Below are 144,179 nucleotides of genomic sequence, written 5' to 3'. Positions count from 1 at the left end.
TGTAAATCTGTTGATGTGCCCTTGAGCAAAGTAAGTCACCCTGGATAAGAGTGTCTGCTAAATGACTTAAATGTCATGCTTATACTGCCAGAAATATTAAAATCGCACCTTTCTAGTAAAAACAGTTAAATTGCTCACTTTTGAGGACACAAGCTTAAACACACAGTATAAAAAATGATGAAAACATATCAATTTTTCCCCTTTCAACAAAAGTGGGCTTGAAATGAATGAAGTTGTTTCAAAATATAGTAACAATCAAATTATAAACAACTTATTTCATCTTTCTTATAACACTAAAATAAATATGATCATACTTAGTGACTGTACAAAATTGTCCCCTTTTCATTTAATTGATGACATAAAATGTTCTGTCCAGCATCCCCAGACGCCATTTTTTTAAATCAAAATTTAACTAGCTAGGCAAATCAGTTAAGAACAAATTCTTATTTACAATGATGGCCTACCGGGAAACAGTCGGTTAACTGCCTTGTTCAGGGGAAGAACGACAGGTTTTGTTTACCTTGTTATCTCGGGAATTATGATCCAGCAACCTTTCGGTTACTAGCTCAACGCTCTAACCACTAAGCTACCTGCCGCTCCAGCATTCAAATGCCTGCCAACTCATTATAACTTCAGCTTTAAGCACTATGTGATTTCATCCCTCTGTGACGAAGAGAAAGTGGAATTGTTTCAATTCTACAACATTATGTTGTATTTTTTCATATTTAGAGCTCTCTAAATGCAACTGAGTACATCCAAGCTAGATGATGCTGCTTTTTCTGCAATTGCTAGGCTCTCCATTTCAAATGCCTCATTTGCCTTATTGTAAACGGAGCTGCAAGGGTCACCGCCAGAGGAAGTCGATCCTTTGTCTGGATAGGCCAGAAAATATGCCATGTCGCTCTCTATGCAAATATTTACCATGGTGTGACATTTCACATACTGTATCTCAGACGAGAGCAGATCGCGTCATGCGAAGCGGGACAACCAGAGCTTTCACGGAGTGTACGGCAATTGATGTTGCATCACTCACAGAGTGCTCTGTACACAAAAATGTCAGTCGGAACCGGTCCAGAACCGCTCAAAATATCCTAAATAGATAACTTAATGTTTAAGATTAATACACAACTGTGAACACTGCACATGATGGTTACTGAGTTGAGTTCTCTAAATCTAGCTGTTGAGGAGAATATTATGTTAGCCAAACAGCACACATATCAGTGTTGATATGGAGCTTTAACGTTTTTTTAAAACTTATTTATCCTCTTCAATAAATTATTAATCGCCTGAGTTTCCAAAGAGACATTTAAATACAAAATATTGGTCTACATCTCACATTTGGATAACCTATAATGTATTTCAGTCAATAAGTAAATAGTTGGAGTTTTGCCAGCCTTGTAAAGCAAGACACAGCATCGTCTTGGCTCTGTCTGGACCACAACGTTCAGGTTGGATTTTGTCCAACGACGCTGTCACACTGCCCATGCACATCAATGAAGCTCTCATACGGAAAAACAGTCAAAATGATGAGATGAAATCGACCTTTAATGCAGAAATATTTTTAGAGGAATATCAGTTTTTCACTTTTTCCCTGTGTATTATTAATTAGGCCTATAACCGCTAATCAAACAATGAAACTCAAGAGTCCACTCGTTTAATAATAACAGTGCTATGTTATAACATCAATGAACAAAAAGATTTTATACATTTGTTAAAATTCAGAAATGTCTAAATTACTTTCATAACGTTATTTGATTGGTGTTTTTTCCCCATTCTTGCTGATTTTGATGGGGGTTTTTTTATTTGTCATTGCACTCACTGTTATGAGTGCTTTGATTCATAACTCTGGACTAGTATAATGAAATATTTACCTGCCTTGAGACTCATAAACACATTTCAGAGGAACGGCATGATTTCACGCTATCACAAACATTTTAAAGCATGAAGTGCACTGCCTGTCATTGCCTGTCACTTTTGGTATGTTCATAATATATTTTAGTTTCTCCAGTAGACATACTTTGCCACTCTTACCAGATGAATAGGTAAATAACGCATATATCCCATAATAATGTCGAAATCTACAGGGGAAAAACGTAACTATGATTCCGGCCTATTTTTGTTGATATTTATATGAGCATGCGGCAATGCATCATTAAGATAATAAACAATTAACATTGGTGTGATATCTACACAAATATATCACATAAAGTAAAATGTTAGCAAATAAGGACTGGCTGATTGTCTCTGCAAGCAAATTGGGTTTATGGGCAAAGCCCTCATGATTATCCTAATTAAGAGCTGTCTAATTAAATTATTGTCTTGAGCTAACCAATAGCAATAGTTGTTTCATTAGCAATGCATGAAGAGTGATGAATAACAAATCCTTCCTGATTGCAGGATAGTGTCAATTGGCTCATTTGCTCTTACTCAAGGTGACTGAAAACATAGGAAGGCGATTTTTTTGCGTGTCTTATATAGAGTTAGGAGTGGGCAAAAGCTTGCGATTCCATATAGGTTGTGTTAATAGTGTTGAGAGCCATGCAGCTCGAGAATTGCACTAGTGAGCTCTCCAAGAAATGTCTGAATGTGGGCAGTGGCTACCCAAGCTCCGACGGATCTGAGCTCTCCTTGCAGGACCATCGTATTATATCTGCTAGTGACAACCTGGAGAGAAGTTCAACTCTGAAAAAAAAATCCAGGGGGATGACGAACCAGTCAGAGGCAGACAATTTCCCGGACTCCAAGGACGCATCAGGGGACGTCCAGAGAGGCAAACTCTCTCCTGATCTTCACGGAGTCTCTGAAATTCGTCATAATTTCGATGGATCTACAGGAGAAAGGTATATCCTTTCGCAATCTAGCCAACCACAGTCAGTCTCAGCAACTCCAAGTACTATGTTCCCCTATCCGAGTCAACATGGACCAGCGCACCCGGCTTTTTCTATCGGGAGTCCGAGTCGTTATTTGGCCCACCATCCAGTCATCACTAATGGAGCGTACAACAGTCTTCTGACCAACAGCTCCCCGCAAGGCTACCCAACCGCGGGTTACCCATACGCACAACAGTATGGACACACTTATCAAGGAGGGGCGTTCTACCAGTTTTCCTCGGCGCAGGCTGGGCTGCTGCCTGGGAAAGCGCAGGTATATCTGTGCAACAGGGCCCTGTGGCTGAAGTTTCACAGACATCAAACAGAGATGATAATCACCAAACAAGGACGGTAGGTATCCTCAGCTACATTCATTTTAATCACAAGTTCGGTATAGCTTGTGAAGTAATACGCATGAGTCCGATTTGTTTTAAATAAGGAAGGGGCATTGCAATTGTAATTCGTTGAATATATTTCCTTTATTATAAATTACAATTTAACATTTTGAACTGACTATGTTTTTCTTGAATTGTTTCAGTAATACTTTCAAATTGGGTAAATCACTAAATGTTGGACAAGATCTATTATGCAGGACATTTACACCGATCTTGACCAAATATTATTTACATATTTGTAATTATTACCCGCAGACGAATGTTCCCCTTTTTGAGTTTCAACATTTCTGGTCTGGATCCGACGGCGCACTACAACATATTTGTGGATGTTATTCTTGCTGATCCAAATCACTGGCGATTCCAAGGTGGCAAGTGGGTACCATGTGGCAAAGCGGACACCAATGTGACAGGTATGCATACGTTCCTTTACATCTCTGTGAACAATACAGTGATGATAATGGTTGATAATTAAGAGTAGTTTATATTATAAAAAGAACAATCATCTTAAATTGATTCTGCCGTTCCAAGCTAACACGCAACATTAGGCTAATACAATAAAAAAAAATGATATAATCGAATTAATGTAATTGAAAATCAATATTGTGTTGTGTATGATATTTTGTAAAAACAACGCATTTCTAATGTAGGCTATGTCATTTGTTTTCCACAGGAAACAGGGTGTACATGCACCCTGACTCTCCAAACACCGGGGCGCACTGGATGCGCCAAGAAATCTCATTTGGAAAGCTGAAGTTAACGAACAATAAAGGAGGCTCAAACAACACCGGACAGGTCAGCTACGACCTTGTTTTAAAAACGTTAAATATTATGATCAGAGACTTTCAAAGACCCTGAGTTAACTATTGAGCGGTGTGCATGGAGAGAGTTTGTTGCGCACACCTTTTGCAGTTATTACATAATATTTTTTAGGTATTTCTCCAATGATACATCACCATCAAAAGTCCAAATAATAATTTTCATAAAATGTCATAAAAAACGAAAGCCTTATCCTGTCTTCAGTTTGGGTCATTTAGCCTACATCATGGCTTATTGGCTCCAAATGTAGGTCGAAATTGACAGTGGTCTTGGAATCTCTTCCTTACTTGTATACCTCCAGATGGTGGTTCTACAATCGCTTCACAAGTACCAGCCCAGACTCCATGTGGTGGAAGTCAACGAAGACGGAACTGAGGACTCCAGCCAACCTGGAAGAGTACAGACGTTTACCTTCCCAGAAACACAGTTCATCGCAGTCACAGCTTACCAGAATACCGATGTAAGAAAATCTGATCGATGATAATTCCATTCGTTAAGTATTCTAGTTTTGTTGCCTATCGAAAGACACATTTCGTTTGGCATAGTAGGATTTGCAACGTAATTAGGAATAAACAACTATATGCACCCATTCCTAAAATCTGCAAAATTGTTTTTGTGTGCAGATTACCCAGCTAAAAATCGACCACAATCCATTTGCTAAAGGATTTCGGGACAACTATGACACGTAAGACTATTTGCCATGTGTTATTTGTTCTTGATCCCTTCTCATTATGAAACAGTTTGTTTTGTTTGGTTCCTCTTCTCTCCGAGGCAATACAAATTATAGAGTTTATGCAAATGAAGTATAGCATAGGCTACCTCAGATTTTTTGCTCATGTTCAATTGAAATGTAAAGAAATGTAAATGACAGGAAAACTTTATTTTGTGTCCTCGTTGATCAAAATTAAAATGTTATTGAATATCAATGGGGACACATTTGATCATACCCACTAGGCACACACTCGTTCAATCAACGTTGTTTCCATGTATTTCAACGAAATGACGTTGAACCAACGTGGACTAGAAGTTTAATTGACGTCTGTACCCAGTGGGTAAGCATTATATTTTGTAGTAGGCCTTTGTACAATCCAATATAATTACCACATTATAAAATGGTGACAATTTTATCACGACATTTATTTACATTTATTTGCTGATGTCCCCTCCCTAAAAACATCGTTTATTCAGCATTTTTATCAAATGAGTCATGAACAAAGTTTGTTCCATTCTTGCACATCACATTGGCAGTGACAACCTTAGCTCATGGTGATTCATCATTTGTTTGTCTGTTTCTTCCTCGTCTTTTCAGTGTCTACACAGGTTGCGACATTGACCGGTTAACACCATCCCCGGGTGACTCGCCTCGCTCTCAGATCATGCCTGGTGCGAGATATGCCATGGCTGGTTCTTTCCTACAGGACCAATTTGTCAACAGTTATGCCAAATCTCGCTTTCACCCTGGCGTAGGGACTGGACCTGGCACGGACCGCAGCGTCCCACTTAGTAACAGCTTGCTATCCCCGCAACAAACCGAAGAGACCACAGTTGCATCCCCGCAGCGATGGTTTGTCAACCCTGCCAATAACCGACTGGACTTTGCCGCCTCGCCATACGATGCTGCCGCGGCTGCTGATTTTGCCGGTAACGCGGCCACCCTGCTGTCCTACGCAGCAGCTGGAGTAAAGGCACTTCCACTGCCCACTACAGGGTGCTCAAACAGACCTCTAGGTTACTATGCCGACCCTTCCGGCTGGGGCACACACACACCACCCCAGTACTGCAGTAAGTCTAGCTCTGTGCTCTCTTGCTGGCCAACAAATTCTGTTGGCAGAACAGGCACGTCCAACTACCTGGTTGATAACGCGGACACCATCCCAACAGAAAGGTCACCCATCGGAGGGTCTAACGAGGCAAAACCAAAAGACTTATCCGAATCCAGCTGGATAGAGACGCCGTCTTCAATCAAGTCGATTGATTCAAGTGATTCTGGTATCTTTGAGCAAGCTAAACGGAGAAGAATTTCACCGTCTGCCACACCGGTTTCGGAAACAGTGTCCCCGTTGAAATCGGAGATCTTGCCTCCAAGAGAGTGTGAGAAAAATTGCGTCAAGGACATTGGTTACTATAGTTTCTATCCACACAGTTAGACAACCACAAAACGAGTGTTCTATTTAGATGAATCTATCTTTATATGCAACTGATAATATCCAACTGATAAGCCGATCAGTTGTAATGCACACCCTGTCTTGGACCAATATTGACGAACGATTAAAAAATGTCGGTTTGTAGCGCATAGGCCTACTGGGGAAATGTAGGCGACATTTACATTCAACATGATACGTTTGCTATCTAATAGCTGAAGGCCTACATACAGTAGTCTATTTATTTCATTTCAACTAGTTTTAAATCAACAGCTTATTGTCTATTGTAATTATGAAAATGATGTACATAATAAGCTATTTAACCATTTTGTGATATTGTGAAATGATTGTAAACTATCGAATTGATTTGTAAGATTTTGAAGAGTAGAATTAGTTGTTAGTTGTGTTTTAAAAACGCGCATCGTAGGCCTATGATATAGTCAAGTGATCTCATACAATGTGATAAATAAACGATTGAGAGAGAGAGTCTATGATGGCTATTTCGTTGTGTAACAGAGTGAGATCTGAGTCCATGTAGCCTGATAATTTATGTTCCCATTGTGGTACTCTTTACCCATAATGTTCAATCACAGTGTCAGTAGAAAACATTCAGATGTTAGACATTTGAGGACACAGCCATTTGATCAAACTCAAAATAAGACAGACATTCATTATAGGTGTGGTAATAAACGGTATACATGTTAATAAAGTGTCATTTTTACTACATTAATAAGAGAAAAAGCATGTAATTTTCGAGTCTTTCTCTGACCATCCATACTTTTTTTATAGATTGTGTTTTATGTGGAAGCTTCTGTATCTGCTGTAATGTGCTTCATTGCAATAAACTATATAAAAGCTAATTACCTGGAGCAAGAAGCTATCATCCTTCTAAATCCAAACTAGCCTATGCATGTACCAATGATGAAATAATGCATTTTTGTGGCTCAAGTTCATATTGATTGGCCTGCAGGTCACCGGTATAAAACAGCAGGGACCATAGCCTAACCAGGCTTGTACAGAGTGGAGTGGAGGTGCTGGACCACTTTCCCAAAAGGTGCAAAATTATGCGGAAATGCAAGGTAAGCATGCATCTCAGAGAGAGGCTATATGTGATCTATGTTTGTTCATTGTATTTTTAACTCAAATGTATAGCCTATTGATGGATATTATATATATATATATATATATATATATATATATATATATATATATATATATATATATATATATATGCATATATATATATATATATATGTATATATATATATATATATATATATAACCAGTCAAAATTTTGGACACACATACTCATTCAAGGGTTTTTCTTTATTTTTACTATTTTCTAAATTGTAAAATAATAGTGAAAACATCAAAACTATGAAATAACACATGGAATCATGAAGTAACCAAAAAAGTGTTAAACAAATGAAAATATATATAATATTTGAGATTCTTCAAAGTAGCCACCTTTTGCCTTGATGACAGCTTTGCACACTCTTGGCATTCTATCAACGAGCTTCATGAGGTAGTCACCTGGAATGCATTTCAATTAACAGGTGTGCCTTGTCAAAAGTTAATTTGCGTAATTTCTTTCCTTTTTAATGCGTTTGAGGCAATCACTTGTGTTGTGACAAGGTAGGGGTGGTATACAGAAGATAGCCTTATTTGCTAAAATACTAAGTCCATATTATGGCAAGAACAGCTCAGATAAGCAAAGAGAAACGACAGTCCATAATTGCTTCAAGACATGAAGATCAGTCAATCCAGAAAATGTCAAGAACTTTGAACGTTTCTTCAAGTGCAGTTGCAAAAACCATCAAGCACAATGATGAAACTGGCTCTCGTGAGGACCGCCACAGGAAAGGAAGACCCAGAGTTACCTTTGCTGCAGAGGAAACGTTAATTAGAGTTAACTATACCTCAGAAATTTCAGCACAAATAAATGCTTCATAGAGTTCAAGTAACAGACACATCTCATCATCAACTGGTCAGAGGAGTTTGCACTTAGTGGGACTATCATTTGTTTTTCAACAGGACAATGACCCAACACGCCTTCAGGCTGTGTAAGGGCTATTTGACCAAGAAGGAGAGTGATGGAGTGCTGCATCAGATGACCTGGCCTCCACAATCACTCAACTTCAATCCAATTGAGATGGTTTGGAGTGAGTTGGACCGCAGAGTGAAGGAAAAGTGCTCAGCATATGTGGGAACTCCTTCAAGACTGTTGAAAAAGCATTCCAGGTGAAGTTGGTTGAGAGAATACCAAGAGTGTGCAAAGCTGTCATCAAGGCAAAGGGTGGCTACTTTGATGAATATAAAATCTATTTTGATTTGCTTAACACTTTTGGTTGCTCCATGTTTCTATATGTGTTATTTCATAGTTTTGATGTCTTCGCTATAATACTACAATGTAGAAAATACAAATAAAGAAAAACCCTTGAATGAGTAGGTATGTCCAAACTATATACAGTTTCGTCTAAGTCGTAAGTTTACATACACTTAGGTTGGAGTCATTAAAACTCGTTTTTCAACCATTCCACAAATGTCTTGTTAACAAACTATAGTTTTGGCAAGTCGGTTAGGACATTCACTTTGTGCATGACACAAGTAATTTTTCCAACAATTGTTTACAGACAGATTATTTCACTTATAATTCACTGTATCACAATTCCAGTGGGTCAGAAGTTTACGTACACTAAGTTGACTGTGCCTTTAAACAGCTTGGAAAAATCCAGAAAATGATGTCATGCTTTAGAAGCTTCTGGTAGGCTAATTGCCATTATTTGAGTCAATTGGAGGTGTACCTGTGGATGTATTTCAAGGCCTACCTTCAAGCTCACTGCCTCTTTGCTTGACATCATGGGAAAATCAAAAGAAATCAGCCAAGACCTCAGAGAAAAAAATTGTAGACCTCCACAAGTCTGGTTCATCCTTGGGAGCAATTTCCAAACGCCTGAAGGTACTCGTTCATCTGTACAAACAATAGTACGCAAGTATAAACACCATGGGACCATGCAGCCATCATACCGCTCAGGAAGGAGACGCGTTCTGTCTCCTAGAGATTAACTTACTTTGGTGTGAGAATGTGCAAATCAATCCCAGAACAACAGCAAAGGACCTTGTGAAGATGCTGGAGGAAACAGGTACAAAAGTATCTGTATTCACAGGAAAATGAGTCCTATATCAACATAACCTGAAAGGCCGCTCAGCAAGGAAGAAGCCACTGCTCCAAAACATCATAAAAAAGCTAGACTACGGTTTGCAACTGCACATGGGGACAAAATATTTACTTTTTGGAGAAATGTCCTGTGGTCTGATGAAACAAAAATAGAACTGTTTGGCCATAATGACCATTGTTATGTTTGGAGGAAAAAGGGGGAGACTTGCAAGCCAAAAAACACCATTCCAACCGTGAAGCACGGGGGTGGCAGCATCATGATGTGGGGGTGCTTTGCTGCAGGAGGGAAATTATGTGGATATATTGAAGCAACATCCCAAGACATCAGTCAGGAAGTTAAAGCTTGGTCACAAATGGGTCTTCCAAATAGATAATGAGTCCAAGCATACTTCCAAAGTTATGGCAAAATGGCTTAAGGACAACAAAGTCAAGGTATTAGAGTGGCCATCACAAAGCCCTGACATCAAGCCTATAGAACATTTGTGGGCAGAACTGAAAAGTGTGTGCGAGCAAGAAGACCTACAAACCTGACTCAGTTACACCAGCTCTGTCAGGAGGAATGGGCCAAAATTCACCCAATTTATTGTGGGAAGCTTGTGGAAGGCTACCCTAAACGTTTGACCCAAGTTAACCTCTCTAGGGCAGGTGGCACCAAATCGTCCCACCTACGTAACAGCCAGTTGAATCCTGTGGCGCGATTTTCAAATACCTTAGAAATGCTATTACTTCAATTTCTCAAACATATGACTATTTTACAGCTATTTAAAGACAAGACTCTCGTTAATCTAACCACACTGTCCGATTTCAAAAAGGCTTTACAACGAAAGCAAAACATTAGATTATGTCAGCAGAGTACCCAGCCAGAAATAATCAGACACCCATTTTTCAAGCTAGCATATAATGTCACAAAAACCCAGAAGACAGCTAAATGCAGCACTAACCTTTGATGATCTTCATCAGATGACACACCTAGGACATTATGTTATACAATACATGCATGTTTTGTTCAATCAAGTTCATATTTATATCAAAAACCAGCTTTTTACATTAGCATGTGACGTTCAGAACTAGCATACCCCCCGCAAACTTCCGGCGAATTTACTAACAATTTACTAAATTACTCACGATAAACGTTCACAAAAAGCATAACAATTATTTTAAGAATTATAGATACAGAACTCCTCTATGCACTCGATATGTCCAATTTTAAAATAGCTTTTCGGTGAAAGCACATTTTGCAATATTCTAAGTAGATAGCCCGGCATCACAGGGCTAGCTATTTAGACACCCAGCAAGTTTAGCCTTCACCAAACTCCGATTTACTATTAGAAAAGTTTGATTACCTTTCCTGTTCTTCGTCAGAATGCACTCCCAGGACTTATACTTCAATAACAAATGTTGGTTTGGTCCAAAATAATCCATAGTTATGTTCCAACAGCGGCGTTTTGTTCGTGCGTTCAAGACACTATCCCAATGGTAAATAAGGGTCATGCGCACGGCGCATTTCGTGACAAAAGATTTCTAAATATTTCATTACCGTACTTCGAAGCATGTCAACCGCTGTTTAAAATCAATTTTTATGCCATTTTTCTCCTAAAAAAGCGATAATATTCCGACCGGGAATCTGCAATTAGGTAAACAGACGAAAGAAAATATATCACTGGGTCGACTCGGGCACGCGCCTAAGTCCTTTGTCCTCTGATCGGCCACTTGGCAAACGCGATAATGTGTTTCAGCCAGAGGCTGCCTCGATATCGTTCAGCTTTTTCCCGGGCTCTGAGAGCCTATGGGAGCCGTAGAAAGTGTCACGTTACAGCTAAGATCCTGACTCTTCAATAAACAGAGACAAGAAGAACGACACCTTGTCAGACAGGCCACTTCCTGCATGAAATCTTCTCAGGTTTTTGCCTGCCATATGAGTTCTGTTATACTCACAGACACCATTCAAACAGTTTTAGAAACTTTAGGGTGTTTTCTATCCAAAGCCAATAATTATATGCGTATTCTAGTTACTGGGCAGGAGTAGTAACCAGATTAAATCGGTACGTTTTTTATCCGGCCGTGTAAATACTGCCCCCTAGCCCTAACAGGTTAAACAATTTAAAGCCAATGCTACCAAATACTAATTGAGTGTATGTACACTTCTGACCCACTGGGAATGTGATGAAAGAAATAAAAGCTAAAATAAATAATTCTCTCTACCATTATTCTGATATTTCACATTCTTAAAATAAAGTGGTGATCCTATCTGACCTAAGACAGGGAATATTTACTAGGATTAAATGTCAGGAATTGTGAAAAACTGAGTTTAAATGTATTTGGCTAAGATGTATGTCAACTTCCGACTTCAACTGTATATATACAGTGCATTCGGAAAGCATTCAAACCCCGGAAAGCACTCAGTACTTTGTTGAAGCCCCTTTGGCAGTGATTATAGCCTTGAGTCTTCTTGGCTATGACGCTACAAGTTTGAGACATCTGTATTTGAGGAGTTTCTCCCATTCTTCTCTGCAAGTTCTCTCAAGCTTTGTCAGGTTGGATGGGGAGCGTTGTTACACAGCTATTTTCAGGTCTCTCCAGAGATGTTTGATTCAGGCTCTGGATGGGCCACTCAAGGACATTCAGAGACTTGTCCTGAAGCCACTCCTGCGTTGTCTTGGCTGTGTGCTTAGGGTCATTGTCCTGTTGGAAGGCGAACCTTCGCCCTAGTCTGAGGTCCTGAATGCTCTGGAGCAGGTTTTCATCAAGGATCTTCTTTACTTTGCTCTGTTCATATTTCCCTCGATCCTGACTAGTCTTTCGATCTCTGCCTCTGAAAAACATTCTCACAGCATGATGCTGCCACCACCATGCTTCACCGTAGGGTTGGTGCCAGGTTTCCTCCAGATGTGGCACTTGGCATTCAGGCCAAAGAATGCAATCTTGGTTTCATCAGACCAGAAAATCTTGTTTCTAATGGTCTGAGAGTCCTTTAGGTGCCTTTTGGCAAATGCCAAGCGGGCTGTCGTGTGCCTTTTACTGAGGAGTGGCTTCCGTCTGGCCACTCTATCATAAAGCCCTGATTGGTGGAGTGCTGCAGAGATGGTTGTCCTTCTGGAAGGTTCTCCCATCTCCATAGCGGAACTCTGGAGCTCTGTCAGAGTGACCATCAGATTCTTGGTCACCTCCTTGAATCCTACTACACCGGCTCTGACGCTCGTCGGATGTGACAGGGCTTGAAAGATATTATGGACTACAAAGGGAAACTCAGCTGCGAGCTGCCCAGTGACGCAAGCCTACCAGACGAGCTAAATGCCTTTTATGCTCGCTTTGAGGCAAGAAACACTGTAGCATGCATTAGAGCGGCAGCTGTTCCGGACGACTGTGTGATCACGTTCTCCGTAGCCGATGTGAGCAAGACCTTTAAACAGGTCAACATTCACAAAGCCGCGGGGCCAGATGGATACCAGGATGTGTACTCAAAGCATGCGCGGACGAACTGGCAAATGTCTTCACAGACATTTTCAACTTCTCCCTGGCCAAGTCTGTAATAAATACATGTTTCAAACAGACCACCATAGTCCCTGTGCCCAAGGAAGTGAAGGTAACCTGCCTAAATGATTACCGCCCGTAGCACTCACGTTAGTAGCCACATGAAGTGCTTTGAAAGGCTTTGAAAGGTCATGACTCACATCAACACCATCATGCCAGAAATCCTAGACTCACTCCAATTCACATACCACCCCAACAGATCCACAGATGACACAATCTCAATTGCACTCCACACTGCCCTTTCCCATCTGGACAAAAGGAACACCTTTGTGAGAATGCTGTTCATTGACTACAGCTCAGCATTCAACACCATAGTTGCCCACAAATCTCATCACTTAGCTAAGGACCCTGGGACTAAACACCTCCCTCTGCAACTGAATCCTGGACTTCCTGACAGGCCGCACCCAGGTGGTAAGAGTAGGCGACAACACATCTGCCACTCTGATCCTCAACACTGGGGCCCCTCAGGGGTGCATGCTTAGTCCCCTCCTGAACTCCCTGTTTCCCACGACTGCGGGGCCAAGCACGACTCCAACACCATAATTAAGTTTGCTGATGACACAACAGTGGTAGGCCTGATCACCGACAATGATGAGACAGCCTATAGGGAGGAGGTCAGTGAGCTGGCAGTGTGGTGCCAGGACAACAACCTCTCTCAATGTGAGCAAGACAAAGGAGCTGATCGTGGACTATAGGAAAAGGAGGGCCGAACAGGCCCCCATTAACATCGACAGACCTGAAGTGGAGCCGGTCGAGAGTTTCAAGTTCCTTGGTGTCCACGTCACCAACAAACTATCAAGACAGTTGTGAAGAGGGCACGACAACACCTTTTCCCCCTTAGGAGACTGAAAAGCTCATGGCATGGGTCCCCAGATCCTCAAAAAGTTCTACAGCTGCACCATTGAGAGCATCCTGACCGGTTGCATTACCGCCTGGTATGGCAACTGCTCAGCATCTGACTGGAAGGCACTACAGAGGGTAGTGCATACGGCCCAGTACATCACTGGGGCCAAGCTTCCTGACATCCAGAACCCATATACTAGGCGGTGTCAGAGGAAGACCGTAAACATTTTCAAAGACTCCAGTCATAGACTGTTCTCTCTGCTACCGCACGGCAAGCGGTACTGGAGCGCCAAATCTAGGACCAAAATGCTTCTTAACAGCTTCTACCCCCAAGCCATAAGACTGCTGAACAACTAAACTAATCAAATGGCTACCCAGACTATTTATATTTACATTTGTTTTTACACTGCTGCTAGCTGTTTATTATCTATGCATAGTCACTTTACAAATTACCTTGATTAACCTGTGCCCCCTCACATTGACTCGGTACCGGTACCCCCTGTATATAGCCTTGTTACTGTTATGTACATTTCTTGTGTTAACTTGTGAGCGATTGGCTTTTTTTAACTTTAGTTTATTTAGTAAATCTTTTGTTAACTCTATTTCTTGAACTGCATTGTTGATTAAGGGCTTGTAAGTAAGCATTTCACGGTAAGGTCTACACCTGTTGTATACGTCTCATGTGACAAATAACATTTGATTTGACCAAGGCCCTTCAAAAAATCAAATCAAATTCTATTGGTCACATACGCATGGTTAGCAGATGTTAATGCGAGTGTAGCGAAATGCTTGTGCTTCTAGTCCCGACCGTGCAGTAATATCTAACAAGTAATCTCACAACTACCTTATACACACACAAGTGTATAGGGATTAATAAGAATATGTACATATAAAAATATGGATGAGCGATGGCCGAACGGCATAGGCAAGATGCAGTAGATGGTATAGAGTACAGTATATACATATGAGATGAGTAATGTAGGGTATGTAGACATTTAAAGTGACTAGTGATACATTTATTACATCTAATTTTTAATTATTAAAGTGGCTAGAGATTTGAGTCAGTATGTTGGCGGCAGCCACTCAATGTTAGTGATGGCTGTTTAACAGTCTGATGGCCTTGAAATAGAAGCTGTTTTTCAGTCTCTCGTTCCCAGGTTTGATGCACCTGTACTGACCTCGCCTTCTGGATGATAGAGGCGTGAACAGGCAGAGGCTCGAGTGGTTGTTGTCCTTGATGATCTTTTTGTCCTTCCTGTGACATCGGGTGGTGTAGGTGTCCTGGAGGGCAGGTAGTTTGCCCCCGGTGATGTGTTGGGCAGACCGCACCACCCTTCGGAGAGCCTTATGGTTGTGGGCAGAGCAGTTGCCGTACCAGGCGGTGATACAGCCCGACAGGATGCTCTCGATTGTGCATCTGTAAAAGTTTGTGAGTGTTTTCGGTGATGAGACAAATTTCTTCAGCCTCCTTCACCACGCTGTCTGTGTGGGTGGACCATTTCAGTTTGTCCGTGATGTGTACGCCAAAGAACTTAAAACTTCCCACCATCTCCACTACTGTCCCGTCGATGTGGATGGGGGGCTGCTCCCTCTGCTGTTTCCTGAAGTCCACGATCATCTCCTTTGTTTTGATAACGTTGAGTGTGAGGTTATTTTCCTGACACCACACTCCGAGGGCCCTCACCTCCTCCCTGTAGGCCATCTCGTCGTTGTTGGTAATCAAGCCTACCACTGTAGTGTCGTCTGCAAACTTGATGATTGAGTTGGAGGCATGCATGGCTACGCAGTCATGGGTGAACAGGGAGTACAGGAGAGGGCTGAGAATGCACCCTTGTGGGGCCCCAGTGTTGAGGATCAGCGGGATGGAGATGTTGTTTCCTACCCTCACCATCTGGGGGCGGCCCATCAGAAAGTCCAGGGCCCAGTTGCATAGGGCGGGGTCGAGACCCAGGGTCTCGAGCTTAATGACGAGTTTGGAGGGTACTATGGGGTTAAATGCTGAGCTGTAATCGATGAACAGCATTCTTACATAGGTATTCCTCTTGTCAAGATGGGTTAAGGCAGTGTGCAGTGTGATTGTGATTGCGTCGTCTGTGGACCTATTGGGGCGGTAAGCAAATTGGAGTGGGTCTAGGGTGTCAGGTAGGGTGGAGGTGATATGATCCTTGACTAGTCTCTCAAAGCACTTCATGATGACGGAAGTGAGTGCTACAGGGCGATAGTCGTTGTGCTCAGTTACCTTGGCTTTCTTGGGAACAGGAACAATGGTGGCCCTCTTGAAGCATGTGGGAACAGCAGACTGGGATAGGGATTGATTGAATACGTCTGTAAACACACCAGCCAGCTGGTCTGCGCATGCTCTGAGGACGTGGCTAGGGATGCCGTCTGGGCCGGCAGCCTTGCGAGGGTTAACATGTTTAAATGTTTTACTTACGTTGGCTGTGGTGAAGGAGAGCCCACAGGTTTTGGTAGCGGGCCGTGTCGGTTGCACTGTATTGTCCTCAAAGCGAGCAAAGAAGTTTAGTTTGTCTGGGAGCAAGACTTCGGTGTCCACGACGGGGCTGGTGTTCTTTTTGTAATCCGTGATTGACTGTAGACCCTGCCTCATACGTCTCGTGTCTGAGCCGTTGAATTGCGACTCTACTTTGTCTCTATACTGAAGCTTAGCTTGTTTGATTGACGAAGCAATCTTGAAGCGTGGAATCATATTGGTCGGACCAGCGTTGAACAGACCTGAGCACGGGCGTTTCCTGTTTTAGTTTCTGTCTATAGGCTGGGAGCAACAAAATGTAGTTGTGGTCAGATTTCCCCGAAAGGAGGGCGAGGGAGGGCTTTGTATGCGTCACGGAAGTTAGAGTAGCAATGATACAGAATTTTGCCAGCCCGGATCGCGCATTCGATATGCTGATAAAATTTAGGGAGCCTTGTTTTCAGATTAGCCTTGTTAAAATCCCCAGCTACAATAAATGCAGCCTCAGGATATGTGGTTTCCAGTTTACATAGAGTCCAACGAAAATCTTTCAGGGCCGTCGATGTGTCTGTTTGGGGGGGGGGATATACACGGCTGTGATTATAATCAAAGAGAATTCTCTTGGTGGTAAGGAATTCTAGGTCAGCTGAACAAAAGGACTTGAGTTCCTGTATGTTGTTATGATCACACCACGACTCGTTAATCATATGGCATACACCCCGCCTTTCTTCTTACCAGAGAGATGTTTGTTTCAGTTGGCGCGATGCGTGAAGAAACCGGGTGGCTGTACCGACTCTGATTACGTATCCCGAGTGAGCCATGTTTCCGTGAAACAGAGAATGTTACAATCTCTGATGTCTCTCTGTAAGGCAACCCTTGCTCGAATTTTGTCTACCTTGTTGTCAAGAGACTGGACATTGGCGAGTAGTATACTTGGGAGCAGTGAGCGATATGCCCGTCTACGGAACCTGACCAGAAGACCGCTCCGTCTGACCCTTCTGCGGCACCGTTGTTTTGGGTTGCCTACTGGGATCCGATCCATTGTCCTGGGTGGTGGTCCAAACAGAAGATCCGCTTCGGGAAAGTCGTATTCCTGGTCGTAATGTTGGTAAGTTGACGTTGCTCTTATATCCAATAGTTATTTTCCGGCTGTATGTAATAAGACTTAAGATTTCCTGAGGTAACAATGTAAGAAATAATACATAAAAAAACAAAATACTGCATAGTTTCCTAAGAACACGAAGTGAGGCGACCATCTCTGTCGGCGCCATCCCCCCGATTGCTCAGTTAGGCCGGGTGGTTCCAAACTTCTTCCATTTAAGAATGATGGAGGCCACTGTGCGACACAATCCTGTCTCAATCCTGGACAATTCCTTCGACCTCATGGCTTGGTTTTGCTCTGACATGCTCTGTCAACTGTGGGACCTTTATATAGACAGGTGTGTACCTTTTCAAATCATGTCCAATCAAACAAAATATTTACCACAGTGGACTCCAATCAAGTTGTGAAAACATGTCAAGGATGATCAATGGAAACAGGATGCACCTGAGCTCAATTTTGAGTCTCATAACAAAGGGTCTGAATACTTATGTAAATAAGGCATTTCTGTTTTAAATTTTGAATACATTTGCAGAAATTTCTAGAAACGAGTTTTTGCTTTGTCATTATGTGGTATTGTGTGTAGATCAATGAGGATTTTTTTTTATTGAATCAATTTTTAGAATAAGGCTGTAACGTAACAAAATATGGAAAAAGTGAAGGGGTCTGAATACTTTCCGAAAGCACTGTGTGTGTGTGTGTGTGTGTGTGTATATATATATATATATATATATAGCGAGAGAGAGAGAGAGAGAGAGGCTGTGTCTGAAATGGCATCCTAGTTTTGAATAGAGGGTTCAACTTGAGGGCCTAGTTCCTGACGTTGTTTATTACCTCTAGGTGTCAAAGCAATCAGGCAGCCAGTAATACACTCCTGTACCCCAGCGACCGGTTCGCTTCGCATATAAAACATCCACCCTTCAGGCTGCAAAAGGCTTCGGTTCCCTCCTTAACTCAATGTAATGGTGGTCCGCACCAACAAAAAAAAGGAAAATATGCCTACTGTCTTAATAAAACAAAATGTCCACCACCATGCTACTATGGTGGCTAGCTTCTGGACATTGTGTACAGCAGTGGTAAACAACAGACTGGTGCAACCTGCACTAGCCACCCTATCATGGTGGTGGAAAACGTGTTTTATTAAAACAGTACCAATATATATATATATTTTACAGAGACACGCCATTGAAGCTAGTTAAGAGAAGAAACCAATGTTTTGGGTTTGGGGTGCTGTGAATAATTTCTCATATTTCCCCCCTTTGAGGGTTATAACATTACAGTACAGCTAATAGGCTACGTGTTTGTAGATCGACTGAAGTGAATGAACCTACAGCAGCTAAGGTGATAATGGCTGGGGTCATTTTTGCTTGTTTTTGCTGTTCTCCAAATAGCGTTTTTAAAGTTTTTTAATAGTTCAATTCCGGACCTCACTAAAACTCAAACCCTGTTTACACCCTGCGGCTACGCTATTTGCATTGGGACGTCAAAGACCAGATGACCATACTTTGGCAAATATATGTTATTTTACCCATATTTAACAAAACATTTTGTCACTAAACTATAGTGAACAAAAGTATGAACGCAACATGCAACAATTTCAAAGATTTTACTGAATTACAGTTCATAAGGAAATCAGTCAATTGAAATAAATTAATTCGGCCCTAATCGATAGATTTTAATTAATTCAAAACATTCAATTCTCTGGCAACAGCTCTGCTAATTGCATGCTACTTCAAAACATTACATCTGTGGCATTGTGTTGTGTGACAAAACTCCACATTTTAGAGAGGCCTTTTGTTGCACCTTTGTAATGATCATGGTGTTTAATCAGCTTCTTGATATGTCACACCTGTCAGGTGGATGGATTATCTTGATCAAAGGAGAAATATCACTAACAGGGATGTAAAAAAATGTGTGAAACATTTGAGAGAAATAAGCTTTTTGTGCGTATGGAAGATTTATGGGATCATTTATTTCAGCTCATGAAACATGGGACCAACACTTTACATGTTGTGTTTATATTTTTGTTCTGTATACTTCTATATACAGTGCCTTCAGAAAGTATTCATACCCCTTGACTTATTCCACATTGTGGTGTTTCAGCCAAAATTGATTAAATATGTTTTTTTTCTTACACATCTAAACACAATACTCCATAATGACAAAGTGAAAACTTGTTTTTAGAAATGTTTGCACATTTCTTGGAAAATAAATGCAGAAATATGTCATTTACATACTGTAAGTACTCACATTCCTGAGTAAATACTTTGTAGAAGCACATTTGGCAGGGATTATAGCTGTGAATCTTCTCTGGGTAAGTCACAATGTAATTCTTCAATGTCTGTCAAACTGGTTTTTGATCATTGTGTGTTTGTGTGAGTGATCTGCCATTTTCAGGTCTTGCCATAGATTTTCAACTAGATTTAAGTCAAAACTGTAATTCGGCCATTTAGGAACATTCAATGTCTTCTTGCTAATTAGCTCCAGTGTAGATTTGGCCTTGTGTTTTAGGTTATTGCCCTGCTGAAATGCAAGTTCATCTCCCAGTGTCTGGTTGAAAGCAGACAACCCGGTTTTCCTCTCTGAGTTTGCCTGTGCTTAGCTCAATTCTGTTTTATTTTATATGCTGAAAAACTCGCCAGTCCTTAACGAATACAAGCATACCCATAACATGATGCAGCCACCACTGTACTTGAAAATCATGAGTGGTACTCTGTATTGTGTTGTATTGAATTTGCCCCAAACATAACACTTTGTATTCAGGACAAAATGTTAATTGCTTTGCCGTATTACTTTAGTGTTAATGTGTTAATGCTAAATTTACTCTGTCAATTAGGTTAGTATTGTGGAGTAACTTCAATGTTATTGATCCATCCGGTTTTCCCCTATCATAGCCATTAAACTCTGTAACTGTTTTAAAGTCACCATTGGCATCATGGTGAAATCCCTGATGGGTTTCCTTCCTCTCCGGCAACTGAGTTAGGAAGGACGCCTTTATCTTTGTAGTGACAGGATGGTGTATCAATACACCCAAAGTGTAATTAATAACTTCACCATGCTCAAAGGGATATTCAATGTTTCCTTTTTTTAACCTATTTACCAATAAGTGCCCTTCTTTGTGAGGCATTGGAAAACCTTGCTGGTCTTTGTGGTTGACTCTGTGTTTGAAATTCACTGCTCGATTGAGGGACCTTACAGATAATTGTAAACTCAGCAAAAAAAGAAACATCTCTTTTTCAGGACCCTGTCTTTCAAAGATAATTTGTAAAAATCCAAATAACTTCACAGATCTTCATTGTAAAGGGTTTAAACAATGTTTATCATGCTTGTTCAATGAACCATAAGCAATTAATGAACATGCACCTGTGGAACAGTCATTAAGACACTAACAGCTTACAGACGGTAGGCAATTAAGGTCACAGTTATGGAAACTTAGGACACTAAAGAGGCCTTTCTACTGACTCTGAAAAACACTAAAAGAAAGATGCCCAGGGTCCCTGCTCATCTGCGTGAACGTGCCTTAGGCATGCTGCAAGGAGGCATGAGGACTGCAGTGGCAGACCACGTGTAACAACACCTGCACAGGATCGGTACATCCGAACATCACACCTGCGGGACAGGTACAGGAAAGCAACAACTGCCCGAGTTACACCAGGAACGCACAATCCCTCCATCAGTGCTCAGACTGTCCGCAATAGGCTGAGAGAGGCTGGACTGAGGGCTTGTAGGCCTGTTGTAAGGCAGCAACGTCGCCTATGGGCACAAACCCACCGTCGCTGGACCAGACAGGACTGGCAAAAAGTGCTCTTCACTGATGAGTCACAGTTTTGTCTCATCAGGGGTGATGGTCGGATTCGCGTTTATCGTCGAAGGAATGAGTGTTACACCGAGGCCTGTACTCTGGAGCGGGATCGATTTGGAGGTGGTGGGTCCGTCATGGTCTAGGGCGGTGTGTCACAGCATCATCGGACTGAGCTTGTTGTCATTGCAGGCAATCTCAACGCTGTGCGTTACAGGGAAGACATCCTCCTCCCTCATGTGGTACCCTTCCTGCAGGCTCATCCTGGCATGACCCTCCAGCATGACAATGCCACCAGCCATACTGCTCGTTCTGTGCATGATTTCCTGCAAGACAGCAATGTCAGTGTTCTGCCTTGGCCTGCGAAGAGCCCGGATCTCAATCCCATTGAGCACGTCTGGTACCTGTTGGATCGGAGGGTGAGGGCTAGGGCCATTCCCCCAGAAATGTTCGGGAACTGGTGGAAGAGTGGAGTAACATCTCACAGCAAGAACTGGCAAATCTGATGCAGTCCATGAGGAGATGCACTGCAGTAGTTAATGCAGCTGGTGGCCACACCAGATACTGACTGTTACTTTTGATTTTGACCCCCACTTTGTTCAGGGACACCTTATTTAATTTCTGTTAGTCACATGTCTGGGGAACTTGTTCAGTTTATGTCTCAGTTATTGAATCTTGCTATGCTCATACAAATATTTACACATGTTAAGTTTGCAGAAAATAAATGCAGTTGACAGTGAGAGGACGTTTCTTTTTTTGCTGAGTTTATGTGTGGAGGACAGAAATTAGGTAGTCATTCAAAAATCATGTTAAACACTATTATTGCACACAGAGTGAGTCCATGCAACTTATGTGACTTGTTAAGCATATTTTTACTCCTGAACTTATTTAGGCTTGCCATAACAAAGGGGCTGACTACTTATTGACTCAAGACATTTCATTTTTTATTAATTTCAAAAAAATATAATTCCACTTTGATGTTATGGGGTATTTATTGTGTAGGCCAGTGACAAAACATCTACATTTTATCAATTTTAAATTCAGGTTGTAACACAACAAAATGTGGAAAAAGTCAAGGGGTGTGAATACTTTCTGAATGCACTGTATACTTCCAAACATTCTTTCAACTGGTACCAGGCAATATTCAGATGAGACTTGTGAGGAATTCTTAAATTCTATCCCTGCTCAAACATCATAACAAAATCAATACTGCTAAATTCATTGTTTTTGGAATTTTCCCTGATGGTCTAGCTTTACGTTTGGTTACTGTTAGTTCTCAAAAATGATATTACAAAATGTATAGGTCTATTACTTTTCTACATACTTTATATCTGGCTTTAGTCATTCAAGTTTACACTGAAAGAATTTTTCTATCCTGAGAACTTTTCACCCAAAAACATTTTTGTTTTGTTTGGACTTAGGTTGCCTAAAAAACGCTTAGGTAGCCCGCCGGCTGTCCAAGGATTACAATGGCAGAAACCCCCCCTGGTTAAAAGTAAGAACACAGTTTATAGAAACATTTTGGAATTTCAGTTGTGATTGGGGTATATTGACCAAATGATCAGGTCATTTTTGGATGTATTTTCCCTTCATGACCACGGACCCCCCCTTGAGGAGTGTTGACACCGGAACCCATTGACCTTGAACCCCCACCCCCAATATGTAACACAAAGTTAGGCCCAGTGCAATATAAAGGGAATAGTGTGCCATTTCAGAAAAAGAGAGAGAGAGAGCATAAGTTACACTCACAGATCATGAAGATTATTATGGGGCTAGGCAAGCATTATTTTAAGTCACTGATGGTGAGTTGGGCCAAGGGCCCCATTCAAGGGCCCCATTCAAGTGTTCACAGAAAAGGCTAATAACCCCTTTTCATCACTTGGAGAAAGCATGCTTTATCTCCACAGTAAACAGTGCACATCCAAAGCACATCCACTATTGTATTACCCTGGAAAACCTTTGGATACAGGTTTTGATGTAAAATAGTCCGTTATATTAATATGCTTACATCAAAAATGATACTGCATCTACACCACTGTCATCTTGTGGCTATCACAATGCATTGCATGTTGAACCGTGTACTTATTCAGTATCTTTTCAGTATCTTTTAGGTAGACAATACAAACACAAGTCATAATTGAGTTACACGAGGACTGTTTAGCTATGCGAGGCATTCTCAAATACAGTGTCACTTTTCACAATGACCGTTGACCAATATCCTGGTCTAAATTCTGCAACAATATATCAGTGTATCTTATTGATGCTGTTCCATTCATATTCACCAGAGGGCATCAAGTACTTTCCCAAATATGAGAATGAGCAATAGTTGAGGTGTATCAGTCAAAACAGCATCAACTTCGCAAGTTGACTGAATGATTGCATCATATAACATATATCAATACAAGGAGTGATGGTATTTGTGGTGGATGGTGAGCTCTTTCTGGGGAGGACATGGGATTGGTACAGAGCATAAGGGACGTGTTGCGTAGAGTGGGAGCACAGTGAAACCTAAGGGAGGGCAATGTGGGCTTCCCCTTTGATGCTCTTTGATGCTGAGAGCCAAGGGAGAGCTGCTGCCATGGCTTTTGAACCATGGCCAAGTTGGACACTGAATTTGGATGGAGGGAGCATGGCCCAGTAGTGAGTGGGTGTGACCAGTCTGAGTCGTGTGATGTCCGGGCTTGGTAACCTTCAGGGCCTGTCTTCATAAAAGGGGGTCTCGGAGTAGGAGTGCTGATCTAGGATCAGATTCCCTCTGTCCATGTAATCTTAATCAATGATGATAATAAACGACTAAACATTCCCCCTGTTTCTCATAGTATTTTTGTTGGTAAAGTTGAAGCTCATTTACTGCATTTCTATACAATTAAAAAAAACTTTAAAATACTATTTGGTGAAACAGCAAAAACAACCAAAAATGAACCCAGCCATTATCACCTTGGCTGCTGTAGGTTCATTCACCTCAGTCGGTGTACAAACACATAGCCTATTAGCCATACAAATGTAATGTTATACCCCTGAAAGCTGAATGAGTCACACTGGCATGTAGCTTCAGCGACTGTTGTAACGATGAACGATCAGCGTTGTAACGATGGATTGCATGAAATCATCAACTCTTTACCTAGATGTCTCTTTTCTAAAATGACACAGTGTTCACATTTGTATTCCTAGGCATTACGAATCAAGCTCTGCACAAAAAGACATCAACAGAGCACACAGAGGATCGTACTATCACATTCACATGAATTATTCGAATATTACTTATGATTCTGTGTTAATGTCAGTGATGTGGTGGTAAGAAAAAGGTGGGTAATGGGAAACCTATAAACTCCAGTGGGTGATCGAGATAAGACAAACAACCACCGATATAAACGAGAATGTATGACATTTGTACAACTGTATTGTTTGCAATTTAATGTAGGCCTATAGGGAAGATGAGTTATGTGGAGATGTTCATATTGAAACATATCTTTATCTAATAAAAACAAATCTAACTTGTTTGATAAGATTACTACAGATTTTCTCAGGGGATCCCACATGGGGCTCCGACAGCAAGTTTGGGAACCACTGTACCACAGGAAGTTGGCGGCACCTTAATTGGGGGAGGACAGGCTCTTGGTAATGGCTGGAGCGGAATCAGTGGAATGGTATCAAATACATCAAACACATGGTTTCCATATGTTTGATGCCATTGCATTGACTCCGTTCCAGCAGTTATTATAAGCCGTCCTCCCCCCAGCAGCCTCCACTGCTGACTGTACTAACCTCTCTGTCTCCTCTGCTCAATTGCATGCATTGCAGCCTGCCTCAGCCTCACCACTCACTGAGCGCCACATCACTGTCTGTCTCAGTAGCCTACTCCCTGTGAAGCAAAGTTATTATGAGAACTTTGTAGCCTATTTTTTGCTCATGTTGAGGTAGACTCCGTTTAACGTTAGCTTCTTACTTCATTCTTCTAGCTGGCTAAGTAGGCTAGCCAGAGACCTTCAACGTTATTGCAATATAAGTCTCTGCCAGCAGCCACCTTTCCATGACATAAATATTTTATCTATAACAAAGCGACTATTTACCATTTGTGCACTCATTCTCCGAGAGGAGGTTTTTGGTTGTTTGAGGGATGTCTGTAGACGCGGCAGGAATCGCAGGGTGGTTTTAACAATCCCTTTTGTCCTGCATCTCGCAAACACTGCCAGCAGCGTCTCTATTTGCCTACTTGAGCCGACTTCGAGCTGGGGTAGGCTGGTTCGTTTCACGTATCAGGCCCTCGGTCTGTGCCGGGAGAAGGCGGCGTTGGCCGTTTAAGAGAGCGGTGAATGTGCTTGGAAAAGGGCACACCCGGAAGTCAAATCCTGGGGATGCAGGACAACATAACGAACTGTTGATGATTCCCCTCGTTCACCAAAAGGCATGTGCGATTAGAATGGTCAGACCAAGAATATAATAAGCGTTCTGAGCTTTGATCAACTCAAGGGGCAATATTTAGATATTGACCCGTAATTTATTTTATTTATTGTGTACAAAATATATATTTGTATTATAATATATATATATATTATTATATATTATTATATATATATTATATATATATATATATATTTGTATATGTAGTTACGGCCATGTATATGCTCTCAGTTCTACTAATGTAGTTTGAGTCAGTGAGTTGTGTAAAGTTTGTCTCGGGTGTCTTTTAGAATTGTAATTTTGTCATAATAAACATCAGCGAGATACGGTAGCCTACCAAACTTATACATTTATGAGAAACACCCTCGACAATAAAATGTGCTCCCAACAATCTATTCTACGGCGTCACAAAGCAAGAAGGATGCTTATGGTTTGTGTGCAATTGATAAAATATAAACTGCGCCCATGTGAGGAATAATTATATCTGCCAAGGCTTCACGACTACTGCTAAACATGTGACCATAGCGTGTCATTTCGTGGTTTTCCGTACTGCACTTTTCAGACCTAACACTGGGAATAGTAAAAATAACACCCCCATTCCATAGTCCGGGAGTTAGACTATAGGAACATGGACTTTAAGGACCAAGGCGCTCAAATGGAGGCGCTACTGCCAACGGTAAGAAGCTACTCTTTCCCATTGCAGTACACTGACTAGGCGGACGTTATCTTCTTTGTGGGGCACTCATCTTTAAGATCCAAGTATTTGAGGGTGAAAATAATTTTGATTTTTTGACAAGTATCATGTTAAATGTACTACAGTATCATATTCTAGACGATATCAAAATCAGCGATATCGAACTAATTAGATCAACAGGGAAGCCGGTATAATTGATCATAATACGCTATGATCAACCACCTGCAGTTTTTTATTTATTTTTATTTTTATTTAACCTTTATTTAACTAGGCAAGTCAGTTAAGAACAAATTCGTATTTACAATGACGGCAGTACCTAGCATAACATATGCCATATTATTTTCACACACCAGACAGTTTCAACCTATTCATGAATGACTTTTGTATTTTCATGTGAAATGCAATTTCATTTATTTTTGACAGCTTTGAATGATGTTCCATTATGCAGCAATAGGCTTCTCATAAATTTGAAATGATAATATCAGTGAAATTCGATATATTTCTCTTCTCCTCAATAGGCTGTATCGACTCATGTATGGATGCTCGTTCCTGCCACGCAAAAAACGAATCTGACTACAAATTATGACATAGTAATTCATAATTATGAGAGTAAGACATTATTGTGAAATAGTAAGTTGTAAGTAAGTTGTTATTATGAGAGTGTAAGTCATAATTATGAGATAGTAAGTTGTTATTATGAGAGAGTTAGTCATAATTATGAGATATATCATTATAATGACATAGTCAGTAATAATTATGAGATAGTAAGTTGTTATTATGAGATTGTAAGTCATAATTATGAGATAGTAAGGTCATTATTAGGAGATAACTAGTCATTATTTTGAGATATGTAAGCCATAATATTATAGTAAGTTGTAAGTGTGTGTGTGGAGAGAGAGAGAGAGAGAGAGAGAGAGAGAGAGAGAGAGAGAGAGAGAGATTCTATATTAAGGGGCTGGAGAGTTTTGTTGATGTGAGTTGGTGCCTGTTTTAAAATCAGGGACTGGTACATCCATTTTTGGACTTTACATTATTATTGAAGAATATAACTTATAAATGCCTCATGAGCAACAGTCTTACCCCATCAGAACCCAAAATATAAGCTTGTTTAACTCCATTGTTTGTAAACAATGTAATTATAAACAAACACTGTATAGCTTCAAAACATGCTTAAAACTTTCATTTTGATCTCATACAGGGCATTCGAAAAGTATTCAGACTATTCAGACCCCCTGACTTTTTCCACATTTTGTTATGTTACAGCCTTATTCTAGAATGGATGAAAAAAAATCCTCATCAATCTACACATAATACCCCACAATAACAAAGCAAAAACAGGTTTTTCAAAATTTTAGTAAATGTATTCAAAATAAAACCTGAAATATCACATTTCTATAAGTATTCAGACCCTTTACTCAGTACTTTGTTGAAGCACCTTTGGCAGCGATTACAACCTCGAATTTCCTTGGGTATGACGTTACAAGCTTGCCACGCCTGTATTTGGGGAGTTTCTCCCATTCGTTTCTGCAGATCCTCTCAAGCTCTGTCAGGTTGGATAGGGAGCATCACTGCACAGCTATTTTCAGGTCTCTCCAGAGATGTTAGATCGGGTTCGAGCACAGGCTCTGGCTGTGCCACTCAAGGACATTCAGAGACTTGTCCCGAAGCCACTCCTGCGTTGTCTTGGCTGTGTGCTTAGGGTCGTTGTCCTGTTGGAAGATGAACCTTCGCCCCAGTCTGAGGTCCTGAGCACTCTGGAGCAGGTTTTCATCAAGGATCTCTCTGTACTTTGCTCTGTTCATCTTTCCCTCGATCCTGACTAGTCTCCCAGTCCCTGCCGCTGAAAAACATCCCCATAGCATGATGCTGCCACCACCATTCTTCACTGTAGGGATGGTATTGGCCAGGTGAGAGCGGTACCTCGTTTCCTCCAGATGTGACACTTGGCATTCAGGCCAAAGATTTCAGTCTTAGTTTCATCGGACCAGAGAATCTTGTTTCTCATGGTCTGAGTGTGCTTGTTGGCAAACTCCAAGCGGGCTGTCATGTGCATTTTACTGAGGAGTGTCTTCTGTCTTGCCACTCTACCATAAAGGCCTGATTGGTGGAATGCTGCAGTTATGTTTGACCTTCTGGAAGGTTCTCCCATCTTCACAGAGGAATTTTGGAGCTCTGTCAGGGGTGACCATAGGCGGCCAGCTCTAGGAAGAGTCTTGGTGGTTCCAAACTTCTTCCATTTAAGAATGATGGAGGCCACTGTGTTCTTGGGGACCTTCAATTTTTTTGTACCCTTCCCCAGATCTGTGCCTCTACACAATCCTGTTTCAGAGCTCTACAGACAATTCCTTTGACCTCATGGCTTGGTTTTTGCTTGGACATGCACTGTCAACTGTGGGACCTTATATTGACAGGTATATGCCTTGCCTGATCATGTCCAATCAATAAAACTTACCACAGGTGGTCTCCAATCAAGTTTAGAAACATCCCAGGGATGATCAATGGAAACAGGATGCACCTGAGCTGAATTTCGAGTCTAATAGCAAATGGTCTGAATACTTATGTAGATAAGGTGTTTCTGTTTTCGCTTTGTCATTATGGGGCATTGTGTGTAGATTGATGAGAAAACATTTGTATTTAATCCATTTTTGAATAAGACTGTAATGTAATAAAGTGTGGAAAAAGAAAAGGGGTCTGAATACTTTCCGAAGGTACTGTATAGGGGAGTCCTTTCGTCTATGTATTTGAGAGTGGTTACATTTATCCTGTTCCATTCCTCAGCTGTTTACCAAATAAAGTTATGATTTATCATCTCATAATTGACTTACTATCTCATAGATTTTATTGGGGGGCGGGAACGAGCTTCCATACTCATGTCATCTAGAATAGAATATAATAGAGTTCTTTATTTTCTTCTAAGAGGAAATTCCTTGCACAAGGACAAATTAAACCACCAGGTTCTAAAATATTAATATAAACATATTGCTAATGAATACATTTGTGAATCTGTCCAAAAAAGCTGACTTTCAACAACAGGCTACCATTGTCAGTGAAGAGTGTAGCTTAGCGTTGCAGGCCTGTACACATAATTGTAATTGCTTCTCCTATGCCAGATGCCATTTAAATTTACATTTGGTAAAACCAGTGGTGACCCCATGCGCCGAGATTATACAGTATATGAACCCAGGGAAATAGATTGTACAGTATGTTTACACTGACATTCACAGAATCACAGACTCATGAGTGCAATCTATAAACTCATAAACCTGATGCTAGGGGATGGTCTCAGGGTGCCTGCCAAGTGCCCTGCTAAAGATCAGAGAGAGCCTTCTTAATATAAATGAGATAAGTGATCAGACAAGTTGTATGTGTTCCAGTGGCAGCCTATTCCCTTCAGTACACTACTTTTGACCGGGACTCATAGGGCTCCCGTCAAAAGTAGTGCACTACGGAATAGGCTGCCGTTTGTAACGAAGATGTTGTCCCACCTATAGAGACAACCCATTGGGCAAACCATGTCATTTCGACGTGGAAATGTGGGTAATATTTGGTTGAGACGTTGATCAATGAGATGTCAACCTTAATTCACCCACTCAAAAAGACAGACAGAAGTTTTTTGAATTCCCAATGTGTTATCACTATGAATTCAACCATATGAAAGCTCAACCAAATCCCAATGGAAAAACAATGTCAGATTTTTGGTTTAGTTGTCATCTCAATGTGTTATCACTGCACTTTCAACCATTTATATAGCAACAAAGTCCAAATGGGAATACAATGTCAGATATTTTGTATTTCATTTGTTATCACTGTGCTTATCTAATAGCACAACTAAATTACCTGGATTGCAGTTGAGATTACATTAAAAGGACATGGTGCAAGTGATCAATGCTGTACAAGATTCTGTGCAGATTATTATAGCAATTGTGAATATCTCCTCAGACCTGCAACATGTGCATCGAATCAAATCAAATCAAATTGTATTTGTCACATATACATGTTTACACATTTAGGAGATGGTTGTGTTTCTAGCTCCAACAATGCAGTAATATCTAAAAATTCACAACAATACACACAATACACACAACCTAAAAGTAAAATTATGGAATTAAGGTATATATATAAGTGGCATAGACTAAAATGCAATAGAATTGAATACAGTATATACATATGAGATGAGTGAAGAAAAAACATGTAAACATTATTAGAGTAACTAGTGTTCCATTATTAAAGTGGCCAGTGATTTCAAGTCTATGTATATAGGGCAGCAGCCTCCAAGGTACAGGGTTACGTAACTGGGTGGAAGCCGCCTAGTGATGGATATTTAACAGTCTGATGGCCTTGAGATAGAAGCTGTTTTTCAGCCTCTCGGTCCCAGCTTTGATGCACCTGTACTGACCTCGCCTTCTGGATGATCGCTGGGTGAACAGGCAGTGGCTCGGGTGGTTGATGTCCTTGATGATCTTTTTGGCCTTCCTGTGACATCGAGTGCTGTAGCTGTCCTGGAGGGCAGGCAGTTTGTCCCTGGTGATGCGTTGGGAAGACCGCACCACCCTCTAGAGAGCTCCATGGTTGCGGGCGGTGCAGCTGCAGTACCAGGCGGTGATACAGCCTGACAGGATGCTCTCAATTGAGCATCTGTAAAAGTTTGTGAGTGTTTTAGGTGCCAAGCCAATTTTCTTCAGCCTCCTGAGGTTGAAGAGGCGCTGTTACGCCTTCTTCTCCACACTGTCTGTGTGGGTGGACCATTTCAGATCGTCAGTGATGTGTACGCCAAGGAACTTGAAGCTTTCCACAGTAGAGAGTTTATTCTGATTAGCGATTTTCTGCATTTATTGGATTGCCATCAGGTAGCCTGATTTCAGATGTGTCCGTGTAAACAGGATTATTAGGGACATCGTTCTTCTTGCAAAGCATGTAAGCATTTTAATCTAAATATTACATTAATCTGACTATCCACAATAATCTCCTTATTGTGTGCCTGTAACCGTACTCAGTGACAAATATATAAGCTAAGCAGGGCTTGGTTGAAACCTTTGGTGGGAGAACAAATGAATAGCAGTAGCTAGAGCAACTCACCATAGGAGGTGCTGCCCAGCCTATATATTTTTTTTTCTGATAGTGGATATAAGGTTGAAAATCTGACTTAGTTTAAAAGGTACAAATTCAACATATTTTATACCGGGTTTGTCTATGTTGAAAAGGGGTTACAATGATGACATAATCCTGTGGTTGAAATTCCACCCTCAAAACAAAAGTTTTTGTTGATGACGTTTTTCAAACAGGTTTTTAAATTTTTTTTTAGACTTTTTGATGACAATATATTTTCCATGTAGATTCCACGTCACAATACGTCGAAAAATGACATTGAAACAACGTTGGTTCAACCAGTTTGTTTCCATTGGTTATAGACAGTCGTCCATCCCTTCAAGTGCACTTTAGGCCAAGGGTATCTGTAACCAGGAATAAAACTATATTTGACATTTGCCTGTGGACAAAGTTAACGTATCTTGCACTGCACATAACTGGTAAAGTATTTTGGTTGGCTGCATTGGTGGGCGATGGAATGCCCATTTCTAGCTTTTTGGGGGCCCTAAGTGAGATTTGGTTGGGGATCCCTGCCACCTCACGGGCAAAAGATTTTAGAAGAGTGGAGAGAAACTTTTACAGCTTTAAATATAAAGTCCTGCAATTCTACATATTTTGGCCTTCAGAAAACCACCCGAGCCACTGCCTGTTCACCCCGCTATCATCCAGAAGGTGAGGTCAGTACAGGTGCATCAAAGCGGGGACAGACAGACTGAAAAACAGCTTCTAGCTTATGGCCATCAGACTGTTAAATAGCCATCACTAACCCGGTTACGCAACCCTGCACCTTAGAGGCTGCTGACCTATATACATGGACTTGGAATCACTGGCCACCTTAATAATGGAACACTAATCACTTTAATCATGTTTAAATAATGTTTACATACTGCTTTACACCTCATATGTATATACTGTATTCTATTCTGCTGTATTTTAGTCAATGCCACTCCGACATTGCTCGATCTAATATTTATATATTTCTTAATTCTGTTCTTTTACTTTTAGATTTGTTTGTATTGTTGTGAATCTTTTTTAGATAGTACTGCACTGTTGGAGCTAGGAACACAAGCATCGCTACACCTGCAATAACATCTTCTAAATATCTGTATGTCACCAATACAATTTTATTTTAATTTTATTTGAAATGTTGCAGTTTTAAAGCAGATTTTCTGCAATGCTATTCTTTTTTTTCTTCCATGGGACAGAGAGACAACTTTGCAGTTTTAAAGCAGATTTCCTGCAGTTCTACACATTTTGCTATGACTTATGCCATGTTCATATGATATCTGAGTGAGAGTGACTAACAAAATCCATTGGGGCCCCAATTCGGCCATGATTACTACAAGGTTTAGATAGCTGGCTAGACCAACTTACCTAGCAATCTATTAAATATTAGCTGACATGGGTTAATTAAATGACTTTCAGTGACTGACATAACAAAAGGAAAGCTGCTCATGCACTACCAAATTTTGAAATTGCACGTTGTGTAGCCTATTCTACTATCCAAACTATCAGTAAGTTTAGACCCCGACTGACTCCTAGTGGTCGCAGGGCCTTAAGCTGCTTATGTCGCTTATGCCTCGAAACGGCACTGGATGATGGGCTTCCTAAGAGCATATCCAGCAACTGCACAGGCCGCTGATGTCAACCTCAGTTTAGCATGTCTCTGAGTGCTTGTGGAAGGAAGGATGCAATTAACATTTTTCAAACTAGTCCAGATGAAATTAAAAATAAAATGTTTATGTACTTCCAGCATCTCTGCTACTCTAATCACTTCCGAAGAGATTTGTTTTCATTATCCATTTGCTGTTGACAGTAAAGCAGCTTTTTATATAACCCCCAAAATACAATCCTCTTCATAGACTGCATTGACTGGTGTGATGGCTGACAGGAGGATGACTGGTGGATGAGGCTGTTCTGTTCTTGTTCCTGTGCTTAATGCTGTTACGTACCAATTTCACAGTCATTTAGGTGTGGGGAAATAAAACCATGTATAACTTTCTCCAGATCAGTGACTGAAATAAAAGACTTGACTTTAGCTATATTTTTTAGATGATAAAAGCAGGACTGGACAACCTTAACATGCAGATGGAGGTTTAGGTCAGGGTCCAACATTTGAATGCTCTTTTGGTTGTTTTGAGCCATGTGGAATGACGAGTAGAGTAATCTCTGCTGTGCACAAAATGTTGATGTGCCCATTATCCAATCAGACCTCACACTTCATCAGCAATTTGATTTAGATCAGATTTACTTCCTTGTCTGTTGTTTACAGAAATGTAATTTACGTACAGAGAATGCCCTGTGTTAAAAATCCACAACAAAAAGATGAGATATAAAGATTTGAAAGATACATACAAAGAATTCATGAAGATGACAACTTATTTTATGTGACATCCCACTAGGCACAGATGTCAGTTCAATGTCTAGTTTTGATTGACATTTGGTTGAGTTGTCAACTAGGGTGAATTCAACGTGAAATCAACAAAACCATTCACCAAGCCATTGGATTTAGGTTAAAAGTCGGGTGGAAAAAAATGTTTAAATTCCCTTACGGTAATGACTTTTTGCAAATCCAATCAGTTTTCCACATTGATTCAACGTCATCACATTGAATTTTCTTGTTGAAATGTTGTGGAAACAACGTTGATTCAACCAGTTTTTGCCCAGGGGGATATGTCTTCATACATTTCCTGTAATTAGACCATCCTCCTTTCAACAGCGATAGTATAAATATGCATGTATTGCCCACATGGCATTGCTGTATTCACTGCATTCATATATCAGACTCATATTCAGAGGCATCATCATCATAAATATTGGATATACTTTCATTATATTCTAGTCCAGTAGTTGCTGAAAGCTATATAGTATACAGTACCTTCGGAAAGTATTCAGACCATTTGACATTTTCCACATTTTGTTACGTTACAGCCTTATTCTAAAATGGATTAAATCGTTTTGTTTTTTTTTGCAAATGTATTAAAAATCAAAAACAGAAATATCTTATTTACATAAGTATTCAGACGCTTTGCTATGAAACTCGAAATTCAGCTCAGGTGCATCCTGTTTCCATTGATCATCCTTAAGATGTTTCTACAACTTGATTGGATTCCACCTGTAGGAAATTCAATTGATTGGACATGATTTGGAAAGGCACAAACCTGTCTATACAAGGTCCCACTGTTGACAGAGCATGTCAGAGCAAAAACCAAGCCATGAGGTCAAAGGAATTGTCCATAGAGCTCCGAGACAGGATTGTGTCGAGGCACAGATCTGGGGAAGGGTACCAAAACATTTCTGCAGCACTGAAGGTCCCCAAGAACACAATGGCCTCCATCATTCTTAAATGGAAGAAGTCTGGAACCACCAAGACTCTTCCTAGAACTAGCCACCCAGACAAACTGAGCAATTGGGGGAGAAGGACCTTGGTCAGGGAGGTGACCAAGAACCCAATGGTTACTCTGAAAACTCTAGAATTCCTCTGTGGAGATGGGAGAAACTTCCAGAAAGACAACCATCTCTGCAGTACTCCACCAATCGGGCCTTTATGGTAGAGTGGCCAGACAGAAGCCACTCATCAGTAAAAGGCACATGACAGCCTGCTTGGAGTTTGCCAAAAGGCACAAAAAGCCTCTCAGACCATTACAAACAACATTCTCTTGTCTGATGAAACCAAGATTGAACTCTTTGGCCTGAATGCCAAGCATCACGTCTGGAGGAAACCTGGCACCATCCCTACGGTGAAGCAGGGTGGTGGCAGCATCATGCTGTGGGGATGTTTTTCAGCAGGAGGGAATCTTAGACTAGTCAGGATCGGGTTAAAGATGAACGGAGCAAAGTACAGAGAGATCCTTGATGAAAACCTGCTCCAGAGCACTCTGGACCTCAGACTGGGGCGAAGATTCACCTTCCAACAGGAAAATGACCCTAAGCACACAGCCAAGACAACGCAGGAGTGTCTTTTAAGGGACAAGTCTCTGAATGTCCTTGAGTGGCCCAGCCAGAGCCCGGACTTAAACCTAATCCAACATCTCTGGAGAGACCTGAAAATAGCTTTGCAGCAACGCTCCCCATCCAATCTGACAGAGCTTGAGAGGATCTGCAGTGAAGAATGGGAGAAACTCCCCAAATCCAGGTGTGCCAAGCTTGTAGCGTCATACCGAAGAAGAGTCGATGCTGTCATTTCTGCCAAAGGTGCTTCAACAAAGTACTGAGTAAAGCGTCTGAATACTTATGTATGTAAATGTCATATTTCAGTTTTTTTGTTTTCAATAAATAGCAAAAATGTCTATTAACCTGCTTTTGCTTTGTCATTAAGGGGTATTATGGTAGCTCCTCTCCCATTCCCCAGGGACTCTCATTTGTTGACTTCTGTAACCATAAAAGCCTTGGTTTCATGCATGTTAACATTCTACCTAAGTTTGTTTTATTCACTGCTTTAGCACACTCTGCCAACCTGGATGTCCTAGCCGTGTCTGAGTCCTGGCTTAGGAAGGCCACCAAAAATCCTGAAATATCCGTCCCTAACTATAGCATTTTCCGACAAGATTGAACTGCCAAAGGGGGTGGAGTTGCAATCTACTGAGACATGCTTAACACCCCGGCCATCCTTCAATCTAAACTAGATGCCCTCAATCTCACACAAATTATCAAGGAACCTACCAGGTACAACCCTAAATCCATAACCATGGGCACCCTCTTAGATATCATTCTGACCAACTTGCCCTCTAAATACACCTCTGCTGTCTTCAACCTGGATTTCAGCGATCATTGCCTCATTGCCTGCATGCGTAATGGGTCCGCGGTCAAACGACCACCCCTCATCACTGTCAAACGCTCCCTAAAACACTGCAGCGAGCAGGCCTTTCTAATCGACCTGGCCCGGGTATCCTGGAAGGATATTGACCTCATCCCGTCAGTAGAGGGTGCCTGGTTGCTCTTTAAAAGTGCTTTCCTCTCCATCTTAAATAAGCATGCCCCATTCAAAAAATATAGAACTAAGAACAGATATGACCCTTGGTTCACCCCAGACTTGACTGCCCTTGACCAGCACAAAAACATCCTATGGCGTTCTGCATTAGCATCGAATAGCCCCCGCGATATCCAACTTTTCAGGAAAGTCAGGCACCAATATACTCAGCCAGTTAGGAAAGCTAAGGCTAGCTTTTTCAAACATAAGTTTGCATCCTGTAGCACTAATTCCAAAACGTTTTGGGACACTAAAGTCCATGGAGAATAAGAGCACCTCCTCCCAGCTGCCCACTGCACTGAGGCTATGAAACTGTCACCACCGATAAATCTACGATAATCGAGAATTTCAAGAAGCATTTTTCTACGGCTGGCCATGCTTTTCAACTGGCCACCCCTACCCCGTTCAACAGCTTTGCACCCCCTTCAGCAACTTGCCCAAGCCTCCCCCATCTCTCATTCACCCAAATCCAAATAGCTGATGTTCTGAAAGTGCTGCAAAATCTGGACCCCTACAAATCAACTGGTCTAGACAATCTGGACCCTATCTTTCTAAAAATATCTACCAAAATTGTTGCAACCCTAGCCTGTTCAACCTCTCTTTTGTATCGTCTGAGATCCCTAAAGATTGGAAAGCTGCCACGGTCATCCCCCTCTTCAAAGGGGGAGACACTCTAGACCCAAACTGTTATAGACCTATATCCATCCTGCCCTGCCTTTCTAAAATCTTCGAAAGTCAAGTTAACAAACAGGTCACCGACCATTTCGAATCCCACCGTACCTTCTCCGCTATGCAATCTGGTTTCCGAGCTGGTCATGGGTGCACCTCAGCCACGCTCAAGGTCCTAAACCATATCATAACCACCATTGATAAAAGACAGTACTGTGCAGCCATCTTCATCGACCTGGCCAAGGCTTTCGACTCTGTCAATCACCGCACTCTTATCATCAGACTCAATAGCCTTTGCATCTCAAATGTCTGCCTCGCCTGGTTCACCAACTACTTCTCAGATAGAGTTCAGTGTGTCAAATCGGAGGGCCTGTTGTCCGGACCTCTGGCAGTCTCTATGGGGGTGCCACAGGGTTCAATTCTCGGGCCAACTTTTTTCTCTGTATATATCAATGATGTCGCTCTTGCTGCTGGTGATTCTCTGATCCACCTCTACGCAGATGACACCATTCTGTATACATCTGGCCCTTCTTTGGACACTGTGCTAACAAACCTCCAAACGAGCTTCAATGCCATACAACACTCCTTCCGAGGCTTCCAACTGCTTTTAAATGCAAGTAAAACTAAGTGCATGCTCTTCAACCGATTGCTGCCCGCACCCTCCCGCCCGACTAGCATCACTACTCTAGAATCGGCTTTCTATTTCGCAACAAAGCCTCCTTCACTCATGCTGCCAAACATACCCTCGTAAAACTGACTATCCTACCGATCCTTGACTTCGGCGATGTCATTTACAAAATAGCCTCCAACACTCTATTCAACAAATTTGATGTAGTCTATCACAGTGCCATCTGTTTTATTACTAAAGCCCCATATACTACCCACCACTGCGACCTGCACGCTCTCGTTGGCTGGCCCTCACTACATATTCGTCGCCAAACCCACTGGCTCCAGGTCATCTATAAGTCTATGCTAGGTAATGCCCCGCCTTATCTCAGCTCACTGGTCACCATAGCAACACCCACCCGTAGCACCCGCTCCAGCAGGTATATTTCACTGGTCATCCCCAAAACCAACACCTCCTTTGGCCGCCTTTCCTTCCAGTTGTCTGCTGCCAATGACTGGAACGAATTGAAAAAAATCACTGAAGCTGGAGTGTTATATCTCCCTCTCTAACTTTAAGCATCAGCTGTCAGAGCTGCTTACCGATCACTGTACCTGTTCATAGCCAATCTGTAAATCGCACACCCAACTACCTCACCCCATATTGTTATTTATCCTCTTGCTCTTTTGCACCCCAGTATCTCTACTTGCACATCATCATCTGCACATCCATCACTCCAGTGTTAATGCTAAATTGTAATTATTTCTCCTCTGTGGCCTTTTTCTTGCCTACCTCCCTACTCTTCTACGTTTGCGCACACTGTACATAGATTTTTCTATTGTGTTATTGACTGTACGTTTGTTTGTGTGTAACTCTGTGTTGTTTGATTATGTCGCACTGCTTTGCTTTATCTTGGCAAGGTCGCAGTTGTAAATGAGAACTTGTTCTCAACTGGCCTACCTGGTTAAATAATGGTAAATTAAATAAAAACAATTTAAAAAAAACATATTGTATGTAGATTGATGAGGGGGAAAAACAATTTAATGAATTTTAGAATAAGGCTGTAACTTAACAAAATGGTGAAAAAGTCAAAGGGTCTGAATACTTTCCTAAGGCACTGTATATGTTGACTTCCCCCTGGGAAGTATTTGGCCTAAAATCCATAACTGTCATCTCAACCCTGTTGAGAAGTACTGGTGGCTCAAACGGATGTGATTGATGAACCATATGGCATAGAACAGTATCATGCCAGTAATGTGCCCCACTAGACATCTCTCCAAAAGGCTCACTCAGCCTGCGTCCCAAATGGCACCCAATTCCCTTTATACTACCTTTGACCAGGGCTTTGATCAAAAGTAGTGTATTATGTAGAGATTATAGAATAGGGTGCGTTTTGGACACAGTTTCAAGAATACTAATGGTTCTTTACCATTCGGCCATCAGATTTGCCACCAATGCTCCTTATAGGACACATCACTGCACTCTGTACTCTTCTGTAAACTAGAAATCTCTGCATACACATTGCAAGACGCACTGGTTGATGCTTATTTATAAAACCCTCTTTCAACACCCGTTCTGCCAGTCACATTCTGTTAAAGGTCCTCAAAGCACACACATCCCTGGGTCGCTTGTCTTTTCAGTTCGCTGCAGCTAGCGATTGGAACGAGCTGCAACCAAACACTCAAACTGGACAGTTTTATCTCCATCTCTTCATTCAAAGTCTCAATCATGGACACTCTTACTGACAGTTGTGGCTGCTTTGTGTGATGTACTGTATTGTTGTCTCTACCTACTTGCCCTTTGTGCTGTTGTCTGTGCCCAGTAATCTTTGTACCCTGTTTTGTGCTGCTACCATGTTGTGCTGCTGCCATGTTGTATTACTACCATGTTGTTGTCATGTTGTATTGCTACCATGCTGTGTTGTCATGTGTTGCTGCCATGCTATGTTGTTGTCTCTCTTGTTGTGATGTGTGTTTTGTCCTATATTTTAATTTAATTTATTTGTATTTTTAATCCCAGGCGCTGTCCCCGCAGGCCTTTTGCCTTTTGGTAGGCCATCATTGTAAATGAGAATTTGTTCTTAACTCACTTGCCTAGTTAAATAAAGTTTAAATAAATAAATACTGGTGAGCAGCACAAGTTCTGCCCTACACAGGTTACCAATTCTGCTTTTGTAGTTGTTATGTTTCATGAACTGCCATGGACTTGCTTGCCTAAAAAATGCTTATAATGACAATACTGTTTATTCAGGTGTCAACTCCTGGACACAGAAGTGTGGTAAGTTAGTTCTCAGATGTATTTTTTATGTGCTTGAAAAAGCATTTTATTTCTGTTCACTGATCTCTCTATCAAAGTACATCCTTATGTGTCTCTAAAATAGATTCATAAAATCAATGCTAAACAATTGAATTATCTCAGTGTCAGTGACATTGTTGTGTTTGTTCAAACTGGCATTGATACACAAACGAACATTATTCAATATGTAAATGCTGGTACTGGTAGGCAATGCGTCGTGTAAAGGTCCAATGCAGCCGTTTTTATCTCAATATCAAATTATTTCTGGGTAACAATGAAGTAGCTTACTATGATTGTTTTCAATTTAAATGGTCAAAAATAAACAAAAATAGCTTCTTAGCAAAGAGCAATTTCTCAAGAAAGAATTTAGCTAGGGCTGTCTGGGAGTGGTTTGAGTGGGAGGAGAAAAACTGAACATTTGCTGTTATTGGCAGAGGTTTGGAACACAACTCCCTCCCACCAAAACAGGCAGACATTTCAGGCGGTCTTTTCAAACAGCTCTTACACTAAAAAGTAATTATCATATTATTCCAACCTCATAGTGTAGAAATATAAAACACAGGAAAGTCACATTTTTGACTGCACTGGGCCTTTAAAATAATGAACTTACACTGTATAGAAGGGTTTTAGTTGGCTACATTGGGGTGATAGCTCCCCATCTTTTGTATTGCCTCATGGTTTACCTGAGCTCCAGTCTGCAGAGAGAGAGAGAGAGAGAGAGAGAACAAGGTCAGGCCAGAGTGGTTAGGCTGACGGGTCAAGGCGGTGCGATGCGGATCTGAGCGGTGCAGCGATGGCAAGCTGCTACAACAGGGGCTTTACTCTGAAAGCCATACAAAAGAGGGAAACACAGTGGCTTAGCACCAGCTATCTCCCTCTTAGAGAAGAGTCTGGACACCAGTGATGTCATTGTTGTAATCTCATGCAGGATTGGTGGATAAATGGTTGCTCAGTTGTTAAAATCAACAGAGGGAGTGAGTGTGCATTTGTAAGGCTGTTCCTGGCATCGTGAGAAGGTAGACTGCTTTGCAGAGTGTGTGCCTGTCCCGGCAGCAGAGGTACAGGTACTACGGAGCTCAACTCAGCCTCCTGACCTCGGCTCAGCAGCACTCCTAAGTACAAGAGGACACCTTAAGGATATGTTCATGCATTCTGCTGGAGGCTTGGGTCCTAAAAGTCGCTTTTATTCTTTAAAGGTATAGCTGTGCTCTGTTTACTCTGTGATGGTGTGACTATGCTCTGCTCTCTGTTCTGCTCTGTGTTTGGGAGGATGTTTTTCGCCAGATGTTCTTAAGGCTATCTAAGGTTAAAGGGTGTGTGTGTGATGCTGATGTTTCCTGCTAATGCTAAAAGCCTTTTTGAAATATCTGTACAACTCAGTGTCAAACAGCTTCACTTTATCATGCTTGCAGTATCCTGTTCTTTAATGACATCAGGGCAAAGTTAACACAACGAAGTATACTATTTGAACGGTGTAAAGTTAATAGCGGAGTGAACACTGTATCGAAGAGTACAGTAAGTACACCTCTCAGAGGTAGGAGAAGATAGCGGAGAGATAGAGGGCAGCCAGGGGCCGAGGTGGGAGAGATAGCCTGCCCTGCTGATGTCAGCCATTGATCCCTGGGATACAGGAGAGGAGATGAGTGCACCCATATTAATTCTGCACCAGGAAAGGCAAAGCCTGCTTGCCATTTTGTATTATAGAGCCTGTAGGGATGATATGTTTTTGGATGTCCTTCGTGATTCTTAGAGAGGTGCCAACTTTGTTGTGGGAAAAGTGAATGGAGGTTGAAGGACTGTATTCTTTGTATTATGTACTTTGTGTTCTATGCAAAGCTGAGCTCATCTGAGCAATAGACATTAATCTTGGGTTAGTTTAGCATCCCCCCCCCCCCACTAATGGTTAAGGTTAGGATTGGGGGAAGGGAAGCTGAACCTAGATCTGTACCTATGGAAAACTGCACCCCGGAGCCATCTGAGCACGGTGTTGTTGTCATTATGAGGCTGCTGGTGCTATTGCTGCTGGAGTGAACATTGCCATCTGCACAGATCAGACCCCAAATTATGTCTGCCTCATCCAATTAAATCACTTGGGCTACCCCCACTAATCTCCCACAGTCCTCTGCTTTTAAATATGCCTTTTGCCTTTGAGTGCAGAGCGCCCATACAATGCGAGTTAGGCCAACACTGATCTCTGGTCATCTTTTTCTTCTCTTGTTATTCATTCCTACAGTATGTCATGCTGCTACTGTATGCGCCATGTCATTCTCATTGGGAGTGTTGGATGTAGTGTTGGATGTGGTGTTGGACGCAGTCAAAATCAAATCAAATGTATTTATAAAGCCCTTCTTACAAACAGCAAGCAATGCAGGTGTAGAAGCACACATGAAGTGTTGGATGTAGTGTTGGATGTCACACCAGGTTAGCCAGAAACCCCACATAGAGAGGTGTAGTAGTTGGGGGAAAATAGGTCACAAGCCATTGCTTCCTAAAACACACTACAGTAACACTTTACATGCACAACAATACATGCCTTGGTCTGCTATATTGTACAGACACCATAGAATGCTATACAAGACAAACATAAACCCATCCGGATGCACACAGACAAAACTGAATACAGTAAGAACACATTTTAATGTAAGCTAATGTACTGTGCAGCCGGGACAAAGAGGACTAAGTAAGTAAATGTTCTGTTAGTATATCGCTAAACAAAATGTGCGGTGTGTACTTTAATCCTGAAGCACTGTACAGACTTTGATCCCTCCTGTGTATTAGCATTCAGATGACCAACCTGGGTCCTGGCCACGGAGCCTGACCCATGTGCCACAGCAGCTGTGGAAGGACATGAGTGTTCTTCAGAATCCAAATGGGCCCTTATGTCCTAGCTCTGGTCCAGGGCCAGAGCTTCTGTTGAAACTAGCAACACAAGTATTTCGCTACACCCACAATAACATCTGCTAAATAAGTCTATGCGACCAATAACGTTTTATTTGATTTGATTTTGATTTGATGTCCAAGACAGGTTTCAGGGAAGCATGTGGCAAGGCAAACCAGAAATGCTAGATCTATACAGCACATGTAATCAATGATAACACACTTCACCCACACTTCAATTATACTGTAGATGTCATTTGTAGATAAACCTCTATGCTTGTGTCTGTGTTGTGGGAGTGACAGGTCTGATAGCAGAGCGTGCTGCTGCGTCGTTGAAGCACTACAGTAGTGTGTGATGTGTACTGTCATGCTCCCAAGTCCAGATGTTTGCTCTACACAGAAAGGCTGCTGCACTGTAATTACAGCTTGGATGTACTCTTACTGCACTTGATGAGACCAGACCATTAGTACGTTATTCTACAATAGATTGGTTGCGTCCCAATGGGCACTGGTCAAAACTAGTACACCGTATAGGGAATAGGGTGACATTCGAGCCGCGGCCACCCCCCCCCCCCCCCCCCCCCACAACCTGTTCACGCACATGACATCCTCCTACTAGAGTGCGTTTTGCGTGAGAGGCCATAGTCCCGGCTGAAGAATCAGAGCAGTACAAAGTGTTGTCTTCAAAGCTTAATTTAGCTTTTTTTTGCCACATCCAGCATGGTTTTCACGCACTTCGTTTGGTTTATACTTTAGAAGCTTTTAGTAAAAAAAATCAACTTCTTTTGGTTAGTAAGTAGATTTCATCATAGAGAACCCATCCAAACAAAGCTGATTCTATCATTCTTAGTCTACACAGATGTACGACATACTAACTTTGTCAATGTTTCACATTTCTTGTGCTTAGTATGAACATGGTGCACTAACTGGATTTGAAGAATATAGTATTACTTCTTCAATTGGCTTCAGTTCACTTGTAACGGCTAGTAACTACTACCCATGGAAAAATGCTGTGTGATATCCATGTCATGATGCCCTGTCCATGTTGCAACAGTGAAGCAGTGAGACATGGGATCCTGTTTGTTGATTGATTGTGTTCAGGGCGTGCTAATTGTATACATAGCACTATTGACAGGCCAGACCTTCTTATTGATTTACTGCAGCGCTGGTGCTATGATACTGATATACACTGAGTGTACAAAACATTATGAACACATGCTCTTTCCATGACATAGACTGACCAGGTGAAAGCTACTATGATTCCTTATTGAGGTCACTTGTTAAATCCACTTAAATCAGTGTAGATGAAGGGGAGGGCACAGGTTAAAGAAGGATTTTGAAGCCTTGAGGCAATTGAGTTATTGTTTGTGTATGAGTGCCTTTCATGGGGTGAATGGGCAAGACGAAAGATTTAAGTGCCTTTGAACGAGGTACGGTAACAGGTGCCAGTTAAGAACTGCAACAGTCCTAGGTTTTTCACACACTTTTCACAAAGTTTCCCATGTGCGTCAAGAATGGTCCACCACTCAAAGGACATCCAGCCAACTTGACACAGCTGTGGGAAGCATTAGAGTCAACATGGGCCAGCATCCCTGTGGAACGCTTTCGACACCTAACTCATTGTCAGTAATGAGGTTATTACTGCTAGTTCTCCGGAACACTCCTTGGGCTTCTGTGGTTAGGGAGAAGACAGCTATTTGGGTCACACATTTCCATAGACAGGCTGACATTGTAATGATAGTATTTATGTCAGGAGAAGAGGGATCTGGATCATGTCTTATACAAATTAAATGTCCCAAATTGTTTAGGACATAAAATGCTTTTCTTTTGAATTAAGTGCTCTCATGTCTGTGAGCCTATGTATGTGTGTGTGTGTGTGTGTTTGTGTGTGTGGTGACTCATATATAGAGCGACTCATATATCGAGCATATGGGACAACAAACTACCGGATCTTTCACATATATCTCCACGCATTCATCAAACCGGAAGGACGTTAGCAACGTTCCGCTTAATGTATGCAGGCCTATCCAATGTTGCGGTATGTTTCTGACAGTCCATACTGATAAACCAATCGAAGAGTAGAGCTGTTGAGCAGGATTGACAAAAACATCCAATGGCTCTTTGTTGGGGGCAGTATCATTGAAGTGCTGCACTTAGCTTACTAGAGCCTTCCCACAATTCACTTGCTCTGCCTGCTACTCCATGCCCCTGTGTAGAAAGGCCACGGTGTTCGAGGGAGTATATCTTCATCTGGCCATGCTTCTCTCTCTGCTGTGTGCCGCTCTCTCTCTTATGTCTCCTCAAAGGCTCCCTCACAGGCAGTGTATGTACCTCTTGCAGAAATCACTGAGTGGGCTGGTGACGTGCACGCTTCTGCTCCATCCTGCAGTACCAGCCCCCCCCCCCCCCCCCCATCTCCTGGGAGTTCTGGTCATATGACCTCCAAGCTGCCACCTGCACACGTTAGCATTAGCATGCATTAGCATATTAAGCGAATGGAAGGCACTCAATAAGGCATGTTAAAATACAGAGCTGTGAAACTACTGCGAAGGCTTGAACAGAGTTGTGATGATAATTCAGTGCCCTTGTCCGGCTAGCTGTGTGTCTGGGGAAGCAGCAGGTCGTGATAGAGTTGGCCAATAGCTGCTAACAGAATAGCAGTGCTAGCAGAAGTACTTGCATTTAGACAGCACACCATGTAGGGTTTGTGTTCAACTGAAGCACGGGTAAGACATCTTGAAGTTGTTTGTAGATTCTTATTGTTTGCAGCAGCAACATAACATTTGGACTTCGAAATATAACAGCCACCCTGAGACCATACATAGCCCAAGTCATAACAATGACAAAGCATAGTTGTGGGATTGTAATCTACATTGATAACACATCACGTCAGGACAAAGACTGCTCAGGACAAAGACTGCTCAGTTGGAGACTGTAATTCCTAGGGTTTCGAAGGGGATATCCCTTTAAATTAGATTTGTGAGCATCTTGCTGTGTCGTGACACCCATCTGTCCCTTCTCTCTCTCTCGCTGTCCCTTCTCTCTCTCTCTCTCGCGCTCTCTCTCTCCCTCTCTCGCTCTCACACACTGTTTCTCTCTCTTTCATCATCCTCCCTGCCGTCTTACATAGGTGGACATGTGAGGTCATCGGATCAGCAGCACTCACCACTAATCCCCCCCACGTCTCCCTCTCACTAATCCCCCCCACGTCTCCCTCTCATCAGCACCACACGTCTCCCTCTCATCAGCACCACACGTCTCCCTCTCATCAGCACCACACGTCTCCCTCTCATCAGCACCACACGTCTCCCTCTCATCAGCACCACACGTCTGACACGTTCACACTTCATTGAGACACTTCTACCTCCATCTATTGTTTTGGAGAGCAGAGGGTTCCTTTCACAATGGTTGTGTGGTGTAAGGTGCCAAATGTGTTAAAATGTGTTTTAGTGACTGCATCACAGTTCATTCGCAATAGGACTGAGTGGTCATTCGTTCTGATGAGAGTTTTTTAGCAGAGGCTCTTTTAGTCAGACTGGGGCTTTGCCAAACAGGAAACGCTGTGTGTAAATCGACACTCTCCAGCTGTCTTTCTGTCACCATTTAATTACGTTTTTCTGAGGTCAACTTACTTCTCACAAAGGTCCTATTTCTGTTTTGATGTTATAACCTCGCTCACTTCTATAGCCCCAATGCTTATTGTAGCTAACGTGCCAGTTTTATAATTTTTGATAATATGTAAGTCTGTCAACGTTATTTGTCAGTAATAAACTATACTTTGAGTACTTTTTTGTTGACCCTCGAGTAGATTATTGTTTGAGCTGGAACATTGAAACGCTTTGGCGACCTGGCTACCATGAGCATGCAGCTAAGACAAGCATAACGTGCTATTCTGATGAACCAAAGTGTGATTATAGCTATTGAAAATATTGCCTAGTCCGACCATTACTCTGTTCCAGCTGGCTGACAGGGGTTATTAGATAGGTACTGCCATCTTGTCTATTTCAAATCTTCTCTCATCGATCGAGACAGCTGAGTGTCATCATGACATGCAGCACTTTTGGGGGGTGGACACCCACCCGTCTCAAGTCAATGAGAGAGGATTTGAAAGAGACAAGATGGCGTCGTACACATTGTTGGATCACTTCGCGGAGCAAAATATTTATTTCATTGAATAGCGGACATTGGTTGTCTTCCAAGTCGGGAATCGAGGAAGTATCGCCAAGTTAAGGTTGCCGGAAAAATGATCTGTGCTACGTCAAACAGTAGCTAACCTGTAGTGGTTAATGGCGCGCCACATTAGCCCGTGACAATCTGCTAGCTAAGTGTGATTCAGTGTGATTCAGTGTGATTCAGTGCACCTCAAAGCAACCATGCCAAATGAGACTCCTGGCTGTTATCCAGTCTTTTTTAAAGCAATAATATTCCCTTTGGGAAGATAATGACTACATGTACATAATGACTATATGGATTCAACATGGCAATTGTTCCAATTATGTAACTTCAATCATTTCAGTTTTTGTCTCTCCTTCACAGAGAAATGATGAAGAGGCTGTGGTGGACAGAGGTGGATACCGGTCCATGCTGAAAACCAATTTTGAGAAGGAGGAACTCGAAGGTACATTGACATTATGTAGTACAATACCTTAAGTTAATTGTGTGGAAGCCTGACAAGAAGGTTAGAAGGCCACCCACAGGGCCACTTGAGAGAAGGCTGTTGTTTTCAAGACTGAGGCTGTCCTAATATGTACACCGTACGCGTGAGACTAGAGAGGGTGGTAACGAGAGCTGCTTGAGCTGCTGTGCACTTCAGGAGGACAGGAAAATACTCTGATTGGTCTGTTAGTCGTGACTCATGATATCAATAGTGTGTAGATCGCTGAAAATGACCTATCTTTGTATCTGAATTGTAAAAACCTGACGACCAAAGAGAAGACCTGCTCATTTTAGCACATAGTAACACATTGTGAAGTTTGATTTGGTTCTTAAGTTGCTCTAATGCATAGTGGCTGGTGACTCTGTATTGTCTGTTGTGAATAGGATTCAGCTCACGCCAACAGTGTGTGCTCAGGTCTCTTCCGTGTGAAGTCCATCACAAGCCCCCAGGCCAGAATCACAGTATCTGAACAACATAGTCTGAGTACACACCAGTGGCGGTCAGTGCCGTTTAAGATGGAGGACAAATAAAAAAATGTTATGAGCATGGCCTTATTTCTATTACAGCATATTGGATGACTGTCATTCATATTCCATTCACCCAGTTCAATGTAACATTGATAGGTTTAGGCTACTATATGATACTCACATATTCCCTATACCTATCATGAGGTTGCTATAACCTAGGCTATTAATGAAAGTTTACAATGTAGGTGCACAGGCCGAGAGAGAAATGTGTGCAATCAAGGTGACAGACAGTGAGACATTCAATACCGCCTTGCACACTCTTGCCTGCATCTAGCTGATCTAGGGTGTAAACATTAGTGCAACAGTTGCAAACTAGAGTTTCTATTGGACAAATTCAGGTATGTTTATCCCCGTTTCATTCTGTTTGCTTCCGTTTAAGATTTTTTTTTTCAAAAGAATCGGAGGAATGATTACACCCCTGATCACCTGCAAACACTTTCATAGCACCCATATACAAACAGCACGATCACTTTGCTCGTTGAATAATTCCTTCTCGCATCTACGTACTCTCCTCTCACCTTTTCCCTTCGCTTGTGGACTTCAGTGCACAACACAAAACAGCTGTCTCTGACCAGTCGAAAAAAACATATCATAACTGCTAACCGCTACACACAGCCTACAGCCTTTGAGATATCAGCTGATGTACGAAGGGCTATATATATAAATACATTTGATTTGATTTGATTTGATACATTGCTGTCACCATATTACCTAACGTCATAGTCAACATAGCTACTAGAACTAAAGCGTTAGAAAACCCGCTACAATCATGCAGTACAGTGTACAGTCAGCAAGCAGTTTAGCAGTTACACCGGCGGGCCCCGGTGGCAATAAATTAATAAAACCAAAAGCTTACCTTGACTTGGAAGAGTTCCAGTGTTGGATAGCCATAGCCAGCTAGCTAACATAGAATCCCTCTCTGTTTGAGCTGGGTGTTTGTGTAGGCTAAACTAGCTAGCTGCATTCGCTAGCTAAGTAAGTGAAGAAAATACAACGAAATATAGCTATCTCTCTCTCTCTATCCCTCTCGCTCTCTCTCTCTTGCTTTTCCTTCATTTTTTAAGAAATTAATTTGTTTCAAACTTTTCAACTATTGTCTTTCTCTCTTTTTAAGTCAACTACTCACAACACTGTATGCACTGCAGTGCTAGCTAGCTGTAGCTTATGCTTTTGGTCCTAGATTCCTTCTCTGATCCTTTGATGGAAAATATGTCAGTTCATGCTGCAAGAGTTCTGATAGGTTGGAGGACATCCTCCAGAAGTTGTCATAATTACTGTGTAAGTCTATGGAAGGGGGTGAGAACCTTGAGCTCCCTAGGTATTGTATTAAAGTCAATGTACCCAGAGTAGGACAGAAACTAGCTGTCCTCCGGCTACACCATGGTTCTACCCTACAGAGTGCTGTTGAGGCTACTGTCAACCTTCATTGCAAAATAGTGTGTTTTAATTAATTATTTGGTGACATGAGTATATTTAGTATAGTTGTAACTTTTTTAATGTTTCACTATTTACATTTTTCTGAAATTCTGAAAAATGGTCCTCCCCTTCCTCCTCTGAGAAGCCTCCATTGACACACACACACACACACACACACACACACACACACACACACACACACACACACACATTTATTTATGCTGAGCTTTCAAGGACGTTACTTCCAATTAATTTCATTTTAATTTCCAGCTATGCATTTATCATAGCACAGAAGTTCCCAGTACTTGTGTAAATAGAGGAAGTGATTAGCAATGATACGCTAGTGTTTGTGGGATAACTGGAATTGGTTTGAACAGCAGAGGCTGCTAGCTGCCTTCTTAAAGCCCCAGGCCTGAAGGAGCAGTCACAAAGCTGTGTTTCTCCCCGATGCGAGAGCGGGCGTGGAGCTAGGGCGGATTACCCTTACACTGTCACAGCAGCACATCAATTTAGTCTCACTGATATCAGCAAGGTGACAGTCCACCCCTGCTGCCTGCTGCATATCCCATCTAAACTCCTCGCTGTCTCATCATCCTCCCCTATTCTGCAGTTGTCTGGTTGCACAGATCCCAGTCAACTGCAAATAGTTTAGTTTCTAAATGAGACTAGGGTGAATTACTCATCAATTTCATATTATTTATCTGTACAATACGGTAAAGGATAGATCATTTGCAATATATCGCGCTTGACTCAATATTGCATGTTATTCTATCAGACACAGCCGTATGCTTCAAACTCTCACAGTCTTTTTACTGCAATTCATGTAATAAAAGGTGATGTCTTTTTTTTATTCATCGTACCAGATGATGCACTAGGGGGATTTTAAGAGGCCTGTATAGTACTTCTATGGCAGATGTTGAAGATAACACATTCCTAGAGATGTATGTTTAGACCTCCACTGATACAAAGTAATGATGTCAGTAGAAGGGTTTATTTTATGGCCGGTATGTAAGCTGGTATTTACTTATAGCTGGTTAGAAAGTAAAGTGTAAACCACAATGTTTGTCTTTGTTGCGGGTATATCTCTGTTGATATTGACCCGTAAATACAAACAGAATGGGCAGCCTTAATCAGACCTCTTTGAATAAAATGATTTCTCTGTCTCTTGTCACGTTGTATAAATGATTTGGAGACAGGCGCAGGAATACGTAATAGGGGGTTTTAATACTCCACTCAAAAATTCAACATGCCGTGAAAGGCACGGGGACGAAGCCCAAAATAAACACAGGGATATAACCCAAAAACCTACACGGGACAAGACCCATAATAGCAAGTGCACAATACACGCAGCACAAAAGCCGAAATAACTAAGCACAGGTACTCACAGACCAACGGACATGGGAACAATAACCGACAAGACAATGGAGAACAAAGGGCACATATATACAATTACTAATCAGGGGAATTGGAATCAGGTGTGCGTAATGAGACAGTTCAGTGACGCCTAGAGGCCGGTGAAGTTGACCTGCGGAACTGGTGCACGGAAGGGCAGCAGTACAGGGGGAATCCGTGACAGTACCCCCTCCCCCCGATGTGTTGCACCAGCAGTGGAACGACACCGGCCTGAGGGACGACCACAGGGACGCGGTGCGGGTAGGTCAGGGCGCCGATGGTGAAAATCCCTGGTCAGTGAAGCATCCAGGATGTCAACCGCAGGAACCCAGCACCACTTCTCTGCGCCGTACCCCTCCCCTGACGCGCTCCACCAGCAGCGGGATGACACCGGCCTCAAGGATGACCACATGACCGCGGTGTGGGTCGATCAGGGCCAGTTGCAGCTGCAGGTGCAGAAGTTGCGGCGTCGGACGGACCAGTTGTGGCGTCGGACTGCCCAGTTGCAGCTGCCGAAGTTGCGGCGCCGGACGAGCCAGTTGCAGCTGCAGAAGTTGCGGCGGTGTCGGACAAGCCATTCCCGCTATCTACATTTAGGGTCGGTTATTCATGGCATGTTGTATTTTTGGGTGGAGTATTAAAACCCCCTATTACGTAATCCTGCGCCTGTCTCCAATCCTTTATACAACGTGACACCTCTCAACCTATTATCTTATGTTATCATCTTATCATATTTATTTGCCTGTGGCTGCATCTAGGTCACAGGACACTCTACATCGGAGTACATGTCCCCATTGGGAAGAAGAGCCACCGGAGACATCGACATCACGGACACAGACACAGGAGGAGAAGCAGGGAGCTGGACTCTGGAGTGGACAATGGAAGAGAGTCTCCCACATACTGTAAGTATTGCCACTGCCTGGCTGGCCCATCTAAAAAGCAGCAGCCGGATTATATTTCTATCGTTTTATGAGCTATAGGATATGTTATGTCTATATGGTTGCATAGTGCATTTCAAAAGTGGGGATACTGTCTACACACTGCACAGTGCCCATAAGTGTATGGGCATAACCTGCTGCAGAGCTCCTTAATCAGGGAGTCTGTATGGCAGACAGTACTGTAAGTGATGCCCTTACCTGACCCTGCGCTCCAGACACGCCATCCCAGAGAGTGCAGTTCCTGCTGGGCACAGAGGATGACGACGAGGAGCACATCCCCCATGACCTCTTCACTGAGCTGGACGAGATCTGCCTGAAAGACGGAGAGGACGCCGAGTGGAGGGAAACCGCCAGGTAGGGAGTCACATGACACACCCCTGTCGGTACTGAAAGCATTCAATCAATTCCAATGACACATCCTAGGGGATTCCATGTTGGTCCATAGGTTGATTTTTAATCATGCAAAGTTATGAAATCGATATATATATGATATGATTTATTTATTTATCATTTTATTCTCTGTGATAATATCCTAATGCCCAAAACTGTTACCTGAAAGAGTTAACGTTACATAAAGAGGGATTGTAATCCTTGGGGACGGATGGGCTAAGTAAAGCTCTAATTATAAAGTCTGGTGCATAAAGTCTGGTGCATGAGATCTGGGAGCCCAGATTTAAAGGGAACCTAACCCTTGTCTACTTGTAGTAAACATTTCTGTACCTCTACTTGTAATAAACAAGGATAAGGTCTGGACTAGATGAATATCCTGGTGTGCATACTACACTACAATACTTTCTGTCACATTGATATTGACTGATACACCTTTACATGGATTGTCAGTCAGTCAGTCCCTACCATAGCATAGATATATGCCTTTTTTGTTTTTAAAGCAAATCGGAGATCCAAACGTCCTTTCATATTGGTTTTTAGACAGGACAGGGAGCAGACATTTAAGGAGGAATGACTGGTAGGGAGGACACAGACTGCAGCAGCCGGACCAAGGTTCGAACCCCATCACTGAGGGGCATGGTCCGGAGTCGAGTGCATTACTCTGGCACAGCATCAGTACGTTCTTCGTGTCCCGTCTGTGTAAGCTGAGCGCTATCAGTACAGGGCTTCCAGATGGCTGGACAGCTGTCTGTCATCTATCCCCTAGTCCCCTGGAACAGTTTGACATGAAACTGGGCCTCTGTCCCTCATACAGGTGGCTGAAGTTCGAAGAGGACGTGGAGGATGGAGGAGAGCGCTGGAGTAAGCCCTACGTGGCCACGCTGTCCCTGCACAGCCTGTTCGAGTTGCGCAGCTGCATCCTCACAGGCATCGTGCTGCTCGACATGAGGGCCAGCTCAGTGGAGGAGGTAGCAGGTATTGTGCAGTAGAGCAGCGGCTCCCAACCTTTTCCTTTCAGGGGAACCATCAAATCACAGTCGACATTTCATGATGATCACCATTAACTGAGTCACGGAATGTCTTAACGTAAAATGTAGAGTCAATTTGATCAGGGAATGTAACAGATTAAAGGCAGATTATTAGAGATGGATGTTTGTTAAACAATTTGCATTGTGAAAAGTAATGTCCGCAGACCACAGGTTGAAAATCACTGCTGTGGAGCAGAGTGGCATCTGGAACTACCCCATACGCCTGCGTTGTATTCATTAGTGCATACCGTAGAGAAACGTTTTGCAACCTAATGTTTTGTTCCTGGTGAAAATTACCCTGTTCTATGATCTTCATTTCAATCTTTAATTGGAAGCATTGGAATCAGAATGTAATAAATGGTTTCCTAATTGCTGTCGAACTGTTGACTGTGTGGTCCTGTTTGTCAGACATGGTGTTGGACCAGCAGGAGACCGTGGGTCCGCTGGGGGACGAGGTGAGGAGGAAGGTGAGAGAGTCCCTCCTCAAACAGCACCACCACCAGAACCAGAAGAAGCTGGCCAACCGCATCCCCATTGTACGCTCCTTCGCTGACAAAAAGCAGTCTGAGCCCCAGTCCATGGACAAGAACGGTGAGTAACAGGCAGCTCTCTGCTCAAGTAAGTAACAACAATCATCTTAAGAAGATATTTGAAAAGTTCTTATCTAATTTAATCCAGCCAGTCCCTGGATCTAAAACCTGAAAATTCACTCTTTTCATTTGATCTTATCTTTTATGTCCTCCTATTTAGCCTCACATTGAAGTGTTTTCTCAGGACAACCAGGGCTACAAGTAGAACACAAAATTGACATAAACAGTTGCATTCTTGAGTTTTATTGACAAATGTCAATAAAAAAACAAGGTCTGTCAAGCAAAAACCTGTTGGTACAGAAATTGGAAATGAATATCCAACCAGTCAGTGACAACTTTGTGGAGTTTGGAGTTTGTGACAGAAACGATGTGAGGTTATTACAATATTCTATAATCTATGTCCTGGGCGGAATTTGTCCTTGAACTTGAAATAAGTGAAATAAACATTAATATCCACAAGATGAGTGTCTGAAATACATCTGAGAGATATAGGAAAGCTTGAGAAAACATTAGGCAAGATCGCAATGTAATAGTTGAATATGAAGCGTTTTCGAGTCTCGCAAGTCTCTAGTTCAGCCCCCGTCAATCGCACAGACTAATGGTTGGCATCAGTGGATGCAGAAGAAATAGACAAATCTGATGCCAACAATGAACTACAGCAGTCTTTAGCTCAAACACATGATGTTTAAGAGGGTATGGAAGCACTAAAATATTGCAGAAGATAGCGTGGGATTTAAGAATAGTTCTTAGGAATTGCACCTAAGAACTATTTTATGAGCTTCTTATTTTTCTTTTAGGAAAAATCCTTTATTTTTTTCTTCAAAAATATTTAGTGAAACCTGGGCCCTGGTCCATTCAGAAGTGTTTCAGTTCTCCTCACTTTTTACCGCTGGTCACAGCAACTTTAAAATTGGAAATAATCTTGTAAGTAGTGGTTTCAATCATCCCATGTGGATAACTTTCTCATTTTACATTACATTGTCCATAATTGACCTTCTGTTCAGTGTTCAGTGTGTCTCTCTTCTCTTGTTTCCTTGTGTGTGTGCTTGTGTGCGTCTGTATATGTGGATGAATGTGTGTACGTATGTCTGGCAGGTGGTCCATCACTCTGTTCTACCCTTAAGTCCTCCTTCTGGTGCTCATTTATGGCAGCGGGGTCTTGCAGTGAAAGGCAGGTCTCATCCTGCAACCCACGGCCACTGTTTTGTCCCCAGTGTGTCTCCTCCTCCATCTCCTGACCTCATCCACCACCCGCCACCCTCCAGCCACTCCACACACAGGCCCCAGACCACAGAAACAGGGCCCCAGACCCAAGTCTGATATCCAGCCTGTGGACAAGGAGGATGACCCAGACCCAGACCACTCTTAAACCTTGACAGAACCTTTCTCTACTGCGAGCACATCCTAAAACATAACTTGTGAAGGTTGCTAATTTCAAAGTTGTTTTTGTCAATAACAGAGGTTGTGATTTGTGCTTCAGCTCATTTAACCAAGTCAGTTAGTGTATAGTGTAGACAACAACTCATATCATGTGAGCCGTACATTGTAAGTGTTAAGTGTATGCCATTGATCGCAATAGACACCGGAGACAGTTATTAGGCATATTTATCAAGTCGCTGTACTTATCGTGAACATTAACATCGACTATACATGGAGTTATATGTTTTTAATATCAGAATTGAAAATATAGAGACACGGTGTGATCAGTGTAGAAGATGTGGACAGGGAAACATTCAGAAGAGAAAGGACCCCGAGCAGCAGGGTTCACTGATAATAAGGAATGACCTTATTGAGAATGTCCATCACCTTTTACAGGAATTATGTTTCGGGAAGCAAGTTTGCCAGCATTCCACATGGCAATTTTGATACATGAAGACCACCCAAAACCCTTTTAGCGAGTCACTCTCTGCTGTAATTTAATTCAGAGTGGTGTGACATAGGCATGTTCATTTAAGTAGAGTGTTTATCCAAAAGCTAAATTAAAGAGTGGCAAACAGCGAGTGTGGGACTAATTAACAAAACCAGGGCCATGTTAGCGAGGGCACCCGCCTACTCATTGCAAGTAATGCCATTTAAAGCTAAAGAGGCTGTGGTGTTTCTTCATGGGCAGCTAGCTTGGTAAATTGCTTGAGGCTTCTCTCATTGAGTTCATGTGGAAATATGAGTCAAAATGAATCATTGTAAGGCATGCTTTTATTTCTGATTATTTCGATTTGTTATGCATCCGTAAGTCACTGAGAGTTTCTACTGGCTTGTGAATGGATCAAACACTGAAATTAGTATTAATCTGTGCCCTCTCACAAATAAAAAGTAATCCTTCCAATTTAAATCCTTTTGCTCTACTCTGGCAGCTGTGGGCTAATTTCCTGTTTGCATCAGTCAGTCTCCTTGACACAATGATAATGCTCAAATGATCATGCTGAAATCCTAATGGACGAGCTTTGCCCATCCATCCTCACCAAGGCCATCCATGACACCCATCCTCCCCCATGCAGCCACTCTTAGGCTTCATCTTCAGTCCTCTCTTGGGATCTGCACTAAATAAGGGTACTTTACCAATGTCTGATAAATCCCAGATTACATCACCATTACAGTGCAAATCTATAGATATCTAAAGCACTGTTGGTCATTTTGGTATCCCAAGAGTGCGCTCTCTCTCTCTTTCTCTCTCTCTCTCTCTCTGTGAGACGCTGTGCTTTATTGCCATTGGCACCTGCACTGCTGTGAAACCTTGATGTTGGTCTGATATAGAGGGCTCAGTAGTTGACTTATTGGACTCCTTCCTCTCTTTTTGTTCCAGGTCAGGTGATTCCTCCCCAGACCTCTCTACCCATCCCCAATGATGGCAAAGCTGAAGTCAGCAGAGAGAACAGTGCTGTGGACTTCAGTAAGGTACAGTAAGACATTCTGGGCCCGTATTCTCAAAGAATCTCAGAGTAATCTAATCTAGGATCAGGTCCCTCCCTCTCATTCATTATGATTTAAAAGGCCAAACTGATCCTAGATCAGCACTCCAACTCTGAGACACTTTATGAATATAGGCCTTGAACTCACTAACATACAACACTGCCACATACTGCACTTAACATACCAGCTGTTGCAGTTGACGGGTGTATGAACGTTAAAAATAATCTGTTCCATTATCATTTGTTTGTACTTGTTGCTTTTTTGATCCACAAAAGTCCTCTTTTTGTGGATTAGGATTTAAACCATTATAACCACTCTATTGCAAAACAGTCATCTCACCAACACTGCCGTTAGCACTGTAGATTAGACTGGGACAACAGCAGTCTCACTTACCTCTAAATCCTAACCTTTTGTCAGTAACCATTTGTCTGTGACCTGATACCAAAGTATCAGAGCCTTTTGTTCTTGTTCTGAGAATGTATTTAAGACTGTCTAATGTGGTTGAATAAAACCATAAATAAAATGCAGCCAAATATTTTTGGGGACAAAGAAGCTTAATAGAGAGTGTTCTACGGATGTTCTGGATTTAACATGCCTATTTAACATACTTAGGCCTGTATTTGAACGGTACACTTTAACAATAGCACCTCCATTAACCTCAGTATTGTGCCAGGGGTTGATCTGGTGGTGGTACTGCTGCTCACAGACCACACATTGCCCCTGAAGTATTGGGTTCAAACCCAGACTGTGTCACTTTCCGTTCTATGTCCCTCTCCTCTATCCCCCTCCTCTCAATCACGTCTTCACTGTATCTGTCAATAACAAGTACAAATTACATAAATAATATACTTAACCTCAGTAACTGCTGCTCGTTCATATCCATACTCTTCCGTCAGGAAGCTCATGTTACACATTTATTGTCCTAGAATATTATAAAAAATGCAATTGCTAAGTTACTTCAATTTGCTACACATTCTGTAGGCTGAGCTTTTCTGTTCCACTTCGCTACATTATAGTTTGAGGCCTCCTTATTCTGTTAGCAGTGAGCATGGTGTTTACAGCTGGGACTCCGATGCCCCTACTGCCTCTTCTTAAAGTTACCTCACTTCCATTTGACGCAGTGCGGCTCCATAGCAGACAGACAGGATCACAGCAGAACAGAGACAGGAGGATCAGTTTGCAGGCAGCCAGGCAGGCTCAGGTCTGGATGGATGTGTCACTGCGGGGGCAGACACCGTGTAACAATGAGGAGATGATAACCTCTGGAAATGTTATGTAAATGGAGATACCGCTTTAGACTGATTTATGGTAATCTTCTGTAATAGTTTGTTATGGTTGGCCAATCTATATCTAGCTATTAACAGGAAATGCACTATTATCGCAACATAGGGTTGCATAATTATTATTATTTTACTAGGCAAATCAGTTAAGAACAAATTCTTATTTTCAATGGGTTAACTGCCTTGTTCAGGGGCAGAACGACGATTTGTACCTTGTCAGCTCGGGGATTCGATCTTGCAACCTTTCGGTTGCTATTCCAACGCTCTAACCACTAGGCTACACTGCCGCCCATTCTGGTAAGTATCCCAAAATTCCTAGATTTGACAGAAATCCTGGATGGACGATCCCCGGAATCAGGAGAAAACTAGCAGGCAATCCAGAAAACCAGGACATTTGAGGAAAGTTACCAGAATTCTGTAACCCTAGTCGTACATTTTCAGTAGGGTTATTTTTGTTTTGAGAATGTATTTCAGATTTTCTGCTTTTCTTTTCCTATTTATGGGTTGCACCTTCATCACTCGGTTACGTCATGCCATTGTTATGAGCATTCTTACAACGCCTGCGCCATTAAGGCGACTGATGCCCACACATAACGGGGATTAATGACTGTTTCGTTAAAAATACACTATAGTGGCCTCGATATACGATGACATTGCTAAAGTAGGCAAATAATTAGTAGGAAACAACTTTGACATGATTATGATGTGGTCAAATTTACTTTAGAGAGATGGCAATGTTGCCATTAGCTATCAAAGTTTGTCAAAAAATAGCTAGCAATGTTAATGTCAACTAGCAAAAATTCGGTGCTGTCCCCTCAATCTTAGCGAGCTAACTAAAGTTATACTGCATCTAAAGTCAATCTGGCAACATCACAATGATAACAAAAGGTTTCCCTACAAATTATTTGCCTACTTTTGAAACGTCATCGTGTTTCCAAGCCACAGTAATGCAATTTAGACAGCGCCCACTGACAATGCATTGGGTAGAATTCTCAGTTGGGCATCAGTCTTAAAACAAATATTCAAAACAATATTGTGACGAAACGTGCAATCCATGAATACTCTTCTTTTGAATTGAGGAGTTGAGATATTAATACAGTAAAATGCTATATTAAGACTTCAGTCGTAAAATGCTCCACTAAAAATGGCATATTCTATCCTGTGTCCATCTAGATAGACCTCCATTTCATGAAGAAGATTCCCCCGGGAGCGGAAGCGTCCAATGTGTTGGTGGGTGAGGCGGAGTTCCTAGACAAGCCTGTGGTGGCGTTTGTACGTCTCTCACCTGCAGTCATGCTCAACGGGCTGGCTGAGGTCCCCATCGTTACCAGGTTAGTAACACTATGACCCCCAATTAGCGGTGCAGTATTCCCGTAACTCTCCCAAAATTCCCAGGATTTCTTGAAATCCCGGGTGAAATACTCCTGGAATCAGGAGAAAATAAGCAGGACATCCAGGGATCCTCCAAACAGGATTTCTGGAAGCCTGGGATTTTTTTGAAAGTTACCAGAATTTCACAACCCTACCTATAAGTCTGTAGCTATGGTCTCCTGTCTATGACTAACACTATGCCCTCCTTAGTCCTTTTTGGGCTGACCCTCAACTGTCTCTACACCGCTCTGTTTTTTTAGGTTCTTGTTCATTCTTCTAGGGCCTCTTGGGAAAGGACCACAGTACCATGAGATTGGCCGATCCATCGCAACACTAATGACAGACGAGGTAAGACAGCCTCTCCGATAATGAACATAGCTGTTGGGCATGACTGAATTAACATGTCAATTCATGACTGAATTTATTCTTGTTCTTCGTTCCAAGGTTTTCCATGATGTTGCTTACAAAGCGAAGGACCGCAATGATCTGATTGCTGGAATCGATGAGTTCCTGGACCAAGTTACTGTCCTGCCACCAGGGGAGTGGGATCCTTCTATACGAATAGAGCCACCAAAAAATGTGCCATCTCAGGTGAGTTTAGCCTTTTCTTTAACAAGTCTGTCATCAGCAGACATACAAATCCAAAAAAATGAAAGAAATAACAGATAAGTGTTCTTTGAACAACAGGAGAAGAGGAAGATTGCAGCACAGACCGGCACAGACCTAGGTGATGAAGAGGAGCACGAGGGACATGGTGGTCCGGAGCTGCAGCGGACAGGACGGTAGGTGAGGTGGGGCAGCCTGGTGCTCAGAGGGTGTGAGTGTATGTGGTCGTGGTTGTGTATTAAGAAATAACGATAGATTAAAAGTAACCAGGTTTTTCACCTATTTTTTGGAAAAACATCTACGGAACCTTGGACAGAGGATGCCATTGCATGCAGTTCATTTTAGGTGTGAACGAAAGTCATGCAATGGTTGCCATACGCTCTCAGAATAAAGGTACGATTAGGATACAGTATTGTTCCATGGGGTACAAAAGATCAAAATACACATAATGTACTTACAGAGGTACACATATGATCTCACATGGTACTGTCCGGTACCTTTAAGGGTATATGTGCAGACAATCTAGTATAATGGTACATTTGTGTACACAACTTTTTGAATAGAAAGGTATAATTATTGGAGGTGTGGCTTAGTGGGGGAGTGGCTTTCAGTCAGTTCTTTTTGCCACCCGTGAGGAGAACATTTCTCTATAGTCTATTGATTCAAGGTTGAGCATGGCCTATAAGGGTACAATTATGTACCTATAACTAATAGTACAATTGTTGTACCTTATAGTGTAGAACTATAGTGACAAGAGTTTGTACCAATTTAAGTACAATTTGCAACCTTTTCTTCTCAGAGTGTAGCAACCTATTGATGGGTTCCCAAATGCCTGGTCTATATTCTTGCGCATGAGCTCATGCTAAGTCATCCTCATTACTCTCTCTACAGTATTTCATGCTCATTAAGTAGTGTGAGGAGTACATCAAGTTTAAAAAATATATAAAAAAGGCTTCAACTGCAAAATCCACACTTCACCATGAGACAGCAGATTACCTATGCGGTTGGATATGGATTTGAAATGCAGGCAGTTGTTAGGAGGTTATTTTCAACGTGAGCGTCACAAGAGATGAAATTAATGACCATTATATAAAATAATATAATTTTATCTGTGCTGGTATTAGATATACAGTAGGTGTTCTGTGTGTCTTAGTTGATAGAGCATGGAGCTTGCAAAGCCAGGATTCTGGGTTCGACTCCTGCTGGAGCCACCTAAACTTGTATGCACACAATAATATTTGTAATTTTGGATAAAAGTGTCTGCTAAATGTCTTATTATTATGATGTTTACAGATTATTTGGTGGTCTCTTGTTGGACATCAAACGCAAGGCGCCCCACTACCTGTCCGACTACACAGACGGTCTCAGCCTGCAGTGCTTGGCCTCCTTCCTCTTCCTGTACTGTGCTTGCATGTCACCTGTCATCACGTTCGGCGGTTTACTGGGAGAGGCAACAGAAGGACGCATAGTAAGACACCATGGTTTCATCCCAAATGGCTCCCTATTCCTTACATAGTGCACTACTTTTGTGACCTGGTCAAAGTAATGAACTATATAGGGAATAGCATTCCATTTAGGATGCAACCCATCCCGATCAAATACACAGTAATAGAATAATAAACTGCTTAGACATTTATTGAGAGATTTTTTCTTGCTCATAAATATTAGCTACACTGTAAAACCAATTCTGGCTGCTCAAACATTTTGAGGAAACCAATTACCAAAAAAAATTCAGTTAAGAAGATTAAATAGCTGAAGTGAGCAGTACTACCTCCATATAAGTAACACAAATGCAGTTTTTGTTGTTGTTGTAAGGTATACTTAAATTTAACGCCCCCTCATAGGCACGCCTCCAATCATTTCCCAGCGTGCCTTGCCTTTTCGATTGAATTGTAGAGTTGCCATCCATGACTGTATTTGTCAGTGACAGAGACATGGTTGTTGAATTTGTTTATTTTCAGTCCTGTGGCCTAAATCAAGTGAGTTCCTAGGTGAATATTATCATTGAACCATTACATATCGTGAGGCCTTATACAGTGGCCTGAAACTCATAGTTAGGCCACATCCGTCCTGCAAGTAGGGTTGCAAAATTCCACAAGCTTTCCCAAATATTTTTTCAGGTATCTTCCAACCAGGATTTCTGGAAAACCCTGGGACATTTCCCAGAATTTTGCAACCCTAACTGTAAATCACATTCTGTTGGCTTGCAAAGTGATGTGTAATTCCTATTGGAACCTAGTCAGCATTAGGCTATCCAACAGTTTACATTTGTATTCACCCGCAACCAGCATTCATGACTGCCAGGGTTAAGAACAGTGGTAGGAAACTACCTAAGCCATTTAAACTGGAACAACCATTTCAGTAACGGATGCAAAAATTCAATGATTGGATAAGTTTATGCAAAATATTTGTGTAGCTAAACATTTAATCAATCAATCACTCAAGGTACATGCAAAAATGCAGATGTTAAAAACAATTGCATAAAATCAACCTGCAAAAGAGCATGCTGGGATTGTTTTGTTATTTGATATCATACGTTAAAAAAAATGTAGTTGGTGTGACTTCTCATTTAGATTTGAGTCAGTACCACATTAACATTTTAAGTAATAATGACTTCATTGAGTTTGAGTACAACTTACTAGAAGTATTTGAGTTAAAAATGCCTTGGGGTTTACGGTGTATGTTTCTTTGTGTTCCGCAGAGTGCAATTGAATCACTGTTTGGCGCCTCAATGACAGGAATAGCTTATTCCCTCTTTGCTGGCCAGCCACTCACCATATTGGGCAGCACAGGGCCTGTGCTGGTGTTTGAGAAGATATTGTACAAATTCTGCAAGTAAGTTTGTTGACAACAGTATAGTTGTATTGTTATATACAGTTATGATTATATATACAGTAGTATAACACTATGGGCCCACATGATTAATTATCTCTATGTATTGTCTATAGCACTCAGGCCATTTCTGTACTCGCATCTCTGTGTTGTGGAAAATTCGATCCAAAGATTAAGGCAGAGATATAATATAATGATATAATAGAAAATTCTTTAATACAAGGAGCTGGAGGGGAGATCCACCTCTGATTTCACAGGGAAGAACTCAAATAATAAATGGTGGGAGGTGATAATACAATCATATTGTTACACAACAGTTCTGGAACACAATGGCCTTGTGTTAGGGTGCACACATAGCAGGAGTCTATGAAAGGCATAACGTCACAGTCCAACACAGAACATATCCCTTGAGAAGTTACAAAAGCTCACCACCAAATTCGGCCACCACATCGGATAATGTGTGATTTGATTGCATGAGGATCATCCGTCCCTATAACAATAGTTAAGGTCACATACTGATGTAGGATGACCGGATGTCATATACACTACTGCCATAGTACATTGATCATTTGTTTTAATGTTCTATACTGCTTTAAAGTAGTATTAAAATACCATTGTGAAAATGACAACCTCAGATCCCATATCCTGTAGATAGATCAGATCGGAGGTAAAAACCTCACAGATGTTGTCATATAATATACAAAATGTTAGTGCTGCAGTGTCAATGATTTTTCTTCCGGTGCTGTGTATGCACTGTACTGTGAAGGATCAATGCATTTTTTAATTGAGCTGCCCTTTTTGGGGTTTTCCTGAATAAATAAAGATTACATTTAAAAAATATAAAATAAAAGGGATGTTTTGCACTCTGTCCTCAGGGAGTATGGATTATCCTACCTCTCACTGAGAACCTGTATAGGGCTGTGGACAGCATTCCTCTGTCTGCTCCTGGTGGCCACAGATGCCAGCTCCCTGGTCTGTTACATCACACGATTCACAGAGGAGGCGTTCGCCTCGCTCATCTGCATCATCTTCATCTACGAGGCCTTGGAGAAGCTCATCCACCTGGGGGAACACTACCCCATCAACATGAACAACAACCTGGACAAACTCACACGATACTCGTAAGTGTGCACTGACTCCACTGAATGAAATCAAATCAACATTTATTGATCGCGTACACAGATTTGCAGGTGTTATAGCAGGTGCAGCGAAATGCTTGTGGTACTAGCTCCAAAAGTGCAATAGAATGTCTCGCAAGTACAATAAAAAAAACAAATAAAATAAATAAAATTGACAGAACGGGTCCAATTAATAATCCTGAGAAGAATAATCCTGAGAAGATACTGTATATTAGAGTGAGCATGTGTCATAACCAGAATATAAATACGCGGTGTGTATAGACAGTATATCATTTGGATATAAATTGGTAGGTATATTAGGATGGGCTATGTCGAGAATACAGTACAAATACACAGTGAGTAAACAACAGTATATAAAAATAATATTAGGTGACCAGCGTTCAATGACTCTATATGCAGTACATGGCACATTAGTCTCAAACTGCAGGGCAGATTCCCAGGTGGCTAGTAATGGCCTGAAGATAGAAGCTGTTATTCAGTCTCTCTTTGATGCACCTGTACCGTCTCTTTCTGCTAGAAGGTAGAGTGAACAGACCGTTTGCTTGGGTTGCTGAGGTCCTTGGTCATTTTCTTGGCCTCTTAAGGTGCATCTTAATCCAGAACTAGGCATAATCTGTGTCAAGCAAACCGTCCCTTAGAGTTCAGAATGACAGCAACATCTTAACTTGTGTTTGAAAGAAGTCCTGCATAGCATTTGAGATGATCGTGATCGGTAAGGGATTTGATGGTGAAGTGTTCTGTTGTTTCCATAGGTGTTCATGTGTTGAACCTCCGGATCCCAGTAATGCCACCCTACGGTACTGGGAGCAGAACAACATTACTGCTTCGGAGATCTATTGGGAGGCACTTGAAGTCAAGGTAGTGTATGAGAGGGTGTGGCATAATTTGTTGATAGGATCAAGCAAAATTAGAAAGATGATGCATACTGTAAATAGAACCCATGGTTAGTCTCCCATGGTTTTTCCAGGTTTTGTCACATGTTGAGGATAAACGTTTTACCCTACACAGAAAAGGAAATGTTGTATTGTATTTTTGATTAAGTAGCACACCCCCAGCATGACGGTAGAGACCAAAAAAGAGCACATTTAGGTTGTTCCACACAAAGTGGCAGGCTCTCCCAGATGGAGATGGCCCAGTGCAGGAGATTAAGGACATGTGGGCTGGATTACTCTGGATTACCCCATGCCAAATCATAAAAACACATTTTTAGTATTAATTTAACTCTTTGTGGACAAGGATGCTCTTATCCCAGCAGGACCCTGGGGTCAATTCCATTTAAATGTAGGATGTTCCAATTCCAATTTCCTTAAATGCTCTGATAATTTTTTTAAATTGTAATTTCAGTTAATTCAAATCAATTGAAATCAAATTTTATTGGTCACATACACGTATTTAGCAGATGTTATTGCGGATGTAGTGAAATGCTTGTGTTCCTAGCTCCAACAGTGCTCCCTGGTGCACAACTGAGCAAGAGGACAAGTACATTAGGGTGTCTAGTTTGAGAAACAGACGCCTCACAAGTCCTCAACGGCAGTTTCATTAAATAGTACCTGCAAAACACCAGTCTCAACGTCAACAGTGAAGAGGCGACTCCGGGATGCTGGCCTTCTAGGCAGAGTTCCTCTGTCCAGTGTCTGTGTTCTTTTGCCTATCTTAATCTTTTCTTTTTATTGACCAGTCCGAGATATGCCTTTTTCTTTGCAACTGCCTAGAAGGCCAGCATCCCGGAGTCGCCTCTTCACTGTTGACGTTGAGACTGGTGTTAATTTGCGGGTGCTATTTAATGATGCTGCCAGTTGAGGCATCTGTTTCTCAAACTAGACTCTCTAATGTACTTGTCCTCTTGCTCAGTTGTGCACCAGGGCCTCCCACTCCTCTTTCTATTCTGGTTAGAGCCAATTTGTGCAGTTCTGTGAAGGGGTAGTACAGGCGCAGTACAGCGTTGTACGAGATCTTCAGTTTCTTGGCAATTTCTCGCATGGAATAGCCTTTCTTTCGCAGAACAAGAATTGACTGATGAGTTTCAGAAGAAAGTTATTTGTTTCTAGTCATTTTGAGCCTGTAATCAACCCACAAATGCTGATGTTCCAGATACAACTAGTCTAAAGGAGGCCAGTCTTATTGCTTCTTTAATCAGAACAACAGTTTTCAGCTGTGCTAACATAATTGCAAAAGGGTTTTCTAATGATCAATCAGCCTTTTAAAATGATAAACTTGGATTAGCTAACACAAGTGCCATTGGAACACAGGAGTAATGGTTGCTGATAATGGGCCTCTGTACGCCTATGTAGATATTCCATAAAAAATGTGCCGTTTCCAGCTACAATAGTCATTTACAACATTAACATTTACATTTAAGTCATTTAGCAGACAATGTCTACACTGTATTTCTGATCAATTTGATGTTATTTTAATGGACAAAAAATGTGCTTTTCTTTCAAAAACAAGGACATTTCTAAGTGACCGCAAACTTTTGAACAGTAGTGTAAATATTAGGATGAGTAATGTCGGAGTGGCATTGACTAAAATACAGTAGAATAGAATACAGTATATACATTTGAGATGAGTAAAGCAGTATGTAAACATTATTAAAGGGACTATTGTTCCATTATTAAAGTGGCCAGTTATTCCATGTCTATGTACAGTTGAAGTCGGAAGTTTAAATACACCTTAGCCAAATACATTTAAACTCAGTTTTTCACAATTCCTGTCATTTAATCCTAGTAAAAATTCCCTGTCTTAGGTCAGTTAGGATCACCACTTTATTTTAAGAATGTGAAATGTCAGAATAGTAGAGAGAATGATTTATTTCAACTTTTATTTCTTTCATCACATTCCCAGTGGGTCAGAAGTTTACATAAACTTCCGACTTCAACTGTATATAGGGCAGCAGCCTCTAAGGTGCAGAGTTGAGTAGCCGGGTGGTAGCCGGCTAGTGATGGCTATTTAACAGTCTGATGGCCTTGAGATAGAAGCTGTTTTTCACTCTCTCAGTCCCAGCTTTGATGCACCTGTACTGACCTCGCCTTCTGGATGATAGCTGGGCGAACAGGCCGTGGCTCGGGTGGTTGTTGTCCTTGATGATCTTTTTGGCCTTCCTGTGACATCTGGTGCTGTAGATGTCCCAGAGGGCAGGAAGTGTGCCCCCGGTGATGTGTCGAATATGTCCATAAACACTCCAACCAGCTGGTGTGCTCATGCCCTGAGGACGTGGCTGGGGATGCCGTCTGGGCCGGGTTAACACGCTTAAATGTCTCTCACTTCGGCAACGGAGAACGAGAGCCCACAGTCCTTGGGAGAGATCTGCGTCGGTGACACTGTGTTATCCTCAAAGCGGGTAAAGAAGGTGGTTAGCTTGTCTGGGAGCAAGACGTTGGTGTCCGTAACTTGGCTGGTTTTCCCTTTGTAGTTCATGATTGTCTGTAGTCCCTGCCACATACGTCTCGTGTCTGAGCCGTTGAATTGCGACTCCACTTTGTCTCTGTACTGAGGTTTTGCCTGTTTGATTGCCTTACGGAGGGAATAACTACGCTGTTTGTATTCAACCATATTCCCAGTCACCTTGCCATGATTAAATGCGATGGTTCACGCTTTCAGTTTTTTGCGGGAATGCTGCCATCTATCCACGGTTTCTGGTTTGGGTAGGTTTTAATAGTCACATTTGGAACAACATCCCCTATACACTCAGTCACCTTGTCCGTGTAAATTGACTGATTTGAAATGGAATTGACCCCAATCCTGTAACACAGGATGTTTTTGAATGACCACCTTTTGTTGCAGGACTGCATAAAGAGGCGAGGGGAGTTTGTGGGCACCGCCTGTGGCCCTCATGGACCCTACATTCCAGATGTTCTCTTCTGGTCTGTTGTTCTCTTCTTCTCCACTGTCTTCATGTCGGCTTTCCTCAAAGAGTTCAAGTTCAGCCGTTACTTCCCCACCAAGGTAAGGCAGCAGACCCAGTTCCTACTGTAATCCCACTCATTTGTATCTGTTATGTGTTTGTAGACTGCAGACAGGGTTTCTGTCACGCTCCTGAGTTTTATGGTGCAGTGGAGCACTCTAGTGGTCATATGTGAGTACTGTCGGAGTTTCTAATGGAGAAGTGTCCGCCTCCACCACTTTCTTTGGATTCTGTTATGGTTTAAGGCAGCACTTTTTCTCCCGTTGTCTGAGCACAGAACCCCCCTTTTTTCTTCAAGCAAAATGTGTATCCCATGTGAGAATTGAATCAACAACCAAGGTGCTCTGTGTTTTGATTTACCTGTGCAATCTGTGATTGACATAGTAGTTTGATATTAAACAATAGTACTGATTTTTCCCCGTGCTAAGACCAGACAGTTGACATGCACCCCTCTCTTGCACAGTTGAGAGCTGTCATCAGTGACTTTGCTGTGTTCATCACCATCTTTACCATGGTACTGGTGGACTATGTCTTAGGGGTCCCATCTCCAAAACTAAAAGTCCCCAGTGTGTTTAAGGTGAGGTAGATAACAAGATATTACAATGTGATTATACATTTTTACTCAAGATACTCTACACTATGGACAGTCGCCATGCTATGTAGATGCAATATTTACCAATAACCTAAATTCTTGCAGCCGACCAGAGATGACCGTGGTTGGTTGATCAGCCCGTTAGGCGGAAACCCTTGGTGGACCACCTTAGTAACAGTGATCCCTGCTCTGCTCTGCACTATCCTAATCTTCATGGACCAACAGATCACGGCAGTCATCATCAACAGGAAGGAGCACAAACTAAAGGTACTTTATACCAGTGTTTCCCAAAGTTGGTCCTTGCCCTAGCACCACACAGCTGATTCAAATAACCAAACTCATTATCAAGCTTTGATTATTTGTATCAGCTGTGTAGTGCTAGGCCAAAAACCAAAAGGTGCACCCCAGGTCCGAGTTTGGGAAACCCTGCAGTAGGCTACTGGAATGGGGAGGCTCAGATCATCTGGGAGGCTTTGTACACCATAGCCTGACCGTTACCTGTTTAGAAGGCTTTGATTTGGTGCATGTGTAGTTTATTATGAAATGTTGTAAAGTGTTTGGTACTGTTGTTGATATGGATTAAAGAAGCACCCTTCAGAAGTCTTTTTTTTTTTTTATCTTCGCAGAGTAGTCAACATTTTGACAGTGGAGCACTTCTGTAAACATCATTTTGAAACATTCGATTTTAAAATGTTGCCGTTCCTAAGTATTGAGTAGTGTATTCTCAGTTGTGTTGTATTGTCTTTCAATTCCCACAGAAAGGCTGTGGGTACCATCTGGATCTGTTCGTGGTGGGCCTCATGCTGGGGGTGTGCTCCATCATGGGGCTGCCCTGGTTCGTGGCTGCCACCGTGCTCTCCATCTCCCACGTCAACAGTCTGAAGCTGGAGTCGGAGTGCTCGGCCCCCGGGGAACAGCCCAAATTCCTGGGCATCCGGGAGCAGCGCTTCACCGGCCTCATGATCTTCCTGCTCATGGGCTGCTCCGTCTTCATGACCTCTGTGCTCAAGGTCAGATAGCTTCTCTGAGCTCATATTGTGTTGGCCCTAGCCTCCGGACTGTCCAAAGGCTTTTCCTATCGCAGGGTAATATGCAGTGCATTCGGAAAGTATTCAGACCCCTTCACGTTTCCACATTTTGTTATGTTACAGACTTATTCTAAAATTGATTAAATCCTTTCCCCCCCTCATCAATCTATGGATGGGGAGGGTCGCTGCACAGCTATTTTCAGGTCTCTCCAGAGATTATGTTCAAGTCCGGTCTCTGGCTGGGCCATGAAGGACATTCAAAAACTTGTCCTGAAGCCACTCTTGCGTTGTCTTGGCTGTGTGCTTAGGGTCGTTGTCCTGTTGGAAGGTGAACCTTCACCCCAGTCTGAGGTCCTGAGCACTCTTGAGCAGGTTTTCATCAAGGATCTCTCTGTGCTTTGCTCCGTTCAGCTTTCCCTCGATCCTGACTAGTCTCCCAGTCCCTGCCTCTGAAAAACATACCCACATCATGATGCTGACACCACCATGCTTCACCGTAGGGATGGTGCCAGGTTTCCTCCAGACGTGACGCTTGGCATTCAGGCCAAAGAGTTAAATCTTGGTTTCATCAGACCAGAGAATCTTGTTTCTCATGGTCTGAGAGTCCTTTAGGTGCCTTTTGGAAAACTCCAAGCGGGCTGTCATGTGCCTTTTACTGAGGAGTGGCTTCCGTCTGGTCATTCTACCATAAAGGCCTGATTGGTGGAGTGCTGCAGAGATGGTTGTCCTTCTGGAAGGTTCTCCCATCTTCACAGAGGAACTCTGGAGCTCTGTCAGAGTGACCATTGGGTTCTTGGTCACCTCCCTGATCAAGGCCCTTCTCCCCCGATTGCTCAGTTTGACCGGGCGCGAGCCCTAGGAAGAGTCTTGGTGGTTCCACTATTTTCTTGGGGACCTTCAATGCTGCAGAAATTTGTTGATACCTTTCCCCAGATTTGTGTCTCGACACAATCCTGTCTCAGAGCTCTACAGACAATTCCTTTGACCTCATGGCTTGGTTTTTGCTTTGACATGCACTGTCAACTGTGGGACCTTATATAGACAGGTGTGTGCTTTTCCAAATCATGTCCAATCAATTGAATTTACCACAGGTGGACTCCAATCATGTTGTGGAAACATCTCAAGGATGATCAATGGAAACAGGATGCACCTGAGCTCAATTTCAAGTCTCATGGCAAAGGGTCTGAATACTTATGTAAATAAGGTATTTCTGTTTTTTATTTTTAATAATTTGCAAACATTTCTAAAAACCTCTTTTCACTTTGTCGTTATAGGGTATTGTGTGTAGATTGACGAGGAAAACAAAATGAATACATTTTAGAATAAGGCTATAACGTATTAAAATGTGGAAAAAGTAATATTAAAATGTGGAAAAGGTAAATGGGTCTGAATACTTTCCGAATGCAATATAAGTGTCTCCGTCTTGCTCAAGTTGTATTTATTTTGCACCCAGAGTATTAGTCTGCAGTGCCTCAAAGTGAACAGATAATTTATACCATTATGTTTTATATGGTTCAATCCCACGTTTTCGACTGTTTCCTGTCTTTACTGATACTTGTATAACTGAATCATATAATACGATTGCTGTCATCCCTTCAGTATATTCCCATGCCTGTCTTGTATGGAGTATTCCTGTACATGGGAGCATCTTCGCTCAGAGGAATACAGGTAAGATGTCACTAAGCACACTCAGATAAAGTTAATGTACACTCTCAGTCAAAATAGGCTTGTAAGGCTAAGTTCGAACACACTTGGCTAACATCTGAAGCTAAGTTCAAAAAGACCATCTGAGAAAATGCAGACTCATCACAACACAGTTGGCCTGAATTGAATGCTCCTGAGGTTGTCATGTAAGCCTTTGTTCTATTGCTCATCAGTTCTTTGACCGTCTGAAGCTGTTTGGTATGCCGGCCAAGCACCAGCCAGACTTCATCTACCTGAGATACGTTCCCCTGAGGAAGGTCCACCTCTTCACCATCATCCAGCTCAGCTGCCTGGTCATGCTCTGGGTCATCAAGACCTCCAATTATGCCATCGTCTTCCCCATGATGGTTCGCAAATGCCTTTCTCCTAGCTTTCTCCCCGGGTCATAGGTTACATGTAGATTTATTTGGCCACATTGTAGTTTAACACAATTAGCACCACTATGAGATGTACAGTATAGCCATTGACTTAAGTTATACATTAGAATGCGTCCTGTACAATGGGGTGTACTTGTACATCAAGCTGCATAGATGCACACCAGAAACAGGAGATAGGCTCCTGCCCTATGGGCCGTTCTTGCTGGGACAAGGATTATTTACGTAGATCATTTTGTCTTGAGTAGCATAGGTTGCACCTCCGTCACGTCATGCCATTGTTTTGAACGTTCTCAAGCCCCCCTCTAAAGTGGTGATAAACTCAGCCATTCTGGACCGAGGAGAACTACTGTCTCGTCGAAATTACACTATAGTGCATGGAAATATGATGACATTGATAAAGTAGTGAAATGTTTTGTAGGAAACAACTTTGCCAGCATTATCATGTTGTCAAATGAACTTTAGACAGTTGGCAATGTTGTCATTAGCCAGCAATGTTCGTCAAAAATAGCTAGCATTGATAACGTTATCTAGCTAAAAATCCGGTGCCACCCCCCTCAATTTTAGCTAGCTAGCTAATGTTATACTGCATCTAAAGTACATTTGGTGACATCAAAATGATGACAAAAGGTTTTCCTACTAATTATTTGCCCTTTTGAATGTCATTGTATTTCCAAGCCACCGTAATGCACTTTTGATTAAATGTTCATCAGCGCTCCTTGATGCATTGAGTAGAATGCTCAGTCAGGCATCCGTCCAAAACGAACGTTCAAAACTATATTTTGAGGAAACATGCAATCCGTGAATAGTAAGTTAAGTAGTAAGTGTGTTTGTGTTCCTTGCAGGTGTTGGCTCTGGTGTTCATTAGGAAGCTGATGGATTGCTTCTTCACCAAGAGAGAGATGAGCTGGCTGGATGATCTCATGCCAGAGAGTAAGAAGAAGAAATTGAACGATGCTGAAGAAGAGGTATGAAAATAGCATTTAAAAGGTTCTCTCTGCAAAAAGATGATTCTGAGATAATTGGCTTTAACGTTCCAAACCCTCATTGGTTTGAATGGTGCCAGCGATTTTTATCTTGTATTCTTTTGAACGATTCAACAACATGAATTTGGTTATTTAGAGTATCAAAGCAAATGCATTTATAAAGCCCGTTTTACAGCAGCCAATGTCACAAAGTGCTATACAGAAACCCAGCCTAAAATCCCAAACAGGAAGCAATCCAGATGTAGAAGCACGGTGGCTAGGAAAAACTCCCTAGAAAGGCCAAAACCTAGGAAGAAACCTAGAGAGGAACCAGGCTCTGAGGGGTGGCCAGCCCTCATCTGGCTGTGCCGGGTGGAGATTATAACAGTACATGGCCAAGATGTTCAAACGTTCATAGTTGACCAGCAGGGTAAAATAATAATAATAATCACAGTGGTTGTAGAGGGTGTAACAGGTCAGCACCTCAGAAGTAAATGTCAGTTGGCTTTTCATAGCCGATCATTCAGAGTTAGAGACAGCAGGTGAGATAGGAAGAGAGGGTCGAAACAGCAGGTCCGGGACCAGGTAGCACGTCCATTGAACAGGTCAGGGTTCTGTAGCCGCAGGCAGAACATTTGAAACTGGAGCAGCAGCACGACCAGGTGGACTGGGGACAGCAAGGAGTCATCAGGCCAGGTAGTCCTGAGGCATGGTCATAGGGCTCAGGTCCTTCGAGAGAAGAGAAAGAGAGAGAGAGAGAATTAGAGGGAGCATACTTAAATTCACACAGGACACCGGATGAGACAGGAGAAATACTCCAGATATAACAGACTGACCCCAGCCCTCCGACACATAAACTATTGCAGTATAATTACTGGAGGCTGAGACAGGAGGGGTCGGGAGACACTGTGGCCCCGTCCGACTATACCCCCGGACAGGGCCAACCAGGCAGGATATAACCCCACCCACTTTGCCAAAGCACAGACCCCACACCACTAGAGGGATATCTTCAACCACCAACTTACTACCCTGAGACAAGGCCGAGTATAGCCCACGAAGATCTTTTCACGGCACGAACCTATATCTAGGTAGAGAACATTGAATAGAACAAGGCTATGTCAGTAACTCAAAATAATGTTTTTAATGTTTTTTACTGTAGATATGTAACTTTTCTTGTAATGATTTATCTCTGCATGTCTTTTAACCAATTAATTATATACAGTACAGTACTATCACTATAGTTTAACAACTTCCTGTTGATTATCATATTCTTCAGGAGGAGGAGCAAAGCATGTTGGGAGAGGAAGAGGGAGTAGTGCAATTACCATTAGAAGGATATCAAAAGTAAGTCAGGCCATTATGATAACATTATATCTCCCTTTTATACTGTAAAAAGACTTCATGCTTCATTGGTAGTAAAATAGTTGACTGTTTGTTGTGTATTATTATGCATGATTATGTCTTGTTTTTTAGGAGTGAATCTGTACTCAACATCACAGATGAAATGTCCAAAGGCTCTTTTGGAAACACGTGGAATGTCAACTCTGACAACTCAAAATGGTATTGCATTGCCTCAAGCATATATACCCAAAATCAGCACATTGGGAGTTGATACATTTTTCCATTAAAATGTATCTTTGTTTTTCTTCTGTCAGTTTGTTTAAAAATGTGTCTTTATTTAAGATATGTGCATGTAACTCAAGCTTTCTTACACCTTTCCCCATGGCATTCGTCCTTGTGAAAATATGGAGTTTGTTGAGAATATCTCAAGTTAGGATTCCTCCTATACTGAATAGATATTGTGTTATAACCATTATATTAGAAACTGATGACAATGTACCATTGAATTCATAAAATGCCTCATATTGACCAAGTTCCATGCTCATATAGAGAATTTTCAGGATATTGATATGTCATTGCTATTGCATATGAACGAAATTACAGATTCACCATTCGGTTGAAACTAGATGCTACTTATTCACTGTAGAAAGGAGTTGTCTCTCCATTTTAGAACTGATGAGTTTCTTGACTGTATTTTCCCATTCCATCTCTGTCATAAACTCCCTTATGTCCTCTTAGATGCTGAACCCCTCAAAGGTAAGAGTCTGATCCCCGTGCCCGTTTGATCATCCTTACTCCATTTGGTGACCATCACTTTTTGGAATAAAAATAATTATGTTTATCTTTGCATGATATGAGGCAGGATTGAACAATGTCTAATTCCTCAATTTACCATCAGGTTGAAATTAGATGCTGCTTATTTTGCATCGTTCAAATTGTCATGTTATGCATTTTCGAGTTCATGAACACTGGGAGAGCACAGCTCTTTGAAACTCTTTGATGACTGCTAATGTCAGGCAAAGATAAATATTATGGATGCGGAGTCCATTACCTGTTCACTGCTTGGAATATAAACCCAGCGTATTACAGGCGGTGACGAATGAATGTGCTCAGTCTAAAGTGACATGACTGAGAAAGCAAGGATGTAAAGTGCATGTAGGAGCCATCTCTGACAACATGATGCTGCTGTACCAATCAGGCTCTGCTAGCATGACAATCATCCCTCTACCCAATCTACTATGCCTCAGCCAATGGCCGTGACGGGCAGTTCGGCAAGGAGCACTACAGCGTACTAGCTGCAGGCTCCCATTACGCAACAGCTGGAGAGTGTAATTATATTAGTACATCTCTCTTGTGAAAACTGCTCTTTCATGAACATTGTCTGAGATTCTGATCCCATTATACTTCTCAGCTGCCTGAACATACAGTGCAATTCTGTATGGGAGGGGATTACCATGCGATTTACTAAAGCACATCAATATGGTGTTAATGTTCACGTAAAGCCCCTCCCAACTAAAACATCAGTTGTTGATACATTTGGGGACACAGATTAAGCCTAATCCTGGACCAAAAAATTATTCATAATGGCGAATCTCCGTTGTTGGAGCCGGACAGCTGATCGGTATAAGCTACGTTCTGAAATGGTATACTTGAAAGCACTAACAGCCAGTGTTTATACCCACAGCTTATCCAAGAACAGTGGAAGGAAACAAAAGAAGAGGAGAACGTTGCAGAAGGGCTTCTTCGACAGGGAGACAAGTCTATGACGTTTCCCCCTTCACTGTGTTCAAAACAAATCAATATTGTGTGCCACAGTTTACCATTCCTTTACATTTGTCTTGTAAATCTTTGTGTGTTCAAAAACGTTAGTGTTTTTAGTTTTATGTGTCAGAAGCTGCTTTGTGAGGCAATCTAAAGAAATGTAAGCTTTTTATTTGTTTTTGTGTTTTTAAATGTCAAGTAATACCAGCAGATATAGGAGAGGTTAGTTTGACTGTATGTGAAAGCAACGGAATGTTTCTGTCCAGGATGTATCTGTCACATTAAGAAACTATTTTCAAGTTATGTTTGTTTTTGAATTTATTGAATGTATTTTGTATGTTTTTGTATTTTTTCAATATCATAATATTACAGTTGTTTAGAAATGGATAAATTATCCAACCAGATAAACAATCGATTAAAACGTTTGTACAATACTGCAGTTAAAGACTATGTACTGTACATTAGTATATACAATTGATGAGTTTATATATCTACAATATAGGCAAAGTGAAAATGTACTGTATGCATGCAGCTTTAATTAATTCACTTTTATGAAATATACAGCATCTGATTAACCTTTTACTGCAGTGGGCTAAATCAGTTTCACTTAGAGTGTTTATTGGTAGTCTTAAACAAATCTACTTTGAAACAAATGTATACACCTCACACAGATGGTTATGGGTTTAAACATTTTTTATTACGTTTTAAGTTTGCATCCCGGCGTAAAAAACATTTACCCATGGGGCCACTAGGTAATTTGACTGCAGGAAAGGGCTACGTTCATTGGCAAATCAAATCTACAGTATCTGTGTTAAAGCATTCAATGTATTGCATTATGATTTTAGCTATTTGCAATAGTCTTTAATCTTAGAATATTTTCCAATTGTGTTACTACCAGTAAAGAGATTAGCTGAAAATATAATTTTTATCTTATTTATTGTTGGCAATTTATTCTTGTACAAAGAGCAAACATTGCATTGAGCATTTGATTAGTAAAACGCCTGACTTACGTTGTAGAATACTGTTATGCATATCAATAGATAGAATTGAAACAATGTTCAAGAATAAAATATAATCCTGGCTTTATTTTAAATCATAATATTTATTGCCAAAGTTGAAATAGTTGCAGTTATTGCAGTATATCAATATTTTCAAGCTGCAAAGTTAATGCTTGTGTGTCATATTATTTGAGTTGTTTGTCATGGGGGCATTGTGTCTGCCCAGGAATGATTGTCCAGTCAATAACTAAAGATGAAGCTTAACTAATACTTGAAGGTGTCTGCTGAAAGGTAACATACATGGCTATAGAAACAATTGCAATAGCACTTTTTCTGGAAGGGGAACATTTATAGGAGCTATATTTATTGTTATAAAGATTAAACTATATTTCCTTTGTACAATACCAACAACGAATTTGTTCACATCTAATTTTCTAAACCTATTTATCTATAATACCTTTTTGCTTCATTTTTAATGAGCAGTATCTGCAAAATATTTTGAAATCTCTTGTTGAGCATTTCTACTCTACTGCTACTACTCCTGTTGCTAATTGTACTTAGCTCTGAATAAATGTGTTTGAAAAGTCAATCTGTTTTATTTGTGGCAGAAATCCGTGGAGCAGTGTAAGGAAACATGGCACTCCAAAACAATATTTTGTTTATTTTCTGCTATTGTTACTGATCTTTAGAGCTGAAGTATTACTGTTTATTATGTATGTTGTATTCAGTTGAAGTCAGAAGTTTACATACACCTTAGCCAAATATACACCTTGGCCCATTCCTCCTGACGAGCTGGTGTAACTGACTCAGGTTTGTAGGCCTCCTTGCTCGCACACGCTTTTTCAGTTATGCCCACACATTTTCTATGGGATTGAGGTTAGGGCTTTGTGTTGGCCACTCCAAAACCTTGACTTTGTTGTCCTTAAGCCATTTTGCCACAACTTTGGAAGTATGCTTGGGGTCATTGTCCATTTGGAAGACCCATTTGTGACCAAGCTTTAACTTTTAATGTCTTGAGATGTTGCTTCAGTATATCCACATCATTTTACTTCCTCACGATGCCATCTGTTTTGTGAAGTGCACCATTCCCTCCTGCAGCAAAGCACCCCCACAGCATGATGCTGCCACCCCCGTGCTTCACGGTTCGGATGGTGTTCTTCGGCTTGCAAGCCTCCCCCTTTTTCCTCCAAACATAATGATGGTCATTATGGCCAAACACTTCTATTTTTGTTTCATCAAACCAGAGGACATTTCTCCAAAAAGTACAATCTTTGTCCCCATGTGCAGTTGCAAACCGTAGTCTGGCTTTTTGATGGTGGGTTTGGAGCAGTGGCTTCTTCCTTGCTGAGCGGCCTTTCAGGTTATGTCAATATAGGACTCTTTTTACTGTGGATATAGATCATTTTGTACCTGTTTCCTCCAGCTACTACACAAGGTTCTTTTCTGTTGTTCTGGGATTGATTTGCACTTTTTGCACCAAAGTACGTTCATCTCTAGGAGACAGAACGCGTCTCCTTCCTGAGCGGTATGACGGCTGCGTGGTCCCATGGTGTTTATACTTGCGTACTATTGTTTGTACAGATGAACGTGGTACCTTCAGACGTTTGGAAATTGCTCCCAAGGATGAACCAGACTTGTGGAGGTCTACAATTCTTTTCTGAGGTCTTGGCTGATTTCTTTTCATTTTCCCATGATGTCAAGCAAAGAAGCACTGAGTTTGAAGGTAGGTCTTGAAATACATCCACAGGTACACCTCCAATTGACTGAAATGATGCCAATTAGCCTATCAGAAGCTTCTAAAGCCATGACATCATTTTCTGGAATTTTCCAAGCTGTTTAGAGGCACAATCAACTTAGTGTATGTAAACTTCTGACCCACTGGAATTGTGATTCAGTGAAATAATCCGTCTGTAAACAATTGTTGGGAAAATGACTTATGTCATGCACAAAGTAGATGTCCTAACCGACTTGCCAAAATTATAGTTTGTTAACAAGAAATTTGTGGAGTGGTTGAAAAACGAGTTTTAATGACACCAATCTAAGTGTATGTGAACTTCCGACTTCAACTGCATGTACATTTACTATGAAAGTATAAAACTCAAACTTAATACATTGGAGTAAGTCAACTAGAGATCTGAAATGGCCTTGACACCTAAAACAAATGCACAAAATAGAACCCTAATTCTAAATTTGTGAGAGTTTTTAGATTTACTCTGTATGCTTTGACCTACGAGAAAGCCAAGGAGTATGCAAGTTCCAGTGAATAAAGGCAGTTCAAGTTGACTAGTCAACCTTATACACTAGGGCAGCGTTTAGACAGGCAGTCCAATTCAGAAGAATTTTTTCACTAATTGTTTTTTTGACCAATCAGATCAGCTCTGAAAAGAATCTGATGTGATTGGTCAAAGGTCAGGTCACATTACATTGTAATTACATTACACACATTACACACGTTACAATGACCTAGGTCAGGTCACATTACACTGTGGGTGAAATGTTTGACTGAAATCCCCTCAACTGAACTGAGTCTTCCATTTCACTCACAGCCATATCTGCCTTGTGAGCATAAGGTTGGATAAAGAGGAAGTACAATTGCTGAAGTCATTCATTGCATGACCTCAATTTGCCTGGAGGTAATACGATGGATTATACACCGTGACTTCACTTGAACATATTGTACAAAACAACGACAGCCTCATCCACAGAAGTGAATTACATATAATTTTTTATTCAACAACAAAAGAGACCCAAATTCTATTACGACAAATGCCCAGTATGACCCTTAGAGATTTGGAATATAAATAGAATTGTGTGGGCAGGCGTTTTTTTTTTAAATCAACAGATGGTTTTCAATTCACTAGCTGACAGCTTAGAGAGGTATCACATCCCAAAGCATGACATATATCTGGCTCATGTGACTAGTTTACTTCCATGCCAGTAACACCTAGGAAGTGGTCCCTGATCACTGATCCCTGCCAGGCTGTTGATTCACATCACGTCATTCCATTACTTGATTGAAATCCCTGGGTGTGTTTTCCCCTTGGTGATATGGCTGTCCTCAAGCCTGATTGATTTGGCTTCCACCTCCGTGAACACAGGTTCTCCACTTAAACATGATCTTGAATTGATACTCATCGATTGACACAGGTTCTATAATTATATATATTACAATTACATTTATTATAAAAGTAAGGATTATATTTGAACTGAATATAGTATTTCCACAAAATGTGTGTTTATGGGTTCATATGATAAGGCATCTCTCTGGTTAGTGTTTAGATACACTACATGGCCAAAAGTATGTGAACACAACCAGAATGTTGGCCAAATGTATTGCTGCGGGGACTTGCTTCCATTCAGCCACAAGAGCATTAGTGAGGTCGGGCACTGATGTTGGGCGATTAGCCCCGGCTCGAAGTCGGCGTTTTAATTCATCCCAAAGGTGTTCAATGGGGTTGAGGTCAGGGCTCCTTGCAGGCCACCAGTCCAGCCGACACTCGGCATTGAGCATGGTGATCTTAGGCTTGTGTGCGGCTGCTCAGCCATAGAAACCCATTTCACGGTGTTCCCGCTCTGTGAGTTTGTGTGGGCTACCACTTCACGGCTGAGCCGTTGCTCTTAGACGTTTCCACTTCACAATAACAGCACTTACAGTTGACCGGGGCAGCACTAGCAGGGCAGAAGTTTGATGAAACTGACTTACTGGAAACGTGGCCTCCTATGGCAGTGCCACGTTGAAGGTCACGGAGCACTGAGATTGTATGGGTGTTTGCTCGATTTTATACACCTGTCAGCGACGGGTGTGGCTGAAATAGCCAAATCCACTAATTTGAAGGGGTGTCCACATACTTTTGAGTGTGTCTTTGGATATTTGAATACATTTTGTATGGCTAGAATAATGGTTTATTAAAAATTTTCTCCACAAAATTAGCAAGGTACAGACTACAGATTTTGGGCCAGTTTTTCCAAAGTTTTTAACCTGTTATTTTTAGAAGGAAAGTGTTTTTTTTTAATCAAACTTTTAATTAGGCTATTGTTTAACCATTCAATCTTGTTCCCCTCCTTTTTTTAACACTGAAAATCTTGCCCTTGAAGTACAAAGTGAAGCATTTAGTTAATACACTATGTCACCATTTTATGTTAACAAACAAAAGCAATTGACAGGCAACACAATTTCTTGTTCGGGGATTTATTAGCATGACCAGAGGAAGGAGGATACAGGTTATAAAACAGGAAATGGAACAGGGGGATGGAACATTCTGGATGTGTTGCATTCTCTCTTGACTGGGGGCTCATAAGACAAGACCCTCGGACTCTGTGACTGAGTAATAAGACACTGTGACTGAGTAATAAGACACTGTGGCTGAGTAGAGGAGCCCTATTCTCGTCTGCCTCGGCTATTCTTCAGCCAGGACACAAACTCCTTGGCTGCCTGGTCCTGCAGGTAGGAGCTCACATCGCTGGTGTAGGTACCCTCTGCATGTCGTTTGATGGGACCCCTGAAAAAAATATGGAGAGATTTTATAGTGTTGATAGTTGATAATATATGAGAAATAAGCAGTTGTTAAACATATTGATTCACTGTGCATTATTAAGCTGCTATAGTAAGATTTTACTGAGCTGTAACTCAAAACCATATAAAACCATGAAAATCACCAACATGTAGTAAATATCTACAGCATGTCATAAAAATGTAGGGCATTTTTATCTTTGTTTCTAGCTCAGCAAAAACATTTGACATGAAATTCATCATATCTCTTAAGTACTGCATTCACACAGTTTCAGGTTAAGCTGGAACATACTGGAAGATGATCCACTGCTTTTTGAAATGGAATGAGGAAAACAGACCCACCAGTAGGAGAAAAAGAAAAAAACACTCACCCACTTCTCTTGGAGTTCATTAGCCACTGGACAAAGTCTTGCGCTCGTCTCGACTCGAGATATTTACTGTAGTCGTTAGAGAATGTTCCCTCTGAATGTCTCTTCGTGTTTGAAAGCTCCCTTGGCTCGCTGAACATAGAGTCCTCTGTCAACAGGCTGCGGAAACAGACAAGTCAGTAGTTACAGGATGCTGAGAGAGAGAGAGAGAGAGAGAGAGAGAGAGAGAGAGAGAGAGAGAGAGAGAGAGAGAGAGAGAGAGACTCTCAACCTGAATAGTGCAGAGTTCAGAAGTTGCTCCGAGTTTGAGGCTCTTACCTGGAGTTGTCCTCTGTGTCCTCCTGCGGGATTTGCAAGCTGCTCTGAGCAATGATCAAGAGCAGAAGTCCAGCGAAAGAGTGGGTGCCTTTCATCTTTTGACCTCCTAGATATTAGCAGTGGAAATAGGAGATTGTTAAAAAAACTAATCTGCAACTTCAGCCAAACAGCATCACATTGAAGAGAATCTCATTCTGAATTGAATATAATTCAGAGAAACTTCCTGATGTGAGGTATCAGCGGTTGAAAATGAGTTTTAGGGGTTTGGTGCTGCTCACCTGTGTTCCCTCTGTTGAGTGTCGGTGAGAAAGGGGGAGTCTGTGCCTGGCTGCTTGCTGTGCGTAGGTAGATCTCTGCTGGTTTCTTCTCTCTTTGGCTCCCAGGAGCTGCTTTTTGGCCCCTTCTTGGTCTGGCCAGCCTTTATATAGTTGAGCTGGGTGACTGTCTGCTCAGGTGGCACCCTCCTCACAGACGCACAAGCACATTCGTTACTCTCAATCCATTAGTCAGAACTCGACTCAACGCACTAGATACATTTGCAGTCCATCTTTGTTTAAATGTGGAAATGTCCAGAGGTAAAAGCTGTCACTTAGGTGTCGAAATCAAACATGATTTCATCCTGTCCAACAAATCCAAATACTTATATAACAGTCTACCATCTGTTTTCAGATAGCCTGATTTGCACTGCAGGTTCAGTGTTTGTGGAACGTAAGAATATGGAGTTCAGCAAACATTGAAACACCTCCTTTCAGCATTTTATCCCTGAGTGGAATTTAGAGAATTATCAGATATTTAGGTGATCAAGGCACGAACACAATATAATTCAGGATTATATTAATTTGTTAATTTGTTCAATGATGAATGATGATATGATGATATGATGATCATATGCAAAACACACAGTCTGTATCAATAATGTGTCCAGACTGAAGAATCATATACCATGTGAACTTGGTATATACTCATATACACTACATGGTCAAAGGTATGTGGACACCCCTTAAAATCAGTGGATCAGCTATTTCAGCTCTACCCGTTGCTGATAGGTCTATAAAATCGAGCACACAGCCATGAAATTTCCATAGACAAATGTTGACAGTAGAATGGCCCGTACTGAAGAGCTCAGTGACTTTTAACGTGTCACCATCATAGGATGATACCTTTCCAATAAGTCAGTTCGTCAAATTTCTGCCCTGCTAGAGCTGCCCCGGCCAACTGTAATGCTGTTATTGTAAAGTGCAAAAGTCTCAGAGCAACAACGGCTCAGCCGCAAAGTGGTAGGCCAAACAAGCTCACAGAACGGGGCCGCCGAGTACTAAAGCGCGTAACGCGTAAAAATCGTCGTTGCAACACTCACTACCGAGTACCAAACTGCCTCTGGAAGCAACGTCAGCACATGAACTCGTTGTTGGGAGCTTCATGAAATGGGTTTCCATGGCCAAGCTGCAACACACAAGCCTAAAATCACTATGCGCAATGGAAAATGCATTCTCTGGAGTGATGATTCACACTTCACCATCTGGCGAATTTGGGTTTGGCAGATGCCAGGAGACCACTATCTGCCCCAAAACATAGTGCCAACTATCAAGTTTGGTGGTGGAGGAATAATTGTCTGTTTTTCATGGTTTGGGTTAGGCCCCTTAGTTTCAGTGAAGGGAAATCTTAACGCTACAGCATACAATGTTGTAAAAATTAAAAATTAATTTAATTGTCATTTTTTGTGAAGTGGAAGAAAAATGCTAACATTTGTAAAAAATGTATGAAAAATAAAACACTAATGTATCTTGATTAGACAAGTATTCAACCCCCTGAGTCAATGCATGTTAGAAAAACCTTTGTTAGTGATTACAGCTGTCAGTCTTTCTGGGTAAGTCTCTAAGAGCTTTCCACACCTGGATTGTGCAACATTTGCCCGTTATTCTTTTCAACATTCTCCAAGCTCTGTCTAATTGTTTGTTGATAGACAGCTATTTTCAAGTCTTACCATAGATTTTCAAGTCAATTTAAGTCCAAACTGTAACTAGGCCACTCAGAAACAGTCACTGTCTTCTTGGTAAGCAACTCCAGTGTAGATTTGGCCTTATGTTTTAGGATATTGTTCTGCTGAAAGGTGAATTCATCTCCCAGTGTGGTGGAAAGCAGACTGAACCAGGTTTTCCTTTGGGATTTTGCCTGTGCTTAGCTCCATTCCGTTTCTTTTTTATCCTGAAAAACTCCTCAGTCCTTAACGATTACAAGCATACCCATAACATGATGCAGCCACCACTATGCTTGAAAATATGGAGAGTGGTACTCCGTAATGTGTTGTTTTGGATTTGCCCCAAACATAACACTTTGTATTCAGGACAAAAAGATAATTGCTTTGCAAATTGTTTTTGCAGTATTACTTTAGTGCCTTGTTACAAACAGGATGCATGTCTTGGAATATTTTTATTCTGTACAAGCTTCCTTCTTTTCAATTAGGTTAGTATTGTGGAGTAACTACAATGTTGTTGTTCCATCCTCAGTTTCCTCCTATCACAGCCATTAAACTGTGTAACTGTTTTAAAGTCACTATTGGCCTCATTGTGAAATGCCTGAGTGGTTTCCTTATTCTCCGGCAACTGAGAAAGGAAGGACTTCTGTATCTTTGTAGGGACTGGGTGCATTGATACACCACCCAAAGTGTAATTAATAACGTCACCATGCTCAAAGGGGTATCCAATGTCTGCTTTAATTTTTTCACCCATTTACCAATAGGTGCCCTTTTTTTGCGAGGCATTGGAAAACCTCCCTGGTCTTTGTGATTGAATCTGTGTTTGAGATTCACTGCTTGACTGAGGGAACTTACAGATAATTGTATGTGTGGGGGAAAGAGATGAGGTAGTCATTCAAAAATCAGGTTAATGTCACGGCTGTCGTAGGAAGAAGAGGACCAAGGTGCAGCGTGTGTGTCGTTCCACATTTTATTTACTCTGTGAAACTATGCAGTACATAAATAAACTGAAAACACAAAACAACAAACCGTGACGCAGAGGAGAAAGAAACACTACTCAAAAATAATCACCCACAAAACCCAGAAAAACCCCTACTTAAGTATGATCTCCAATTAGAGACATCGAGGACCAGCTGCCTCTAATTGGAGATCATCCCAAACAAACCAACATAGAAATACAAAAACTAGAACCCAGGAACATAGAAATAGAACACATAGAATAACCCCCCCTGTCACGCCCTGACCTACTCGACCATAGAAAATAACAGCTTACCATGGTCAGGACGTGACAGTTAAACACTATTTTTGAGTGAATCCATGAAACTTATTATGTGACTTGTTAGGCAAATTCTTACTCCTGAACTTATTTGAGTTTGAATAATTATTGAATCAAAAACATTTCAGCTTTTCATTTGTAATTAATTTGTTAAAATTTCTAAAAACATAATTCCACTTTGACATTATGGGGTCATGTGTGTAGGCCAGTGACATAAAATCAAAATGTAATCCATTTTAAATTCAGACTATAACACAACAAAATGTGGAAAGAGTAAAGGGTTGTGAATACTTTCTAAAGGCACTGTACCATGTGAACTTGGTACATTATACTCATACCAATGTTTAAATTACAATACAGTTGAATTATATTTCTCATACAATTTAAAATAAAAACAAGATTAACATTACACAACTAATTCAGTGCAATAAAAAGTTTAACCAATCCCACCGAATCATTTATATGAAAATACTATACAATACAAACATGCATTGGCTTTCAGTACATAGTGGCGAATTCAATGGTCACATTTTTCTTTTGATCAACAAAATAATTTAAAATCAAATACAAATAGTCAATACAAGCAACACAATGTTAATTACAGCATATAACCTGTAAAAAAATGATAGCCTTTAACCACATTGAATCCTCACTTCAGAATATCAATAAGAACATAATTAAAGAAAAGCGGTCAAACATTTTATTGTAGCAATATACTATTTACAGTGCATTTGGAAAGTATTCAGACCCCTTGGCTTGTACCACATTTTGTTATGCTACAGCCGTATCCTAAATTGTATTAGATAGTTTTTTCCCCTCAACACAATACACCATAATGACATAGCAAAAACAGGTTTCTAGATTTTTTTCAAATGTATTAAAAATATAAAAACTGAAATATCACATTTACATACAGTTGATGTCGGAAGTTTACATACACTTAGGTTGGAACCATTAAAACTCGTTTATCAACCACTCCACAAATTTCTTGTTAACAAACTATAATTTTGGCAAGTCGGTTAGGACATCTACTTTGTGCATGACACAAGTCATTTTTCCAACAATTGTTTACAGGCGGATTATTTCATCAGAATTCACTGTATCACAATTCCAGTGGGTCAGAAGTTTTCATACACTAAGTTGACTGTGCCTTTAAACAGCTTGGAAAATTCCAGAAAATGATGTCATGGCTTTAGAAGCTTCTGATAGGATAATTGACATCATTTGATTCAATTGGAGGTGTACCTGTGGATGTATTTCAAGGCCAACCTTCAAGCTCACTGCCTCTTTGCTTGACATCATGGGAAAATCAAAAGAAATCAGCCAAGACCTCAGAAAAAAAATTGTAGACCTCCACAAGTCTGGGTCATCGTTGGGAGCAATTTCCAAACGCCTGAAAGTACCATGTTCATCTGTACAAACAATAGTACGCAAGTATAAACACCATGGGACCACGCAGCCGTCATACCGCTCAGGAAGGAGACGCGTTCTGTCTCCTAGAGATGAACGTACTTTGGTGCGAGAAATGCAAATCAATGCCAGAACAACAGCAAAGGACCTTGTGAAGATGCTGGAGGAAACAGGTACAAAAGTATCTATATCCACAGTAAAACGAGCCCATTATCAACATAACCTGAAAGGCCGCTCAGCAAGGAAGAAGCTACTGATCCAAAATCGCCATAAAAAGTCTGACAACGGTTTGCAACTGCACACGGGGACAAAGATCGTACATTTTGGAGAAATGTCCTCTGGTCTGATGAAACAAAAATAGAACTGTTTGGCCATAATGACCATTGTTATGTTAGGAGGAAAAAGGGGGAGGCTTGCAAGCCGAAGAACACCATCCCAACCGTGAAGCACGGGGGTGGCAGCATCATGTTGAGGGGGTGCTTTGCAGCAGGGGGGACTCACAAAATAGATGGCATCATGAACGAGGACAATTATGTGGATATATTGAAGCAACATCTCAAGACGTCAGTCAGGAAGTTAAAGATTGGTCACAAATGGGTCTTCCAAATGAACAATGACCCCAAGTATACTTCCAAAGTTGTGGCAAAATGGCTTAAGGACAACAAAGTCAAGGTTTTGGAGTGGCCATCACAAAGCCCTGACCTCAATCCCATAGAAAATGTGTGAGCAGAACTGAAAAAGTGTGTGCGAGCAAGGAGGCCTACAATCCTGACTCAGTTACAATAGCTCTGTCAGGAGGAATGGGCCAAAATTCACCCAACTTATTGTGGGAAGCTTGTAGAAGGCTAACGAAAACGTTTGACCCAAGTTAAACAATTTAAAGGCAATGCTACCAAATACTAATTGAGCGTATGTAAACTTCTCACCCACTGGGAATGTGATGAAATAAATAAAAGCTGAAATAAATAATTCTCTCAACTATTATTTTGACATTTCACATTCTTAAAATAAAGTGGTGATCCTAACTGACCTCAGATAGGGAATTTTTACTCTGATTAAATGTCAGGAATTGTGTAAAACTGAGTTTAAATGTATTTGGCTAAGGTGTATGTAAACTTCCGACTTCAACGATAAGTATTTAGACCCTTTAGTCAATACTTTGTTGAAGGACCTTTGGCAGCGATTACAGCCTCAAGTCTTCTTGGGTATGATGCTACAAGCTTGGCACACCTGTATTTGGGGAGTTTATCCTATTCCTCTCTGCAAATCCTCTCAAGCGCTGTCAGGTTGGATGGGGAGCATCGGTGCACAGCTATTTCTTGGTCACTCCAGAGATGTTCAGTCGGGTTCATGTCCGGGCTCTGGTTGGGCCACTCAACGACAGTCAGAGACTTGTCCCGAAACCACTCCTGCGTTGTCTTGGCTGTGTGCTTGGGGTCGTTGTCCTGTTGGAAGGTCAACCTTTGTCCCAGTCTGAGTTCCTGAGCAAGTTTTCATCAAGGATTTCTCTGCACTTTGCCCTGTTCATCTATGCCCCAATCCTGACTAGTCTCCCAGTCCCTGCTGCTGAAAAATATCCCACAGCATGATGGTGCCACCACCATGCTTCACTGTAGGGATGGTGCCAGGTTTCTTCCAGACGTGATGCTTGGCATTCAGACCAAAGAGTTCAATCTTGGTTTCATCAGACCAGATAATCTTGTTTCTCATGGTCTGAGAGTCTATAGGTGCCTTTTGGAAAACTCCAAGCGGGCTGTCATGTGCCTTTTACTGAGGAGTGGCTTCCGTATGGCCAATCTACCATAAAGGCCTGATTGGTGGAGTGCCGCAGAACTCTAGAGCTCTGTCAGAGTGACCATTGGGTTCTTGGTCACCTCCCTGACCAACGCCCTTTTCCCCCAATTGCTCAATTTGGCCGGGCACCCAGCTCTAGGAAGAGTCTTGGTTGCTCCAAACGTATTTAATTTAAGAATGATGGAGGCCGCTGTGTTCTTGGGGACCTTCAATGCTGCAGAAATTATTTGGTACCCTTCCCCAGATCTGTGCCTCAACACAATCCTGTCTCAGAGCTATACGTAAAGTTCCTTCGACCTCATGGCTTGGTTTTTGCTCTGACATGCCCTGTCAACTGTGGGACCTTATATAGACAGGTGTGTGCCTTTCCAAATCATGTCCAGTCAATTGAATTTATCACAGGTGGACTCCAATCAAGTTGTAGAAACATCTCAAGGATGATCAATGGAAACAGGATGCAGCTGACCTCAATTTCGAGTCTCATAGCAAAGGGTCTGAATACTTCTGTAAATAACGTATTTCTGTTTTACATTTTTGATAAGTTTGCAAACATTTCAAAAAACCTATTTTTGCTTTGTCATTATGGGGTATTGTGTGTAGATTGATGTGGAAAAAGTCAAGGGGTCTGAATACTTTCCGAAGGCACTGTATATGTTTTTTATTTTGCTAAACAGGTGGTGCTCAAAACAGGTGGAGCTCTGTCCCACCTAACCTGAATGACGGGTCGCCACTGCTGGTGAACCATTCTTGATATTGTTGAGCGTGAAAAACCCAGCAGCGCTGCAGTTCTAGACACAAACCGGTGCACCTGGCACCCACTACCATAAACCACTCAAAGGCACTTACATTTTTTTTGTCTTGTCCATTCACGCTCTGAATGGCACACAGACGCAATCCATGCCTCGATTGTCTCAAGGATTAAAAATCCTTCTTTAACCTGTCACCTCCCCTTCATCTACACTGATTGAAGTGGATTTAACAAGTGACATCAATAAGGGATCATAGCTTTCACCTGTATTCACCTGGTCAGTCTATGTCAATAAAAGAGCAGGTGTTCTTAATGTTTTGTACACTCAGTGTAGTTCATATCATAGATGCAGTTTGGTCATATTCAAACCACTCAGTGAAGGGTACGCAAAATGTCTTATAAACTGTCAAATGTGTGTAATGAAAGTTGTAACATATAGTTTGCATGTAACATACAGTAGTAACTCACCAAAATATTTTTACACGTACTATAGTTAGCCCTAGGACTATCAAACATAGGCATACTGTAGATCAGAACCAATGAAGAATATTTGACACTCCTCACGTGGACTCCAAGTGCAACTCATCATCCCCACCACCTTCCTCAGGTTGTCCTCCCCAAATCAATATTTACCATTGCCTCAAAGTCCTCGTGCTGGTCAACCAGGGCTTTGGAGATCTGTACAGATTGCTGGATGTGAGCATTGTCTACAAGAAAAACTAACTGTTTGTAATACCTTATTGAACAAGGAAATATATGCATCTGTCAAATACCATTAAAAACAATTATGAATAAGATCAGGAGCATTCACCTGTTAATGGCTATACCGAGTACTATATTCTATACATTATAAATGAAAAATACAGCATTGTGTGTGAGTGCGTGATTGAGTAGCATGTAAAATATTTCACTGAAACAAAGACACATACCATCAGCTGTCCCATGAACCAGGAGATAGTCCACTGATTTTGAAATTCTATGCTCTAGTCGTTACTGGAATTCTGTTGAATATAATCATTTTTTATGTAGACACAGTTACAGTTGACATACAATAGATTATTTGATGACAAAGAAGGACGTTGTAATGTTTCTGATGTCTTTACCCTCAGCATTTTTCTCCGGTTTACTAATATAGCATTCAGTATACGCAAGTCTGGAAAAGGAATATCCAGCTAGTGACTGTACTCATATAAGGTGAAACAAACATTGCCTTTTTAACTTTTTGCATTACTAAATGCATGTTTTTATAGTATTAGACCTGTTGTACGGTTATACGCCCTGATACATACCATAATATACCCACTTAGCTACTGGGGCAACTGCTATTCAACACTTGAAAACTCCACTTCCAGCAACCTGTACTGTATACGCTGGGAGTCGGAAAGCAAGTTCAGGTGGTGAGTTTAATAATAAACGGAACATTGAACAATGTAACAAACACGAGCAGGTATAGACATGAAACACATAAATAATACTGACTGGGGAAACAACCTAAGGGAGTGCCAGATATAGGAGTGGTAATAAGTGAGGTAATAGAGTCCAGGTGTGCCTGATGACGTGCAGGTGCGTGTAATGATTGATGCCAAGAGTTCGTAATGATGGATCCCAGGATCGGTGGTTAGTATACCGGCGACTTCGAATGCCGGAGGGGAGGAGTGGGAGTAGATGTGACAGTACCCCTCCCCCTCCCCCCCGCGGCTCCAGACGCAGGACGATGCCGACCAGAGGGGCGGCCCCGAGGACAAGGAGAGGGCCGGTCCGGGCGGCGAAAGTGGACATCACGGATGATGTTGACATCCAGATAGTCCTTCACCGGAACCCAACACCGCTCCTCCGGGCCATACACCTCCCAGTCCACCAGATACTGGAGCCGCCCCCCACGACGTCGGGAGTTTAGTAGAGATCTGACGGCTTAGGCCGGACCCCCCTCGATGTCCAGGATGGGTGGAGGGGTGTCATGGGGGACAGCATCAGCTAGGGAACTGATAAGAGGAGAACCTAATAAAGGTAAATTAATCAATAATCCATTATGAATTAGTAGTTATGAAGCATGGATAATGAATAATCAATGTACTGAACGTTAGTCCCATAAAGTCTAGTAGAGGCTGGAGAGGGAGAGAAATGTGTGTGTGTATTTAGTGGCCCCAAAGGAGCAGTAGACGTGTGTGTGAGATACCGGGAGTAGCCTTCAAGGTTCTCCTAATCTATGGGGAAGAAGGTGAGATACAAAAGTCACTGGGAAGCTGAAACCTATACGTCACCTCATTGACCCTCCAGTCAGCTTCTTGCAGGGCAGGCGGAGTGGGAGGTTCCTGGTAGGAAGCCAGACACGGTCCCCAGGGTGGTACATGGGGGTCTAACTGGGGTGGCTGTCTGCCTGCTCCTTTTGACTGTGGACGGCATGCTGGAGTCTCACATGAGAGACGCTCCAAAACCCAGAACACACTGGAAGGGGGTCAACCCAGTGGATGAGTGATGTAGCGAGTTCTGGGCGTACTCTGCCCATGGAAGGAATCGAGCCCACTCTTCCTGCCGGTCCTGACAGTGACTCCTCAGGAACCTCCCCAGCTCCTGGTTCATCCTCTCCACTTGCCTGTTGGACTGAGGCCTATACCTGGAAGTGAGGCTGACCGTGACCCCGAGCTTCTCCATAAAGACTCTCCATACCTGTGATGTGAATTGGGGGCCACGGTTTGAGATGATGTCCTCCGGAAAGGCCATAATGCCGGAAGACCTGCTGGAATAGCAGTAGGGAGACCAGAAAGAGGGATTAAACGACAGGATTTTGAAAATCTATCCACAACCACCAAAATGGTGGTGAAACCATCAGAGGAGGGGAGATCAGTAACAAAGTCAATGAATAGATGGGAACAGGGACGCTGAGGCATGGGAAGGAGTTTCCCTGCTGGAGCGTTCTGGGGGGATTTGGTTTGGGCACATATGGGCCACCAGTACTGGGTAGTGCGAGAAATACCTGGATGTCCAGCGACAACAGCTGTGTGTGCCCAGGTCAGAAGCCGATCCCTTATCCCCTTGGGAACGTAGATGCGCTCAGGAGGACAATTAGTGGGTGTGGGCTCCCTCTCCAGAGCTTGGCGAATGTCCAGATCTACGTCCCAGACCACAGGAGCTACGACTCGGGAGGATGGGATTATAGGTGCATTCTGGACAGGACCCTCTCCCGAATCGTAGAGTCGGAACAGGGCATTGGCCTTGGTGGTTTTTTTTTTTACCTGGGCGATAGGTCAGCGTGAAGTCAAACCTTGGGAAGGGCCCGCCTTGCTTGGCACGGATTCAGCCTCCTCGCTGTCCATATGTGCTCCAGGCTCTGATGGTTGGTAAGGATGCCGAATGGTTCCTTGCCGCCATCCAGCCAGTGTCTCCACTCCTCTAATGCCAACTTCACCGCCAGGAGCTCTCGATCACTGACGTCATAATTCCTCTCTGCAGGGGACAGTTTCTTAGAGTTATATGCACACGGACACAATTTATGTGGATTACCCTGTCGTTGAGACAGAACTGCCCCCACACCCACCTCTGAAGTGTCCATCTCTACCACAAAGGAGATCGGGGGATCTGGGTGTATATGCTGGGAGTCGGAAAGCAAGTTCAGGTGGTGAGTTTAATAATAAACAGAACATCGAACAATATAACAAACACGAGTAGCGTATAGACATGAAACACATACACAATACTGACTGGAGAAATGTCACGAGAATTTCTATTTCAATGTTCTAACTGAACTATTTTATATCTCTGTCTAATTCCTGAAGGTTGTAAAACTCCAGTTTAAAGAAATAGACAAAGTCTCAGTCTGCAATAGGTCAATTCTTTATACATAAACGTTGATAAAATATTAAACTGTTAATCAAAGAATTATAGATGCACTTCCCCTTAATGCAACCGCTGTGTCAGATTTCAAAAAAACTTTACAGCGAAAGCACACTTTGCAATAATCTGAGTACAGCGCTCAGAGACGAAACCAAACCCGCCATTTTGTGGAGTCAACAGAAGTCACAAATAACATTATAAATATTCACTTACCTTTGATGATCTTCATCGGAATGCACTTCCAGGAATCCCAGTTTCCCAATAAATGTTAATTTGTTTCGATAAAGTCTATATATATGTCCAAATACCTCCTTTTTGTTCGCACGTTCGGTAGAGTACTCCAAATGCACTGTGCTCACGCAGTTAAGTTCAGACGAAAAGTCAAAAAAGTTATATTACAGTTCGTAGAAACGTCAAACGATGTATAGAATCAATCTTTAGGATGTTCGTATCATAAATCTTCCATAATATTCCAACCGGACGATTCCTTTGTCTTCAAAAAAGAAAAGGAACACAGCTAACTCTCATGGGAGCGCGTGCCTGTCTGAGCTCATGTCATTTTCTCAGTCATCTGACTCCAGGACCTCTTATTCTCTCCCCATTCACAGTAGAAGCATGAAACAACGTTATAAAGACTGTTGACATCTAGTGGAAGCCTTAGGAAGTGCAAAATGATCCCACAGACACTGTATACTGGATAGGGAATCACTTGAAAAACTATAAACCTCAGATTTCCACACTTCCTGGTTGGATTTTTCTCAGGTTTTTGCCTGTCATATGAGTTCTGTTATACTCACAGACATCATTCAAACAGTTTTAGAAACTTCAGAGTGTTTTCTAATAATATGCATATCCTACCTTCTCGGCCCGAGTAGCAGGCAGTTTAATTTGGGCATGTCATTCATCTGAATTTCCGAATACTGCCCATGTCACGTCCTGACCATAGTAAGATGTTATTTTCTATGGTAGAGTAGGTCAGGGCGTGACAGGGGGTGCTTTTGTGTTTTTCTATGTTTTCTATATCTATGTTTAGTTCTAGTTTTCTATTTCTATGTTGTTGTTTTTTGGGATGATCTCCAATTAGAGGCAGCTGGTCCTCGTTGTCTCTAATTGGAGATCATACTTAAGTAGAGGTTTTTTTCACCTGTGTTTGTGGGTAGTTGTATTCTGTTTGGTCTATGTACCTGACAGAACTGTCCGCGGTCGTTTTTTGTTATTTTGTCTTTAGTGTTTTTGAGTTCAAATAAATTTCATCATGAGCACTCAACACGCTGTGCTTTGGACCCTCTCTACGACAGCCGTTACAGAACTACCCACCACGACTGGATCAAGCAGCGTGCCCGGGAGGAGATGGATTCCTGGTCTCTGGAGGAGAGGCTAGAGAGGGTAAACTGGACTTGGGGCCAAGTACTGGACAGATATAGAAGCCTGCCGGGGAGGCACGAGAGGCTACAGAAACCCAAAGAATTTTTTTTTGGGGGGGGCACATGGAGCAGTCGGCAGAGCCGAGGAGTAAACCAGAGCCAATCCGGGAGAAGAGGGAAAATTTGGAGAAGGGAGAAATGGGAGAGTTATTGAGTTGGTGGAGGATACACAAGTTTTTCCCAAAGGAACGTGTCGTCAGTTTGGTGCCACCTGAGTCAGCTCCCCGTACTCGTCCTGAGAAGTGTGTGTGGAAGTTCCGGAACAAGTGATACCGGCTATACACACCAGGTCTCCAGTACTTCTCAACAGCCCGTTACGTCCTGTGCCTGCTCCTCGCATTCGCCCTGAAATGCATGTCACCAGTCTGGTGCCACCTGTCCTGGCTCCACGCACTAAGCCTTCAGTGCGCCTGCCCAATCCGGCGCCTCCAGCGACGCTCCCCAGTCCGGAGCTTCCAGCAACGCTCTCCAGTCCGGTGCCTCCAGAGACGCTCTCCAGTCCGGTGCCTCCAGCGACGCTCTCCAGTCCGGAGCCTCCAGCGACGCTCTCCAGTCCGGAGCCTCCAGCGACGCTCTCCAGTCCGGAGCCTCCAGCGACGCTCTCCAGTCCGGAGCCTCCAGCGACGCTCCCCAGTCCGGAACCTCCTGAGACGGCCTGCAGCACGGAACCTCCTGAGACGGCCTGCAGCCCAGAGTCTTCAGCGATTGACGTACAGTCCGGTTCCTTCGACGATCCACGGTCCGGTGGTACTAAAGCAGAGGGATCAGCGGGTGGAGCGGGGGTTACGCCCCGGAGCCGCCTCCTCTGCTGGAAGATAAGGTTATGTGGACTGCACTAGAGCCGCCATAGATAGGAGTTACCCACCCTATCCTCCCTTTTGTTTTTGTTTGTTTTGTTTAGTGGCATTCGGAGTCTGCACCTTTGGGGGGGTACTGTCACGTCCTGACCATAGTAAGATGTTATTTTCTATGGTAGAGTAGGTCAGGGCATGAATGGGGGTGTTTTTGTGTTTTTCTATGTTTTCTATATCTACGTTTAGTTCTAGTTTTCTATTTCTATGTTGTTGTTGTTTGGGATGGTCTCCAATTAGAGGCAGCTGGTCCTCGTTGTCTCTAATTGGAGATCATACTTAAGTAGGGTTTTTTTTCCACTTGTGTTTGTGGGTAGTTGTATTCTGTTTAGTCTATGTACCTGACAGAACTGTGCACTTTCGTTTTTCTCTTTGTTATTTTGTCTTTAGTGTTTTTGAGTTAAAATACATTTCATCATGAGCACTCAACACGCTGCGCTTTGGTCCCCTCTCTATGACAGCCATTACAGCCCCCTGTAACTAAAGTTAATCGTACTTTAATCTTATCACTCCTGTGTTAAATTAATTCTGCCGATTGTGGGTAATATGAACCGTATTTCTTTTCCTATTTAAAATATGTCCTAAATACTTAACATAAGTCTACCATAATTACAACTTATTCTTGCTAACTTTATAATCTTATTCAACAAAAAAGTATAATAATACTATAATATCATTTTTATAGACTTGTTGTGTTAAATTTCACACAAAAATATAATCTACATAAAACAACAGCTAACTACCTAAGGGAAAATAAAACTTAGCTAGGTTACTAAACATTACTTAAGCTATAATAGTGGTAGTTTCAAAATAACCTTATAACAATCTTTTATAAACACTCCTTCGCCCCATAAATATAAATCCAAATCTCAAAGGACCGTATCCTCCCCCATTTTTAACACATAAGTCTCCATGAGAGTAATGTATAAAAAAACACTACTACTGGTCAAAAGATAAAACAAAATTTCAAATAACATAATCAAATTAAAATCACTACTCTGAAAAACTCCACAAGGGATAATTATTGTATGGTCATAGGAAAATAGACTTAAGGAAGCCTATCCTTAGTCAAAGGCAATGCCCTTTCTTTCTTCACATTGGTCCAAATTACAAATATGTCTAAGAACTATAAACTCCATCATAATTATCAATTACACAAATTACCTTGAAATCAGTATTACAAATGACCTTAAATTCATTATCCAAATGGCTTTCCAATGAGGCTGGTCAAACCACAATGGAAAGTCATGAGAGGTCATAGGTCATACAAACCTTTCAAATAAGTGTTTCTTACTATATTAGACAAATTAAAGAAAAACAGTCAAACATTTCCTACACGTTGTATCCCAGGTTCCCAGAACATTCCTTTATCAAAAGAATTCACGTGTTTAATTAAAACTCCATGTGTGTGCGTGCCCCTTTAAGATACCTTGGCACTAAGACAAAAGGAAAACTCACCAAACCCAAAAGAAATAGTACACACAAATCAAACATAGTATTTTATAAACACCAACAAATAGTTATACACTATGTGTTGTGTGTGGGTATTTGCAAACCCTAAGGTAAAAACAAACAAACTTGCCAGGCCTCAATCTCACTCACTCTCCCCAAGATTATAGCCCCGTGAAACATTCCAAAGAGAGACAATGAAACCCCCATTTTCCCAGAAAAAACACAAAACACTTCATCAGCATTCATTATACTACACCGATACAGAAACCCAAAAGTTAACTACAAACAAACAACTGATAATAATGATAATTCCACTGTACTCCCTCAAATCATTAATCATTCGTTTTAATCTACATCAATGTATATCTATGCTTAATTTATCCTGGTATCATTACTAGACCAATGTCCAACAAATATGTGATAGCTTTTTCTCCTTAGATTGTTCCTGTTACCCCACTAAATGTAAAAAAAAATTCTGTCGCTAATGTAGTACATTTGTCAGCGTAAGGAATCAGTGATATTTAATCCCAGGCATTTAATAGTGTAGACGTGTTTTCCTATTTCTCCTTAACCATACATACTTTAGGTGACTTCCATCCGTCCCGGAAGAAAGAATCCTACTCAAACACATCAGATAATACAATGTTTAATTAAGTGAAATCAAAACCTAAAATAAATAATAAACAGTAAACAATAAACAAACCCATAACCCCTTTCCAGCAATCTAATCATTTCAACCTGTTGCATAAATTTTGTAAAAACAAACCTGTTGTTTAACACATCAAAAATCTTTAAAAAGATGGTGCTGTCTCATCTCCATATCTCTGTCTCTCTCTTTCTCTCTGCTCTCGCTCTCTCTTTCTTGTTCTCTCTGTCTCGGTACTGTCTTTCTCTCTCATCCTTTAGAGGAGCTCTACACTCTCAGGCCAGATGTCCTGTTTTGTCACAATTAAAACACTTTCTATCGTCTGATCCTGTCCATTTTTCCCCTTCCCTCTTAGGTCCCTTCCTTCTTTCCTTCTCTACCCCCTCTCTTGCGGGCTTCTGATAGCCACACCCTGGCTGTATCTAACCCTTCTGCCTGCTGCTTTCCTATATTATCTCTACAGGTTTTATGCATCTTTTTAACCTCTCTGGTATCATTGGGACGCTAGCGTCCCACCTCGACAACAGCCAGTGAAATTGCAGGGCACCAAATTCAAACAACAGAAATCCCATAATTAAAATCCCTCAAACATACAAGTATTATACACCATTTTAAAGATACACTTCTTGTTAATCCAACCACAGTGTCCGATATCAAAAAGGCTTTACGGCGAAAGCACACCATGTGATTATGTTAGGACAGCGCCTAGCCACAAGAAACCATACAGACATTTCATAGACAAGGAGAGGACTCACAAAAGTCAGAAATAGCGATTAAATGAATCACTAACCTTTGATGATCTTCATCTGGTGGCACTCCCAGGACTCCATGTTACACAATAAATGTTTGTTTTGTTCGATAACATCCCTCTTTATGTCCAAAAACCTCAGTTTAAATTGGCGCGTTATGTTCAGTATGCATTGTCTCAAATAACATCCGGTGAAATTGCAGAGAGCCAAATCAAATTACAGAAATACTCATCATAAACATTGATGAAAAATACAAGTGTTATACATAGGATTAAAGATACACTTCTTGTTAATCCAGCCGCTGTGTCAGATTTCAAAAAGGCTTTATGGCGAAAGCACACCATGCGATTATGTTAGGACAGCGCCTAGCCACAAAACACCATACAGACATTTTCCAGCCAAGGAGAGGAATCACAAAAGTCAGAAATAGCGATTAAATTAATCACTTACCTTTGATGATCTTCATCTGGTGGCACTCCCAGGACTCCATGTTACACAATAAATGTTCATTTTGTTCAATAATGTCCCTCTTTTTGTCCAAAAACCTCCGTTTTGTTGGTGCGTTTAGTTCAGTAATCCAAAGGCACAAAGCGCGCTCTCAACACCCAGACGAAAAGTCAAAAAAGTACAATAAAAGTTCGTAGAAACATGTCAAACGATGTTTAAAATCAATCCTCAGGTTGTTTTTGTCATAAATAAACAATAATATTTCAACCGGACAAAAGCTACGTCAATAGAAAAGGAGAAACAAGAAAGGCTCGCTCCCGATCACTCGCTGGCTTCATGTCTGGAAATTTCCACTGTCCACTCATTGAAAGTGCTGTATCTCCCTCATTTTTCAGAGTAAAAGCCTGAAACAATGCCTAAAGACTGGTCACATGTAGAAGAAGCCACAGAGATCGTGAACTGGGTCCTAAGTCTTTGTATGGTGGATAGGCTTTCAATGGAAAAACAGCCTTTCAAAATAATAGTACTTCCTGGATGCATTTTCCTCAGGTTTTTGCCTGCCATGTCAGTTCTGTTATACTCACAGACATTATTTTAACCGTTTTGGAAACTTTAGAGTGTTTTCTATCCAAATCTACCACTTATATGCATATCCTAGCTTCTGGGCCTGAGTATCAGGCAGTTTAATTTGGGCACGCTTTTCATTCAAAATTCCGAATGCTGCCCCCTACCCTAGTGAAGTTAATCATAGACTCTAACTTGTCTATATCTAGACGCCCAACAAAACCATACTTCTTCCTCCACTTCGGACCATAATATACATTCCTCTTATCTTTATATTCCATATATCTCTCATCCCCGGTTAATTCCGGGACTTCCTTTGAGGTTTTACTACCCATTATTCCTATTTAACAATCCCACACTTTTAAAAGTACGCCTTTGTCTTATAGGCTTTAGGTGTTTATACCTCTCCCTGCATACTTTTAATAGTCCCTGCTCAGACTATCTCAACACAAGTTAGTTTATTTTTATTAATGGCCTTAACTACTACGAGTCATTTCGGACCCGTATCCGTTCGAAATTACAATGATCTGTTACCCAGTGCCGTCTAACACAAATGTAGATACTTTTGTAATTAAACTTTCTCTACGTTAGATTATATAGGCGGTATACCCGATACAAATCAAACCTTTTCGTTTGCAATTAAATCTCCCATACAGTTTACTATGACACGAATGCTTATAGGAATTTAATCCTATCCATTAAGTCAACCTTTTTGTAAATTTAAATTAATCCAAACTAGTGAATAAAGATTACTGACCTTATCCTTGCAGCTGAGATTCAATATTGGTTGGATCTCGTCACCGTTCCTGTCGTTCCCAGTTTGCCACCGGCCTGTAACGGACCCCCAATGTTAGAGGGCAGGTCTTTGTTACTACGGATGTATCATTCGCCTGTGCACGGTTTCGGTGTCCCATGGGATGACAGAAACAGGTATTGAGATCCGGCTCGAAGGACCAAGTTGTCACGAGAATTTCTATTTCAATGTTCTAACTGAACTATTTTATATCTCTGTCTAATTCCTGAAGGTTGTAAAACTCCAGTTTAAATAAATAGACAAAGTCTCAGTCTGCAATAGGTCAATTCTTTATTCAGAGAGCGCTCTGCCCCCCAAAAGCAGAGCCAGTCTTTTATACACACAAAAATCCTTATCTTAGGCTACTCCCTGTTCAAACAAACAGTATTTTCCACTGACCACAGAATAGAGAAAGAACTATCAATATTTTCACATTCTTCAAGTCTTTCACTTCTCCTCCCCCGTTGGGGCCCCTTGGTTTGAAGACCTCTAATGGTTTTCTGTTATCTGTTTTGCAGCTGCACCCTGCTTGCACATCTACAAAATAATATAATGCCCTAGTTCTAGAATTCTAACAGAGCTACACACATTCTCAGATTATATTCTTGAGTCTAACACATTTCACACAGTTATATAATTTTGGGTGGAATACTTTAGTCATTACCTTTAAACATTCAAATTCTTCTATCAGGAAACAACCTAAGGGAGTGCCAAATATAGGGGAGGTAATAAGTGAGGTAATGATTGATGCCAGGTGTGCGTAATGATGGATCCCAGGACCGGTGGTTAGTATACCGGCGACGTCGAACGCCGGAGGGGAGGAGCAGGAGCAGACGTGACACACCCAAAGCCATCCACGTGACAAAGCCACCATTTGACTGAAAAACAGATTATTTCAAACCACATCAGTTAGTTTAATTGAACAAATATTTACAACAACTTATTTATAAGAAATATATACACAATCTAAGAGAATATCCAATTTACGCAACGCAATGGCTGTTCGTTCTTTGTCTATAAAGCCCATATCAATGAATTTTCTAGTACCAAAAAAATGAAACATCTTTATTTGATCAGCTCTAGCTACAGTATTATGTCATTCAAGTGTTGATCTCATCAGAATCAAAAACCGATGAGAGCAGATTACATTAATGAGACATTTTTCAAGATCAACAGATAGCCCACTTTGGGGTATTTGAATTTGCATTAATTATCAGAAATGAATGCATTGCCTTACTTGTGAATTGTTTTTACATATTGTTAAACAGATGTTATACTTGACACACTGAGGTCTCTGTAGTTCAATGGCATTTTACCCCTTCGGCCGTTATTTAATCATCCACCTTCAACGTTCCAAGACGTTGGTAGATGCTTCCCTGTCCATTGAAACTGGCCAGTATGATCCCCTCCGTACTGGAGAGGTACGAACCCCAGTTCAGTCTGTAGCGATAATCTGCCTTCTGACTACAGGGGCCTCCATATCTGCAAGGGAAATCAGTATATAACTTGACACAACTTGACCAATTACAATTATTGTAATATAATGTACTGGATCTGGAGGCAGTAAAGTGAAGTGAAATGAATGGGGTAATCAATTCTCTGCAAATCCTGTAAGATGCTTAGGCCTGTGTACTTACATATCAATTAGAAGAGGGTACTTTTATTTTTTGGGGGAAAATTAGGGCGTAACATCATTTGACACCAAAGATCTTGCTGCTGGTGAATCTCTGATCCACCTCTACGCAGACGACACCATTCTGTATACTTCTGGCCCTTCTTTGGACACTGTGTTAACAACCCTCCAGACGAGCTTCAATGCCATACAACTCTCCTTCCGTGGTCTCCAACTGCTCCTAAATACAAGTAAAACTAAATGCATGCTCTTCAACCGATCGCTGCCTGCACCTGCCCGCCTGTCCAGCATCACTTCTCTGGACGGTTCTGACTTAGAATTTGTGGACAACTACAAATACCTAGGTGTCTGGTTAGACTGTAAACTCTCCTTCCAGACTCACATCAATCATCTCCAATCCAAAGTTAAATCTAGAATTGGCTTCCTATTTCGCAACAAAGCATCCTTCACTCATGCTGCCAAACATACCCTCGTAAAACTAACCATCCTACCAATCCTCGACTTCGGCGATGTCATTTACAAAATAGCCTCCAATACCCTACTCAACAAGCTGGATGCAGTCTATCACAGTGCCATCCGTTTTGTCACCAAAGCCCCATATACTACCCACCACTGCGACCTGTACGCTCTCGTTGGCTGGCCTTCGCTTCATAATCGTCGCCAAACACATTGCCTCCAGGTCATCTACAAGACCCTGCTAGGTAAAGTCCCCCCTTATCTCCGCTCACTGGTCACCATAGCAGCACCCACCTGTAGCACGCGCTCCAGCAGGTATATCTCTCTGGTCACCCCTAAAGCCAACTCCTCCTTTGGTCGTCTCTCCTTCCAGTTCTCTGCTGCCAATGACTGGAACGAACTACAAAAATCTCTGAAACTGGAAACACTTATCTCCCTCACTAGCTTTAAGCACCAGCTATCAGAGCAGCTCCCAGATCACTGCACCTGTACATAGCCCATCTATAATTTAGCCCAAACTACTACCTCTTCCCCTACTGTATTTATTTATTTTATTTATTTTGCTCCTTTGCACCATATTATTTATATTTTAACTTTGAACTTTCTTCAAATAACAAATCTACCATTCCAGTGTTTTACTTGCTATACTTTATTTACTTTGCCACCATGGCCTTTTCTTGCCTTTACCTCCCTTATCTCACCTCATTTGCTCACATTGTATATAGTCTTGTTTTTTTCTACTGTATCATTGATTGAATGTTGTTTTACTCCATGTGTAACTCTGTGTTTTTGTATGTTGTCAAACTGCTTTGCTTTATCTTGGCCAGGTCGCAATTGTAAATGAGAACTTGTTCTCAACTTGCCTACCTGGTTAAATAAAGGTGAAATAAATAAATAAATAAAAAATCTGTTGGCAAAAGGTAGTGAAACATGAGGCCAATAGATATACATTTGATTTAGCATGGTATGATTTGGTCTGCCAGTCTGTAAAACTTCAGTCTCACCAAATTCTGCTACCCTCAGGGTCCCACACTGCATGGTCGGCATTTGGAATTATTTTATCATGTCTTCAAGATCTTTGTTGTCACGAAGAACCAGGAGCTCTAAAACAAAACTTCTTTATCAATTAAAAGTCAAATCAGAAGTTGGCCCGTTTATGGTGAAGATTCATGAACCTGAGTATTGGTCAGTTAGAAAGAGTATTTTCATAATAGTGTTACTTTTTGCGTACCTTCACCTGAGCCTCTATCGTCCCTGAGTGTGAACAAAGGTGTTCCAGGTTCTGTTAAGAAACAATCAGCACACACAATACACTAAAACATCACGTAGGCTAATTGTTCACCACATAACATCAGGTACTAACTGACCTGGAGATCTGAGGTCAGAACTGAGACTGTGGCCTATGGGCCTTGGTCAAAAATAGTGCACTACACAGGGAATAGGGTGTTATCTGGGACACTTCTTGTATCACTCATTGATATTGCGCAGCACAGTTATTTTTGTGCATTGATCACGGATGGGTTAGTGCTCAGGGTGTGAATGGGGAATGGGGTAACTGACCATAGCAGTCCATGCGGTAGTAAGAGGCATCGTAGCTGAAGCAGGCTGAGTTGTACTGACACCTGTCCTGATACAGGCCACAGGTGAGGCACTGGGGGAGCACAGTGGCTCCTTCCGATCATAACCCTCACAAACAAACAAACCACAGGTTCATACGAGTTAACATCTCCGTCTGAACGATGAACAATTGAACATACTTTCATGGTTTCTTTGGTATTCAGGATCATGAATTTAGAGAAACCACTTGAAATGAAATATCCATGGGGTGTTATGAGAAACACATTAAAGACAATGTGGTCAAAGTGATAGATAAATAGTAGGTTTACTCTACTTTGTTATCTAATGAAGTGCAATGGATTTGCATCTGTACTTACATAGCGCCTTGGGTGAGTTCTGAAATGTAGATGACCTCCCATTTGCCTGAGGTAATGGGTGTTGCCTTGCCCTTTGGAATGATATACACTTTCATACCGTAGGTATTGAATTCTGATATTGCTAACATTTACAGTAGACTGGAATCAATCAATCAAATCTACACATTTGAACAACTACAACCCCTGGCAGGTAGCCAAGTGGTTAGAGCGTTGGGCCAGTAACCTGAAGGTTGCTGGATCTAATCCCCAAGCTGACAAGGTAAAAATCTGTTGTTCTGTCCCTGAACAACACAGTTAACCCACTGTTGGATGTCAATTACAGCAGCCCTCCCACACCTCTCTGACTCATAGGGGTTGGTTAAATGTGGAAGGCATTCAGTTGTACAACTGACTAGGTATCTCCCTTGAATGGCTAGCAAGTCTGCATTTTATTATCCTATGCATATTGGCAAATACACCTTGATTTGATTTTGAATAAGCAATCACTTTAAGGAATAAAACACTAAAACGCTTATCTTTCACATGGTGAATTTGTTTAGAACCGTATGTGTCACATCACTTTGTAGAAACTTATATGATCACCTGCAAACATTGGTTGGAGAGGAACATACTGGAAAATGGAAATAATGGAACAAAATATTTCATAAAAAGCTACATGGTTCTTTCCTTATACAGTATGTGATCTTACCTGGTCAACCCAACCTGTCTTGCTTACTTGTTCACATTTCTAAAATAAAAAAATACATGTATTTTAATACGTTTATCAAGACAAAATATTCATGATTCTCTGTTCTCTGAATGCTGTTGTCTACCAAGGAGCCCACCCACAGAGTGAGGTGAGGTGACAACTACCTGGTTCTCATTCCAGTTGTTTCCGTCAAGGTCATAGATCTGTAAAAGGACATGGTTCTGCTTCCTCCTGGTGCACTGAACAGCGGCGTGCTCATCTGTCACCCCATGTGACTGATCTCAAATAGTGATCACTGGGAGAAAAACAACACAAAGCGACCGGTTTATATCTCCCTTTTTTATATCACCCTATGACAACACTTTACTATATCAACCGCTATCAACGTATATGAAAGTGTGACATGATACTGTACCCTGCACCAATGGAATCTGGCACCACCACCTGTGTCCACCTTGACGGATTTGTTGTGTCCACCACAAATAGCTTTGCCTTACAATTTGTTGAACCAGCCTTGACAGGAGATAACACGAATAACAAAAATGTGGGGCATTCTTTCAGGATACAGTACATATACTTCAAATACTATATTTACTCTGTACAATGTACAACACACACATAATGCGTGATCATGGTATACTGTATATTTGACCTATTACCTGCTATCTGTGGTATATATATCATTCTTATGACATTCATACCATGTTTTAAAAAGGGCCCATATTACAACATCCCACCTTAGGGTATGGGACAACCACCGTTCTGGGGTATTGTCCATATCCATCCAAAAAGAACTCGATCGTGTCATTAAACTCAACATCAGACAGATACTTTCCAGTTGGTGACCACCATATTGCCTCATTGGATGAGAAAACCTCCTCTGAAAAAAAGTGGAAGAAATCACGTTACTCAAAAGCCTCGTGTGTGTGATGAAACCCACCTTGTCCCTTCCCTCTAAAATGGGTCAATACTACTCAGTACTCACCCTCATATGCCCAGTCAGGGGCACCGTTAAGGATCTGATGATCTTTCCCATTATGGGTGACTTGCATGGCTTCAGCAGTGGCGTTGGGTTTCAAATAAATGTTGTAATTCCAGACGTAAGCCTGGCAGAGAGGCCAATAGTCGACTTAATGTCAGCATTCCATTCTCTTTAGTTTACACTAGAGACAGCCTACTGGAACGTCCTCTACAGTGGTTTTAATGCCCTGGAATCCTACTCCAGACTCTTTTGGTTGGTGCAGCAGCTAAACCCACTGTGCTTTTGCATGTTTATCGCTCAGGGCCATTGCCCATACTTGACATGGGAGAGAGAGCACATCTGGTGTTTGGGTTAAAGTTCAAGATAAGATGCACCTTTGGCATCAGGATATCAGTAGAGCAAAGTTTTATTTAAGTGTATGAAAGTGTAGTCTTATTTTGTGCTTGATTGGTGGATGCTGCTGGGTGTGAGTGTGGTGCGGGGGAATGAAAATGGAAATGCAAAACTCCATAAGAGAACCGGAGGAAACTCCATATCAAGGGGAATTTATTCATTTTATGAATAAGTCCAAAGGACACGCACTATATCTTAGCTAACCCTTTACGGGTGGTAGACTATAACACATTACACTATATCTTAGCTAACCCTTTACGGGTGGTAGACTATAACACATTACACTATACCTTAGCTAACCCTTTACGGGTGGTAGACTGTAACACATTACACTATACCTTAGCTAAGCCTTTATGGGTGGTAGACTGTAACACATTACACTATACCTTAGCTAACCCTTTACGGGTGGTAGACTGTAACACATTACACTATACCTTAGCTAACCCTTAATGAGTGGTAGGCTGTAACACATTACACTATACCTTAGCTAACCCTTTACGGGTGGTAGACTGTAACACATTACACTATATCTTAGCTAACCCTTTACGGGTGGTAGGCTGTAACACATTACACTATACCTTAGCTAAGCCTTTATGGGTGGTAGACTGTAACACATTACACTATACCTTAGCTAAGCCTTTATGGGTGGTAGACTGTAACACATTACACTATACCTTAGCTAACCCTTTACGGGTGGTAGACTGTAACACATTACACTATACCTTAGCTAAGCCTTTATGGGTGGTAGACTGTAACACATTACACTATACCTTAGCTAAGCCTTTATGGGTGGTAGACTGTAACACATTACACTATACCTTAGCTAAGCCTTTATGGGTGGTAGACTGTAACACATTACACTATACCTCAGTTAAGCCTTTATGAGTGGTAGACCATAACACTGTAAATATTGGGTTAAGTTCTACATTTCTATGCACTAGATAGAGCAAAGGACGTAAGTGAAGCCCATCTGATGATAATTATCATTTTGTTCAATTTATTGAACAGAATGGAGTGATGGATCTCAAAAAAGTGAAAGGTTAAAATCAAATCAAATCAAATCAAATGTATTTATATAGCCCTTCTTACATCAGCTGATATCTCAAAGTGCTGTACAGAAACCCAACCTAAAACCCCAAACAGCAAGTAATGTAGAAGCATGGTGGCTAGGAAAAACTCCCTAGAAAGGCCAAAACATAGGAAGAAACCTAGAGAGGAACCAGGCTATGAGGGGTGGCCAGTCCTCTTCTGGCTGTGCCGGGTGGAGATTATAACAGAACATGGCCAAGATGTTCATAAATGACCAGCATGGTCAAATAATAATAATCACAGTAGTTGTCGAGGGTGCAACAAGTCAGCACCTCAAGAGCAAATGTCAGTTGGCTTTTCATAGCCGATCATTGAGAGTATCTCTACCGCTCCTTCTGTCTCTAGAGAGTTGAAAACAGCAGGTCTGGGACAGGTAGCATGTCCGGTGAACAGGTCAGGGTTCCATAGCCGCAGGCAGAACTGTTGAAACTGGAGCAGCAGCACGGCCAGGTGGACTGGGGACAGCAAGGAATCATCATGCCAGGTAGTGCTGAGGCATGGTCCTAGGGCTCAGGTCCTCAAACTTTATCTGGAGGAAACTCCAACATGGTTGCTGAGGTAAGGGATTAAATTGAAGCCGTTAACGTGAAGAAAACTCCATCTGTAGCTCATTTATGAGCGGAATAGCACAGTTGCTAGGGTGAAAACTGTGGTTGACGCCTTAGCTAGAGGAATTGTTGGATTTCCATTGTTGTTTTCTTTGCACTTGCATTCCATAACATCTATGAATCACATTATTATTATAGTCTTGACGTCAAATGGGAGAACCAAGGACACAGGTGGCTCTTAATGTTGTGAAATTCTTCCTAGTGTTTACAGAACAACTGGTTCTGAGAGATTAGGATCAGGACCAGAAAATGTAACAGTAAGCAAATGTAACAAAATGGATGACTGCAGTGTAGCTGTTATTATGAGTACATGTTGTATGGATTGCTAAGGCATAAGAATATGAAAGTGTGTATTCTTATTTTAAATGTACAGTATGTAGTTCTGTACCTGTCTATTAATATTATGTATTATGTAATTTTATGTAGTTCTGTCCTTCAGCTGTAATTTACTATTAATATGATGTATTTTGTGTTTTGTGTGGCTCCCAGGAAGAGTAGATGCAGCTTTGGCTGTAGCTAATGGGAATAAAAAAAACGAAATACTTTCAAATAAAACGTAGGTTATATTCTGATTTCTCAAATTGTTCTGTTGTTGTTTGATATTGTCCATGGATAGGCTTGACTTTGTATTTTATAGTGTATACACATGACTTGAACAACAGCGTCCCAAATGGCACCCTATTCCCTACACAGTGCACTACTTCCCTATGGGCTCTGGTTAAAATGAGTGTACTAAATGGAGAATAGGGTGCCATTTGGGACACTAGCCTAGATAGTCTATCAGACTGTTTTTTAATTACTCACCAGTTTGTTACTCACCAGTTTTGTTTTCTTTTCCTTTTTCCAGGAAAAGTATTGCACAATTTGTGGAATGTTCACAGGATTGATAAATGTTCTGGGGGAAAAAAAGATGGAAACATCAGGGCCTCGTTTCCCAGAGACTTCGTTAGTAACTTTGCTCTTAAACACTTTCCCACATCTAAGAGTGATCCAGACCACTCATAGAGCAGCCAAAGGACAGTGTTAGATGGTTTTTTTTGCCCTTTTTTAACTACTTTATTCACAGAAGATCTCTGCTAAACATAGAATCAAGATGTTTAGGCTAGGTATCTGTTTCACTGTGACCGCAGATTCAGAATGAAGTTGACTACAAACACAAAGTTCCCAAAGCGTTTTGCAATTGTTACAAACAACAATGAAGCATATATGGGTTAAGAACTTTTGTGAAAGAGCACAGTTTGAAATATATGGCAAATAGAAATCAAACCGGTTGGACATCAGAAATAGATGGGGGAGGTTGAGGATAGAGGAAGGACAGGAGTAAAAACAAACAAAATCTAACTATTTTAAAATAGACTGTGTCCATAAAATGTATATAGTATGTATAAGCTGGAACTAGAGGCCTAACCGTTTTTGTTCACTATATATATATTTGGCAAAAAATATATGGGGGATTGAAAGTGATGCAGCCAACTACATTGATGGATGCTACAATCTATCTGCAATATTAAAGCTGATCTACCCCCTAAAAAAATAAGAATAACTAACATCACACAAAAATTACCATCAAAATCCGTCTGTTGAAACTAGAGATATGTTATTGTTTTTTTTTGCATGGGCTGCGTCTCAATCCACCACATCCGCTGACTTCGCCCTGATAGGTGGCAGAGCTAGAGCGGTGTTTGTCAGATCATGAGACATCCTGAAAATGGGTCTTCTCATGAAAACGTCTGTTGTGTCCGAACGGTTTGGCCTACAAACTAATATGACCACTCTATTGAAAGATGAGACACTCACTAGCAGGATGATGTTCTCCGTTTTGCTTAAGGTCTCGGTGCCAGTATATTTGGAGATAGTTTAGCGCCTAAAATTAGGAGATAAATACATGCAAAAACATTTTTAAATAATTTCCTGATCTTTCTTATAGCTCTCAGATATACAGTACCAGTCAAAAGTTTGGACAATCCTACTCATTCAAGGTATTTTTTTGTTTTTTTTTACTACTTTCTACATTGTAGAATAATAGTGAAGACATCAACACTATGAAATTACACATATGGGATCATGAAGTAACCAAAAAAGTGTTAGACAAATCAGATTCTCTCAACCAGCTTCATGAGGTATTCACCTGGAATGCATTTCAATTAACAGGTGTGCCTTGTTAAAAGGTGTGCCTTTCCTTAATGTATTTGATGCGTTTAACACGTTTGAGCCAATCAATCAGTTGTGTTGCGTTGTGACAAGTTAGGAGTTCGCTGCAGCTAGCGACTGGAATGAGCTGCAACACTCAAACTGGACAGTTGTATCTCAATCTCTTCATTCAAATAATCAATCATGGACCTTTACTGACAGTTGTGGTTGCTTTGGGTGATGTATTGTTATCTCTACCTTCTTGCCCTTTGTGCTGTTGTCTGTGCCCAAAAATGTTTGTACCATGTTTTGTGATGCTACCATGTTGTGTTGCTACCATGTTGTTGCCATGTTGTGTTTCTACCATGCTGTGCTGTCATGTGTTGCTGCCTTGCTATGTTGTTGTCATAGGTCTCTCTTTATGTAGTGTTGTGTTGTCTCTCTTGTCGGGATGTGTGTCGTGTCCTATACTTATATATGTATATATATTTTTTTGCCCCCGTCCCCGCAGGAGGCCTTTTGGTAGGCTGTCATTGTAAATAAGAATTTGTTCTTAACTGACTTGCCTAGTTAAATAAAGGTTAAATAAAAATAAATAAATACATTTGGTAAAAGACCAAGTCCATATTATGCCAAAAACAGCTCAAATATGCAAAGAGAAATAACAGTCATGAAGGTCAGTCAATACGGAACATTTCAAGAACTTTTAAAGTTTCTTCAAGTGCAGCCGCAAAAACCATCAAGTGCTATGATGAAACCATCTCACCTGAGGACCACCACAGGAAAGGAAGACCAGTTACCTCTGCTGCAGAGGATACGTTCATTAGAGTTACCAGCCTCAGATTGCAACCCAAATAAATGCTTCACAGGGTTCAAGTAACAGACACATCTCAACATTAACTGTTCAGAGGAGACTGTGTGAATCAGGCCTTCATGGTAGAATTGTTGAAAAGAAACCACAACTAAAGGAAACCAATAATAAGAAGAGACATGTTTGGGCTAACAAACACAAGCAATGGACTTTAGACCGATGGAAATCTGTCCTTTGGTCTGATGAGTCCAAATATGAGATTTTTGGTTAAAACCAACCGTGTCTTTGTGAGACGCAGAGTAGGTGAATGGATGATCTCCGCATGTGTGGTTCCCACTGTGAAGCATGGAGGAGGAGGTGTGATGGGTTGGGGATGCTTTGCTGGTGACACTGTCTGTGATTTATTTAGAATTCAAGGCACACTTAACCAGCATGGCTACCACAGCATTCGATACAGCATGCAGCGATACGCCACCTCATCTGGTTTGAGCTTAGTAGGACTATCATTTGTTTTTCAACATGACAATGACCCAAAACACACCTCCATGCTGTGTATGGGCTATTTAACCAAGAAGTAGAGTGATGAGGTGCCGCATCAGATGACCTGGTATCCACAATCACACGACCTCAATCCAATTGAGATGGTTTGGGATGAGTTGGACCGCAGAGGGAAGGAAAAGCAGCCAACAAGTGCTCAGCATATGTGGGAACTCCTTCAAGACTGTTGGAAAAGCATTCCAGGTGAAACTGGTTGAGAGAATGCCAAGAATATGCAAAGCTGTCATCAATGCTACTTTAAAGAATCTAAAATATATTTTGATTTGTTTAACACTTTTTTGGTTACTACATGATTCCCTGTGTGTTATTTCATAGTTTTGATGTCTTCACTATTATTATACAATTTAGAAAACAGTAAAAATAAAGAAAAACCCTTGAATGAGTAGATTTGTCCAAGCTTTTGACTGGTACTATATGTCAGACTTCAGAACAAACTTATTTTTTATTTTTTGGGGGGACTATCTGTTGTTCCATGTAGTGAATCTGTTATTCAATGCTTTCTATTGGCTAATAGCAGTAATGCTAAATTCAATGCTGCAATCCAATGTTTTTCTATTTTTTTAATACCTTCAGGGGTCTTAAAATTCTAAATCAAATCGCTAAATAATCCTTGCTATGACCATTTAAAAAAATTCCATATGTTAGCTTAGAACCCTCCCCCAGTTTAGACAGGGCTTAGACTCTAAGAGTGTTTAAGGTAAGATTTGAGTGCAGAAGGCTGATCTGAGAGCGGCATTGCTTTTAATGTGATCCTATAAGTATCGACCTACGGTCTAACGACGCATTTAGCGAAAGTTCTCTCTACGTGCTTGTTTGGGAAACACTTAAAAAGTTGGCTCATAAATAAAGATGCAACTGGTATGATCCACTTCTGAAGATGTAACATGCGTTTCCAAAAACACCAAGCAGATAGAACGTTCGCAAAGTGCGTTGTTGAGGCATGTGTCGATACTGATAGGATCGAAAGAAAGGCAGTGCTGCTCTCGGATCAGCTTTCTCATATAAACAGGTAAACATATTGATTATATGTTTAGTGCAGGGGCGGTTCTGGGGGGGGGGGGGGGGCAATTTTGGACCCCCTTGTGGCCCCCTTAAATGTGGAGTATGAAATAATTTTTACATAACTAATTTTTGCTAACTTCTTTTTTTACATCCGTTATTAGACAATGGCAACGATGATGATTATGAACATGGTCTTTTGCCTGCTAATGCCTGCAATGCAGTGAAGAAAACGATATGACAACAATAACGTCTAATGTAACTGGCCCCTCTAACAGTACAATTGGCCCCAGCATGGCCCCCCCCCAGTTGAAATGGTCTAGAACCGCCACTGGTTTAGTGGAGAACTTCTGTGCATAAAGTGACACTTTAGGGAAAAAACGAATCTAAAGATGTACTTAGCTGTTCTATGAGTGGTCTGAAGCCAGTCGGTAAATAGTGAGTGTTTTCAAGTAATACTTTAGTAATCATGGTTTTGTGAAACAACTCTGAGATTTAACAATGCTCCTACGAAGGTTCTAACGATGAACTTAGCCTCAATATGCTTTTGGAAAAGCCCTGGGCCCGGTTTCCCGATAGCGATAGAATTTATGCTTACGAGTGTTAACGATGCATCGTTCCTGACCAAAAGTATGTGGACACCTTCTCGTCGAACATCTCATTCCAAAATCATGGGCATTAATATGGAGTTGGTACCCCCTTTGATGCTATAACAGCCTCCAATATTCTGGGAAGGCTTTTCACTAGATGTTGGAACATTGCTGCGGGGGACTTGCTTCTATTCAGCTACTAAGAGCATTAGTGAGGTCCGGCACTGATGTTGGGCGATTAGGCCTGGCTCGCAGTCCACGTTCCAATTCAACCCAAAGGTGTTCGATGGGATTGAGGTCAGGGCTCTGTGCAGGCCAGTCAAGTTCTACCACACAAGTTCTTCCATCTCAAAAAAACATTTCTGTATGCACCTCACTTTGTGCAGGGGGGCATTGTCATGCTGAAACAGGAAAGGGTCTTCCCCAAACTGATGCCACAAAGTTGGAAGCACAGAATCGTCTAGAATGTAATTGTATGCTGTAGCGTTAAGATTTCCCTTCACTGGAACTAATGGGCCTAGCCCGAACCATGAAAAACAAGCCCCAGACCATTATTTCTCCTCCACCAAACTTTACAGTTGGCACTATGCATTGGGGCAGGTAGCGTTTTCCTGGCATCTGCCAAACCCAAATTCATCCGTCGGACTGCCAGATGGTGAACTGTGATTCATCACTCCAGAGAATGGTTTCCACTGCTCCAGAGTCCAATGGCGGTGAGCTTTACACCACTCCAGCCTATTTATTTTAATGCATTCATCTTGGCTTTCATTTGAATCATCATTTTATCCTTCACTTGTTTGTAACAATTGCAAAGACTTTGGCAACTTTGTATTTGTAGTCAACTTCGTTGTGAAGTCATCGGCGGCCACAGTGAGACAGATAAACTTCTTCATTCAATGTTTAGCGGAGATCTAAAGTGACGGGGCAGGGCAAAAAAGCATCTAACGACTCACGTAGCCTGTTCTATGAGTGGTCTGAGGCAGTCGGTAAATAACAAGCGTTTTCAAGTGCAACTTTAATAACGATCGTTTTGGAAAACCGCTCTAAATGTATTGATGCTCCTTCGAAAGTTCTAAAGATGAACTTAGCCTTAATATGTAGGCCAAATCATATTTAATAAGGCAATATACAAACTTACCAAGATATACTGATAGCATGTCAGTGAATTCTCCAAGACTATATTATAGGCTACTTTATAATTCACACAGAGCTTTTTGCAACATTGTTTCACCCTCACCTTTAATAACATTGCTGCAGCAAGGTGCTTTGGGCGGTACTGGTTGTTGCTGTTGTCATCACGTTAGTAACTGTCCCCATGGCAATATATCTAAATAGTAAATTGCTTTATCTTATCGTTCACGGATGATTTCAACATTTAATTCTATGAGAAATGGTTTTCTTTCTGACCAAGGACCCTTCAAATGGATGATTATTCAACTTCACCAAGTTCAGTTTAGTCAGTCATAATAAATAATCAACAGAAATGTGATTTTACATTTCAAATTAGTTTGTTGATTCACTGCAACTTCCAGTAGGAGCATTCATGAATTAGTCTTGTTTTTAGAATTCTAGAACTCTTTACATTTTATAAATCGCAAAATCCAAAGATGAGATAGGATGGGGTTTATTGAACCACCAATGTGAACATTGCAAATTCAAGTCGGCCTACTACATGCAATATAGTATACCGATAACCATGTGTTTGCCACCAAGTGATCGCTATTGCCTCTGTGGATGCAGTACAATTTCCACTGATTCGTTGAAGATATGTTTATGTTAGATCTGACACACTGTAGACAGATATCCACAAGTTCATTATCATGTTAGGAAAGGACTGAAGCCCCACGAGGCCTTTTACCCTGGCAGATTATTTCAATGACACCATTATTAGGTATAAAATCTATACTTTGCGATTGATATCAGGTATTTAATTGTTTTGTTTATTCAATTGCTTCCAATAGACTATGCATGCATTCCTTGTCATTATCAGTTTTGTTTTTGAAGTGACCCCGTTTTGCTCATGTGTCTCAAAAAGTAACATTTCTGTCTTATTCTCCTATAGATAGCGAATACCTGCATAAAGCAAGACAAGGCAACATGATGCTTCACAATGCGAAACACAGGATTTCTTTATATATATTAGCAACAAAACATTTGTGATGTATTTTTCATGCAAAGATCATTTTGATGGGGCGTCTCGTTAAATTCATTTAAAAACACAATTTATATGTATTTCTAATGTGCATTAGTTTTACTGACCACAGTAGCACCGATTCTGTATAGGCATTCATCCGCTAGTGGAATGACAAGTCAACTTCTTCGCACACTCTCTGGATGCCAAATAATTAACATAACGCAGAAAAACCGAAACTTAAGCACCAAAAAAATACAAATATTACTCCTTCCAATTAAAGTTGCACTTGGCTTCCCTTGTTAAACTCCGGGATGCAACCGTAAGGAAATGCTTGGAAATGGAAATGCTTACTCGTCACAGGGATGCCTCCTCGAAGTCAGCAGCCCAAATATCTTTCAGAGGGCGCTGAACTTGTCAAGATTTAGAAAGTGGCTTTTCTATTCACCACATATCACAAGCAGTCCAGCTATTATCAGTGAACATGGGTAACCTTTGGAATTATATAGAATACATTCGCAAGTTGTGGAGTTCTAGGCATTTTGTGAATAAATAAAGATTAATTTGTATGTCTGCAAAGTATATACAGTTTAGTCCATGCAGTGGTGTGCCAAGTGACAGAGAGGATTGAAAGCAAACAAACATTGAGGCAAATTGCCTGCTCAATTTATTGTCTCCTCATACACTTTACACATGGAAGAAATGTGTATTTTGGAAATATTTAGAAGGCTATGATTTTAGGATTAAACAAAACAATGAAGAAGAAAAAAGTAAGCGTGGGGCCCCCATATTCTTTCCTTTAATTACTCCCTGAACTATCAAATCACAGTTGCCAGGGCAACATCACCATACCCCTGGACAGGACACACCTGGGACATTGGCAAAATGATAAGTGAATTTACTGACAATGCACAACAACAACAAAAAACACCTGTCTAGTGTGTTAGATCTAAACAGAAACATAGTGTGCTGACAGGTGCACTGTAGTTTAGAAAGTACCAAAGGGTCCGGGAAAAAACACCAGAGGAGATTAAGTGTGTCAAGAAGTTCAATTTCATCTTTAGTTTGATCCATTCATGATGTATGCAGTGTCTGACAACAACAACAGCTCGTCTAGGAGCACAGATTAGAAATGTTTTTAAAGAAAAGGGAAATGGAGAAAAAGAAAATGTTGGCACGGCATATTCAACTAGTAATCTCTCTTCCTGCTGAACCAGTTTTCCCAAATCAGTGATTAAGCATGGCAATGCCTAGGGCACATAGTAATGTCATATTTTCTCCATGATCTTTTTTTTCAATCACAAAAGCACATTATTCATTTGATTCAACATTTTACTGATTGTATTATTCAATTTATTGACAATGACTATGATTAATTAGTGACAATTAAAAGCAGCAACTTGTTAAAAATAAGACACCTGAAACCCCCATATCATTCTGCATCAATTATGGCTTTCACAATTAAAAAGATATGAGCAAAGTCACATTGTAAAAGCTTGCACGTGTGTAACTTCAAGTGAAAACGTAAGGCTGATTTATTCAATCCAACTACCACAGATACACGGAGCTGCATGCATTTGTTTTGATTCTTACTTTTCGCAAACCAATTCTTGTAGTTTCCATATTATTACATCGATTGTTCATCCTCTGAACTTTCGGCCACAGATCGAGCGTGTTCAGCATAGTCAAAGGCAGGTAACTGGATACCCAGCTCGCTCCACTTGTTGATGTTCTTCTTCTTCTCATCATACGTCACCAGGAAGTTCTTGACGTGAAGACAAGGACACTCGATTCCACGGTAGAGCATCATTGAACCCCACCTCTGCAGGAAGAAAATCGATGTGAGTGGACAGTTGGCTTTGTAACGTGCATTCACAGTAGATATAGATTGAAATGTTTGAATATCTATTCAGGGATTGACATTAAGGGTTGCCCTGTTGCCTTGGGCAAATGAACTAAGCAGTCACGCAAGTTGAGCCTACTCTGAAAACAACCGAACAGAAAGAATTCTAGTAGCCTAAAACTGATCATTTGGGTTTCTCCCAATTGTTTAAGTGAAAGACAGACACTTTTTGGCATTTATGGCAGTTGGGCAAGTTGAGCCTGCTCTGAGAATCTTTTACTGATAACAACCAAAATACAATAATTCCAGTACTGATCTTTCTGATTCCTCCCATATGTATAGGTGTAAAGTAGGTAATATATGGCTCTCCTGCATGTAAAAAGCAAATGTACATTTTTAGGCAAATCTTCAGGCAACCCACCAAAAAAAATACTCCTTACTTGCTTGATTTGCAAGTGCCTTTCAAACTTTAACGTCAATTGTTGTTTATTATAGGTGAACACCAACATCTTTCTCTCTTTACAGAATTAGGAAGGGGCATAGGCCTACCTGTCCACAGTCTTTGCATGCTATGAAACCATTGGTTTCGTAGTCCAGTAGCCTCTTAACAAGTGAGGTGTTTTCTCTTTGAATGAAAAGTTCCCTGCAAAAGAGAAAACAGACATTGTTTCAATAATAACTTACATCTGTGGTTGAGGGGCTGTATGCAGACTCAAGGCAAGCATTTTAAAATGTGAATATAGGGGTTTGGGGTATATCTTTTAGTTTTCTAATGCTAGAACGTGTGTACAACACATCTTTACCAACAACCGTGTACTGTATAGTAGGCTACAAACTTGCACAGGTTGCGTTACTTTGACAAGAGGACAGCTGTTTGCAGCAAAACATACTTAAATTGGGGTGTTACGTTGACTCTGTGCATATTTTCAATGATTTCAACATCTTCCCCAGAGCAGACTGGTTTGTTGCAGCTTCTACAACTGAACTTCACTTTGGACGGGCTCTCCTTTTTCATTCCTTTCTGCTTCTTCTTGGTTGTTCGTACTCTTTCCTCCATGATCGCCTGAATCTGGAATTCTTTAATCTGGCAACAAACAATTAAAACGCAATTAGTATATCATTTTTGTTGTTGTTGACGTTACTCAACTAGGTTTAAGAAATCTTAAAATATATTTCATTTAATATCAAGCAGGCAGTTAAGAGTTGAGAGGAGACTGACCCTCTTTTCATATTCGTCTTGATCTAATTTCTTGACTTTATCGATAGCTTTGCTCATCATCTTCTCACGGTACTCGTTGACACTCTCTCGTTCAGCGACCCCAGAACCCTCCCCTGCCACTAAGGTATAACTACTGTCCTCAGCTCTGCCTCTGCCTCGGGCCTACAAGACACAAACACAGTAAACATGTTCTCATTAAACCATGTGAGTGAGCGCTTGAAGTCATGTGTGACAGTGAGTACATTGTCTGCTAACCAGTGAATACTGTTTATTTGGCGCATACCAAAAGAGTTAGCAGACGATACAGAATCTAAGTTCATAGTTCTTAGTTAATAATGACACTGTGGATATTGACATGTTTTTGGCAAAGCCAGTTAACCATTAAATCACTGACCTGAATCATAGCGATCTCATTGGTCACGAGCTCATATCGTATCACAAAGTTACATGCTGCTATGTCCAGACCCTCTTCAGCCACTGTTGTTGCAATCAGCAAGTTAACCTCCGCATTCTGAAACTTGTTCAAAACATCCCTTTGTTCTGCCTGAAAAACACAAACGTGGGCAAAATACATTATTCAATACAATGTAATTAAGCACAACTTTACACAGAAGAGGATGTATGACAGTGTGCATTAGTCAAACAAAGATGAACCAATTTGATGTAATACTACCGTCATCCACTTAAGTACATTTTCACAGTGAATGTTTTCAAAGTAATCTGTTTAAGTAAAAAAGCAGACTCGGCTGACAGCCAGCCTTTGTAAAATGTGAAACAGTGCACTCACAGCGGTCATTGGTTTCACGACACTCTGGCCTCCTCCTCCAATCACATGGCAAGCTTTTACTCCGACTTCCTCGAACTTGGAGTTCTCCTGAACCCATTGAGCTAATGCGATGGCACTGCGACGGGTTTTGGTGAAAATGATCCCTCTAGCCTTTTCTCTAGATGTAAACTCATGCAGGATTTTGGTTCTCAGCTTAGCTAGGCTATTATTTTCATACTGGGGAAGCTTAGCCAACTCCTGCAGTTTCACTTTGCTATCTGCAAAAAAGTAGATTTTGAAGAAAGCCGTGAAAAATAAACTCCCAGATATCTATGTAGGGCTACATTACAGTGTACTAAAAACATTAGATGTACAGTAAGCTACCTTTAAAGAGTGTGAAAAGGAATCTCTCTGTGTCGGTCTTGATGATGGCCTCCTCATCCTCTGGGGCCACTTTCTTCTTCAGCTCCTCGTCAAAGTATTTGTCCAGGAAGCTGAAGGCATCCCACATGCGGATGGTTTTGCCTAGGTACAGGGCCTCGTTGTACTGCCGTAGATGCTCAGCACAAACTCGCACTTTTTGATTCTCCTCTTTTGCAGCTGTAGGAAAACGTCGATAGTTGCTTAGGAACGTACACCGAACAGAAATATAAATGCAACATGCAACAATTTCAAATATTTTACTGAGTTACAGTTCATATAAGCAAATCAGTCAGTTCAAATAAATAAATTAGGCCCTAATCTATAGATTTCACGACTGGGAATACAGATATGTATCTGTTAGTCACAGATACATTAAAAAAAGGTTGTGGATCTGAAAACTAGTCAGTATCTGGTGTGACCACCCTTTGCCTCATGCAGTGCGACACATCTCCTTCGCATAGAGTTGATCAGGCTGTTGATTGTGGCCTGTGGAATGTTGTCCCACTCCTCTTCATTGGCTGTGCGAAGTTGCTGGATATTCTGGGAACTGGAACACACTGTCCTACACGTCGATCCAGAGCATCCCAAACATGCTCAATGAGTGACATGTCTTGTGAGTATGCTGGGCATGGAAGAACTACAACATTTTCTGCTTCCAGGAATTGTGTCCTTGCGACATGGGATGTGCATTATCATGCTGAAACGTGAGTTAATGGCGGTGGATGAATGGTACGACAACGACAATGGGCCTCAGGATCTCGTTACGACGCAGAACTGCAGTCAGGTCAAGACCCTGGTGAGGATGACGAGCGTGCAGATGAGCTTCCCTGAGACGGTTTCTGACAGTTTGTGCAGAAATTCTTTGGTTGTACAAACTCAGTGTCCGGGTGGCTGGTTTCAGACGCAGGTGAAGAAGCCGGATGTGGAGGTCCTGGACTGGCGTAGTTCCACATGGTCGGCGGTTGTGAGATCGGTTGGACGTACTGCCAAATTCTCTAAAACAATGTTTTATGGTAGAGAAATTAACATTGAATTCTATGGCAACAGCTTTGTTGGACATTCCTGCAGTCAGCATGCCAATTGTACGCTCCCTCAAAACTTGAGACATCTGTGGCATTGTGTTGTGTGACACAAATGCTAATTTTAAGTGACCTTTTATTGCCCACAGCACAAGGTGCACCTGTGTAATGATCATGCTGTTTAATCCGCTTCTTGATATGCCACACCTGTCAGGTGGATGGATTATCTTGGCATCGGAGAAATGCTCACTAACAGGGATGTAAACAAATTTGTGCACAAAATTTTAGAGAAATAAGCTTTTTGTATATCTGGAAAGTTTCTGGGATCTTTTATTTCAGCTCATGAAACATGGGACCAACACTTTACATGCTGCATTTATATTTTTGTTCAGTATACTTTTGGGGTATAACAGGGTGTCTATTTATTCAGCTATGACACTTGGTTGGTATAGAGAATGGTTGAAATATATTTAGATCAAAAGAACATTAAAATAAATGTGTTCCCTCACCATTTTGTTCTTTCTGGACCACCCACTGCTCATAGTTCTGGGTGCCTAGGTCACAGGTAGGGTTCAGTTCAGCATGGACGTGAATGGCATTCATGATTCCTTTGATAACATCACCAAAGGGATCCTGACAATAAATAATTAAACAGATGTAAGTACATAAATACATTTACACACTTCAAAAACTCAGGATTATGTGGATTTTCATGAAATAATATGTATACACCTCTTTCTACTGGGAATAAATAAATACATTTTTTTTTTAAAAGAGTACCTCTTTTCTCTCTTCAGCAGTGGCAATTTTTTTGTGCGGTTCTTTTTTGTTTTCCCCAAGGTTCCCCGTCATTATTTTGTATGCGTCCAAGTTTGCACAGATCTACAAAAGGCAGAACATGAATTGAACGAATGAGCAAAAACATCAAAACAAATACGATGAGGTTTATTAGAAACCACCTACCTCTGTAATAAAGATCAGTCACAATGCATAGCAATGCAATACTGTACTTCCAAAGTAGTGTTCTGTTAATCAATCACACAGTATATTCAGTGGTGGACAAAGTACCCAATTGTCATACTTGAGTAAAAGTAAAAGATACCTTAGTAGAAAATGACTCAAGTAAAAGTGAAAGTTACCCAGTAAAATACTACTTGAGTAGAAATCTAAAAGTATTTGGTTTTAAATATACTTAAGTATCAAAAGTAAATGTAATTGCTAAAATACACTTAAGTATCAAAAGTAAAAGTACAAATAATTTCACATTCCTTATATTAAGCAAACCAGACGGCACTATTAGATTTTTTAAAATGTATTTACGGATAGCCAGGGGCACACTCCAACACCACTTACAAACAAAGCACTTGTGTTTAGTGAGTCCGCAAGATCAGAGGAAGTAGGGATGGTCTCTTAATAAGTGCATGAATTGGACCATTTTCCTGTCCTGCTAAGCATTCGAAATGTAAAGAGTACTTCTGGCTGTCAGGGAAAATGTATAGTGAAAAGTACACTATTTTCTTTAGGAATGGAGTAAAAGTGGTCAAAAATATAAATAGTAAAGTACAGACGCCCCCAATAAACGTAGTAGTACTTTCAAGTATTTTTACTTAAGTACTTTACACCACTGAGTATATTCAAATAAAATAACAATAACATCTATTTTGCATCACCACTTCAGTGTGACCCGTTGAGAGTTAAAACCAAAAGCTGTTTCCAATTTTTTCCTGTGTGGTGAAAAAAAGTTTTTATTTAACCTTTATTTAACTAGGCAAGTCAGTAAGAACAAATTCTTATTTACAATGACGGCCTACCCCGACCAAACGAGGACGACGCTGGGCCAATTGTGCACCGCCCTATGGGACTCCCAATCACGGCTGGTTGTAATACAGCCTGGATTTGAACCAGGGTGTCTGTAGTGACGCCCCTAGCACTGAGATGCAGTGCCTTAGATCGCTGCACCACTCACGAGCCCAAAGTAGGCATGGTTAAAAAAGGCATGGTGAGGTTTACGGCTGCCTGAAGTGCAGAGGCCATGTGGAACATTGGAAACAGCTTGGCTGAGCAGGGGTGAGCACTGAGCAGAGTAGTAACTGAATGAGGGAGGGACAAAGGGCGGGTGTGGCTTGACAGGGAGGGAGGAAAGTGCTTAATGAAAAGAGTTAGGGCAAGAATGAGAATGACGAGGGTGTGTGTCTTGAGAGAGAATGAGAAAGAGGGAGAGAGAAAAAAAAGAGATGTAGTGTATGGTATTTACTCGTAGAATGTGCTCCTCTGCTTTCTCAATTTTCTTGGCTCCCCCGACGCCGGGTGACGCGGTCAAGCCTAGGATCTGTGGGATGTCCACTGTATCCTTCTGCTCTTTCTTTAACTTGGCGTTCTTGTGCTTCTGCTTGAGGTAGCGGATCATGATGTGGTTATAGACTCCTCCCTTCTGTGTGTGGTGGCACTCATCGATCACAATCAGTGACAAATCTACACGACAGAAACAAGGAGCAAATACACTCATGCGATTGTTGGAAGACAAAATGAAACATATTGGTTTAACGTAAGAACGTGCCATATAATGGATATAGGAGACAGCTGGTGTACATTTCAAATTACAAACATTCCCGCTGTTACTCATTCAACAATCTAAAACCGTCTAACCCTCATAGACCGTAGAAAAGCTTCCGCCGAGGCCAGATTGGTCTGCTGATCACTTAGTCTCCTCTAAAGTCCGATTTTCCCATTACATTGTGCCGTGGGTCTGGTTACATTGCTGTAGGGCTCCTAGGAACAATAGTTGGCTCTAGCTTTACTACCCGTATTCAACATTCCCTTTTCTTTTATCTCCCATAATGCTAGTGCTGTAAATATACTTAAGTGGTTTATTGACACCCACAAATTACACCCTCCCTGGTCTGGCTCTATGTCTGAGGCCCTCCCACACTAACCACTACTTTTCTAGGAAGTCTACGATGCATTTTCCACCCTACTGCATGACTGCTGTGTCGCTAGAGTCCATTTCTCAGAAAGGTTTAAAATGTGTATTTCACAGCACTGAGAGACACGTGATGAGGTATGAACATCCACAAATACAACTTTAAACAGAAGTGCTATAATTCCCTTCCCCAGAGGGCATAAGAGTCTGGAGTGGAACATTCAGTCTGATGCAGTGACAGAGGCTCTCATGTGAATTTGATCAGCCACACACTGATGGCTTGAACAGACATGTGGCCTGGAAAGCACCAGAAAAAAACCTAAACCTCTCAGGCGTTTCAACAAACAGCATATGTTACACTGGAGGGATATTCCACCTTGGACTGGCGAGTGCCAGCAAGAGCAAGCAGGAGAGCCGGAAGCAACTGACTGACAAGAACCTGTCAAATTAATTCTCAAGAGGAAACACGTCCTGTTTACTTTCCATTTCCAATTCCAAACCCCGCTTAACGTCCATAGCTGTGGCCAGCAAACTGACTTTGGACTAAGGCGGAGATAAAACCCACGGTCAAAGTTTTACTTAAACATGCCTAGCTTACTGTAGATATGTTTCCCATTAACATTACTCCCATCCCGGATTTAGTAATTAGGAATCTCAGTTCAAGAAAATGATGTCAAACCTGAAAGTTTAATCCCATCGTCATCTCCACTGTGAGCCCTTTCCAAGTAGTTCTCCAGAATCTGGGCTGTACAGATGACGATATCGTTTTTCTGGACAATGTCTGTGAAGGAGATTTTGAGCTGGGAGTCCCCACTGACCCTCTCAACTTTGTATTTGTTTTTAAGGAACTTCCAGAACTCTGTGGAGTAATGCTGCTCTACCAGGGGCACCTGAAGGAGAACATATAATTATTAGAAAGACTAGCGGTTAATCACATTCAATATGTGAGGGCCTGTCTCTAAAAAGAAAGCAATACTGTATTTCTCACTGTCAGTATGCACTTAGCTGGTGCATATGTACAGTTCTTTATGTTTGAAAGTACAACTACTTATGAACAGAGTTAATAAAAAAAATGTTTAGACTGACAAATTGGACGTGTGTTACAATAATGCGTGCAACAAGATCACAGATTGTGTTTTTTTGTTTTTGTTTGGGGAGGTACTCAAGTTATTTCTACTTCAATGAAGATGCATATCGTGTTGTGTGTTTTATTGAATACATTTCTCAAATTGGATCGGGATGTATATTTTAGATGCTGAGAAAAAGAACACTGAGTAACTTCATAACACAGTCATACGTGTAGGAGTGTGCATCGTTTATACAGTGGGGGAAAAAAGTATTTGATCCCCTGCTGATTTTGTACGTTTGCCCACTGATAAAGAAAGGATCAGTCTATAATTTTAATGGTTGGTTTATTTGAACAGTGAGAGACAGAATAACAACAAACATATTGAGAAAAACGCATGTCAAAAATGTTATAAATTGATTTGCATTTTAATGAGGGAAATAAGTATTTGACCCCCTCTCAATCAATAAGACTTCTGGCTCCCAGGTGTCTTCAATACAGGTAACGAGCTGAGATTAGGAGCACACTCTTAAAGGGAGTGCTCCTAACTGCAGCTTGTTTCCTGTAAAAAAGACACCTGTCCACAGAAGCAATCAATCAATCAGATTCCAAACTCTCCACCATGGCCAAGACCAAAGAGCTCTCCAAGGATGTCAGGGACAAGACTGTAGACCTACACAAGGCTGGAATGGGCTACAAGACCATCGCCAAGCAGCTTGGTGAGAAGGTTACAACAGTTGTGCGATAATTCACAAATGGAAGAAACACAAAAGAACTGTCAATATCCCTCGGCCTGGGGCTCCATGCAAGATCTCACCTCGTGGGGTTGCAATGATCATGAGAATGGTGAGGAATCAGCCCAGAACTACACGGGAGGATCTTGTCAATGATCTCAAGACAGCTGGGACCATAGTCACCAAGAAAACAATTGGTAACACACTACGCCGTGAAGGACTGAAATCCTGCAGTGCCTGCAAGGTCCCCCTGCTCATGAATACATATACATGCCCATCTGAAGTTTGCCAATGAACATCTGAATGATTCAGAGGACAACTGGTGAAAGTGTTGTGGTCAGATGAGACCAAAATGGAGCTCTTTGGCATCAACTCAACTCGCCGTGTTTGGAGGAGGAGGAATGCTGCCTATGACCCCAAGAACACCATCTCCACCGTCAAACATGGAGGTGGAAACATTATGCTTTGGGGGTGTTTTTCTGCTAAGGGGACAGGACAACTTCACCGCATCATTTGACGGGGCCATGTACTGTCAAATCTTGGGTGAGAACCTCCTTCCCTCAGCCAGGGCATTGAAAATGGGTCGTGGATGGGCATTCCAGCATGACAATGACCCAAAACACACGACCAAGGCAACAAAGGAGTGGCTCAAGAAGAAGCACATTAAGGTCCTGGAGTGGCCTAGCCAGTCTCCAGACCTTAATCCCATAGAAAATCTGTTGAGGGAGCTCAAGGTTCGAGTTGCCAAACGTCAGCCTCGAAATCTTAATGACTTGGAGAAGATCTGCAAAGAGGAGTGGGACAAAATTCCTCCTGAGATGTGTGCAAACCTGGTGGCCAACTACAAGAAACGTCTGACCTCTGTGATTGCCAACAAGGGTTTTGCCACCAAGTACTAAGTCAGAGGGGTCAAATACTTATTTCCCTCATCAAAATGCAAACTATTTTATAACATTTTTCACATGCGTTTTTCTGGATTTTTTGTTGTTGTTATTCTGTCTCTCACTGTCCATATAAACCTACCATTAAAATTATAGACTGATAATTTCTTTGTAAGTGGGCAAACGTACATAATCAGCAGGGGATCAAATACTTCTTTCCCCCACTGTATGCAGTGCTTGACTTGGGCAGGAGCTCACTGGAGCTGAGTACGGGCACCTACATTTTTCTACTGCTGGACTTCCTGCACCTCATATAATATTAGCTCAAAAGTATTGTGAAGCTCCTGCACTTAAATATAAACCGTAGCGGCACCCAAAATGAGTACCAGCATACCCTACATGTGAACCGTGCTAGATGTGATATGACAATGGTTTTTACAATATAGAAAAAGAGCATGGGAATGACTGCCAAACTGATTGTTGTAAAGTGGTGTATTTTATTACTCTTAAAGAAATGATTTGTGTTGAGTAGAGACTAACTGTGTCATGCCCAGTACTGTACTGTGCTAGCAGCTTTCTTTGTGATCTCTATAGGCCTAGCTACAGTATGTGACAATACACACACATACTGTACAGACAGGTTGTGTGTACGGGACATTGTATGGGAAACTGGAGTACCTTGTTAACCAAGACAACCACTTTCCCTGGTCGGCCCTCTTTCCTCCTGCTGTCCAGATGTTCTTTGGTAATATAGACAGCAACTCTGGTTTTACCACTTCCTGTTGGGAGACATATGATGATGTTTTTTCCCTCCAGGGCAGGCCTGGCCACGTCCATCTGATAATCTCGAAGAACAATGACATCTTTTGGGGGGCTTTCAGCAGCAGCGGCAATGCAGCCTGTAGAGTAGAGGAGAGGGGTTCAGATCAAAACGGTTGTCCACATTAGCACCCTAAAAATCCTTGTTTATCCCACCTATTCCCCTTCACCAACATTGACTGAAGTGGATTTAACAAGTGACATAAGGGATCATAGCTTTCACCTGGTCAGTCTATGTCATGGAAAAAGCAGGTGTGCTTCCATGTATAACTACAAGGAAAACATTTTAATCTCCCTACGCATACATTGTATGTTAGAGGTCTCTCGTCTGAAGTAACATTATTAAATTGGACTCCTGCAACACAAACTAACGGAGAGATATGTTGTCTTAAACTCAGTAGGAAATAGACAGTGAACTTTGCTCTCCTGGTCTTTTATCAGCAAATCCCAGACTTATTAGAGAGGAGATTCCACCATGGTTAATGCCATGTCAATAAGATATGAATCCCACACAGAGTGTTTTTCCACCTGATGGAGAAAGCAGAATGCAATATACTGTATTTTAATGAAGTACTCCCAATGTCTTCTTTAAGCCGCAGAGCACACATGCCACAGGTTTATGGAAACGCACCATAACCCCATATGTATTGGATCTGCTCACATCAGGCATTCTGCCCAACTTCCAGAGTAGCTAAATAAATAAAAAATCCACAACATGTGGCTGAATATGGTGACTCACGGTCTTGATAGCAGAGTAATGTAAGCAAGATTGAGAGTAAGTCAAAATAAAGGCGATACAAACAGACACACAGTGGTGTCAGAGGCTGGTTTGAGTGACAGGAGCTGTCCGCGTCGGTGTGTTAGGCTTCACATTAACTTCCCATGACTCATCACTCCGCATCATCATCATCATCATGATGTCACAGACCCCTTGTGGCGGATTCATGGTATAAATATCAATTGGCTGATTTATAAAAGCCTATTAAAGTGAACTAACCAGTCACATTTTTTTATGTGAGGTGAGAAATCTAAAAGTGTTGCCTCTAAAAAAGCAAATGCCTTCATACTTAAATTGATTTCAAGCGTGTGAAACATGTGGATCCCAAGGCATCACTGTCTAACATAATGGTACTGTATCTACTCATTCCAGGGTTTTTCTTTATTTTACTATTTCTTACATTGTAGAGTTGTGAAGACATCACAACTATGAAATAAATATGGAATCATGTAGTAACCAAAAAAAGAGTTAAATAAATCAAAATATTTTAGATTCTTCAAAGTAGCCACCCTTTGCCTTGATGACAGCTTTGCGCACTCTTGGCATATTACTGAATCATAACCATGTAACAACATCCAACTCTTCATTTAGTCCCTATATGGACTCTAAATAGCATGTGTTTGCAATTGGGAGCTTTGGCTATGCTCCATCCTCTTTAACCTGTGTGGCTTGTCATGATACACATGGAACCTATTCTCTGAGCCAAATAGGATAGGCTCCAGGAACTCTTCCATTCAAACTTGTCTCTCATTCCAGTTCTCTCTCACCCAAACTATGGATTCTCCTCCAAACGGAAAAAGCAATTGAAAGTTCCTTTCATTCTATCATATTCAAAATGTTAACTAAAGTACAAGCAACAATGCTTATTATAACTTTACTATAATTACAAATTCATCTAATTATTTTCAGGGATCTGAATTATTCATCAGCGCAACACCTGGTTTTGAAATTCGATTGATCGAGGTCCTGACAGATATTATGGAATGTTTTAAATGCATAAAACAATGAAGAGAGCTTTCAAAGAATGTTATGAGGACATGATGCAATATAAGACTAACATCACAGCAGGTTGAGAAGAAACAACATTAGCAGACTGGATTTCATTGCACATCTGGCCTTCATTTGAGCAAGCTTTGCAAGCTCCCTCTCCTTCTCCTACATAGTTCCAGCATTTAATCACTCATTCCCAAAAGTGTTCAACTGATTCCACCATTATCATTTCAAGATTAATGCTAACAGACACCGTGCAAGTGCTGCTAACTTAATCCAAAACTGCAGACGGCAGACTAGAGTGAGGGATGATTAGAACTCCCCTTCAAGTGTGACTTTGATGGTTCCCCATTTTGTACGTGGTGGAGGAGTTCAGTAGGACTATATTTGTGATTGACTGATGACTCGCAACACTTCAAACTGTTTTAAGAAGAGCCTCTGCTATGAATCTAACATGTAATCCAACTGCATTATTTTCTAAGGTAATGTCAGATACAGTTTCTAACTTTTGTTCAAAGAATGATTAGGGGTTGAGCTATTTTCCAAAAATTGCTGCATATGAAACAGAACAGGAGAAGGTGAATTAAATATTACCTGACGTTGAGAGATCCAAGCTATTTTCCGGTGTCCCATTTTCCATTGGTTCTTCTGTGCCACTATATAGGTCTAAAAATATAAAAACAATAATTATTTACACAACTGACGTGTTAATAATTTTCATCCATCCATCTCAGTGTGATAATTTCAGTTTAATGTGTTAACATTTGTTTACACAGATTTTATACTGCACAAAATATAAATGCAACATGTAAAGTGTTGGTTGCATGTTTCATGAGCTGAAATAAAAGATCCCAGATATTTTCCATACGCACAAAAAGCTTATTTGTCTCTAATTTTGTTCACAAATTGGTTTACATCCCTGTTAATGAGCATTTCTCCTTTACCAAGATAATCCATCCACCTGACAGATCATCAAGAAGATGATTAAACAGCATGATCATTACACAGGTGCACCTTGTGCTGGGGGCAATAAAAGGCCACTCTAAAATGTGCAGTTTTGTCACACAACATAATGACACAGATGTCTCAAGTTGAGGGAGCATGCTGACTGCAGGAATGTCCACCAGAGCTGTTGCCAGAGAATTTAATGTTAATTTCTCTACCATAAGCCGCCTCCAACATCGTTTTAGAGAATTTGGCAGTATGTCCAACCGGCCTCACAACCACATGTAACCATGCCAGCCCAGGATCGCCACATCCGGCTTCTTCACCTGCAGTATCGTCTGAGACCAGTCACCTGGACAGCTGATGAAACTGAGAAGTATTTCTGTCTGTAATAAAGCCCTTTTGTGGGGAAAACCTCATTCTGATTGGCTGGGCCTGGCTCCCAAGTGGGTGGGCCTATGCCCTTGCAGGCCCACCCATGGCTGCACCCCAGCCCAGTCATGTGAAATCCATAGATTAGGGCATAATTTATTTATTTCAATTGACTGATTTCCTTATATGAACTATAACTCAGTAAAATTGTTGCATGTTGCGTATATATTTTTGTTCAGTATAAATACTGTACAGTTGAAGTCGGAAGTTTACACACACCTTAGCCAAAGTTTTTCACAATTCCTGACACTTAACCCTAGTAAAAATTCCCTGTCTTAGGTCAGTTAGGATCACCACTTTATTTTAAGAATGTGAAATGTCAGAATAATAGTCGTTTGTAAAACAAGAAATTTGTGGAGTGGTTGAAAAACGAGTTTAATGACTCCAACCTAAGCGTATGTAAACTTCCGACTTCAACTGAATTTACTGCTTTGAACTAGTACTGCTTCAGTGTTTCAAAAATGTGTCTCCAATGCACCTTCCTCTAGCACTCTACTTATTTATCCTTAAAGGTTGAATATCCAACCGGGGCCGTATTCATAAAGCGTCGCAGAGGAGGAGTGCTGACCTATGAACAGCCCCCCCCCCCCCCAGTTTATCATCTAAAATGCTAAACTGACCCCAGATCAGCACTCCTACTATGAGACGCTTTATGAACAAAAGGCACAGTACTACAACCTTGACTCTCATGATCAATGGTGTAAAGGTCAGTAAAAGGGTATGACTGTGTTATATTGCACCTGCAGTTTCTGAGTCAGCCTCTGAAGGTTCATCCAGATGCATGCTGGTCACACTGCTGTCCAGACTGCTGTCCAGTGTCTCCTGCTCTGGGAGAAAAGAGTTCCCTGCTGCTTCTACAGGACCCTCCTCCACCATGTGATCCACATTCCCTGGAGCTTCATTCACAGCCATCAGGACACCTGGCTCATCTGCTGTATTGATCATGTTATAAATTATATCATGATGAGAAAAAGACAGGGATAGGCTAGGCAATATGTACAACTTATTCAAAGCTACTATTCAAGTTCAAAGGAGCATGGTTTAGGCTAGCATGAAGGACAATATATGGGCAATTTATAAAATCTTACCTATCAAGTTATCACCAGGTGACTCCCCTGTCAATTCTTTAAACAGGTTCTTGTGTTCAGTGTTCTGTAAGGCCTTCAAGAAGATGGAGAACCATCCGGGCGGGAATCTCACGATTCTCCTGAGTAGTTCACGAGCACCACCCATATTTCCTCGGTTTTGACATTCAGCTAAAATCTAAAACAGAAATAGAATCAGTTAAATATAGGATAATGTAAGAGTTATGCACTCACATCAAAGCTGCAGTGCAGTTAGTGGCATTAGTCTGCCCTCATCTGGTCCAGAGAAATATTACATAAATACACTAAGTGGACAGTTTATTAGGTACACCCATCTTTTCCCGGGACGTATCCCCCTTTGCCCGCAGAACAGCTTGAATTCTCCGGGACAGTAAAACATTGCTGATTTGTCATCAGGGGACGTAACGTGTGCTAGGAAAACATTCCCCACACCATTACGCCACCAGCCTGTACCATTGACACCAGGCAGGATGTGGCCATGGACTCATGCTGTTTACGCCAAATCCTGACTCTGCCATCAGCATGACGCAACAGGAACCGAGATTCGTTGGACCAGGCAACGTTTTTCCACTCCTCAACTGTCCAATGTTGATGACAGCTGCCCACTGGAGCCGCTTCTTCTTGTTTTTAACTGATAGGAGTGTATTCCGGTGTGGTCGTCTGCTGTAATAGCCCATCCGTGACAAGGACCGATGAGTTGTGCATTCAGTGATGCTGTTCTGTACACTGCACCATTATTTGACTGTTTGGGGCCCGTATGTCATCTTGATGATTTTTGCCATTCTCCTTCTGGCACTGACGATCATACCACGCTCAAAAATGATTTTCTCTGATTGTCTATGCTATTAAAATGTGGCCGAAAAGGGAAACAAATAATACATTTAGTTTTTGAGAGGCGAAGGACACGGTCTACCAGTATCCTAGCTAGCTGTGTACTGGTGTCCTCCTAGCTAGCTAACACAGTGTCCTTTGCTCCCACCTGCCCTTGTTAGCAGAACAGTGCCTGACAGGTGGGGGCGAAGGACACCGTCTGTGTCCTAGCTATCGTTAGCTAGCGGCGTTGTCGCCCCCCGCTTTTTCTTCTGTGGAATTTATCAGCGGTTGGCATCCAACGTTACGGAGCATTACCATACTGTTACCATGCAGTCCTGTACTGTACTGGAGCGCCCCAGCCTCCCACCTGTGTACCGAGAAGAGTGCAATTGCGTTGCTGGATGTGGGATAAATCCATTTGAAATCAATCACTTTTTTACAGCACCTCTTTTGATTTGAATGAAACCATACATACATACAGTGCCCTCAGAAAGTATTCACACCCCTTGACCCCCCCCCCCCAAAAGTGTGTTACAGCCTGAATTTAAAATGGATTCAACTGAGACTTTGTGCCACTGATCTACAAACAATAATATGTGGATTATTTTTTAGCTACTAGCTAGTACAACGGTAGACAGTGTTTTCCCGCAGTACTGTTAAAGACGGCATGTGTTCGGCAGGCATTAGCGAAGGACACTGGGTGCTAGCTAGCTAACTACGGTACACAGCAGGTGGGATAAGTAGCTATCTAGCTAACGATAGATAGGACACCGGTAGATAGTGTTCTTCGCCCCCGCCTGTCGGCACTGTTTTCCCGCAGTTCTATTAACGTCGGCGAGGGCAGGTGTTCGGCATGTGGGAGCGAAGGACACTGTGTGCTAGCTAGCTAGATAGTTATCTCTAGAAGGACTCCGGTACACAGCAGGGGGGTAAGCGGGGGTGACACTGGTAGCTCAACAAGGTCTCACTGCAGAATTAGACATTCATCCACGTTCACCAAAAGTCAAATTTCGAAGTGTTTTTGTTGCTTCTGCTGCTCTGTATCATTCCATTTCTCCAAAGGTCAAATAGAAGAAAAAAATATTCCAAAACACTAATATAAAAATTTAAACCAGTGTCCACGACTGGGATCGAACACAAAACCTTCTGATCCAGAGTCAGGGGATTGTTGCTCCTGCTGCACTCTATCGTTCCGTTTCTCAAAATGTCAAATTTTAAGGGTTAAGTTGAGGCACTCATTCCGAATGGTTAACCTGTTGGGGCTAGGGGGCAGTATTTGCATGGCCGGATAAAAAAAACGTACCCGATTTAAACTGGTTACTACTCTTGCCCAGAAACGAGAATATGCATATAATTAATAGATTTGGATAGAAAACACTAAAGTTTCTAAAACTGTTTGAATGGTGTCTGTGAGTATAACAGAACTCATATGGCAGGCCAAAACCTGAGAAGATTCCATACAGGTAGTGCCCTGTCTGACAATTTGTTCTCCTTCTGTTGCATCTCTATTGAAAATACAGCATCTCTGCTGTAACGTGACATTTTCTAAGGCTTCCATTGGCTCTCAGAAGGCGCCAGAAAGTGTAATGGGGTGTCTGCCGTCTCTGGGCGAAGTACAGCAGCTCTGTTTGTGAGTGGTCAGGCTGGGAACAGTGAGACTGAGAAGCGCATCATGAGAATTCTCAATTTTTTTCTTTCAGCCTTTGAATGAATACAACGTCGCCTGGTTGGATTATTATCGCTATTTTATGAGAAAAATAGCATAAAAATTTATTTTAAACAGCGTTTGACATGCTTCGAAGAACGGTAATGAAATATTTTGACATTTTTTGTCACGAAATGTGCTCGCGCGTCACCTTTCGGATACTGACCTGAACGAACGAGCAAAACGGAGGTATTTGAATATAACTTTGGATTATTTGGAACCAAAACAACATTTGTTGAAGTAGAAGTCCTGGGAGTGCATTCTGACGAAGAACAGCAAAGGTAATCCAATTTTTCTTATAGTAAATCTGAGTTTGGTGAGGGCCAAACTTGGTGGGTGTCAAATTAGCTAGCCGTGATGGCGGGGCTATGTACTCAGAATATTGCAAAATGTGCTTTCGCCGAAAAGCTATTTTAAAATCTGACACCGCGATTGCATAAAGGAGTTCTGTATCTATAATTCTTAAAATAATTGTTATACTCAACAACTGACCGACAACTGTCCCTCTCTTTGACCCACCGAAGCATCGTTACCCATTGCGCCACAAAAGCCGCGGGGGAAACCCTACTTCAAGTCTCAGAGCGAGTGACGTCACTGATTGAAACGCTATTAGCGCGCACCACCGCTAACTAACTAGCCATTTCACATCGGTTACACTTACATATTATGGTTCCACAGGAAGAGGGTAACAGGATACTAAACCCTTATTACTCCCTTCAGGGGATCTGACCTCACCCACAGATGTCCATCTGCCTCCCCTATAGCAATCATTTGATCTCCTCCCGTCCACCCAGCACATTCCACAGCCGGTCTGTCTTTCTACAGATCTCACTCCTTAATATACTATGCGTCTGATCTATCATGTCTTTAATATCGCAATGTTCAAAATGTCGAATCCAACAGACCATACAGTCTACACATATATTTCTTTATTTAACTAGGTAAGTCAGTTAAGAATAAATTCTTATTTACAATGCGGCCTACCCCGGTCAAACCCGGACGACGCACATACAACTACTTACAATTTCACGATCCTCTGCGGTGAGAATATCTTTAGAAAAGCAGTCCCAGCAAACATCAGTAGTCTTCATCTCCAAAAGACTTGGCGACAGAAGTTCAATTAGTCTGACGCAGTTGTCATTCTCTGCCTCCAGAGCAGGACATGGAGGGCTATCCTCCACGTAGGTGGCCGCATGTTTACAACCCCCAGCTGACAGTGCATCCACAAACTCCCTGAACCAACCGTTCGGAAGTGGCCGGATCCTGATGATTGTATCAATAAGTAGATCCACTGCCTTTAGATTGCTCTCTTTTCTCGCCTTAGTTCGGATCAAGTCCTTGTTGTCATTGTCTAAGAAGTTCAGGTGATCCAGTACAAACTCGACTTCAATGAGTTTCCGCAGCCTAGGTCTGAAATCCTCAATCAGACAGATGTTGGCGTCGTTATCTTTGTCAGCGGCCATCGATCAGGTTGATCAGAGATATACACGAAATGCCTGGTCACATCGAAGTCCTGAGTCACGTAGACAAGCACACGGAAGAGTAGGCTAACTGCAGTGCAAATAGTTAAATCAACATGCATCAATCGAGATTCTATTCCCGTCAATGCAAGCACTTTCAGTTTCGTTTCTCCCTCTGCAGTCTGGTTTCCACCAGTTACCACAGCCACAAAGTCAAAATATTAATGAAAACTTAAATGAGCTATTTGGTCTTATTTTAAGGTTAGAGTTAGGCATAAGTTAAGCAGTGTGGTTAGGTTTCAAATAACATTTTAAGAAGATACATTGTAGAAATAGGCGAGGTTTATTTATTTATTTATATATTTTTTTTTAATTAACAACAAATCAATACAGGAAGTACATGTGGGAACACAAGTATATATATGAATAATATACAATGGACAATTGGGCTAGGGGGTACAATATCACATTACACAAGGGACATACATACACTTATCATTCTAACAGTTTTTTTTATTGTTTAATTATCTTAAAATACAGTTCAATTTATTTTTGTAAGGTAAGATTTTTTTTATTTAATTTACATTTGTGAATATGAAATTTGGCCAAAAGAATAATGAAATGAATTACATAAAACTGTTTCAGCTTATTTCTATCGTAGGTAAAGATTCCAAGCAGTACATCTCTCCATTGGCGAGGTGTATTACTTTGTGGCTGTGGAAACTAGTGACGACACTGCAGTCTCGAGGAAGCACTGCCATATAATTGCCTACCGCTAGAGCAATGTATTGATAATAAAACGAGCTGTTGACTACAAAACTTCCAATAAATGGAACGATTGAGGAACACCGGTGTGATTTTTAGCAAAGGGAAGGGAACGCCTCCAACCAAGGCGCATGAATACAGGAGCAAACTGAAGTGAATAGGAAATTCAGCAACACTTGATAAAGTGCTTCATTATTAAACGTAAAAAAACAACGCATTTCGGTTTCATAACTTTCATCAAGGCTTTACAGATAGAAAAGTGAAGATGGCTTTTATACATTTCAAAACAGCCACCTATGGATTCAGGGACCAATCAAAATACAAAACAAACCAGCCCGGTCCCAGAGCATTTCGTATTATTCTATTCATAAATCTGAGACACTCGATTTAGTATGATATAATATTTGGTATGGTTAAGTAAAAAAGATGGGTGGGTGTATATCACAAACATCTAGCAACCCAAAGGTTGTGAGTTAAATTCTCATCATGGACAACTTTAGCATTTTAGCTAATTCAACTACTTACTACTTTTTACCTACTTTGTGCCTACTTAGCATGTTAGCTAACCCTAACCCTAACCTTAACCCTTTTAGCTAACCCTTCCCCTAACCTTAACTCTTTAACCTAACTCCTAAACTTAACCCTAACCCCTAGCCTAGCTAATGTTAGCGACCTAACTAACGTTAGCCACCTAGCTAGAATTTGTATTATATCATACATTTTGCAAATTCTTAACATATTGTACGTTTTGCAAATTTGTAACATATCATGCGAAACAGGTGATGAAAATCGTTGAGCACAGCGTATGTCTCCAGGGCTCGGTCTCCATTGTGAAGTAAGACCTTCATGATCTTTAGCATTACTTTCTCTGATCGGTTGGGTCTGTCCAAGTATACCTTGGTCTTAGGGACACTCAACATGAGCCTGCTTTTCTGCTTTTCCTGTATGGTGTCATGAAAGATCGTTAGGTGCTGCTCTTTACATGTCTTGCAAGGTCGTCTGAGGGTGCAAGCATCAGCTTTGTGGGATCGTCCAGCTTTTTTTCTCCATCCTTTAACCACTTGACAATCTGTCCTGTGTTACGCTTCTTGAACTCTTTACATGAGTTGAGAAAGGGTTCTTTATTGTCACAGTGGAGACAGTATGGCTTGGGTTTGGATTTCTCCTTGGATTGAGCAGGCTCCTTGGGGTTTGGATCTCCACTTGCATTGAAAAAGATTTAAGCAGATTTCTCCAATGGCTTAGGCATATCACATTAATAGAGGACTGCAGCTCTGCTTAATATGCGCTTAGCATGGGATTTCTTCTGCAACCAGGCTGCCAAGTTGTGCAGGGTGTACGTCTGGTCCGTGCCAGTCCTGAGGATCAAAGCAGTACTCAATTAATTCATCCCGGTAGCTCTGTGGCATCTTGCTCAAGAGCCGGTCGATGTTGGATCCACATCTGAGCTCATAGCCGTTCTGCCCCTCAAGGGTCCTGAGCATGCCTACCAGAGTGGATAGACAGTACTGACCGTACTTGTCCTGCAGAGCTTGTAAGGCAGCAGTGTAAGGTCTCATGTTGTGCATGTAGGCCTTAGCGAGCTGGACTGCACTCTGTAGTTTCAGGTGGGCCATGAGCACTTGATACTTATATATGATGAGGCAATTAGCAGGCTCCGGGTAGAGTGCCATCTGTCCCGGTGCAGGATAATGTGCATCTGGACTGGGATAGGGCACGGCTAAAACTGGATGGAAGCCTGGTGTTGCTGGAACTGGATAAGGCATGCTTTGTCCCGCAGGTAAGTAGGGTTTCACCTGGAACAGGGTATGGTGTAAATCCTGGTGCAGGATGTGTCGATGGTGCTGACGGAGATGGCAGCATCGCGACTAGCTCTTAGAAAACTTTGCAGTATTTTGTTTTTTGATGTACTATTTTTTTACATTATTGGCTCAGGAAATGTTTTGTGTCATTACATACAGCCGGGAAGAACTATTGAATATTAGAGCGGTGGTAACTCACCAGGACTACCAGCATTATGACCAGGAATACGACTTCCCTGGAGCAAATCCTTTGTTCACTCTCCCCAGAGCAATTTAACTTATTCAGGAGGCCGACCCAAAACATCACCGGTGGAGGAGAGGCACTCGAGGCGGCCTGCTGGTTCGAATTAGGAGGCGCGCACACCACCCACCGCTTCCGAGTATATTACTCGCTAATGTTCATTCTTTGGATAAGAAAGCTGATGACCTTAGAGCAAGGATTTCTTTCCAGAGAGACATCGAGGCCTGTAACATACTTTGTTTCACGGAAACATGGCTCTCTAGGGATACTCTGTCGGAGTCAGTAAAGCCAGCAGGATTCTCAGTACATCGCGCAGACAGGAATAAATATCTCTCCGGGAAGCAGAAAGGCGGGGGGGGGGGGGTTCATGATCAACAACTCATGGTATAATTCTAGGAACAAACAAGAACTCAAGTCATTTTGTGTACCCGACCTAGAATACCTCACAATTAAATGCCGACCATATTATTCTGACAAGAGAATTCTCCTCCGTCATCGCCACGGCTGTTTTACATCCCACCTCAAGCCGAAACCTCGCGCTACTAAGACTCGTGCTACTAAGACTCTCGACCATTGTTATTCAAACTTCCGGGATGCTTACAAGGCCCTCCCCCGCCCTCCTTTCAGCAAACCTGACCACGACTCCATCTTGCTCCTCCGGTCCTAGAGGCAGAAACTCAAACAGGAAGTGCCTGTGCTTCGTACTTTTCAACGCTGGTCTGACCAAACGGAATCCACGCTTCAGGATTGTTTTGGGAAATGTTCCGGGTAGCGTGCAAAATTAATCTAGACGTATACACGGATACGGTGACTGAGTTCATAAGGAAGTGTATAGGAGATGTAGTACCCACTGTGACTATTAAAACCTACCCTAACCAGAAACCGTGGATAGATGGTAGCATTCGCGTGAAACTGAAAGTGTGAACCACCGCATTTAACAATGGCAAGGCGACTGGTAATATGGCAGAATATTAACAGTGTAGTTATTCACTCCGTAAGGCAATCAAACAAGCTAAACGTCAGTATAGAGATAAAGTGAGTCGCAATTCAACGGCTTAGACACAAGACGTATGTGGCAGGGACTACAGACAATCACAGACTACAAAAGGAAAACCAGTCACATTGCCGAGACTGACGTCTTGCTTTTGGACAGGCTAAATACATTCTTTGCACGCTTTGAGGATAACACAGTGCCAGCGACGCGGCCCGCTACCAAGGACTGTGGGCTCTCCTTCTCCATGGCTAACGTGAGTAAAACTTTTAAACGTGTTAACCCTCGCAAGGCTGCCGGTCCAGACCAGGTGGCTGGTGTGGTTACGGGCATATTCAGTCTCTCCCTATCCCAGTCTGCTGTCCCCATATGTTTCAGGATGGCCACCATTGTTCCTGTACCGAAGAAGGCAAAGGTAAATGAATGTAATGACTATCGCCCCGTAGCACTCACCTCTGTCATCGTAAAGTGCTTTGAGAAACTAGTCAAGGATCATATCATCTCTACCTTATCTGCCACCCTAGACACACTTCAATTTGCTTACTGCCCCAATAAATCCACAGATGATGCAATCGCCATCACTTTGCACACTGCCCTCTTCCACCTGGACAAGAGGAATACCTAAGTAAGAATACAGTTTATCGACTATAGCTCAGCATTCAACACCATAGTACCCTCTAAGCTCCACTCAAAAACATTATTTTGGTATTTTTTTTATTAATCCTAGAGATGTGGACTCGAGTCACGTGACTTGGTCCCGAGTCGCTAATTTTGCAACTTGAGACTTAACATGGCAAAAAGAAAAATACTTAAGTCGACTTCGACTTGTGTATCTATGACTCAGGACTCACATTTTACTTGAGCTGTAACACTGAAGAGACTCGAGAGACTTGGATTTCCCCCTCCCAAAAGAGCAGCACCACCTTCCTCTCCTGTTAAATTCTGTTATTACACCGTAAACAATTCCGTTGCTCAAAGTGGAGAATCGCATATGGGAAATTACCATTAAATTATGTTCTTAGCGCCACAGTGCCGGCAGGTGCGGAAACGCAAGGGGGAAAATAGAGCACTCTCCTATACTTTCAATGCTTGTCACTTGAAAATATGCGCTCTGAGCAAGAGTTTATGTGAGTGTTTATTCTCAGTTCACCACAGACCTCTCAATGTGTATGTAGTGGGCGCGGAGAAAACACTTGATTCTAATTGGATATTTCACAATGTCAGTCAAACGGTAGCTGATTATCAACACTAGCTGTAAGTCATCATTTGGATGGCATTTGTATGAGTAATGATGATTCAAAAACTTGGGGACTTGACTTGAGACACTAAAGTTAGGACTTGGTCCCATCTCTGATCAGTCCATGGTTGAGGGAAGGGAAAACCTAGTTCATGTGACGGGCCATAGTCCGGTGCCCCGGGGCTCAGCATAATCGAATCTGCCAATTCCCATCTGTAAAACCATGATGGATGCAGCTAAGGGGAAAAAATAAGCATTTCTATAAACTTTTACTGTCCTCCAAGCAGGCCCAGTCTTGGCCATTCTCCCTCCCTGGGCGAGACAAAAAAAATACCCCCCCCTCTAGGGGCACCACCCGGCATCCCACCTGGGCGAGCCTGAAGGGCCGGCCAAGGCATGGGCACTGGAGCCTGGCGAGCCGGCTGAGCCGGCTGAGGTGTGAAGCCTGGCGAGCCTGGCTGAGGTGTGAAAGCCTGACAATCCGGCTGAGGCGAGAAAGCCTGACGCTGAGGCTGGGGAGCCCGACGAGCCAGCTGAGGCATGGGAGCCCGATGGGCCGGCTGAGGCATGACGTGGGATGGGCGCCCGATGAGCCTGCTGAGGTGTAGGAGCCCAACGAGCTCGCTGAGGCATGACGTGGTATGGGAGCCTGCTGACCCAACCGGGGAAAGGAAAACTCTCGAGCCAGCTAAGGTGTGAAAGCCTGACGAGCCAGCTGAGGCACCCCCGATTCCATCGGCGGCGGCACCCGGACCCGACGTCACTAACAAAACAAAAAACAAAAACCTCCCTGATGCTTCGTATAGGGGTGTCAGCATTCTGTAAGGATCACCGCTGGAGATGAGAAGCAGGTACAGGGACTGAACATTTAATAACCACGGACAGGAACAGAATACGGACAAAAACGTGAAGGAGTCCAGGTGAGTCCAATGAGCGCTGATGCGCGTAATGATGGTGACAAGTGTGCGTAATGAAAGGCAACCTGGCTCCCTCGAGCGCCAAAGAGGGAGAGCGGGAGCAGGTGTAACAGAATAGTCCCAATAAGCAAAATGAGCTGCATTCAATCGGAATGTGCCCAACCCCTCATTCAATCGGAATTAGCCCAACCCCTCTGAATCAGAGTGGTGCGTGGATCTGCCTTAATCGACGTCATTGACAAGTGACACTTAATTGATGTGGCAAGTGACACTTTTGGGACTGAATCAAACAGTGGATAGATTTTGGTAGAATTTTTCCTTTAAGCTTTGGCCATTACTTTACCTATATTTCTGTAAGGATAACGTCCTTATTGGACACTATTTTTAATCAACAAACTGTTATAACTGTAATTTTGAGTATTCTATTTATTTGGGCACACTTATCTATTAATCACATCCATTCAGTAAAAACAGCTCTCAATTGTCATCTCCACTTTACTTTACTGACTTTACTGTTCCTGTTGGGAAATGTTGTTGCAGTATCATGTACACGTTTAAAGTGGTGTTTAAATACAGTAGACAATACAAAATGAATAACAGTTACAGTAGATAGATACAGTATACATTGATGAAAGAAGACCAGCCTGCTGGCCTTACTGGGTGGATAGAAACATTAACCTGAGCTGTTTAGGAGGGATATCACACCTGGCACAAATTATTGTCTAGTTCTGTTTTTCCTGCCGGGGGGTGCCCTATACCTGCACCCAAAGGGGAGTTGTTCAAAGTCCAGGTACAGGGGGTGGCTTAGGTCTAAAAGGATTTTGTGAGCCTGATGAGGGCCCTGACCTTAAAGATCTCATCCAAGCCTGCCTGTTTGACTCCAAGTAGTTTGTTTGCTGTGGTGATAATCCTTCTTAGCATCTTTTTCTGTCTGACAGTGGCATTGCCAAACCAACAAACAATACACAAAGTAAAAATTCTCTCATTGAAAGATTTCTAAAACAGAGTCAGTATAGTACAGTCAACATTAAAAGATCCCAGCTTTTTGAGAAAGTACAGTCTCTGTTGACTCTTTTTGTAGATCCGGTTTGTACATTTACTCCACTGAAGCTTATTGTCCAAGAGGACACCCAGATATCTCTATGTTCTGACCTCTGATAGATATTCAGTCAGTATAGTACAGTCAACATTAAAAGATCCCATTAAGTAAAAACAGCTCTTAATTGCCATTTCCACTCTAGTCAGTCAAGTTCGTAGAGTGTATGGGGCACGAGATAAAGCGCGTTGAAGTGCAGGCATGGAATCGATATTGCGCTCAACACTACAAAGCGTACCTTTTAATTGTTTTCTTGTGTTAATTGTGCAGTGGGACTGTCTGAGGAAGTGCTATGACGCGAAGGCAAAACAATAGTGTTAAGTATAAACCTACGTCCCGGAATACAAGCAAATTGGGATTACTTACGAATCGACTTTATCGCTTGAGAACCTTGCAAACCATGAGATGGAGGCGGATAGTGGGAGTTCAGAGATCGAATCTGACAAAAGTGAAGAGGAAGAACCTGCTTTGACAGGTGTGGGGAAGGCTTCTGAGCCTCACCCCAATGAGCAAGAAAATGCCCGAGATGACTCTGGCCCAGTGGGAGTGCATTTTGTGGAGAAAGTGTAGTCATGTCTTTTGGCTGACCCATTTGTGGCATCTGGCGGAGTGGAAAAGCAGTTGGCTGTTGTTAACACACTCAAAGTATCCAGAAGTGGATTTTTTGTATGTCTTCCCCCAAGAAGAAGCGGGCGCTCTGCCTCGCGCCCTCAGGACAAGAGCTGTATATTGCTTTGCTCTCAGGAGCAGAGTACCACTGAAAGGAATGAATTCCGGGGTGGCTTTGAGTGTGAAGATGGATCAACTGAAGTTGAGGATCCATGGAGTCTGTAATGCATGCAGTTTGATGAGACGCAGACCTGGTGGCGAGCGCGAAACTGAGGAGACCACGTCTATCCTTTAGAGTTTTGATATTGAGTGCCTGATAAAGTCATGCTATGATATATGGAGTTATCCATTGAGAGCGTTTGTTCCAAATCCACTACGATGTTTCAGGTGCCAAGGCTATGGTCATGTAGCAGCAGTGTGTAGGATGAAGATGCTGAGGTGTGAGAAGTGTGCAGGAGGGCATCGGACAAAGGAGTGTGTAGTTTTGGAAGAAAAAGTAATGTTTCAATTGTGGGAGGAGCCCATGTTGCTGGGGATCGGAAATGTCCTGTGTGAGTGAGACAGGTTGTGGTTGCCAGGGTTCAAGAAGGGCAGAAAGTGTCATATGCTGAGGCAGTGAGGAAAGTAGAGGATGATGGGCAAAGGGTGAGGAATCATGAGAGGATACCACTAAGTAGTAGACCAGGACTGAATGACCCAAACAGTTTGTGTTTTTATCAAGGTTGGTTTCTTGGCATTCATTGCTATGGTAATTAACTGTACTGCAAAGTGTGGAAAGGAAGTCGCAGAAGCTAAAAGTAGCAGTAGCAGCAGCAGAAAAGTTATTGGAAGTGAAAGATTTTAAGGCAGAAGAGTTACAGGAGGTGTTGAAGGAAGGAGTCCTGTCCCCCCAGGCTGGTGGCCAGGAGTAGGAACGATTAGGGCAAAGTAGTGGGATAAGGGAGGTGTTTAGTAGTTTTGGTTTTATAGTTGCAGGGTTATGTGTGGTGCAATTTTTTTTCTTCTTCCCGTTCTTTTTCTTTTTTGTTTTGTCACAATGTGGAATGTACATTCCGAACTGAGAAAGGCAGCAATTCACCAAAAAACGTCTAGTCTGCCGGAAATTCACACAAAGAAGAATTTTGCCGGTATTTTGAATTGATTGGCTATACTCCTGTTCTTGATTGTTTGAACTCCTGGAGCTTGCAAGTTCAGACTGGGGAATAATGTGTTTGAAGAGGAAGGTATGAATACCTTCCTGTTTGAAGAGGAAGGTATGAATGCTGTCCATCTTTTGTAGTTTTTAGCATGTTAAACTTTTATCTTTCGGTTTGTTTTTACCTGTCTTCTGAAAATATCCTAAACTTTTGATATCTTGGTCCTTTTGATTTTTAAACCTCTGAAGTGCACTGAGCGACTTCAGTCTCCAATCCATTGACCGTGTTAAAACATCTGTCCTGGCCAATAAACAGTTCCATGGCTTTTAAGTTGCAGGCCTTTTGGTTGTTGTTTTGCCAAATAGGGCCTACCTGTGAGTTCCTTGAAAAACATTGCATTATGTTCTGAATTCCTGTGCATTAGCGCCATCAATATGAAGAGTTAATGCTTTACACAGGATGGTTGATGTGCATTGATGACGACCATCCATGAAAAAATGATAATATAAAAGACATGGTACACCTGACCTTGTATTAAATATACTTTTTATTTCTTGAAATAGGCAAGGTAATTAGCTAAATCAATTGTACTCTATACATTGTGTCTGTAATCACTTCAGCGCAGAAACATTCCAATTATTTGTAGTGGAGTGTAAAAAGCATGACACGTTGAAAATGCATCAAAAACATACTAAAAAAAAATAGACCAACTAATTGTTTCTCTTTCCCCCTAGTTTGTGTGAATCAGGCCAAATTTCTGCAAAAGCTTACTAAGGACTTTACCACATATTTACTTTCCATGCAATACCTAGGCTACTCATTTCAGGAAATGTAA

General features: G+C 41.6%; 4 protein-coding genes and 1 long non-coding RNA gene across 7 annotated transcripts; 2 read left to right on the top strand and 3 right to left on the bottom strand.

Moving 5' to 3' along the window:
• The first annotated feature begins 2,280 nt into the window (after positions 1 to 2,280).
• LOC115156067 (T-box brain protein 1) lies at positions 2,281 to 7,082 on the top strand. The gene is made up of 6 exons (XM_029703299.1): positions 2,281 to 3,221; positions 3,521 to 3,675; positions 3,936 to 4,057; positions 4,383 to 4,541; positions 4,705 to 4,766; positions 5,391 to 7,082. Exons 1-6 carry the CDS (start codon positions 2,539 to 2,541, stop codon positions 6,226 to 6,228), a joined length of 2,019 nt encoding a protein of 672 aa, XP_029559159.1. The 5' UTR covers positions 2,281 to 2,538; the 3' UTR covers positions 6,229 to 7,082.
• Positions 7,083 to 26,068: 18,986 nt separating this feature from the next.
• LOC115156066 (sodium-driven chloride bicarbonate exchanger-like) lies at positions 26,069 to 77,062 on the top strand. 2 transcript variants are annotated; one of them, XM_029703297.1, is made up of 27 exons: positions 26,069 to 26,219; positions 39,815 to 39,841; positions 47,273 to 47,354; positions 51,487 to 51,630; positions 51,882 to 52,020; positions 52,871 to 53,031; positions 53,493 to 53,675; positions 56,475 to 56,566; positions 59,035 to 59,192; positions 59,493 to 59,580; positions 59,677 to 59,823; positions 59,920 to 60,014; positions 61,132 to 61,306; positions 62,540 to 62,673; positions 63,546 to 63,791; positions 64,562 to 64,667; positions 67,590 to 67,751; positions 68,174 to 68,287; positions 68,408 to 68,569; positions 69,061 to 69,312; positions 70,930 to 70,998; positions 71,208 to 71,381; positions 72,254 to 72,376; positions 73,650 to 73,717; positions 73,847 to 73,933; positions 74,453 to 74,470; positions 75,399 to 77,062. In XM_029703297.1, coding segments are annotated over exons 1-26 (3,237 nt in total). In that variant the 5' UTR covers positions 26,069 to 26,171; the 3' UTR covers positions 74,454 to 74,470; positions 75,399 to 77,062. The 2 variants fall into 2 exon arrangements, with proteins under 2 accessions (XP_029559157.1, XP_029559158.1); XM_029703298.1 differs by lacking the exons at positions 26,069 to 26,219; positions 39,815 to 39,841 and adding an exon at positions 40,846 to 41,055.
• A 3,584-nt stretch (positions 77,063 to 80,646) lies between these two features.
• Positions 80,647 to 82,084, bottom strand: LOC115155363 (glucagon-1-like). The gene is made up of 4 exons (XM_029701925.1): positions 81,948 to 82,084; positions 81,670 to 81,775; positions 81,355 to 81,510; positions 80,647 to 80,972 (listed from the first exon to the last, which is right to left on the bottom strand). The coding sequence occupies exons 2-4, from the start codon at positions 81,762 to 81,764 to the stop codon at positions 80,852 to 80,854; spliced, it is 372 nt and encodes a 123-aa protein (XP_029557785.1). The 5' UTR covers positions 81,765 to 81,775; positions 81,948 to 82,084; the 3' UTR covers positions 80,647 to 80,851.
• Positions 82,085 to 99,901: 17,817 nt separating this feature from the next.
• On the bottom strand, positions 99,902 to 106,839 carry LOC115156065 (uncharacterized). Its single transcript, XR_003868176.1, has 7 exons — positions 104,756 to 106,839; positions 104,505 to 104,635; positions 103,279 to 104,379; positions 102,950 to 103,000; positions 102,723 to 102,821; positions 100,946 to 101,111; positions 99,902 to 100,507 (listed from the first exon to the last, which is right to left on the bottom strand). It is a non-coding gene; the product is annotated as an uncharacterized LOC115156065 (long non-coding RNA).
• An 8,443-nt stretch (positions 106,840 to 115,282) lies between these two features.
• Positions 115,283 to 134,721, bottom strand: ifih1 (interferon induced with helicase C domain 1). 2 transcript variants are annotated; one of them, XM_029703294.1, is made up of 16 exons: positions 134,113 to 134,721; positions 130,555 to 130,729; positions 130,207 to 130,398; positions 128,684 to 128,755; positions 126,181 to 126,401; positions 123,501 to 123,711; positions 122,156 to 122,373; positions 120,682 to 120,783; positions 120,411 to 120,534; positions 118,844 to 119,059; positions 118,481 to 118,737; positions 118,088 to 118,237; positions 117,694 to 117,855; positions 117,365 to 117,558; positions 117,024 to 117,117; positions 115,283 to 116,453 (listed from the first exon to the last, which is right to left on the bottom strand). In XM_029703294.1, the coding sequence occupies exons 1-16, from the start codon at positions 134,551 to 134,553 to the stop codon at positions 116,259 to 116,261; spliced, it is 3,024 nt and encodes a 1,007-aa protein (XP_029559154.1). In that variant the 5' UTR covers positions 134,554 to 134,721; the 3' UTR covers positions 115,283 to 116,258. The 2 variants fall into 2 exon arrangements, with proteins under 2 accessions (XP_029559154.1, XP_029559156.1); XM_029703296.1 differs by having other exon boundaries at positions 130,207 to 130,395.
• Positions 134,722 to 144,179: the final 9,458 nt, after the last annotated feature.

The sequence above is a fragment of the Salmo trutta genome, chromosome 20 (assembly GCF_901001165.1).
Source record: "Salmo trutta chromosome 20, fSalTru1.1, whole genome shotgun sequence".
Classification (NCBI taxonomy): Eukaryota; Metazoa; Chordata; class Actinopteri; order Salmoniformes; family Salmonidae; genus Salmo; species Salmo trutta.
This window is presented reverse-complemented; position numbering and strand designations above follow the sequence as displayed.

What these genes read in the sequence shown, in the direction of transcription:
- LOC115156067 (XM_029703299.1), top strand. Translation starts at nt 2,539, where the DNA reads ATGCAGCTCGAGAATTGCACTAGTGAGCTCTCCAAGAAATGTCTGAAT. An exon ending in AGCGGACACCAATGTGACAG is followed by an intron (nt 3,676 to 3,935) that starts GTATGCATACGT and finishes TGTTTTCCACAG; the next exon opens with GAAACAGGGTGTACATGCAC. An exon ending in GCTCAAACAACACCGGACAG is followed by an intron (nt 4,058 to 4,382) that starts GTCAGCTACGAC and finishes GTATACCTCCAG; the next exon opens with ATGGTGGTTCTACAATCGCT.
- LOC115156066 (XM_029703297.1), top strand. Translation starts at nt 26,172, where the DNA reads ATGGACTTTAAGGACCAAGGCGCTCAAATGGAGGCGCTACTGCCAACG. An exon ending in CAAAAAATGTGCCATCTCAG is followed by an intron (nt 59,824 to 59,919) that starts GTGAGTTTAGCC and finishes TTTGAACAACAG; the next exon opens with GAGAAGAGGAAGATTGCAGC. An exon ending in ATATTGTACAAATTCTGCAA is followed by an intron (nt 62,674 to 63,545) that starts GTAAGTTTGTTG and finishes CTCTGTCCTCAG; the next exon opens with GGAGTATGGATTATCCTACC.
- LOC115155363 (XM_029701925.1), bottom strand. Translation starts at nt 81,764, where the DNA reads ATGAAAGGCACCCACTCTTTCGCTGGACTTCTGCTCTTGATCATTGCT. An exon ending in GACACAGAGGACAACTCCAG is followed by an intron (nt 81,511 to 81,669) that starts GTAAGAGCCTCA and finishes CTGTTTCCGCAG; the next exon opens with CCTGTTGACAGAGGACTCTA. An exon ending in ATGAACTCCAAGAGAAGTGG is followed by an intron (nt 80,973 to 81,354) that starts GTGAGTGTTTTT and finishes TATTTTTTTCAG; the next exon opens with GGGTCCCATCAAACGACATG.
- ifih1 (XM_029703294.1), bottom strand. Translation starts at nt 134,553, where the DNA reads ATGGCCGCTGACAAAGATAACGACGCCAACATCTGTCTGATTGAGGAT. An exon ending in GGCTGACTCAGAAACTGCAG is followed by an intron (nt 128,756 to 130,206) that starts GTGCAATATAAC and finishes TTATATTTTTAG; the next exon opens with ACCTATATAGTGGCACAGAA. An exon ending in TGGTTGTCTTGGTTAACAAG is followed by an intron (nt 123,712 to 126,180) that starts GTACTCCAGTTT and finishes GTTCTCCTTCAG; the next exon opens with GTGCCCCTGGTAGAGCAGCA.